Source organism: Notamacropus eugenii, chromosome 6 (assembly GCF_028372415.1).
Source record: "Notamacropus eugenii isolate mMacEug1 chromosome 6, mMacEug1.pri_v2, whole genome shotgun sequence".
In the NCBI taxonomy this organism is placed as follows: domain Eukaryota; kingdom Metazoa; phylum Chordata; class Mammalia; order Diprotodontia; family Macropodidae; genus Notamacropus; species Notamacropus eugenii.
Genome location: NC_092877.1, coordinates 91,588,865 through 91,693,597, shown reverse-complemented (window position 1 = coordinate 91,693,597; position 104,733 = coordinate 91,588,865). Strand labels below are relative to the sequence as shown.

Genomic DNA, 104,733 nt, shown 5'->3' with positions numbered 1-104,733 from the left:
CTTCACTTCTGTATCCTTTGTCAAGAGGAGTGTCCTAGTGCTCCTCTTCCCCACCAGGACTGTGCTCAGGGCTGAGATTTAGATCAGCTGCTCAATTCCCCCAGGGGCTTTAGATGCTGCAGCTGCAGTGGCCAGTGCTGCTGTCACCAGTACCATTGCTGCTATCTGGGACTGGTGCTAGCGTGGGAACCTGCTCCCTTCTTGTCCAATTGGGAAAGCCCCCTCACTGACCTTTGAAGCTTTTTTTGGCACTTATGGGTTGAGGGATCTGAGACCCTCTGCTGCTGCAGGGAATTTTGCCCCAGAGGCCTGTTCCAGTCCTGTTCCTCCTAGTGCCGTGTGGCCAGGGCTGGGCTCTGCTCCACGTCCCACGATAGACCTTTCCTGTTGGCCTTCCAGGTTGCCTTTGGCTGGAAATCTCTTTCACTCTGTCATTCTGTGGCTTCTGCTGCTCTGAAATTTGTTGAGTCATTTTTACAGATATTTTATGGGCTGTGGGGGGAGAGCTAGAGTATGTGTGTCTTTCTAGTCCACCATCTTAGCTCTGCCCCCCACTTTCTCCTTTCTTATTGTCTGTAGGCTTCTGACTAACTTTTTGTGCAGTTCTTGGATGAAACAAGTCACTTGCTGTAGTTTCTAATTGGATTTATTGATCCTCATTTGGTCTACTGTAAACTTCGAGGTGATTTACCTCCATTCAGGCAGCCATCTTGCCTGGGAAGATCTGTTTCCATTTTCAAACATCTTTTAAACATCACCCACAGTGACTCGCTAATTATATCTGCCAGTTCTTTAGTACCCTTAGTTGTAAGTTGTCTGAGTCTAGTGACTTGAACTCATTAAAGGCAACTAGGCTCTCTCTCACTGCCTCCTCACTGATCTTCTGCACTGTCTTTGTCCATGTGATTTTGTACATGGGGACTGTGTGTAGTACATTTCTTAGAGGTAGGGGCTCAGTCTTCTGTAATGACTTCAGATACAATTCTGTCTGCATTTCTGAAGTTCCAGTCACATGGAATCACTCCATGGGTGTATTTGAGAGACATCAGCCCTTTGGACACAGCTCTTACTTCCCCTTTTGTATCAGAACTTAAGTCAAGATTGGTTCACAGATTTGAGCAACAGCAGCATTAGTAGTAAGCTGTGTGATTGCAAGGGTAGCATTAAAGCAAAACCATCCATTGTCACTGTACCCACTGCTCCAAGGCAGTAAACTGGGCTAGCTCCAATCCATTCTGGGCCTCCTATTTGGAAGGTGTCATTGTAATAGACCTTTTTAAGGTACAGTGGAAACGAAATGAAGGAAGGTCAGAACAAACTAATGTTCATCACTCAGCCTTTCACTTCTGTAACAGATTTCATCAGGATGGGTTTTGGGATAAGGAAATTAGGAAGTGCTGCTCTTAATTGAGCAGTCCCCCTGAATGCAGAGGAAGAGGTCACTGTTGGGACATTCTAGATACTTTAAAAGCTAGTACTTAGTGGTAACTAGGTACTTACATTAGAAATGTGAAGTAGATACTGTAAGGGAACTGGTTGTTAATGGTGTACATTAATGCATACAGTTATGAACCATTTTGACCTGGAAAGAAGTAGTAGTTGAAATATTTTGGAAAGGATTAAAAGATTTGTTAGTTAAGCACTTGTTTCCTAAAGACCTGGATAGATTAATATCTCTGAGTTTGGCTCAGTAACTGATCAGCTAGCTGAGAAGAGCAGCTGAGAATACTTCAAGATACCCCCTGCTCCAAATGCTGTGGTATTTTCTTTTTTTTTTAATGTGCTCTTTAAAAATTGTATTTATTTATTTATTTTTAGATTTCAACATTCATTTCCACAAAATTCTGAGTTTCAATTTTTCTCCCCACCTCTCCCCTCCCACCACCCCATAATACCTTGCTTAATAACAATTAATTAAATAATAAATATTATTAATATATAATATATAAATAATAAAATTAAATAATAATTAATAATACCTTGATTACCCCTTTCCTCAATGTATCCTCCCTTCCATCACACCCTACCCTTCCCTTATCCCCATCTTCTCTCTTTTCTTGTGGGGCAAGATAAATTTCTATACCCCATTACCTATGTTTCTTATTTCCCAGTTATATGCAATAATAATTCTCAACCTTTGTTTCTAATACTTGGAATTCCAACTTCTCTCCCTCCTGCCACCTGGGGCCAGTGCTGGGGGAACGCTGTTCTCCTCTCTCCCAGCTGGGAAAGCCCTCCCACACTGACCTTTGGAGCTTTATTTTGTCACTTGTGGGTTGAAGGATCTGGGACCCTCCCTGCTGGGAGTTCCGTCCTGGAGGTCTGTTCAGGTTCTGTTCCTCCCATTGCAGGGCGGCCAGGGCTGGACTCTGCTCCACTTAGCATCCTGTAAGATAGACCTTTCTTCTTGGCCTTCTAGGTTACTTTTGGCTGGAAACCTCTTTCACTCTGTTGTTCTGTGACTTCTGCTGCTCTCGAATTTGTTGAGAGTCTTTTTTACAGGTATTTTGTGGGCTGTGTGGGAAGCGCTAGAGTACATACAGCTTTCTACTCTGCCATCTTGGCTCTGCCCCCTGTTGTGGTATTTTCTAAAGGAAGTTGTTTATCTGTATAGGCATTCTCTTCAGATTTTCTCTGATAGAGAGCCACTGTTCATGGTCATGTTTTGCAGAGAATTTAAAAAAAAACTTAGGGGTCTAGCTTTTTTCCCCCTATATCCTATCATTCTTGGGCCAATGGACCATGAAAACCAGGGCATCACATAATTCTATGCTTAGTCACTTAACTTGATGCCCTTCTGCAATAGGACTACTTTCAGCTCCTTCAAATTAGCAAGGTTTAGCAAAACTGATATGATAAACTATGTCCTTAGAAGTACATTTTTTAGCTAGCCTGTGAATTCTTCCTAAGTATATGCCTAGCAATATGCTAGAGACTTCAACAAATACCAATCTGATTGAATTGAGAACAGCACCTGTAGGAGAGAATCAAGTCATTTTACCAGCATCATATAGGGATGGAACCAGAAAGACAAGAGGATTTATGAAGAATAAAAGGTCTGTGGTTTGAACTTGCTAGATCACACTCATTTCCCATTATGGAGATCCTCTTGGCTTTTAAATAATATACCACTTACTATTTCTCTGTACCTGAACCTTGTGACTTATAAATTAGAATTACCAAAACTCTGGGTGATTCCCCTAGCTTTCCATGTCTCAAATCTCAAACCAAGGTGTTGTTATAAATTTTCATGGCAGAAATGTGAATGACTCATTCCTCAGTGGGTTAGGTATAGAAATGAGTATTAAATGGAAAAGATTTTGTATTGCAGTCAGAAGTTCTGATGGTAATATTGTTTAGTTCCAAGGGATAACACTTGGAATTTAGATTTCACCAGAGATCTGCATTGAGTTACTGATCAACTTTTCCCAGGGGGGAGGGGAGGAAGGAGGCATAGGAGAGAGTGATACTGTTAGCACACTGAGAGAGACACAATGGAGTCAGCAACAGATTAATTGCATTTTATCTGCCATTACTTTTCTAAAGAGGGAACATGTAGCTGGGAAGTTTAGGAAAGACGAGCAATAGCGGCTGCTGATAGTAGATTATTAGCCTGGCCATAACCCTTTGCGTGGGTTGGATTTGGGTGTTTATTAAAATGATCAGAGCTAGTTTCTGGGACTGGGAAAAGGCACAGCTGTATGGTCTAGGTTGGCCAGGGAATTTCTCTGATGTGGTCTCTGTGCACCTCTGCTGGTGCTCACTGCTCTGCTGGAAACCAGCCAGGAGGAGCAGTATGTTGTTTCTTTTATTGACTTTTGTTTTATAGCCTTATAGTTGGGCTTGATGTCTTCCCCTGTAGCAGAGGGGGTCAGATTTCTAGTAAAAATAAATCTGTAATGATCAGACTACTCTGGTACAATTCTAGCTGTACTTCTGGGTTGACAGTTGCTCTGAGACTCTACTCTACTACCCCATAGGCAGGTTTGAAAGCCTCCAAATGGGCAGGACAGTTTATTTTCAAATGGCCCAATTTCTGTTTATGAATCATGCTAACAGATGAACTGCATGTTATATCTAGCTTATATAAATACACTTGTTGTTGTTGTTCAGCTGTGTCTAACTCTTTATGACCCCATTTGGGGTTTTCTGGCAGAGATATTGGAGTGGTTTTGTCATTTCCTTCTCCAGCTCATTTTACAAATGAGGAAAATGAGGCAAACAAGATTAAGTGATTTGCCCAGGGTCACTTAGCTAGTGTCTGAGGTCAGATTTGAACTCAGGAAGATAAGTCTCCCTGAGTGCTCTATCCACTGCATCACTTAGCTGCTCTATAAACACATAGTTTTAGGTATTAATGTGAATACTAATATGTATTGCCCTCTATCCCCTAATACTCCCAAAAGAGATTAAACACTTGTGCTTGAATATTCAGGGTTTCTAGGTCAGGAGCCAAACTTTATCCTATAGACCTATAAGCCATAAGGTTTTCACAACAAGGTAGGCAAGTTTCCATTTGCTTAAAAGTCCAGTAAGCAAAAAGTTGTATTAATGTATTAAAAAAGAACTGCTAAGTGATAAAAGAAAGATGGGTACAGTAATACAATGGATATAGGTATATAAGCATTCAAATAATCAAAAGTTACCACAAAGAAACTACTGTCATTTATACGGACATGTTAATTTAAAAAATAAAATGTTAATTTTTCTCTGGTGGATTCTTGAAACTAGGGCGTTCAGTAATGAAAGTTGAGGGCAGAAAATCTTTCCTATGGATCCTTGCAGATGGGATGACTCTCCAAATTATCCCAGAGAGAAGGACAAATTTTTGTAATACTTAATTAAGAGTGACACCAATGTTGAATGGCCTACCCTTCACTGGATGTCTTGAAATAGAGTTTAAAAGACTGCTTATCAGGGATACTTTGATGAAATTCTTACAGGGTAAGATTGGCCTTCTGCTGTTCCTTTAATAATGGAATACTATGATTCTGAAAAGCCCAGAGGCAATTTCAAGAAAGAAAAAGTGATCGTCAGTCAGAGAACGAGAACTAACCAGTGGCCACTGGATTTGTTGGCTAGATGATGTGTAACTTTGAAGACAGCAAATTCAATAACATTTGAAAGGTGAATGCATATAGTAACTGTATATTGAGGTTTTGTAATTAATATTCAAGGATTTGAAATACTGATATTAATTTTTTCATTATTTTTTCAATTCAAAAATTATATTGGTGTCGATTAGTGAAAAGGACAACTTCAAGCCTTTAGCTCTAAAGAACATGGCATTCTGATTTTATTCATATCATTATTAAAATTCATAAAGCTAACAAGTTTATCAGAGAACAGAACAGACTTCTGAATTAATGAAATGAATTTTGAACTTCCAAGATGCTTCTAAACAACATTTTGTCTTTATATCTCCATCACCTAGTGTTGGGGGACAGCTCTGGACCGGGGTCCCCCGTGAGGACCGTGAGACGCCTTAGGGTCCGAACCTGCTTACGTGGCAGGCTAGCTGTTCTAGCAAGCCACGGAGTACTGGGATGGCCCTGGTAACAGGCTGGCTCCACCCACGGGGAGGCACTTGGGAGGAGCTCGCCCGCCCATGGGAGGTACGGGGGAGGAGACAGGGGATAATAAAAGGGGATGACCACGAGAGCTGGGGGGAGAACAAACGCAATAAAGCTTGCTGGCTGCAACTCCTTTCGGGTGCTCTGCCTGTTTATTCCCCTCCCCCAACCAGGAGAGGGGCCGGAGACGTCCGAAGACCGGGGATAGGTAAGTAGAAGGCGAAGGCCCGGGAGTCGCCCTGGGCAACCTAGCACAGAGCCTGGAATAAAATAAGCATTTAACAAATGCTTGAAGTAAGGGTAGCATTTTGGGCTAAGTCTTCTGTCTTGGGGAACAGTTTGAGAAAATGAAGCAATAATGCGGATGATATGTCTATGGAACAAGTACAGAGTGTCTCAAGAAGTGGTGGGTTCCCCCTCCATACTGGCCTATTTGATTTGCCTATTACATAGTATTCCACTTCCCTCCCCAGTGCTTTGCCCATGCCTGGAATACCCTTTCCCCTCATCTCTGCCTTTTGGAAACCTTAGCTCCCTTCTACTTCAAGTGTCCCAATTTTCAGGATATCTCGCCTCTGAAATAACTTGGTTTTCTCCTGGTATACTGTAAGTTCCTTGTGGGCAGGGACTATCTCACTTTTGTATCTGTATCCCCATAGCTTGGCATATTGTAGGTACTTAATAAGTGCTTCTTGACTGAATGAAAACAAGAAACATTGAAGGTGTGTGTGTGTGTGCGTGTGTGTGTATGTGTGTGTGTGTATATGTGAGAGAGACAAATGCAAAGTGGTGTTGCAGGAAGACTAATCCCAACAGATTGGAGCAGGACAGATATAATGTCAGAGACATCAGTTAGGAGACTGTTGCAGAATGAGAACTTCCAAGAATGCAGAAGAAACATGGCCTGGAGAAACTTAACATCTTGTTGTGAGTAACAGTTGTAGCAACAGACATTTGTACCTAAAGGCCAAATAAGAAATAACTTTTTTTATAGCTCTTCTTTACAACAAACAATTTTTCTATTAGTCCTTTTAAGTATATGCAACCATCCAACCAGTTTCCCTGTTTTCTGGTATTCTTCATTCATGTAGTTACAGAGGAAGGCTTCTTAGTAAACCACATGTATTTCTTCACTCATATCTAACAATTCACAAAAGATACTAAAATACATTCTTAATTTGTGCGAAATTTCCTAGTCCTTGGTGAGAGGTAACTATTTTTAATCATAGCTCTAATGGTAGTTTCCAGAATTAATGCCTGTCTGTCTGATGAGTGGAGGGTAGCACAGGTCTCTCTCAGTAATGGAAGGGTATGGATTAATCAGTTTCACATTTCAAGTTCCTTGCTGCTGAGAACAGTCATCATCCTGATGTGAGAGGAGCAGCCCATGTGTCTGGAAACTGGAAGAATCATGGCAGGGAATGAGGTCAAACAGGAAGGAAATAGAAGGGCAGGTCTGGGTAAGGGCTCAGGGTCCAGCAGTGACAAGACATAACAAGGAGACACAGTATAAACATAGAAATAAAGCAACCCAAGAAGAAAGATAGAGTACCAGACTTAAGAGACTGATAGAAACACAGAAAGCTCTAAAGCAGGGGTGGGGACCCTATTGCCTTGAGGCTACATGAGGCCTTCTAGGTACTTGGGTGAGGCCTTTTGACTGAGTCCCAAGTTTTACAGAACAAATCCTTTAATTAAGAGGATTTGTTCTGTGAATTTTGGATTCAGTAAAAGGACACAATTGAGGACTTAAAAGGCCCCAGGCTCCCCACCCCTACCTAAGTAAGGACAGATGTAAACAATGCTTACATACAGAGGAAGGCACTGCCACATTATTGACAGTTGCTAACTTACAATAGGCTGTGATTCAAAAGTCCATTTGGGAAGTTTTTTTTAAAATTTAGAACACATTTTCCTCTAGGAAAAGTGTCTAAGATAATTAGCAAACTTTTTGGCTAGCCAAATAATTCTGTTTAACCTATAGGATAACAGGGTCTCAGATTTAGAGCTAAAAGGGAACTTAGAGGTGATGTAATCTACCTCCTATTTTTATAGGTGTGGAAACTGAGTCCCGAGGAAAAGATTATTGTTGATCGTGTTCATCCTTCATTTCCAAAGAAGACCATACCATCAGAGAAATGATGACATGACTTGCACTGGACTTTGTTTTGAGTGAGTGAGGGCTGTGCAAGGTCAGCAGCTTCACTTTCTCCTCCTGGGCCATCTGGATCCAGTGACCAGATATTTATCAGGATGCCTGGAGATGACCCAAGATGCAGTGGGGGACCTTGGCCTTTTCAGGTATTCACTTAGAGGGAGGTAACACCCATTGAATAAATAGGCCTCTTTAAGAAGTAGTCAGGGAATAGCTCTTTTAACAAGCAAAAGGAAAAAAAGTAACTAAATGAAGCTGGGAGGGAAAGAGAAACTGTTACTATTGATAATCACTCTAAGCCAGCCATTAAGTGGAGCTTGGGCATTGAAAATAAAAAAGCACTAGAGGCCCCTCCATGGACTCTGCCTGAAACTAAGGCCTAGGGTGTCTAATGAACATTGTATGTGCACCCACAAGTGTCCAAAGACAAAAAGTGACAAGAACTTCAGAGGCCTTAGAGTTCAAACCCTTCATGAGATGTGAAAGGAAACTGAGTCCTAGAAAGCTGGATAGCTCAGTGTATGATCACTAATAAGATCTGAGGATTAAAAATGTCAAGGATTTCAAAAGTTTTTGAGCTATACCCCCTACTATGACCATAGGAGAAACAGAGGCCTAGGATGCTTCAGGGATGTGATCAAAGACAATTTCCCAGACCTAGAGGTAAGAAGGCCTTAAGATCATTTAGACTACAAACCCCCCTCCCAGGTATCTTCCTGAAACTGAGGCCTAGTGAGCCAAATGGTATGATCAGCCAGAAGGGTCCAAGGAATAAACGTGACTAGTTCTTCAGAGGCCTAAGAGTCCAAGCCCTTCATGTACCTCTAAAGGAATCTTGTTCAAGGTTACACAGTAGTAAATGGCCAAGGTGAATTTGAACCCAGTTCTTGTGACTCCAAAGTCAATACTCTTTTGATATCTTAACATTCTTTCAGTAACATAGATAAAATACATATTTACAATGGAAAATAGTGAAAGACAATGCAATGGAAAAGATACAATATTTCAGCTACTTTATGGCTTAAGTGGGTTTCTTTGATGCAACCTGGATACTCATTTTTGTGGGACAATGTATTCCTTGGTGTGTGGTGAGATCTTGGCAGTACCAGAACGCAGTTAACCCACTGCTCTGCTGCTGAGTGAAAGGAAGGGACCAAGAGAACCTGGGACTTCTCTCACTGATTTTTCCATCATGGCCCAGGAAGCTCATTAGTGGGCTAACCTATCATCCTCTAAGATGCCTTCAGCCTTGGTACTCCTCGTTATTCCATCTTCTGGATTGGCAGGTGGGGCCATGAATACCACACCTCCATTTAAGGAGAGAGCCAAGCTCAGACTTCTTGGCTGTATTACTTTGGGATCTCTTCCCTGTCCCTGCCCCTCCCATACCTCCTGTTTTGAAGCTTCCTTTTGTGTGTTACACACCTCCATTAGATGGGGGATTACTTTTTGTTCTCCAGTCCATACCATTTATAGCTGTCTAGCCTTTTGTGTAGAGGGTATAAATCATGAACTTCCACATAATAACACAATAATAGTAATAGCATCTTGCACTTCTGTGTATCTTTTAATTTGGAGTGTCTTTCCTCAAGGAGCAATGACCCTCAACACCTTCATTTCACATCAGAGTCACCTGTTTGCAGTTTGGTTTCCTAGACAGCAACACCAGTGCTACGTTACAGACATCAAAGGGAAATGGTTTTTGGTGGTCCCTGGAGATGAAATATTCAAAGAGCTGTATCAGTGATGCAACCACAAGGTGTGACAGACTGAACTGGATACAAGTCATAAATACCATCTTTTGAAAACACCATTTAGAGAAAACCTGATTGTTTGATTCATTATGGACTAGAACAGTTTTTCTACTCTGAAGGAGTATCCTGATTGTATGTGGGAAACATTTAATTGAATAATGAAAACTGACCCAGACTAGCATTGAAAAAGTATAATGCCAGTAATAAATGTATAATGTAGATATTGCATATAGTATAATGTATAATATATTGTATGGTGTATAGTATAACTGCATGGATGGGGAATCCGTGGCCTTGAGGCCACATGTGGCCCTCTAGATCCTCAAGTGCACCCTTTGACTGAATTCAAACTTCACAGAACAAATCTCCTTAATGAAAGAATTTGTTCTGTAAAACTGTAAAACTGTTCTGCAAAAAAAAAAAAATTGTTCTGTAAAATAGTCCAAGTTGTTCTGTAAAACTGTAAAACAATAAAATTGTAAAACTTCTGTAAAAAAGTACAAGTTTTATAGAACAAATCCTTTTATTAAGGAGATTTGTTCTGTGAAGTTTGGATTCAGTCAAAAGGTGCACTTGAGGACCTAGAGGACCACATGTGGTCTCCAGGTTGCAGATTCCCCACCTAATGCATATAAAGTATAATGCAGTAGTAATAAAATGATTGTAAGTTTATAACTCAGTTTGCTTGGCATTCAAGGCTCTCCATTCACTAGCTCTTCTTTACCTAATCAATCATTCCTTCCTTCTGTTCTCTCAGGTTCAATTAGTCTTAAATATCTAGTTTTCTTACAGATCAGTTTCTTTGCTTTACTCGATAAATGTATCCATCACTGAGTGAGCAACACCTTTGTGTACACAGTCATTGGATGTAGAGGTAATAGGCATAATAGAGAATATTCTGGACTTAAGAGTCAGGAAGACAGGTTCAGATCCCATCTTTGGTATTTACTAGTTACATAACCTTGCCTAAATTATTTTGAGCTCAGGTAACTACTTTAGACTTACAGAGGATTTGTAACCTAAATGGTGAAGGGACTTCCCACACTGGGAATTTTCCCATGCTGATACTTTCATTATAGAACGTTCATGTATTTTTATATCATATATACGCATATCCTATAAAATACAATATATAACATATGCTTATTTATGGAGCATTTATCTTACGCTATACATTATAGTGACAGGGACTGAATCACTACAATACACAGTTAAAATTCCTGATATGTACCTTTGCTCATGTCATTTCCTCCACCTAGACTGAACTCTTTCCTCTCAGCATCTATCCCAGTTCTATACTTCTTTCAAAGTCCTCCTCTTGCAGGACCCCTTCCTTGGTTACTTTAGTTTACAATGATCTTCTTCGTTTCTGAATTCCTATCCACTTAGATTCTGTTCCACATCTATCACTTGATTATTTATGAGGACACAGGACACAGAACAGAGCTGGATAGTCCTTAGACACCAAGTAACCCAACACTTTTATTTTATAAATGAGGAGACCTGGGCACATGACATGGAATGACTTGCCTACAGGTCTTTTTACTCCCAGTTTTATCCTTATTCTACTGCATCATATTTTTGTATTGTTATATAGTCATGTTTTCAACCTGATTAGGTTTAAAATTCCTCCTTAGACAGGGTCAGTATATTCTGCTTTGTGTCACCACCTCACTGTGTCTAGCATAGTGACAGGTATATACTAGGGCTTGATGAGTTGCTTTGACTGTGACAACTTACTCCAGGTTTTGCAAAATGTTGAAGCAAACTTAAAATTCCACTGCCAATGTATTTTTAGAGAATGCATGTTTCCTACTGAGTCCATAATGGTACCATTTAGGCCTTTATTTCTTCTCCAAAACACAAGAAAGGAGAAAGCCGGTAAAGAATCTTTGTGGAGGTATTTTTAACAGTAATTAAAGTAAAGCCCAATTAACTGAGTCTCACTTATTTGAAAGATAGCAATGAAAATTAGCACCTAAGCCATCCAGTAGAAAATAAGAAGGCCTGGCACTGAGGGCAATGATGAACTAAATTCCTATGGAAGCTACCTTGAAACAAGGATAACTCTTTTTGCATAAGTTTGTAAAATGAGTTGCTATAAGCTATTCTGTTCAATTAAAAAAAAAATAGCTTCCATAAAGTAAATGTACCAGAGAAAGAAAAACACAAAAGCTACTTTTTGTACCTAAAGGTTACAGAAGTAAAAAATAAAAGTCACATTATAAATGGGCTCCTTTAGGCATAAAATGACAATAATTGTGAAGATAATTACATTGGAGAAGTGGTGATTCATTAACGTTTCTAGGTTTTAGAAAAACTATCTGCAAAATCCACTTAAATTAAAAAAAAAACTGTTCTTCGTGGTGTTGATATTATTTCCCAGAAGAGAAATAATTTGATGCTGTCCAGGTTTCAGAATCCCAAAGAGACCTATTAACTACGTTAAAGCACACAAATTTAGGTTTTATGATAAAATAGTGCCAAACCTTCCATTTAGTTACAATGTCTTTTTGTCTCCTCGTTTTGTTTATAGCCAAAAACTTAAAATAAATGGGGCTATTCAGATCTTCCAGTAGTATGTCATGGGATAATAGATTGAGAGGAGTGGTGCTTTTTTAAAAAAATGATTTAATACTTTATTTTCCCTCCAATTACATGCAAAAACAATCTTTGACATTCTTTTTAAAAATTTTGAATTTCAAATTCTCTCACTCTTTTTACGTGCCCTCCCCTTCCCCCAATTGAGAGGGCAAGTATTTGAAATTGATTATAAGTGTGCAGTCTTGCAAACATATTTCCCCAATAGTCATATTATGAAAGAAAACACAAACAAAAAAACCCCAAAACACCAAATCCTCCCTTCAAAAAATCCAAGAAAGATAAAGAAAGCAAACAAAGAGTATGCTTTGATCTGCATTCAGATTCCATCAATTCTTTTTCTGATGATGGATAGTATTTTTCATCATAAGTCCTTCAGAATTGTCTTAGATCATTGATTTGCTGAGAAAAGCTAAGTCATCCCCAGCTGACCATTGTACAACATTGCTGTTGTTGCATACAATGTTCTCTTGGTTCTGCTCATTTTGCTTTGCATCAGTTATGTAAGTCTTTACAGAAACTTTTTTTCTGAGAGCAATGTTTAGAGCAGGGGTTCTTAACTTGGGGTCTGTGAACTTAGTTCTGATAAATGTATTTCAGTCTAATTAGTTTCTGTTAGTAATTCTTTGGATTTTACTTTATGTACTCAAAAACATTCTGAGAAGGGGTCCATGACACAACAATGGTTAAGAACTCCAGAGTCAGAAGGGACCTCAGGGGTCATCTGGTCCAATTTACTCATTTGACAGAAGGAATGAAAGTAAAATGTCTTGCCCATGGTCATAGAGGTTTATAAGTCCTATTGGAGGTGGAATTCAAACCCAGGTCTTATTGCTCAAGAGTAAATGTACTTTCCACTCTAACTCAATACCTCCTGGACAAGAAAATCATCCTTATATAGCATGAATTCTTTCTTCAAGAAAAAGGCATGGAGATCTTGGCCATGGCAAGCACCAAGTAGTATCACACAAAAAATTGATTAATACCTAGTCTAGAATGAATGCCTACTATAGTCCCTGCCTTCAACAAGTTTACATTTTAATGGGAGAGACAAAATACACATAAATCAGTACATAGAAGAAAAATATAGATGGAAGATGACTTGAGACAGGAAGGCACTGCCAGCTAGGGGATTGGGGTGTGTGAGTGGGAAACTTCCACAAGGAGGTGGTCCTCGAGGTCACTTCTAAAGGAGGTCCTTGGTCTTAAGAAACTTACAACTGAATGAGAGGGGGAATAAAGAAAAAAAAGAAAATAAACTGAAATCTGGGGGAGGATGGAAGAGAGGAGAAGGCAGCTGACTGGGATTATGGTGGCTGAATCAGCCAGAGAAATCCTAAAGTAGTGAAGCCAGAAAAATGAGAGGACCAAGCAGGACTCTTTCCTTAAATGGAGGTTTGGAGTTCATGGTCCCACCCTCCAATCTTAGAGGCAGAATTGATGAGGTCAGTACCAAGGCTGATAGGTTCTTACAGGAGGATGGGGTTATCTCAAATAGAAGTAAGCTCCTGAAAGCAGAACTTGTTTCAGGTTTGTATTTGCATCTTCAGGATGTAGCAGAACCTTAATAAGTTTAAGTGCTTATTAACTAATTGCTTTCTTGATTAGAATGGACCTCATAGGTCCCCAAATTCAACTCATTTTTTTTTTTGGAAGATGGCCCTGTAATTAGGCAACCTGTTGCTCTCCTTGGTTCTCCTTTTTTCCATCATGATATCGGAGCCAAACATGGTGTGTACATTCGAATGGTTTACAGGCTTCCACTACCAGGTCTGGCCTTTACCTGCCCTTGACAAATGAGAATGAGCTCATGAGAATCAGTGAAGGGTTTTGCCCAAGATCACACAGGTAAGAAGGAGCAGAGCCCAACTCTACCCAGGTCCTCTGATTCAAAATCTAGCATTCTTTCCATGACATCATATTGTCTTTTCCAACTGTAAGGTGGCAATATATTTTTAAATTAAAAAAAATGTATTTTCAAAACTTAAATTTCACAGTGGAAATATGAAACCCCTTTTGCATATTATTTAGTAGAACCTACCAGGAAATCTAGTGGCTACCACTCTCCCTCTCAACATATAAATAATATGTACACATATAGACATATTTAAGTATGTTATATGTTATTGATCGACAGATAAGAAGAGGAAAAAGGCTTTGTCAAGGATCATTTGGCAAAATCCACAAGAGAATCCAGGGTTTATTTATTTTTTTTAATAGTTGTATAAAGGAAGGGTGGCTAGGTCACACAGACTCATCTTTCTGAGTTCAAATCTAGCCTCAGATACTTACTAAGCTATGCGACCCTGGGCAAGCAAGCCACTTAACCCTGTTTACCTCAGTTTCCTCATCTGGAAAATGAGCTGGAGAAGGAAATCTTGAACAATTCCAGTGTCTTTGGCAAGAAAACTCCAAAACAGGTTAGACACGATTGAAAAAACAACTAAAAGAACCATTTTACATATACAATACACACAACACATGTATAGATATTCTTAGCTTTTTTCTTTCAGGTTTGTCTATTTCTCTTACGTGCCTAATCTGGCCACTGTTTTTAATTGGAAATTCCCAAAGATCTGGGCCGGATCCACTCAACAGGGCAGAGCACTACAAGCTGTAAATACTGATGAAGATGATGATGATGAACTAGTTCAGATTTGTGACCGTGCCCCAGTTGGGTAATGGTTAGTTAGCACTTGCGCGGCAGTCTGTGCCCCGAAGGTGCACCATTAGATAGCCAAATACCAAGAAGCCTTTCAAGGCATTTCCCAAAGGAGCCGCAGGTCAAGTGGAAACTGACGAGCGCTCCCGAACCAAGTTATTGGCGCGACTTGGAGCGCTCGTCTATTTCAGTTCTTAAAAACGCAGCGCTCAGAGAGGCGGGGCGCTCTTCCCGGAGCCAAAAGCCAGGAAGGGAATACAAAGGGTCCCAGAGCCCGGCTACGCACAGCTCCGAGGGCGCAGGCTTTTCCAGTTCTTGGGGCAACTTCCCAGCCACCACGCGGGGGGGGCAGAAAAGCCTGAGGGACCCAGACGGGTCACCTCCGGTCACTCCAGCTACCGGGTCGGTGCCGCAGTCCCCTTGGGGAGGGCCAAGGCCACCCTGGGGGGATGCTGGGCGCGCTCCTGCCTCGAGGCTCCCGCGTTGGGCTGGGGCCCGGAGAGGAAGCGGGCAGGCTAGAAGGGGCGGGGCGGGGCGGGGCGGGGCGAGGCGGGGCTGGGCCGGACAGGCGGGACTGGAGTGCGGAGGGCGGCCGGGCTGTACCACCTCCAGTCCGAGAGCTGCCGGGACTGGGGACCCGGCGGCCCGGGGCGGGAGCGAGAAGGGGCTGAGCCGATGGCTCCCTTGGGACCCGCCACGACCCCCGGCGCTTTGAGCAGCTCAGATGGCCACCAGTGGGCTCCTATCCTGGAGGCGGGCTCCGCCCTGGGTGAGTGACTCTCGCTCGCCCCCTCCCCCCTTCGGAGGGGGTCTCTCAAGGGGATCCTCCCCCTACACCCCCCGGGAACGCCGGACCAGGGGGCGCACCCGGGGAGCTTCCAGTGCCGGGCAGAGGGGCGGGTCTAGGCGGCCGGGAACGGCCGCAAGGCTCGGGGGAGTGGGGGCGGGGGAGATCCGGGCTGCAGCCAGCGGGGGTCCCTGGGGGTGGGTGGGAGCTGCTACTTTACTCGGGCCGGGACATCTGGCGCTGCTTGGGCCGGGTGCCGGGTGCGGCGATGGCCCCTCTCCCCCGCCCGCCTTCTGCTTCAGTCCGTTTTCCCTCCTCTTTCCGCCCGTCCACCCACTCTGGCCCTCGGATTCGGGGAGCTAAGACCCTCGGTGGGGCTGCCACCCCATCCCTGGGTGACAGGCAGACGCCTCGCGACCTGCCCAGCTCTGAACCTGTTCGGAAGCCCCGCGGACGCGCGGCTTTGCTCGCCTTTGTCCTGCGGGGCCCGGGGAGCGGAAGACATTGGCCCCGGGGACTCCCCTGCCCTGCTGCCGCCTGTCCCCAGCGTGGCCGGCTTTTTTGCATATCTCTACTTACAGAGAGGGGACAACAGGTTTCGTCCTTAACTGGGTCCAGAGCAAAATAGGGATCGCCGAAAAGGGAAGTACTGCTCTGATCACGTTTTAGAAATCTCCTTTGACTTGTTACATGTTGCCACAGAAGGAAACTGTGGCGGAGAGGGCAGGAAGACAGCCTCGGGTGTGTGTGTCTGACACTTGGATCAGATGACGCCCCGAACCTCGAGCCAGCCACCCCTTAACAATTGTCTTTTTCCGAGAAGAAATTAAACTTGGGTGCCCAGTCTTGCCCTCCTGCTTTTATAACAGCAAGCTCCAGGGACTGCTTAATACCTTTTTGCCCTCTTTAATTGTGCCTCTCGCTACTAGTACAGAAAAAAAGCCCAAGGATAAACGTATAACTTCTAGGCCAATTAGGGTTCCCACAGCCGGCATCTTACGTCAGCATCACCAGCATTGCTTCGAAGCCTGCCTTGTGGAGCAAACTTCTCTTCACATCCAAATAAACACCTGGAAATAGTCCAACAGCTGCTAACTCTGACACTGTTCCGAAAAGAGGGTGCTGTCTGTCCGGAGAAGATTCTAATCAGATTCAGTCATCGTTTACTGGTATTCCTAAGGGTTTATCCCTTAGACTTTCAGTTTTCCATAGAAAACACAATAGTTCGGGAAGGGGGCGGGATGTGTAATGTGCCTCTTGAGTCTTTATTAACATACTCACTTTTCCTTTAATCACCCTGGGGAAAATGGCAGCTAGTAACATGTTTCATTGGATAGAGATTTTGCATTATGCCGTCCAAACAAGTTTGCTTGTGTTAGGAATAATTTGGCCGGCGATGGAAGAGGTGCATTTTTGTTAGTAAATTTTATAGAGAGGTGTCTATATGTATTTAACTACTTTTAAAACAAAAGAGAATTTTAAAAGGCATATTAAAGTGTTATGAAAAATTGAAAATTTGGAATAAATTTAGCTTTCTTTTTTTATAACACATTTTTCTTAACTATGGATCTGTGATCGTCATGCTTGCACTAACAAGGACATGACAGTCCTCTGACTGTATAATTTATTCATTTCTTGAAGTGAATGTATAGGAAAATTTTCCAAAAATAAGAGGCATAATTTTAGCATTAGGCAGTTCTAACAGTCTCATGAAGGCTCTTAGATGTTGAGGTAGGAGATTTTCAAGAATTGTTAGAACTATAAAAATGTTTGTCTGAAGTTGTGAAACATAAGAAAAAGAGGTCAATTTCATAATCTTAAAATGGGCGGTGCCTTTCAGAGTTGCAGGTAGATGACACTTAAGCTTCAGTCATTTAAGAAAGTTTGCAGCTACATTGACTTCACTAAGAACTGTTACTTTCTTACATGTATCACCCAGGTGCTCCATTTCTACTTCCTTACCCCATTAGGTAACTATCGTTTTTGCCACCCTTAAGTCAAGGAAAGAGGAGGCCAAAGAAGTTTAGAAATCTAATTAAAAGAAGTAAAATTTTTTGCTAGGCCCTGTCCTATGGGTTTAGGTCCAATCTCCTGATTCTTCATGTGGGTACTGAAGATAAGATTTTTATTAAATTCTATGACCTCCTGTTTTTGTTTTGGCAGGGTTACATAGCAGGAGAGTAAATAATGAAAAGTTGTGGTTTTTCCTAAGGTAGAGACTCCAGACTCAGGAGTACCTGAGTTCAAAGTTGACAGTTACTAGCCATGATGACCCTGGGCAAGTCACTTAACCACTGCTTACCTCTGCAACTGTAAAATGGAGATAATAACAGTTATCTGCCAGAGTCATTGTGAAGTTTAAATGAGGTAATATTTGTTAGGAGCTTAACCACAGTGTCTGGTTCATAGTAAGTGAGAAATAAATTGCTTGATTTCTTTCCTTCCATGAGAAAGGATTGTTTTTGGGAAACTAAACATTCTGTTGTTGAAGGAACATCCTAGCATTTTTGCTAGGGTGTGTGAAGATTTTTTAGAGTGGTGAGCTGCAGAAAAGGACACAGAGTGACTTAAAATATTGTTGTTTGAGGATATTTACTTGGAGTGATTCCTGTAGGTAAGTGGCCACTTGTTTTCAGTATAGTATTTGAATACGTCTATAAACAAGTCAGTGTGGTAGACTAGGATCACAGCTAGAGTTTTGGGGATACACAGTGAGTTTCCTGGTATTTCTTCCCAAAAAAAATTTTCTATATTAAGATTTTCTTTTTTTAAATAACAAAGGATCAAATGATCACATCTTGTTTGTAGGGGTTTTTGAGTTCTCAGTTACTGTTTCTCCAAATGCTAACTGCCTAGTAGATTGCATCTGGATATTGACCTAAGTACAGTATAAAGGATAACTGCTTCTGTTTTTCCTGTAGGAATGTTGAATTGCACAGTGATTACTCAGATATATGGATTTGCTGTCTAGTTGAGTCAGGTTTAAGGGGCAGAATTATAATGTTCTCAAGTTATTATAGTTACTATGTGGGGGAAGGAAAATGACAATTTGAAACAATTCTGGTTGTTAGTGGCACTTGAAGGAAAAAAAATTGGGAGTAAGTGGTGTTTTTAGTAAAAGTAATATCTTTAATACATGAAAATTTCCTGTAGATTTCCTTCAGGTTGCTTTGTGGATGGGCATCTGAATCACCAAAATAAAGTTTCTCCTTATAACATACCACTAAATAGTTGTTCAACAGTCTCTTACTTGGAAATCAGTAGGCACAAAAACTGTCTGAAACTGCTAGTATTAACCCTGGTCTCAAGAAACTTACAGTCTAATGGGTGAGACAACAAGCCAGCAAATATGTACAACAAACTATATACAGGAAAAATAGGAAATAATTAAAAAAAAGAAAGACACTAGAATTAAGAGGAAATGGGAAAGCCATCCTGTAGAAGATGAGCTGGGACTTAAAGCAAGCCAGGGAAAAAGTGGGTGGATATGAGGAGTGAGAGGCATTCCACACATGGAGGAAAGTCAGAGAAAATGCCTGGAGTTGAGGAATTCAAACCCAGGTCTTCCTCATTCGGAGTCTATTCATTATACTATTTGTTATCATATAGCAGATGAATCATTTTACTTCGTTCAATCTAAAGTTTCCTCATTTTGTAGACTGAGGAGGTTGGATTGGTTAATCTTTAAATCTCCTAGTCATGAAATTCCAGGGTTTTTATGAGCTCAGATTAGATCAGAAATCTGACTTCCTGACTCTGTCTGGTGCTCTGTCCATTCTACCACAGTTGTTTCTCGAGTCAGTGCAGACTAGGTAATTTTGGTACTTGGTTAAGTATGATACGACTGGTTGTAATGCTGGTAAGATTGTTTAGGTTTAGCTTTGTGGTGTTGTAGGATCTGGGTTTTAAGCTCTACCCATCTAGGACCATGATGGGCAAATCATATAGAGTTAATATGACCCCAGCTCTTAAGAATGCAGGTACACTTACAATTCTCCCACCTGCCCCCTACAATGTAAATACTTCTTACTTGTAAAGGCTAGTATAGGGCAGCATGGTACACTAGGCTTGTAAATCAGAAGACCAGAGTTCAAATTCTCTCTCTTATTATTTCATCTGAAAATGAGAGGGACCTTTGTTGTTGTTCAGTTATGCCTGACTCTTTGTGACCCTGTGGATCATAACACACCAATATTGTCCATGGAATTTTCTTGGCAAAGATACTGGAGTGCTTTGCCATTTCCTTCTCCAGTGAATTAAGGCAAACAGAAGTTAAGTGACTTGTGCAGGGTCATATAGCTAGTACGTGTCAGAAGCTAGATTTGAACTCAGGTCTTCCTGACTGTAAGGTCCAGCACTCTAGCCACTGAGCCGCCTCGATAGGGATCCTAGAGAACCTCTAATCCAGGGGTTCTTAATGATTTCAGTGTCATAGACCCTCTTCAGCAGCAATCTAGTGAAACATAGAGATTCCTTCTAGAATGTTTTTATATGTCTAAAATAATACGTGGGATTACAAAGAAAACCAATTACATTGAAATTCAGTTATCAAAAGATTAAGAAACAAGTTCAGAGACATGGTGTAAGACTTCCTGATGTAATTCATTCCTCTCATTTTATAGTTGAGGAAACAGTCTCAGGGAGATGAAGTTGCTTGCCCAGAGTCTCAAAGATAAGGAGTGATTGAGGTAGGATTTGAATTCAGGTTTTGTTTCTAAAGCCATTGACCTTTCCATTTCACCATGTATCTAAGACCCAGAGACATAAGGGGTAAAATGAGACGTAAGGGGTAAAATGAGACGTAAGTGGTAAAATGAGACGTAAGTGGTAAAATGAAAATATATGTACAATGCTTTACATACCTTAAAGTATTACACACACACACGCACACACGCACACGCATGCATGCCTCCCCCCCCCCCCAAACCACACAATTGTGAGCTACTATAATGATGATGATGATGTGCCTTTCCCAGTGGCAAAACTGGAAATTAGAAGCCCAGTCTTGAAATTTCTGTAGACTGAAGATGGCTGGCATTCTCCAGTAAGGAAGTAACAGTTAACCTCAGGAGGTGACTTAATAAATATGAAATTAGAGCAAAAGAAAATATGGTTTCCTTTAGCATCTTCTCCAGCTGTGACAGTCTGGTGACCCCTTTTTCTCCACCATAGACTTACACTTGCCAAGAGGACCACTCCTATCGGCTCATTAGGGCATTCTTGGACTGTGCCAGAAACTAACTCTTTCTTCCTCCCTCTACCCTTTACCAGGATCACCTTTTCCAGTATTCCCAAGTGGTCTTACATAATCCTTTTCTTACACAAATTCCCATATATTATGGCAGATTCCTACTTTTTAACCTTCTGCTTCCGATTGGACCTCTAACATACAGGAATCATCTCAATGTTCCTTGAATTCCTTCTATTTTCAAAGAATGTGCTGTTCATTCAGCCTCAGCCCATTTCCCAACATCTACCCTTCACAGTCACTCTTTGCTTGAGTTAAATAGTGACTCCCACTTTTCCATTAGTCCAGGTAAATAGGAGGGAGTTGTAGTTATCAAGACCAAATTTGTAAATAGAAGGCATTATTTCCTCCTTATTGTAGGACTCTTCACCGTTTGTGTCATGGCTCCCTTTGGCGGTCTGGTGAAGCTTCTGGACTCTTGCTCAGAATAATGTTTTTAAATGCATGAAATAAAATACGTAGGATTACAGAAGAAAGCAAAGGTTAGTGAAAATAAAGATGTAATTTTTTTCCCTATTCAGGTCCCTACAGAGGTAGGGAACCTGAGGCCTTAAGGCCACATGTGGCCTTTTAGGTCCTCGAGTCAGCCCTTAATAAATAAATCCTCTTAATAAAAGGATTTGTTCTGTAAAACTTGGACTCAGTCAAAAGACCACATCCAAGGACTTAGGCCAGGTGTGGCCTCAAGGCTTCAGCTTCCTCACCTTTGTGCCTAGACCCTCTGAAATCTCTCCATAGAGGTCCATGGGACCTCTGCTTTATAGTTTTAGCCATGAAGCCCCTTTCCTCTCCTTATCCTTACTCCTTTGCTTTGGTTTTTCAGCTTATGCCTGACTTGAAAAAATTCAGATTAGTGGGAAAAATAAGAATGCTTATAGACACAGTAGTGATATTGAATGTTGGACTTGAATTCAGGAAGTTCTGAGTTCTAATCTCACGTTGGATTCTTATTAACTGTGCAACTTTAGGCAAGTCACTCAGTGCCTCAGTTACCTTATTTGTAAAATGGGAGTGCTATGAAAATAGCACCCACCTCAGTGTGGTGAGATCAAATGAACTAATGCATGGAAAATGCTTGGCAAACCTTAACGTTTTATATTCGCTAACTATTATTTTGTTTGATGAATATTTCAGAGATCAGTAAGCGTTCAAAGGACTAGGGAAATATTTTTTTTTTTTCAGGATAATAGTTTTGAAAATCCAGATCTAGCTTCAGAGACGTTCTGGGGGAGAGACTACATGCCATTCTGCCTCTGCATGTGATGTTTCTCACTTGTTCATTTGATGATACTTTCCATGAGCAGAGCACATCATACTTTTTAAAGTCCTTGTACCCAATTTACTCCCCTTACCTGAAATATCTTCTCTTTCTCATTTGTCTTTCCTGACTCTTTACATGCTGTTGATTTCCCTTTTGTATAAATTCTGACCTCGCTCACCAGCAGCCACACATTTATAAGACATCAGTACATAATTGCATAATGAATTGTTCACTATTGTTTCATAGGAGTTTTATTTTTCCAGGTAAATTGTAAACTCCTTGAAAGCAGGAGACATGTCTTCTACATCTAATGTGTCCCCCAGCAATGTCAGACATCTGGCAAAAATACTTATTAGTTGAGTGGAAACTTTTTGAGGGCAGAGGCTTTCTTGGTTTTTTGAACTTTGAATCCCCAGAAGGCACTGAATATATGTTTTGAATTGTTGGTTGGTCTCATTTAATTCTTGCAGTATTCCTATGAGGCATATATAATGTGGGTCTTTATTCCCACTTTGTAGATGAGGAAAACCAAGGCACAGAAAAATTGTAATTTGTTTAATATCGACACAATTCAGAGAGGAAGTGTTATTTAACTTCTCAGTGGAGATATTACTTCTTCACAGGTGGTACAAACACCCCCTTTTTCCCCCACAAGGTTTCTAGACCTGCTAGTAAAATAAATATTTGTATTAATCATTCATTAAAATTCATCCTTATTGGAGCCTCTGTTTTAAAATAACAAGACCAAAAATGTTCCCCAGTATGATAGGAACTTTTGGCAACAAGAAAATGGGCAAGACTTTTAGAAATTCTTCAGGAATCTGCCCAAATTCTTTTTGAAGTAACTTTGTATGAATAATTTCATTTGCATGCCGTAATCTGGCTTCTACTTTTTTTTTTAATGATGTCTTCAGGAAGACATTGAATAAGAATTTCATTGGTAGACTGGGCACAGACTAGCCTAGGAGGTCCAGACTGCCCTGATGAGTGTAGATGAAGTGACATTTTGCAAAAAAAAAAAAAACCTGTGCAGAAAATTTCACATCATATGTTGCAATGGGAATAGGGTTGGCAAAAGCTCCCTATCCTTTTGGCATGGTCCCAGATGCCATCTTGATCTACTTCAGCCATATATGTACATAACCATAATGTCGTTTTTTCTGAGACTCTTTGAAGGAGTAAACGTTGAGGAAGCCACTAAACTTTTTAGTAGGCTGTCTTCAGTAGTAGGGTGTTTAGATGTGAGTCTTCCAGAGTACTTTGTAGAAGCTGAGTTCCAAACTAGCACAGCCACTAGAATGAATCAACATTCTAAGAAAGTATCCTGGAATGTGCTGGCAGTGGTAGAGGTGCCAAATGGCTAATGAGTAAACATGCCTTCAGTTTTACTTGCACGTTACATTTGTCTTTACTGACTGACTGCTTATGCTGCCTCCTCAGTTCCTTCGATTCCCCTCCCACTCTGCTAAAGCAAAACACCCACTAAGAATAGTGGAGATTTTCTCTGAGGGAAGTCAACTTCTTGTATAAAAAGTATGTAGTGTCTAACCAGCTGCATTGGGAGGGTGAAACTCATTTCTGTGAATAGTTAGAAAACTCTACATCTGTCATGCATTTCCTTTGCCTGATATTTAGTTGAGAACATATTCACAAAGGTTTTATATAAAATATACTGTGAAATGTGTATGTGTGTCTATGCTATATACATTAATGTATGAAGAGTGCATATGAATGTATTCATTTATTTTGGACCTATTTGTATGTGATATATATGTATACATATGTGCCCAGAAGTGGTAACAATCAATAATAAAAAATTGAGGACTGCTGTATCATATCCCATTAATGTCAATTCTCAGAAATCTGTAATGGTAATTTCTTAGGCTAGATTATACAAGTTAAAATGGACTCTTTGAGCTGCTTGAAGACTTAAGTCAAATGAAGTTTTGGTGTATTATTTTAATTCTTTTAAACTATGCCCAGGTGGCATTCATAATCATTACTATTGGAAATATACAAATTTGTAGGAATCAAGTGTTTTCTGGTTGTTCAGGGGACCAGTGTTACAGGTAACTGGAGATATTTAAAGGCCCAAGCTCCTAAGGACTGTATTGTTAAATAAATCATGCAGATTCCCAGCTGAGACAGCGGATTTCTAAAGCATCTCTGGGGGAGAAAAGGGCTGGACAACTACCATTGAGAAGTTAATCCGGCTTGTCTCAATCTTTTCTTTTGTGTTAGATTTTAAATGAGAAGATCTGGTGTTTCTAGATTTGGGGAGAAATAACTCCCTTATTCAAAATGCTTAGAGTAAATGTGTCATACAGATGCTGGGTAAATGAGTTTGTCAGGTTCTTTTAGCTCCTTGATGGAGCAGGTGGGCACTTTAAGAGGAAGAAGGGAATTTGGGGCTCTTAATCTTTGTGTGAGCCATATGGCTGAACAGTTGGTCTTTTGCTCCCTGCTCAGAACTTCCCTTCGCTACTCCTGCAATTTAAATGTCAGTACAGATTCTTCACTTCTGGTGAGATCTTAAGGAAAAGAGTAAAATGTTAGTAACTAGTCATCTCTTTGAAAATTAGCGTGGCTTACAAATTTTACTGTGCGGACATTTTTTCATGAAGCTTTTATTTATTTATTTTATTATGCAGGACACTGTACTTCCGCAGAATTTGATTAGGGAAATATTATTAGGCCCTTGTTTCACTCTTGTAGAAGAAAAAGTTTGTTCTCACTCTGTATTGCTTGTAAAGTCTGTCAGAGGTAGTGTATTAATATGGAGGCATTTCCCCCGCTGGTCTTTGGAATTTTCCAGACATAGGCAATTTCCAGTTACATTTTATAGTGATCATGGAACAAAAGACAATTCCACCCCAAAATATAGTTCAAGTTTAGGGTTTTTGATTTACTTAAATAGAAGAATTAATTCTGGCACACCCTCTTTGCTTTTTACCACTCCCTTGAAGCATTCCTTTTTTGATTGTTTTTTTTTTCAGTGGGGGAGGGATTTGCGTAAAGTGTGAGCTAGCCATTGTGTTGCCATAAAGAAAAAGAAAAGAGGGTCACTGAAACTTTTTAAAAAAAATGCACAGAGAACAGAAAGAAGCACTGATTAAATAGGACAGTTTAGAAAGTGCAGATTTTGAAAATGCAAACATGTATTTGGATATATGCTTTTTAAAAAGTAAATTGTATAGAGATTTCCAGTTTTACTCAATAACCTTTTTCTGCTTTGTCTATATGGAAATACCTTTTGGATGTTTAAGTTCAGATTAAAAACAATATACTTTTTCAGTCTGTTCAAGGGTGAACAAAATGATACCTTTTTAATTGGACTAAACAAGTAGGAATAAAAAAATTCAAAAACAACTTTCCCATTCTTAATTTGGTCACCACATTGTTTTTGTTGTCATTTGTCCTTCATTCTTGAAGAGGACCATGACCTCCGGGAGGAGATGCCATGACATGCAAGTAGATTGGACTTAAGTGAGGCAGGGCTGTACAAAGTCTCACCTGTCTCACTTTTTCCTCTGGAGTCATCTGGGGTCTGGTGGCCATATATGGATCAAAATGACTGGAGATGGCCTTGGATGCAGTGGGAGACTTTGGTCTTTTTAAGCTAAGATCTTTAATAGGTATCAGTTTGACTGAAGTAAGGCCCATTCAGTGATTATGGCTAGGTAAGAAATGAGGCAGAGAATGGTTGGGTATTGAAGTCACCATAAAAAAGACAAACTGAGGATCTTGTTCAGGGAATCTAAATCTTTGAGCTTCGTTAAGCTTTCTATTGAAGGAAAACTAAGGTTTTTGATTCTGAGAATAAGGACTTCAGACTTCGCAAACTGTTATAATAGTAATTCTTAATATTTTACAACACATCTGAGTCCTTGGTGCCATATATTTCTATATTATGTATGCATGTATTATAGTAGCAAAGTAGTTGTGGGAATAAAGCACTGAGGTTTTATTAAAATTAATTAATTTATTTTTAGTTTTCAACATTCATTTCCACAAGATTTCTGGTTCCAAATTTTCTCCCCATCTCTCCCCTTCCCCCAATCTGCCTTCCCTTCTGTCATACCCCTCCCTTCCCTTATCCCTATCTCCTCTATTTTCTTGTAGGGCAAGATAGATTTCTTTACTCCATTACCTGTCTATCTTATTTCCCAGTTGCATGTAAAAACAGTTTTTAACATTTGTTTCTAAAACTTTGAGTTCCAAAGTTTCTTCTTTCCTTTCCTCCCTCCCCACCCAACTCCACTGAGAAGGCAAACAATTCAATATAAGCTGTATATGTGTAGTCATGCAAAAGACTTCCATAACAGTCATGTTGTATAAGACTAACTATATTTTCCTCCATCCTATCCTGCCCCCCATTTATTTTATTCTCTCTTTTTACCCTGTTCCTCCCCAAAAGTGTTTACTTCTAATTACTCCCTCCTCCCATTTTCCCTCCCCTCTATCACCCCCCACAAACCCCACAAGGCCCAAAGTGTCCAGGAGCATTAGAGGTAGCAGTGCATAGTGGATAGGGAAAAGCACTTGCAACCACTTGCAAGAAAAGTTGAATAGATAACATATCAATAGTCCTCAAAATGCAAATGATGACGATGGTAATAATAACCACCACAACTAGCATTTATATGGTGCTTACTGCATACCAGGTGCTTTGTTAAACGCTTAACAGTTTTTCTCTCATTTGACTCTTACCACAGCCCTTCGAGGTAGGTACTATTGTGGTTCAGTCATTTTCAGTCTTACCTGATTCTTTGTGGCCCCATTTGGGGTTTTCTTGGCAAAGATACCAGAGTGGTTTTGTCATTTACTTTTCCAACTCATTTTACAGATGAGGAAACTGAGGCAAACAGGGTTAAGTGGCCTGCCCAGGGTCACACAAGTAGAGAGTGTCTGAAGCTGGATTTGAACTGAGGTCCTCCTGACTCCAGGCCAGGTGCCCCATCCACTGTGATATCTAGTTGCCTTAGAGGCTATTATTTTCCCCCTTTTGCAAATGAGGAAACTAAAACAAATGGAGGCTGAATGATTTGCCCAGGAATACACAGATCCAATCTGAGGCTGGATTTGAACTGTGGTCTTCCTGACTTCAGGCCTCACCAGGCTGTAGCCACTGTGCCTCTTTGCTGCTAAGACAGGCAATAGAACGTGTGAGAAAGTATGCTGAAATTGGAAAGGCTATGTTCTTCCTCTAAATTAGATATGTGATTTTGGCTAAGCTACTTACCATCCCTGAGCCTTAGTTTCCATCTCTGTAAAATGGGGATAAAAATTTTACCTACCTTGTGTTGAAAATAATATAAGTTCAATTAATCAAATGTATCCTTTGCAAAGCATTTTGCTAGATTCTGGAGCTACAAAAGATGGTAAAACAACATAGTCCCTGCTCCTGACAAAGGTATCTAATAAAGGTGATAGACCATGTTTATACCTAAGCAGTAGGTAAAATCTAGTCAAAGTGCTCTAAGAAATTTGATGAGAATACTATTTTCCACTAGAGTTGGAAGAGGTGGCTATTTAGCTGGGCCTTGAAGAGAAGTCCTTCAGCAGGTATGCTGAAATGTAGAAATGAGTTCTGGCATGGGGAACTGTCTGGGAGGGTAATGAGGCAATGGCTAGTCCAGTCTGCCCATTTCCTAGAAAATATATAGGAGAGTAGCACAAAATAAGATTGGAAAATTAGGAGGTCACTGGCATATTGTGAGGGGCCTAAAAGTGCCAGACTTAAGGAGTTTATTTTTTGCTAGAGATTCTAGAGAGCCATCCACGATTTTTAAAATAAAAAGGGAAGGAAGGCTGCCTTCCATGCACCTTTATAAAAAGGTTTCTAAATTGTCAAGTACTTTAAATGAAAATTGTTATACAAATATAAAGTATTAGAATTGCATCTCCTCATTGCCAGGGACAGATTGGGTTTTTAAACTTTTAAAATTTATTTTGGTTTGGAGCTGGTGCTCTTTCCTTTCTCCTCAGGACAGATGTTAACCGATTGACAGACTATTGTGACGAAGCAGAGTAAGCACATCCGACCTGATGTTGTGGGCTACATACACTCAAATATTGGCAAGAAGGAGGAGGGGACAAGATTGGAGACGTTACCCCAAAAGTTCTAAGCATGAATTCATACATATTGAGTTTTAACTAAGGGTGGTGAAGACCCCTGTCCAACACTTAACTTTATATCTAAAAAAGAAGCAAGTTATTTCTTCACAGGCTTAAAGGTGTTTGGAAAGCTCTCTACCCCTAATTAATATGCTTTTCTACCTTTCAGTTTCTCATCTGTTTCCTGCCCCTGGGAGATGAGTCCCACTTAGCTTCTCTAGAATTCCTGCAGGAAGTGAGCTCAGGCAGCCTGGAGTTTTTGCAGCTGGCGTGTGTGTGTGTGTGTGTGTGTGTGTGTGTGTGTGTGTGGTAGGGGGAAGGGAGGTGAGTGCTGTTTTGCCTGGTTCTCTGAACTCCTATAGCACTTTGAGTTCCTACCACACAGTTTAGCACTTACATTCTCTCTCATCCCCTTCCGTGTCATGCATGAAGCTTGGCTTCCCCCAGCACTCCCCATCCTCCAGTTTGATTCTGCTGTTCTCAGCCATGTGGTGGTTGTTTGCCAAGGGGCTCATTTGGAGATACTGTGATCAATAAAAACAGCGGGATGTAGAGAAAAGCCCAGCTGTTTTTTGTCCTTCCTTCTCATGACATCAGGAAAGTGATGACGTGACTTGCATGCAAATTGGATTTAAGTGAGAGTGGGCTGTGCAAAGTTACCAGCCTCACTTTTACCTTCAGAGCCATCTGGGTCCAGTAGCCAGATATCCATGGATGACTGGATGGCTCCTGAAAAGCCAGGCACCCATTCACTGAAGGCATCTTTTGCTGTTTCAGGTTTCTCTGCTGTGACTCATGAGACTATTTGACTTTCCCAGGGAGGCCCCCATGTAGCCTCTCCTGGTCATCTGTGCTGAGCATGATCCATTTAGTCAACTCCCCCACTCCCAGGCATTGCCTTCTTAGCCTTTCTTAGTGAAATCATCTCATTCTACCTCCATCTCTTATTGGTCTTCCAGTGGGAATGTGGGTGAATTGTAAATCACCATCTCTCTGGGGAGATGGCCAGTGGTCATTCACTTAATCTTGTTGGTTTTGATTACGGTGCACTTTATGCACTTATGTCTTTGGCAGCTTTGGACGAGAAATATTGCTGTGAAGACTGAATTAGAGATTTCCTCGTGATCCTCTTCCCTTTGAAAAAAAGTAGTGAAACATTTTCTTTTGAGTCTGATATTTACTATTTATATATTCAAATGTAGTTTGAATTTGATATTCACTACAGAGGACAGAGCTCTCCCTCCGAAGCCACAGAACCGGAGTTCAAATTCTGCCTCTGACACTACCAGTGTGATGTTGGGCAAGCCATTTATCCACTTTTAACCTCAGTTTACTTATCTGTAAAATGGGAGACTAGATGTGTGGCCTGAAGCCTCTACCAGATTTAAATTTATGATCCTATAATCTTTTTAAGGATGAACCTTGTTTTAAATTCATTTTTTTCTTGGTCTTCCCCATTTGAGTTTGTGGCTTTGTCAGTTGTCTGTCAACCTTTAAGGAAGAAAATATCTTTAGTTCCTCCTTTTGAAACCACTGTTCTTTGAAACAGGGAATCTGTAGGCTTTTTTTTTTTGAAAGTATGACTGTATATGAAGTTATAAAAGAGCATTTCTGCAAAATTGCTTCTCTCTTTTATAGAGAAGGCATATCATAAGACTTGAGTGCTGGTTGCATTTTAAAGTAAATCAAAGGAAATGTTTTCATAGATGCCTTAAATAGAGCTTTTCCTGAGTCCTCTGCAGTCATCCTCCAGAGACCCATTTCCATTTCCTAACACATCTACCTCTCTGTAGCATGGAAATGAACCTGGATTCCCAAGGGCTGCATGGGCAGAGCTCAAGCTCACGAAGGGTCCTCTGTCCTGGAAGGGTTTCCCAGTATGGCTCTGGGTTCTGAATCTAGATATCTGTTGTCTGAGGTCCTGTTCAATTGGAAGAGGCTCATGACCTGAAGGTTGGTTAGCAGGAAGTGATAAATTATTTTGGCAATATTAACTCATGAAACCATCTATTGGGAGATAGAGAAGAGAGGAATGATAAAATGATGATATCTCTGATATTGTAAAGTATAAACATCATAGGGCTGAGAGCTGAAAGAGTCATTAGACACCATCCTTGCTTTCTCTCAGTTATTTACTACCTGTATTGCTCTGAGAAAGCTCCTCTGGGTCTTATTTTCCTGCTCTATAAAAATGAAGGGATTGGACTAGATGACCTTTAACAGTTCTTCCACCTCTCAGTCTATGATTTTAACCCAATTTCTCATTTTACACATGAGGAAACTGAAGTCTGAGAGGTGAAATAACTTGTTCAAGGTCACAAAACTAATGAATAGCAGAGCTGGAATTTGAACCCACGTCTTCTTACTGCTCTTAAAACAAACATACAAAGCACACTGCTGTTAAGTAAATCTTGTGCATAGGTCTCCAAGGATCATAATAGTATCAGGAGTTGAGTCAGATCTGACTTAGGCAGCAGTGGTATAGAATCATGAACCCTAGGAATTGGGAGATATATATATATATATATATTAATCCTGGCTGTGTCATGAACTTTGCCTATACATGACTTTCTGATCAAGTCACTGAGACCATTTTGGGTCTGAGTTTCCTCATTTGTCAAGTGAACATAATGCTTATTCTGCCTGCTTCACAGGATTTTATAAAGATCAGAGGGCTTAATGAAATGCGAAAGGGCTCACACTTTTACATTGTGTGAATTAAGATTACCCTAGATGGAGATGCTGCATCTTTGGGTAAAGGGATGGACTGAATGTTGACAGAGCTCAGAGGTATGTGCTTGACTTGGTAATTCTTTACATACTACAAAGAAAAACTTGTTCCTGCAAAATGTGTCATCAAATGTTTTACCTCTGACTATGTAGTTATATGTAATGTGTCAAATGTTCATGTTTGAAGGAGTTTTAAATTAGCAAAATCAGATTAGAGTGTTTTAGATAAATTAGAAGGAAAACCCTTAGGTACATGAGCTTTTTTCCCCCAAAATAATCTGCCCACACAATACTTTTTTGGTCTACTAGCCCGTAAATGCTGGTGTGGAATTCTGTGATCCTTAAGGGAGGACAGTTGTTTGGTCCTCTCAGTTGTCTGACTCTTAGTGACTCCATTTGGGGTTTCCTTGGCAAAGGTACTGGAGTGGTTTGCCATTTCCTTTTTCAGATCATTTTACAGATGGGGAAACTGAGGGAAACAAGGTTTAAGTGACTTGCCCAGGGTCACACAGATAGTAAGTGTCTGAGGCCAGTTTTTAACTCAAGAAAATACTCCAGGTTCATCGCCTTGTCCACTGTACCACCTAGATGCCTAAAGGGAGGACACATTGGAGTAAAAGAGAGGAAATAAAACTTTTGATATAAGAAAATTACTACAGATAATATTTTAAATGGATACATAATTTTATAGTTATCATTTTGAGAGGGGAGAAAATCTTGCTAGAATCAACATTTTCTCATAGATTTCATGTTGTCGTATTGAGAGAAACAACAAAGTTTTTCAAAATATAATTAGGGAAATTCTTGGATAGAACCTGATCTTAGTGCTAAAAAATACTTACCTAGGATATCTTTTTTTTTTTGTAAGTTATAGATGTGTAATTATGTCAAACATTTCCATATTAGTCATTTTTGTACAAGAAGACTTGAATAAAAGAAAAAAATGAAAGTGAAAATAGCCTGCTTCAGTATCTATTCAGTCAGTATCAATTCTTTCTCTGGAGGCAGGCAGTAAGCTTCTTCATTAGTCCTTTGGTATTGTCTTAGATCACTGTATTGCTGAGAAGAGCTTAGTCATTCATAGTTCGTTGCACAATGTTGCTGTTACTGTCTACAGTGTTCTCCTGGTTCTGCTCACTTCACTCTGCATCTGTTCATGTAAGTCTTTCCAGGTTTTCTGAAATCATCCTTTTTGTTATTTCTTATAGCAAAGATAATATCCCATTATAATCATATACCATAACTTTTTCAATCATTCCCCAATTAATGGGCATCCCTTTGATTTCCAATTCTTAGCCACCGCAAAAAAAATCTGCTATAAAAATGTTTATGGAAATAGGTCCTTTCCCCTTTTATGAATGTCTTTGGGATATAGACCTAGTAGTGATATTACTGGATCAAAGGGTATGCACAGCTTTATTGTCCTTTGGGCATAGAGGAACTTATATTCTAAAGTGGGGGAGATGTGCATGAAGTAAAGATGAAAAGAAACATACACAGCGTAGTGTCTGGGGTGCAGCCCGATGAGAAATGAAATGATGCCTGGTCTGGACACTCTCCTTCTAGTGACTCCCTTCTCCCATTTGCCCTCCCTTCTAACATTCCCCTGGCTCCACTTGTCACCTCCTCTCCTACTTTCCTGTGGTGTATATAAATTTTCGTATCAAATTTGGTGAGCATGTTATTCCCCCTTCAGCCACATGTGAGGAGAGTAGCTTTATTTATCCCCCTCTCCCCTTCTCCCTTATCTCCTCCATTGAAAAAGATTTTTCTTATCTCTTTTATGAGTTATAGCCTGCCCCATTCCATTACTCCCTTTCTCTTCCCGGAATTTTCCTCCTTCACCCCTTAATTTTTATTTTATTTTATTTGTGTGTGTGTGTGTGTGTGTGTGTGTATCTTCTCTTCTGATATAACACATCCTGTACTCTCTATCTATGTGTATGTGTGTGTGTGTATGTATAATCTCTCCAACTACCCAAATACTGAGAAAGATTCAAGAGTTAAAAATATTTTCTTTCCATGTAGTAATGTAAACAGTTCAGCTTTAGAGAGTCTTTTATTATTTTTCTTTTCTATTTACCTTTTCATGCTTCTCTTGATTCTTGTCTTGAGAAGTCAAATTTTTAAATACAGATCTGGTCTTTTCCTCAACATGAAATCTTGAAATTCGACTATATCACCATCCCTTGAAGTATTATATTCAGATTTGCTGGGTAGGTGATTCTTGGCTTCAATCCCAGTTCCTTTGACCTCTGAAATATCCCACTCCAAGCCATTCGATTTCTTAATGTTGAAGCTGCCAGATCCTGTGTTATCCTGATTGTATTTCCACACTACTCAAATTGTTTCTTTCTAGCTGCTTGCAGTATTTTCTCCTTGATCTGGGAACTCTGAAATTTGGCCACAATGTTCCTAGGAGTTTCTCTGGGTTTCTTTCAGGGGGTGACCGATGAATTTTTTCAATATCCCTTTTGCCCTTTGATTCTGTAACATCAGGGCAGTTTTCTTGATAATTTCATGGAAGATAATGTCTAGGCTCTCTTTTTGATCATGGCTTTCAGGTAGTCCAATAATTTTTAAATTATTTCTCCTGGATCCGTTTTCCAGGTCAGTTGTTTTTCCAATGAGTTGTTTCACCTTATCTTCTATTTTTTCAAATTTTTGGTTTTGTTTACTAACTTCTTGGTTTAGTTCATAGTCATTTGTTCAGTGAGCTTTTGAACTTTCTCCTTCATTTGGCTAATTCTGCTTTTTAAAACCTCCTTCTCCTCGTTGGCTTTTTGGACCTCTTTTTCCAATTGAGTTAGCCTCTTTTTAAAGCTGTTATTTTCCTCAGCATTTTTTTGCTTCTCCTTTAGTAAGCTGCTAACTTATTTTTTAAAGTCTTCTATTGCCTGAGCCCAGTTTAAGTTCCCTTTGGGGGCAGAGGTCTTGACTTCCTCTGACAGTATGCCTTGTTCTTCCTCATCTGAAAGGGTGGGGGGAGACACCTGTTCCCCAAGAAAGTAACCTGCTATGGTCTTATTTTTTTCCCCTTTTTTGGGCATTTTCCTAGCCAGTTACTTGACTTACGAGTTTCCTCTCTACAACCCCCTCACCTCCAGTTCTGCCCAGCCAGCACTTGGGGGCTGATTCAAATGCGCTGCTCCCAAGCCTTAGGGGTTTTTGGTGGGGGCGGGGCTGCTATTCAGTGTGACATTAAGTTCAGCTGCTCAGGTGGGTGCAGGGCTGCCACACTGGGTTCAGTTCCCTCAGGGGGTTTACGAGGAGACCTTCAACAATGGATACGGGCTGCTGCCTGCTTTGGGAGCCCCTGTCTGCTGCTGCCTCCTGAGGAGGCCCGAGTTATTGGGACACCCCGCTCCTCTCTCGGCTAGCCAAAAAGACCCTCTCACTGATCTTTGGTGCCTGTGGGTTGAGGGATCTGCGCTGCCGCTGGAGATTCCGTCCCTGAAGCCTGCTCAGATCTGCTCCCCTCAGTGCTGTGTGGTCAAGGCAGGGCTGGGCACTGCTCCGGGTCCAGTGTGCACCAGACCTTTCCCGTCGGTTTTTCAGGTCTCTCTGGAACAGAAATCTCCTCCACTCCATTGTTCTGTGGCTTCTGCTGCTCGTGAATTTGTTGAGAGTTCTTCTTTACAGGTATTTTATGGGCTGTGGGGTAAGAGTTAAGCGTATGTATATCTTTCTACTCCACCATCTTGGCTAGGATGTCTTTTTACAGTGATTTTTTTTTAACTCCTGGAAAGCTTCTGTTGGAAATTCCCATCTGCTGTGCCATCAAGTCTAAGTCAAGAAAAATGCTATCTCTGGCAGGAATAACTCTTCAGGTGATTTATAGGTTATTGTTTTTAATTTTAGTTCATAAATATTTCAACCATTGTTATATATCTGGAGAACCAGCATGGTGAAGGAGAAAGGTTAATTTACTGCAAGTCAGAAGGCCAGAAGCCCAATCAATCATTTTATATATGATCTGTATATATACATATACATATCCTTCATCTGAATGTAAGACCGTTGCAAACAGGGACTAGTTCACTTTTTTTTTTTGTTTCACTAGCATTTAAGGCAGTGTCTGATGCATAGTAGGTGTTCACTAAATGATGTTGCTTTATTAATGGGTAACTGCGGGCAAGTAATTTTAATCTCTCTGGATGTAGATTTCCAGATCTTTAAATACATGAGAATCTAAGGCCCTGAAGCGTCTAGGTATATGTAGGCATAAAAAAAAAGAGGACTGAAATGACATTATCTCCAACATTGTGCTGTTACTTTCTACCTTTGACAGCTCTTTTTGGTGTGTTATCTACAGTGTGGGTTTAGGTTATTTCTTCTTCCAAAAAGTCTAGTTTGTCTTCAGTAAACTTAAGGCTCTCAGTTGAAATGAAATTGAGAATGAGGAGGGGAAGAGGGAGCTTAAGAAGATTAGACCAGTCCTTGAGGCAATAGTTGCTGTTGATCTGATGGAGGCTTGCCAGGGCTCTCAGCTAGAATAACTTCTGAGGACCGTGATGATTTTCAGTGACCTTTAAAGGAGGGGCAGGTGACACTTCTGGGATTTCCAGATGCACACCCATTCATGGTACCACCCTCTCTTGTTTTACCTGTCCTGTGCCAAGTTTCACTTCTATGAACATTCGCCCTGTGAATTTCCAGGTATATGATATTTGTCCTATCTGTCAGCAGTCTTGCTGCAGGTGTCATTTGAGAAGGTCAGGTGAATAGAAAGGTATTTACTGACTGCCTACTACAGGCAAGGGGCAGCTGGGTGGTCCAGTGGATAGAGTGCCCAGCCTTGATTCAGGAAGCCCTGAGTTCAAATCAGGTCTCTGACACTTACTAGCTGTGTGACCCTGGGCAGATTGCTTAACCCTATTTGCTTTAGTTTTTCTCTTAAATGGGCTGGAGAAGGAAATGGCAAACCTTTCCATCATCTTTGTCAAGAAAACCCCCAATGGGGTTGAGTTGGATATACTGGAAACAACTAAACAGCAACATCCTAAAATCAAAGCATTGTGTCCAGCGAAGTGGGAAGATAGAAAAGATTTTGTTAAGAAACATCTTTCTGATATTCTAGCCCCATTGAGGAACCTTTGATCTCAAGGCCACATATGGCCCTTTGGTTCCTCAAATGCAGCCCTTTGACTGAATCCAAACTTCATGTGAAATTTTCTTTACTTACTATGACTGTTAATTTTTAGAGGCAGCTAAATAGTATGGTGGCTAGAGTTTGGGACTTGGAAAAAGGAAATCTGAGTTCAAATCCTGACTAGCTATGTGATCCTGGGCTTGTCACTCAAGTTTTCTTATAGCCTCAGTTTCCTTTTCTGTAAAATAGGGATAGCAATAGCACCTATATCCCAGGGTTGTTGTGAGGATCAGATGAGCTAGCATATATAAAGTGCTTTGCAAATCTCAAGGCACTATATCAATACTGGTTATTATTATCATTAGAGGCAGTATAGTATAGTTAACTGGAGTACAACACATAGAAGCAGGAAGATTTGGATTGGGGATACATTTCTTTTAATCTCTCTAAATGTGTTAATTTTTAAAATGAGGATAATATCTGGAGTACCTACTTCACAGAATTGTTGCAGGGTCAAAATCCAGATGATGACCATAAAGCATTTTATAAATTGTAAAGCCTTATATCAAGTCATCTATTATTCTTTTTATGGAATAGCTAGCGTTTATCTAGCACTTTAAGGTTGGCAAATCATCCAACTGCTGTATGCCAAATGGAGGGTAATATAGGAAAAATTCTTTTTCTGATATTCTTTCTGTTTGTTTTATTTTTGAGACTCATTCCACTGTTCTGTTTGGCCAGGTAAACCCAGGAGAGCCCTTGTTACAATCTGAACATTGTCTCTAGCATATTTTTCCCAGCTGTTCCCAGACAGAGTTTAATAAATGTTTCCTGAATCCTCAGTGAATCCTTTTCATACTTAGGGTAAATGTGTGTGTATGTCCTCTTTCACTAAAAGCAGGAAATGAGGGAAGTTATTAGAGAATTTTCAGGACCAGCTTTGTACTCTGAGCCTTTGTCAGAACAGAGCAGTTTGGAACAGTGTACAAGTATTCTATCTAAGGAGCCTAGGATTCCCCTCTGGGCCCAGTGTTGGAGTGTCATATCTGGGCCATTTTCTATCAGCTTTTCTAGCTATTAGGGTTAGTAGGGAATATTGATCTTTCCAATACATGGCTTCCCTTCGTGTACATATTCTTTGGTCCAAATGAACTGTCTTTCTCACCATTCCTCATACCTGTGATGCCAGCTCCCATTTCCATATCTTTGCGTTCCAGCTATGCTTGGAATGTACTCCCTCTTCACCTTTGCCTCTGTCTTAGACTGCCTAGTTTTGTTCAAGGCTCAGTCCAAGTGCCACCTTCTACGTGAAACCTCTTCTGATCCCTCTAGCCACTAGTGTTTGTTTTCCACCAAATTAACTTGTGTCTGTTTTGTATTTACATGTCTCCTCTAGTTAGATTGTAAGGTGCTGGAGGGCAGGGCTTGTCTTTATATCTCCAACATATAATATGTGCTTAATAAATACTTATTGGGTAATTGATTGATCTTGCTAGCCATACACCAATATTTCTTTTTCTGCTTCTGTTTTCACCTGTGGGTCGTTATATAGGCATGCATATACATATTTAGATACTTGGTTACCTATATACTTTCTTAATCTTTTCCCTCCCCCATTCCCGTTTCTGTACCTCTCAGCATTGTTGCCTCCCTTTTCAGCCCCAAATTAAATGCTGCATGGGTTTTTGTCTTTTCTTTGGTAATACTCTGATAAACCCCGGTGAAGATATAGAGAAATTTTTATTAAAAGCTAAGTTTTATTGGTCATTCTGCTTCTAGTTTCTTGTTTATCTAATAAATCCTCTGGACAGCAGACAGTATTCTTCTTAAAGCACAGGTCTGACCATGGTAGTCTCCTGATAAATAATTTTCAGTGGTTCCCTTCTGCCTTTAGGAAAAAAAATATTAGGCTCATCTTAACAGTTAAACCCTTTGCTATCTATTTTTCCTACTTTTTTTCTATACCAGATGGCCTTCTTTAGTAATAATTAGAGGGAAAAAGTGGCATCTTGACAGTCAAGACTCCTTGTTAATTTTCCTTTCATCCCTATGCTTTCCATTTCCCTAAGTGGGGAGAGAGGAGAAGAAAGAGTACTCCGACTACTTTAATCATCCCTTCCCTTCCATTCCTTGCATCCTTACCTTTCCTGCTGGAGTGCTTAGCATCCATTTCCTTGCAGTGGGAGCAGGCAGGATACCAACTAACTGGCCAACCTTATTTAATCCTCTCTTTGATAGTCATCTGGATAAGGAGATGGTAAATGGGGAAGGAGAGAGAAGCAAAGAGAAACACATGATATAGTAGGGATGCTGTGAAGAGAAAAGTGTTTTGTCATCCCCCCTTTCCTCTTCTCTTTCATATCTCAGTCTTATTTCATCATCCAGAACTGCTTCACCATTTCTTCAACCATCAACCTCAGAGGTAAATTGGTGTGGGGGATGGATCATCAGACTAAAAATTGAGACTTGAATTCTTTTTAAAAAGATAATATATTATTTTTCCCCAATTACATATAAAGACAATTTTTAACTTCCCTTTAAACATATTTTTGAGTTCTAGATTGTCTCGCTCACCTCCTTTCCCTGAGATAGTAAGCAATTTGCTATAGGTTGTACATGTTCAGTCATGCAAAACATATTAAAAGACTTGAATTCTAATCTCAGCTCTGACACTAGCTGGGTAACTTTGGGTAAATCATTTAATTTTTGTGAATTTGTTAATGAGGGGGTCAAACTGGATGATCTCAAGAAGCTCATTTAAGTTTATACTTCTGTCTTTCCTCTTCCATCATGCTAGAGCCCCTAACTCAAGCCAGTAAAGCTGTAACCGATGGCTTGGTGTTTGGGGACTTTTATTCCCATTGGGGAGTTTGGGAGTTGGTGATAAGAGTCCTGATTCCTTTGCTTGGGGCAACAATTGGGGGAAGATGTGTTCCAGGGCCCCCCATCAGTTCATGTTTCCATACTTTACACTTCATGGTGGTTGAGTTCTGTGATATTGATAGTATAATACATACCGTATTTATGAAATTAGACTGGACTTGTGACTTAATTGGTGAGAAAACTCCATCTATCAATGCAGTTTGATGTCTTTGCAATTCTGGATCTTGGAGAGTCTCCTAGAGAGTTAAGTGACTTGTTTGGTGTCACATAGTCACTATGTGTCAGAGGACTAGAACCCAAAACCTCCCAGCTTTGAGGCAAGTTATCTATACACAATGTCATATTGCTTCTCATTCAAGATACACTATGAATGAAATGTGGGCTTCCTTCCTTCCTTCCTTCCTTCCTTCCTTCCTTCCTTCCTTCCTTCCTTCCTTCCTTCCTTCCTTCCTTCCTTCCTTCCTTCCTTCCTTCCTTCCTTCCTTCCTTCCTTCCTTCCTTCCTTCCTTCTTCCCTCCCTCTGTCTCTGTCTCTGTCTCTGTCTCTGTCTGTCTCTCTCCCCTGCCGTGCCCTCAGAACTAAAGCAGTATTTAAATTATCTGTCTAGGAAAATGTTTTGGGTTCCAACCACCAATTTTACCAGCATATTTTTGGAGTACAACCTCCTTGTAAATTGAGAACTACCTGAGAAACGGTATGGTTTAGAGGAAAGAGTGTAAGATTTCGGCAGGAGATTAAGTCCTGATTCTGATGTTTAGTACCTGGGACCGTGGCCAAGTCATTTCAGGTTTCTGAACCTCATTTTCTGGATCTGTAAAATGGGGATGATGATACCAATTTTGCTTTGTTGTGAGGATGGCTCTTTGTAAACCTTACCGTGAACTTTAAATGTGAACTACTTTATTACATGAGGTGGGGAAGGGAGGTGGCAGATAACTCATTAGAGTTAACAGGCATGGAAGTAACTAGATAGCTGGCATTTTAGTTGATGGGTTGCATTTTGCTAACATTAAAGCTGTTTGGAGATTAGTTCCCTTTGTTATAGGATGCCATTTGCATTAGTTTGAAGTCAAAATTAGTTCAGCTAAAGCAAACAACTGTGTGAAGACACACGTGAATTTCAGGTTTCCTGTTGTTCCCCTTATGTTTCTTGCTAATATCTATGGTGTTGTTATATGTGTCTGTAAGATGCTATAGAATAGAGGCTCAGGTGTCCCTCTCCCCAGTTGGGCCGGAGGGGTCAGGGGGCCGGGTCTGCTCCGTACTCCAACATGACGGCCGCGGCGGCTATAAACGGAGCCAAGCACAACTTGCGAGCCGAGCTGAAGCAGCGACTACGGGCACTCAGCGCCGAGGAACGGCTCCGTCAGTCCCGTCTGCTGACCGAGAAGGTGATTGCTCACAGTAAATATCAAGAATCTCAGCGAATTTCAATCTTTCTGAGCATGCAGGATGAAATTGAGACAGAAGTAATTATCAAGGATATTTTTCAGCGTGGTAAAACATGTTTTATCCCTCGATACAAATTCAAGAGCAACTCCATGGATATGGTCAAGTTATTTTCTGCAGAAGAAATTTTTTCACTTCCCAAAACTTCCTGGAACATTCATCAGCCGAGAGATGATGATGTGAGGGAGGAGGCTTTGTCCACAGGGGGTCTGGATCTCATCTTCATGCCAGGTCTTGGATTTGACAAACATGGCAACCGCCTGGGAAGGGGGAAGGGATACTATGACACCTACCTGAGGAAGTGCTTGCAGCACCAAGAAAGAAAACCTTATACGATTGCTTTGACTTTCAAAGAGCAGATCTGTGATGCCGTGCCGGTGGGAGAAAATGATATGAAAGTAGATGAAGTACTCTGTGAGGGCCAGTGACCTCTGTGGTTCCCAGTGACAGGGCTATGGAATGGTCTGAGTAAAATGATACACGTTTCTTGTCTCCTTTCCAAAAATCAGTTGCAGCTCTATCCTTGTCTCATTAGGAACTGGATTGACTTTGGTGTAATTAGAAAGGATTTCGTATGAAATATTAGTTAAAAATCTTTAGCAATGTGGATAAAAGAACATTAGTTAAAGGTGAACATTGCATTTAGTGATTTTTCTTCCTAATTTCCTGGTCTTAAAATGACAGGTTTTATATTCCCTTTGAAATGTAAATTATGAATGAGATTCTGTGGTCCACCTTGCATGATGAAGAGAACTTAACCTCCTTTAGAACAAGCCTTTTGCTATATTCTCACATGTCCTGTAATGTCTCTGCTGCAGTCCCTAAGATACATGGGAAGATCTGATAAATATTAATTGCTTTGTTGATGTTTGTTTCTGGTTCAGACTTTAGAGAAGGCAAATAGTACTCATCCCGACTTTATTAATCCTTTTCTTTGTTCACCCAACCTGAAATTTGGGTTTAATACTTCATAGCTTTGGTGGGTTAAAGTGACGTAGGATGCAACAAAAATTGCTCTTTGGTTTTGCAGCTTAATATAATTCACCATGATAAGTCCCTAAATGCCTCATTATAGGAAAGCTGCCTGTTAGTATCTCTAGATTCTAATGCCAAGTTTTGGTGTTATAGCGATTATAAACTCAGCTCCATTTATTTGGGATTTCTGACTTGGAAATAAAATTTGCCTTAGGTGGAAAGTTGGCTGATGACATTTCACCTGGGGAACAGTATCTTCTTTGGTTGTGATAATAACTTAAAAGTGACATTATTTGAATAATTTGTTCATAATGGCTTAGAGAATTGGGTGAGATTTGAGACTTCATGTAGAAAGAGCACAGACACAATGCAAAGAAAGTCAAGTAGGCTACAAAGAATGAAGAAGGTAGAAGTAACAGGGTGGGGGAGTGGGTAGGGAAACTACCTATGAGCTATAAAGACAAATACTATGTTGGTTAAAAAAAGTGATTCAACACTATTTGATATTTTGAGTTATTTAGACTATAAATATTAATGTTAACTACACTGTAATTATAAGTTTCAATACTGATGCTTTTTTATAATTAAAACTTTTTGCTATAGAGTGAAAAAAAAAGATGCTATAGAATATCTATAATACACATACACATAGTATCATACTTTCTCTCTAACTAGGTTATTTATATACATATATGTTTATATATAAACATTATAATAAATTATGCTTATGTGTATGTATGCATATATAAAAATATTCACAATGTTACCAGGTAATATCACATATATATATATTACCAACAATATCTTTCAACAATATTTTGTGAGTAGGTGTCAGTATTTTATTAGTTCCTATATAGGCTATGTTTCTCCTTTCCCTTCCCAGTTTTGGCTTCTGTAAAATTTAAATGCTACCTAAATACTTCCCCAGCCCAGCAACTGCTTTTTTGTGTGTATTACATAATCGTATTTCATTTCAAGAAGAGGTGATCTACATTCAGGAGCTGACTGCATCTGAGTCCAGTAGAGTCTAGGTGTAACATTCCCCTTTCTCTTTCCCCCCAGCCCCCACAAGTTTTACCATATCACAATGCCCTTATTAGCTATTAATTAATGCCCTTGAATCATTTTCAGTTTACAAAAATATTCTCCCACATATATCATGCCATACTCAAAGTTGAGATTAATAAATATTTCTCAGGGCTGCATTAAATACAGCTGCCACTATTATTCTCAATGATAAAACAGGGAAGAACATTACTAATCAGTTCATTGGCTGTCCATTTTTGAACTTTTGAGGAGTTCATGTATTTGTGGTACTTTTCTTTGTCTTTAACATAATTGGAAAACCAGCTTAAAACCATTCTCTAATTCTTCACCACTTATTTTTAGTGAATGACCTGCTCTAAACTACAGTAGACCTTTGTTGATAACTTTCCGAGTTATCCATGTATCATAAGTGGGACCAAGTTTTGATATTTCAGCATTCATTCATTCATTCAGTCCAGTGTCACATGAAAACTTCTGTATACATTGCATTACTTAGCACAGCTTATCTATTTATTATAGTTATAATTTAGAGAACATTCAAGACAAATCTAGCTTCCCATAGAGAATGGTGGTAGCCCTTCAAGTCATGGCGTACAAATCTGGAATCATATATTTGCAGAGTTGGATATCATAGGATCGTAGATTTAGAGCTGGAAATAACTTCAGAGGTCATTTAGTCAACTCCTCCCCCCATTTTACAGCTAAGGAAACGGAAGCCCAGAGAAGTTGTGACTTCTCTAAATTTATAGGTTTAAAAGTTTACATGGAAAGGCAGAGCCAAGATTTGAATTGGGTCCTCTGACTCTAACGCCTCTTTCAGAGATCAGTTAGTGTAACCTCAACTCAAAGCCTGACTGCTGTTTGCATTATATGAAACAAGCAGTCATGTAGCCTTCCCCGAATTATCTCTAGTCAGGAACCCACTGCTTATGAACCCTTTTCCATCTCAGTGCATTCAGTTGTTGGGCAGCTGTAAGTGTTAGGAAGTGTTTTCTTATGGCGAATGTGGATAATTAAGTTAAATTAAAAAGCCTTCCTGTAATTTCTACTCATTGCTTCTAATTCTCTTCTCTGAGACCCAAGCAGAATAAATCTGGTTTTCCTTCATATGACAAGCTTTCAGTTAAGTTAATATAGTTGACATGACTTCCCGTACCACAAGTCTTCTCCAGAGGAAATCTCTCCAGTTTGTAATTTTTTTAAAACTCACCCCAGGTGGCACAGATTTGAAGTGTTCCCATCTTGATCCCCTTTCTGGATGCTTTCTGGCTTGTTAATCTTTGTGGGTTATGATGAAGGAAGCTGAAATTTAGTAGGAGCAGGCTTTCCCTCCTTCTGGACACTTTACTTCTGTGAAGTGAAACTTCAGATCGCATTCCCACCTTTGGCCAACACATGCACACTGCTATCCATTCAAAACCTTCCAGTCATTTTCATATAACCAGCTTTCTAGCTGCTGACCTTGTGAGATTGATTTAAAAAAAAAAACCAACCCTTAAATTCAGGATTCCATGTTTATTCCTATTCAACTTAATCTTTTTTTAGCTTCTTCCAGTGGAGGGACAACACCATCTCCTACAAACAGTGCTGGGAACGGACACCCAGAATATGTTGCTATTGTACTAGTTCCAGTTTTCTTCATCATGGGACTTTTTGGAGTCTTTATCTGCCATCTGCTTAAGAAGAAGGGCTATCGGTGTACGACAGAAGCTAAACAAGATATTGCGGAAAAAGTTGAAAAGATAGGTAAGTGACCCTGATTTTTAAAAAGAGGAACTCCTTTTCCCTCCCCCCAAATCCCTAGCCAGTCAACCACACATTCTGATTCCTTGGTCACTTACTTGTTTTTAGAGGGTTAAATGAAATTTGCCTGTGTAAATCCCACTCCACTGCTCCCAGCTCTGCCCCCTGGGGCTAAGGAGAACACGCCTCATTTCTTTTCCTTGTGACAGCTGTAAATATTTGCAAACAACTGCTGTATCCCTTCTCCAAGCTAAATGGCCCCAGCTCCATTAATCAATACGTGAGTTCCTATCATTTTTGTCCTGTTAGAAAGACAACCTCAGGCCAGGACTTTTTAGAGTGGCAATTCATACTCTTTCTTTTTGTGTCATGGACCCCTTTGGCACTTGGGAGAAGCCTGTGGTCCCTTACTCAGCAGAATGTTTGTAAATGTCTAAGATAATATACATTAGGATAACAAATGAAACCCAGTTAATATTGAAATAGTTTTTAAAAAAGTTCACTGACCTCAGGTTAAGAAACCCTGATTTGGACTTCCTTTAGCAGAAAAAAAAAATCACTGTCACATATATCTCAATTTCTCACTTGCTTCATGTGAAAATTTCATATTATTACAATGCAAAAAAGATTGTACTTTTAAATGAACATGAAAATACTTGGATTAGTAAAAGAATCTAGGGTGATGTCTATAGGCCTCTATCTGCTGTCTATTTTGCTGTGAAATGATCTCAGTTACATATTCTTACAAATAAATAAGCTTGAATGTAAGTTTTTCACTATTTGTATAGAAGATAAGATTGTGAAATACTGAAAACCAGTGGAGGTTCATACATATGAAATCTGGTGAATAAACAACCATTTAAAGGTCTTATTTTTTTCCTCCTTCTTTATTTAGCCAAAAGGCTGAAACTTTAGGGAAGAATGTATCTTCCCCCAGTTCAGAATAGGTATTGAAATCTGACTTGGAAGACGGGATAGATAGGCCCTTTCCATCAGTCTTGTAGCCCTTTGGTACTGTTTTGGCAGAAAGGGGCCCTTTGGCACCAAGGTCATGGGTGAGCCAGGCACTGTGAGGGGAAAGACTTGCTCTTCCGTGGTCAGCTGATGGAGCTGTTATTTTTTCCCACCCCCACTGCCCTTTAAAGGCTTATTGCATAATGAGTCATATGAAAACTTATGAGCAAACTAAGAAGGAAACCTCAGATGGTGTTTGTAAACAGAAAACTGTACTTCTTCCTAGTGGGCATCCCCTCCGCTGGTTAGCTGTCTCAGGATTTCTCTTTTCTGAAATCTCTTGTCCATGAAGCCTAATTTGTGCCTTTCTGTAAGGAAGGCAGCAAGTGCACTCATTCATCCTTGACAGGTCCAAGCTTTGAGGTTTCTAAGGAGCTGTCATTTGTTACATGGTTCACTGTAACAAATGAGTCTGGACAATGTAGAGGAAAGAGAGAGGCTTTTTATTTTTGAAGGTCGAGCAAAGCCAGGCTGCTGGCTGCGACTCTCACCTACAATAGCCTTGTACATTTGAATAGAATTCGTGTTTCCTTATTTAGCTTTTGAAAATGGACAGATACATTTTAAAAGAACCTGGGAAACAATGTTGAGGATGCTGGCCAAATGGAAATTACAGCCATTTGGGCAGTTTTGAAATGCTTTCAAATGACTCCAAGAGTTTTTCTGAGAATACAGTAGCACAGAAATGATTGTTTTCTAATTTCAAAACAAAAGACTAATATTTGAATTGGAATGGTAAGCCAGGAATTGGAGTACAAAGCAAGGAGATTATTTAATTAGCTTCCTTCCTTCCTTTTCCCTGGTCTGATGTGTGGAAATGGGGAGAATGATGCAACTTAAAAAAAAAGCTTAAGGCTTAGAATAAATCCGTGAGGATAGTGTTTTGAGAAGCTGGTAGGAGATTTTGCAGTCAGTCAGTCAATCTATAAACATTTATTAAGTATCTGTGACATGACAGGCACCTTGCTTATGCACTGGGAAAACAGAACAGTCCCTGCTCTCAAGAAACTCAGTCTAATGATGGGACAACAATATGCCAGAACTGTGTATACAAGCTATGTACTAGCGAAGTTGGAAATGATCAACAGACTGAAGACGCTGGAATTAAGGGAGATCAGAAAAGGCTTCTTGTAAAAGGTGGAATTTTAGCTGGGACTTAAAGTAAGTCAGGGAAGGCAAGAGGCAGAGATGAGGAGGGAGAGCATTCCAGGCATGGGAGATGGCTGGTGCAAAAGCCCTGAGTCTGAAAATGGAATGTCTTGTCTGAGGAACAGCAAAGTGGCTGTTGTCACTGGATGATAAACTGTGGTGGTGGAAGGTGTAAGAAGACTGGAAAGGTGGGGAGTTGCAAGTTATGAAGGGCTTTGATAAACACCTAACACAGTAGGAAAACAAACGCTTGTTTTATAGTGCTTGTATGAAGATAATCTTGTTTGAAGGGGGTGACATAGGTGTTCAAGTATCTCCATTTTGATGTTGCTGTAACTGAGATTTAAGTGACTTGCTCAGCGTCACGCAGCTAGTTAAGTATCAGAGGCTGGATTTGAATTCATATCTCTTTGACTTCAGACCCAGCATTAAATCCACTGCATTTGTTTTAAACAAAATATTTGTATTTGATCCTGGATTTGATAGGGAGTTGTTTTTAAAATGTACTTTTCCCACTTATTGACTCTTATTTCAAATACTATTTCAGTCAAACACATATGTCCATGGGCTTTCCTGGGCCTCACCAGGCCAGGCTAGAGCTTTCCTCTGTCTTTTGACAGGGTGGGAATACCTCTCCAGGTTAGAAGGTAGTTCTGAGAATATCACCCTCTCATTTCACAGAGGGCACGTGTGAGGACCCAGGAGGCTAGACAGGAGACATAACACTTGAATAGAGAAGAGGGAAAGGCCAGTAGATCTAGGTGAAGCTAACCTCAATGGAAAAGATTGATCACTTGGGTTGAGCTGGGGCAAGAAGTAGGAAGCCAAGAGAAGGCTGACAGAGCCATGGGAAAGATGAGAACTTGGACAAGGCGACAAAGAAGAGACACACATTGGAGACAGGATTTCAGAGGCATCAGCCTCAGCTCCAGCCTGGTAGCATTGGAGGGATTTCAGGGAAGACCCAAGAAGCAAGAGGACATTTCCAGTCATAGAGTTTCAGTTGTTGAGGGTGGAGACAAGGCCCTTGACCTCTGCCTTTAGGCCCCCCTCATCCAAGGTGGCTCTTATCTCTGCCACAATATGGAGAAAAACTATGTATCTGAAACTGGAGTTTATTGAGATACATGTGTGGCAGGGAAAGGAGGTTTGACATAGTCGGATATGTGGTCTGGGAAGATCACTTTGACAGCCAAGACACAGATAGATTGGAGTGGGGAGAGACCTTTGGTAGGCAGACCCACCAGTAAGCTATTGTAATAGTCAGGGTGATAAGGCCCAACACCAGGGTGATGGTGGTGTCAGAGGAGAGAAGGGGTTCCATGGGAGACAATAATATTACAAAGATAAAATCAGGAGGCCTTGGCAACAGATAAGATATGGGAGGTGAGAGTGAAGAGTTGGAAATGACACTTAGGTTGATCCTAGGTGATTGGGAGTCAGGTGGTGCATTGGATAGGACACTGTGCCTGGAGTCTGGAAAACTTGAGTTCGAATTCAAGCCTCTGGCAATAGCTTAGTGACCCTGGGTGAGTTAGTTAAGCTCTGTTTGCCTCAGTTTTCTCTTCTGTAAAATGAGGATAATGACAGCACCTACATCCCAGAGTCATTGTGAGGATGGATGAGATAATAATTGCACAGTGCCTATAAATGTTATTGTCGTTAGCACTGCTTAGATGGTGGTACCTTTAGTATTAATAGGGAAGGCAAGAAGAGGAGAGGGTTTGCATGGAGAGATAATTAATTCATCCTTGGACATGTTGAGTTTTTAAGGTGTCTTTGGGACATCCAGTTCAAGATGTCCAATAGGAAGTAGTAGATGCAAGACTGGTTTAAGATGGCACAATTTAAAATATAGACAAGCAGTTAAGGAGAAATTCAGAAATAAATATTGACAATAGTTGTATTTTATTTTGTTATAAAATAATACTGATGAAATATCTGAATACTGCATTCCTGACAAATCCAAGACAAATTTAGGAAATTCATACCCTCTCACTGCTTTGGTTGGTTCATTGGGTACCCCCTTGACTCTTTTTGATAGGTGAAATATCCCTCAATTTAAGAGTGAATTTAAGAAATTGAAGAATTGTAGAGGGTGCACGTGATTTGCGAAAATGTCGTCTGCTTTTTTATTTCAGAATTGAATGACAGCATGAATGAAAATAGTGATACTGTTGGACAGATCGTCCATTACATCATGAAGAATGAAGGTATGGTCATTTTAATAATATAATCATAAGTTTGGCAATGTGCTAATAGTATTGAAAACTTCTTGTAGTTTAAAAAATCCGCAGAACAAATTTTCAATAAGAGATAAACTTGTGAACACCTTTGGTCATGTTAATACCAACTGAAGTAGCAATTGAGTGGTCAACCTTTTTTTGTAACTGTAACAACACCTCATTTAATTAACTTTATGTAGAAGTGAACCATTCTACATAAATGAAATTTTCAGATACCCAAAGCTTCTGTTTATAAGCACCAAAAGTTCTGGGGGAAAAAATGTGAGCATTTCTGATTGAAATCTTTTAAAATGGATCTCACCCTTCCCCCACCTTCTTAAGTAATAGCTTATATTAAAACTAGGGCAACATGGTTACTAAACAATAATTTGTATTATAGAATAAAAAAGTATATAGAGCAAAAATGCTTCTTCCAATATGGCCATCATTATAATTTTAATTTGTGAGGCACTGTAGTATGGGAGGACTTTGGTGGCATTTATGTTTTGAGCTTATAATAATATCTTATAGTGTTCATAGTTCTCAATTGCTTTCCATCCGTGATGCTATGTTATTCTCTCATTAATCATTGGGTAGATTGGACACTTGGGACGCTGAGGCTCAGAGAACTTGTCTTGCCCCAAATTATGTCACTTAATAAATATTAAGTACTTAATATGTGCCAGGCTGGGTGCTGGGAATACAAAGGCAAAAGTGAAGCTGACCCTTCTTTATGTATCTGATAAGCTCCTCAAGGAACTTATATACCCATTAAATGGTGACACTGGAACTTAAAACCCAGGTTTTCTCTTTCAAAGTTTAATGTTTTTATCTATTCTACCAGGCTGGGAAAGCCCCAGCTAGGTGGTGCAGTGGACAGAGTGCTAGCCCTGTACTCAGGAGGACCTGAGTTCAAATCTAGCCTCAGATACTTACTAGCTCTGTGACCCTGGGCAAGTCACTTAACCTCTATTTGCCTAGTTTCTCAATCTATAAAATGATCTGGAAAAGAAAATGGCCAATCACTCTGGTATCTTTGCCAAGAAAACTCCAAATGGAGTCATGAAGAGTCGAAAACAACTAAACCAGAAAGCAAGGTCTGCTTTAACCTACAATCCTAACTTAATTAGTGATGCCCTTAGGGGCTCCTGATGACTTGGTACTTAAATAATCTCAGAATCCTGTGCTTTTAGAGTTCTTTAGTTTACCTTTCATATTTTTTCCATCTCCTCTCTTGCTGTTACTTCTTATGGATATAACTTGGTTGTTCTTTGGCTGATGTCCTTCCACACTTTCTAATTGACCTCCAGTGGATTCAGTGTGGGCTAGGGGTAAGTAGATAAGTGGACTTGTGGGAATTTTCTGTAAAATGAGGGTAACTGGACAGTGAGTAAAGTTCAGAAGATATTTCCTATGTGTAAAATGCCTGAAATGTATTGTGTAGATGTTCAGGCAACAGGTAAGGGGACTCTGGGTAAGTGGGATCTTCTTCAGTGCGGCTGTCTAAATACACAGGTGTTTGTACATGGCAGCGATACCTGGTGATCATAAGGCTTGGTAGGGTGGTACGGTAAAGTGGCGTTCCTTGGGTGAGTAGGAACAGGAATAAGTCTTCTCGACCTAATAATAACTTTCATGTGTGTAATACTTTGTGTTTACATCACACGTTGCTGACCACAAACCAGTGAAATAGGAAGGAGAAGTCCCCATTTTAGAGATGAAAAAACTGAGACTTGGAGAGGTGCAATGTTTTTCAGTGGACACATAGGAAGTTAGCATCAGAGCCAGGCCTGGAACCCAAGTTACAGGATTTAGAACTGGAAGGAACCTTAGAGATCTAGTCCCATCCCTTCATTTTGCAGGTAAGGAAACTTAAGCCAAGAGAAATCCTATTAACTTGCCAGAGCTTATCTACGGAGTTGTTTGTAAGTTGTTTGATGTTGTTAAGTTGTTTTTCACTTATGTCAGACTCTTTGTGACTCTGTTTGAGGTTTTCTTGGCAGAGATACTGGAGTGGTTTTTGCCATTTTCTTCTCCAGTTTATTTTACAGATGGAGAAACCGAGGCAAACAGAGTTAAGTGACTTGCTCAGGGTCACACAGCTAATAAGTGTCTAGGGGCAGATTTGAACTCAGGAAGATGAATCTTCCTGACTCCAGGCCTCTATCCATTGCCCAACCTTGCTGCCCCTATGATAGCAATCCAAGCTATAATTAGGCCAGTTGATTAGAACGTGGTTTCAGTGATAACAGGGTTGCGGAAGCTGTTCCATTTGTAACTCTGCCTTTTTGTTTTGTTTCATGACTTCAGGCTACACCAGACATTTCTTTGTCTCCCATTCTTAAACACCTACTTCCCTAGTATCTTTTAATATAGGAGGCCTTTCCCAACCCTTATTCATTCTAGTGCCTAAATTATTTCCTATTTATCTTGTGTATATCTTATTTTGTACAAATATAAACATTGATTTGTGGTCTCCCTATTAGATTGTGAGCTCCTTGAGGGCACAAATTATCTTTTTCCTCTCAACACAGTGCCTGGCACATAGTAGGCACTTAACAAATATCTGACTGACTGACCTACTAAGTACAAGAGATTCTGCTAGACTCTAGCAGTAGAATTATGAAAAAAACCCCAACAAAACAAGCCTGCCCTCTCCTGAAACTTTCTACATTCTTAGACTGAATCAGAACTACCTCTGCTAATTAGGTAAATACTAATAACTTATCAGAATTTTGTAACTTTGCATTTCTGGCTTCTGCTTTGAAGCCAGGATCTTTCATGACTTTATGGGAAAATATCTTTATCCCACAACCAGCTCTACCAATCTGACTGCGAGGCTTGTCTCAGTTGTTGATCTTAGTCTGGGTTCTTTTCCCTGAAATCCTTTTGGTATCACCCTTTGATATCCTTCCTATCACCGTGGAATGAAGACTAAATTCTGATACTATTGTACTTCTGATGATATCCTTATTCATATGTTAATCACATCCTGGATGTTGCAATTCAATGTTGGTTCGTCTGGGCAAGCTGCTAAATGTCTTATGGGATAGACCACAAATCATTAATCTCCTGTAATTCCTTGAACTTTGACTAAATGGAGGGCTACCTCACTCCCCAGTTGTTACTAGAATTGTCACCTCTCTGGTTTTCCTGTTAATTTTTTCTTCTGGTAGGGAGACCAGGAAATGGCTGCTGCTGCTGGAGTTGGTTATGCTAAGGGACTTAGATTGTCTGCCAGGGTAGAAACTAGAGATGCAAATGCTCAGCAGGCAGGCCCTGATTATTTACAAAGGCAAAGGGACTTTCTAGGCAGCTTCTGTGTTAGGGTCCAGAATTGTAAATTTAATCTATGAATTGGTATAGTGGATAGAGAGCTAGCCTTGGGAACAAGAAGGTCTGACTCAATTCTAATTCTATGTCTGACACACAGTGACTTTATGATCCTGGGCAAATTACCTAAGGCCCCCCCTACCCCCCCTCTCAGCCCCCCAGTGCTCCAGACAAACCTTTAGGACTATGAGTTGCAGAGAAGGTGCTCACCTATATTGGTAGAAGAATTTTTCTGTCCTGGACCCTACCTATTGTCAACTGGACCAGACCTGGTCTCTAACCTGTGGGTCTCTGGAGTTGAACAAAGCAGACTAGAGACAGGAGTGTCAGGAATTAAACAGAAGTGTAATTTCAAAGTGAGGAAAATGCTTGCAAACAGAAGTCCACCTTTCTGAGAAGGAGGGCTTATGGCTTATGACTGGGGTAGGGCTTTTGTACATGAAAGCTACAAGAAGGTGGGACTCAATAGTTTTGAGTAAACAGTTCCCACAGTTGGTATTTCTTGGGACAATACAGGTGTTCTTGGGTCCTGTGGGAACGGTGTCTAAGTTATTAGAATTGTTGAGTTTTGTGACTGTCTCAAGTTGTTAGGGTTAAGTGGGGTACAGAACCAGTGTGGCAGGAATAGGAGTGAAGCACCTGACTTGGTTCACTTAGCAATTCAGGAGATTTCATTGATCACTTTGCTGTAGCATGTTGGCTGCAGTACCAACTTCCCTGGGATCCCCTGGGAAATCAAAGCAATACAGAAATTAATATAATTTTGCCAGAGGGTAAGATCATCCAGAGGGTGAGCGCAAAGGATTGTTGTTAAATGCCAAGCTCAGGGCACATCTTGCTTGTTGGACTTCAGCGCAGGAAAACGGGGTGTCTCCTAATATTCTTGACACTATACTAATGAAATCACTGGTCTCGACTCTATCCTCAAATAGAAAGTGTTCCTAAATATTATGTAATTGAGTAGCTCTTTCAGAGAATTAACAAGGTGATTGCTTCTAATAATGTAACTAAGGTTCCCATGACTCATTATGCTTAGATGTACAGAGATTTAGTAACTGGACTTTTGAGGAAAGATGTTCTGATAGAAATTTTGCCTCAGTCTTCTCTCCTCAGATGTAGTGCTGTTCGGGAAAAAAAGGAGAGGGAAGTTGGGGGAGGGAGGGCATTTTCCTGAGAATTCTTTCTTATTGAAGATTTTCTCTGGCCCCTAAATTCGCTTTTTCTACCTATTTCCTGTATGCTTCAGTTAGCAAAGAATTGAATCGTTTAAAGGAAGTCAGCTTACAGATGATTATCAGCTATAGTTAAATTCTTCCGGATGTGAAGGAAATGTAGCAAATGAGAAAGTCTAAGGACATTAAGTATGGTCTAAGGTATTGCTAAGTAAAGCATTTTAGAAGTAGTAATCAGTGTTTATGTTGAACTTCTCTCATCTGAGGCAGCCAATAAAAGCTTCTGAAGGCTCCCCATGCTAGATGTGGCAAAGGTATTGCTAGAAGCCTTGGGTATTTGGATAATGTTGCATAGAGCAGGACTTCTTAAGCCTTTGAGTGTTACGGATCCCTTAGCAGTCTGATCCTTCTCAGAATAGTGGTTTTCAGCATATAAAATAAAATCCGTAAGATTACAAAGAAAATCAGTTATAATGAAATAGCTATCAAAATATATTTTAAAAATGTTTATGGACGCCACTTCAAGAGCTCTGGTATAGAGGCCTGTAGGATTGATGGGCATGGGGGCTTTAAGGGGGACAGTAGAAGAAGCTTTGTTTTCATCCCTGAAAAGAATTCCAAGTGCTTCTTGGTAGCATATAGGGACCTCTTTCCTACCTGGAACTGGTTTCAGTACAAACAAGTGGAATATTTAGTAAGAATTTCTGGCAAATCATGGAAACTCAGACCACTAATAATATATAAAACCTAGTAGGCTCACAAAAGTATAAATTATAAATGTGAGAAGTTTTTAGAGTCAGTATGCTATAGTGGATAGAATTTTGAACTTGGAATCCGATTCTACTTCCTGTATGTATAAGCTGTGTGACCTTGGGCAAGTCATTAACCTCTCATCTGTAAAAGGGAATTATTGTAGGTGAAGTGCTTTGTAAAACTCTAATGTGCTATATAAGTATTAGCTATTATTATTGTTATACAGTTATTAGTATTGCTGTTGTATCTTGGCGAGCTTAAAAACATTTTTTTTTTTTACAATTTACATTTAAAGGGAGAATTATCATGTGTTATTTCTTTTTTTTCTTTTTTTTTTCTTTTTAGTGTTCTACAATCACTACCATAAAACTTAGATTTCTCCCCCCCTACCTACCTACTACCACCCGTCTCCCTCCCCAAGATGGCATACAATTCTATATAGGATTTACATATACTTTCCTATTGAATATGTTTTCACTGTAGTCATGCTATGTAGATGAACTAAAATAAATGGAAGAAATCATATAACAAATCAAAACATAATACACACACACACACACACACACACACACACACACACTCATGATCTACTACATTCTGCGAATGAATTCCATAGTTCTTTCTCTGAGTATGGAAGGCATTTTGCCTTAGAAGACCATTGGGAATTTATTTTTAAGTTCTTGCATTGTTACGAAGTTCCAAGTCTACCAGAAAAAACTCTCACACACTGTGGTCATTGTTGTGCACAAAGTTCTTCTGGCTCTGCTCCTTTCGCTCAGCATCAGATCATACAAGTCCTTCCAGGCTTCTCTGAAGTCTTCTTGTTCATCATTTCTTATGGCGCAATAGTACTCCATTACATTCATATACCATAATTTATTCAACCATTCCCCCATTGATGGGCATCCCCTTGATTTCCAGTGAGTTATATATTTTCTTAGGCAATTCTAGGCAGTTTTAAATCACATAATAACCCTAAAATCACCATTGCCTCTTTTAATGTTCCATTTTTACTGACGTACTCTGTCTTCCATTTTTGATTTTGGGATTTGATAAGTGACATATTTGTAGAGAATGTGAAAGAAACAGGAGGGTGATAGCAGCAGTCATGAAGATAAGTCCAGTTCTCTCAGGCTTAGAATCCATAAGCTAATCTAGTTGCCTTCCTTCCAAGTATTAATGAAAATGGGAAACATCTCAAGATTCTATTTCTCCCCTATGCTGATAATGAGAACAAGTTATCATAATATAATCATTATTCTTACTTTCATTTCTAGAGCACTTTAAAGTTTGTATGATGCTATCCTAATATACCTGTAAGGTAGGTTGCTCCCTGCCATTAGAATAAATACCAATGGATGTGAGGACAGGTACAGTCAATTCTAAGGGTGACTGGTCAATAGATTCCATTGCTAATGTTTAGGCATGAAGTATACATCTTCATATTTTTCAAGCCTTGGCTAGAGTGAGTGGCTGCTTTTGGATATAAGAATTCTGATTCTGAAAAGTTCATTTGAAAAATAAGTTAAGAAGTTAATAAGTTCATTGGCACAGTCCTATGTGACAGAAAATCTGCTATTATTTTGGCTTTTTATTCCCTTCACCACAAAATTCTCATTGAGACAAAAGCTTCCTTTTTGCTTTTGAGGAAGGGAAGGAAATAAGCATTTCTAATGCGCCTACTGTTTGCCAGACCCTGTGCTAAGCACTTTACAGATATTATCCCATTTACTTGTAGAAAAAGCATCTGTCTTCTCTCGTCCAGTATAAAGCTGGTCTTTGCTCCTCAGACACCATGAGCTTGAAGTCATTGTTGAGTAACATTAATCGTTACAAACCAGCAACAAAAATGTCCTTCATGGAGGTCCTTGTTCCTTGGCCTCAACATTGAAGGATGTTATTTGGTGCATAAAATGTTAAAGTTGGTGCACATGGCAGATGGTTGGTCCTTCTCTTTTATGTCTCCAGGGTATTTTTTTATGGTTCTTATAAGTTAGTTATGAAAGTGGTACTTCGACTTTTTTTTTTTTACAAGTATTCACATTTTTATATTTCACTGAGTGAAATTTTCAGAAATATGCTTAACTATTTGATGACCTCCTATAAGCAGCATGGAGTAAATTCCCAGTTCTGGTTCTAACCCCAGCATTTATTTACTAATGGTACAACATTGTGAAATTCTCTCTGAAGCTTGTTTTTCTCATTTGTACCTTACAGGGCAGCTTTTACAAATGTAAACCTTAATGCACTTTATAAATGTGAGTAGAGTGGTGCAGTGGAAAGGGTGATAGATTTTAGAATCAGAGGCCTAGGTTCCAGGAAGGAGCCCCATGTCTTAGTCTCTGTAGGTCAGTTTCCTCATCTATAAAATGATAAGGTTGAACCAGTTGGCTTTTAAGGTCCTTTCCAGATCTAAATAATAATAATAATCGTAATAATAATGTAGGCAGCTAGGTGGGGCAGTGGATAGAAGACCTGAGGTCAAATCTAATCTCAGACACTAGCTGTGTGACCTTGGGCAAGTCACTTAATCTCCGTCTCAGTTTTCTTATCTGTAAAATGGGAATAATAGTAGCCCTACCTTCTAATGTGGCTATGATTATGAGGTTCAGATCACATAATAAATATAAAACACTTAACACAGCACCATGTAAATATTAGCTGTTATTGTTATTGTTTCATGACAATCTGACAGACATAGAAAGAATTGAAGGGAGGAATGGGGGACTCTTATAAACTCCCTTGCTTTCATTAACTGCATAGGATTACAGCTGTATTTGAATGGTTTTATTAATAGTAGCCCAATTCAAACTAGGCTTTGTTACTCTGTACCTGGAATGTTAAGATGATTTAAATATTTTGTATCCATTTATGTAGATTAAATATGCTTCATTTTTCATAGGAAGCTGATCTCGGTGGTACATAATACAAAAATTAATCAACAAACCTTTAAGAAGGACTTGCTATGTGCTAGTCACTGGAGATACAAATACGAAGAGTGAAACAATCCCTACTTGAATGGAGCTACTTAGATTCTCAGGGAAAGAAGTTCAAACCCTGACATCTTCTTTCTGCCTCTGTGGTTTATTATCAAGTCTCTTTATTTCACTTAACCTCAGTTTCCTCATCTATGAATGAGAAGGTTGGACTATATGATCTCTAAAGTCCTTTCTAGTTAAAATTATCCATTTTATTTTTTAAAATTAAATTTATTTTCTTATTACATCTTAAGTTCTGTCTTCTTCTGTCTGTCTCCCTCCGTCCCTCCCTCTCCACCCCACACTAGAGAAAGCTACCATTTGACCCAGATCAACTTAGATAGATACAGACATACATATATGTAAAACCATACGGTACGTATTTTTTTGATCAGCTCTTTCTCTGGAAGTGGATAGCATCTTCCTTCACAGGTCCTTTGCGATTGATTTGAATGTTTCTAATACTCAGAATAGCTTAGTTCACAGTTGTTCTTTGAACAATATTGCTCTTACTGCATTCAGTGTTCTCTTGCTCGTTTCACTCTTCATTATTTCATGCAAGTCTTTCCGTGCTTTTCCAAAGCCATTTCTTACATCATTTCCTATAACACAGTAGTATTCCACCACAATCATATACTACAACTTGTTTAGCCATTCTCCAGTTGAAGGATATCCCCTTAATTTCCAGTTCTAAAATGATGCATTTTCAGTAGAGCATAACTTGAGTTATTTTTTCTGGGTATTGACAATGTGTTTCCATCATCTTTATGGAGTATAACTTGGTTACCTTTGTGATCAAAGAATTGAAATTTCCATATGTCTGACTAGGACATCAGGATGTCTTTTTTGGAATGGGCTTATGGAATAGGGCAAAGGGGCCACTTGAAAATGAACTCTAACCCGCCCCTCATTAACACCATTTTCTTACCAACTCAACCAAACTCTACATGGAGTAGGCTTGATGCTGTATCATTATTTCCCACTAAAGTTTAGAGGTCTGTTTTTCAAGCCAATTAAACACCAATTTATTAAATACCTACTACATGTTATTCCCTGAGAGCTTTCAAGAAATTTCCATTCAACTGGATGGAGGCAACATTAAAGTCAGTTAGCATTTATATGACACCCACTATGTGCTGGGTACCATATTAGGCAGTGGTAAACAAAGAGAGGAATGGAATAGTCCTGTCTTTAGGGGGTTTATGGTATACCAGAAGAAACAAGATATTTTGATAAAATATATTCTCCTGGGTAATTGGGCCTTTCTTGATTTTCTCCAGTTTTTAGTGCTTTCCCCAAAACTCACATTCCTGTTGATGCATATATTTATATATATGTATATACATATATATACACACATTACATATTCCAATTATTATATATTTCCAATTCTGAATTTGACATATACTAACTATATGACCCTGGGATAGTCACTAAATTTTTCAGTGCCCTAAGCAAATCTTTAAAATGATAAATTCCAGAACAGTTGTCTTTCTGTTTTGGTAGAGAGAATTTCTTTAGTGGAAGCTATTTACGGTGATGAAATCCCAGATTCAGGCTGTCTGTACTGTATTAACTTTCCTATGTTCCTGTTGTCTCTCCCTTCCTTCCTCCAGTAGAATATAATCTCTTTGAGGTCAGGAGCTCTTTCCTTTTCATCTTTGTATCCCCACCACAGTGCCTGGCAAATAATAGGCACTTGGTAAATTCTTGTTGGATTGAATTGAGTTAATTTCAGAGGGAGGAGGAGCACTAGCCAGGTGTGTGAGGAGTGGGCTTGGGAAAGGGGTAAGGGTCAGAAAAGACCTCCTGTAGGAGATGGTACTTGTGCCCAGTTTCCAAGTAAGCTAGGGATTCTTTGAGTTAGAAGGAAAGAGGGAGAGCATTCCAGGAGTGGGGGATGAATTAGCCAAGAACGGAGACTGAATATGCAATAACATGGTGTAAAAGAGCACCGTGTAGGTCAGGTTGGCTGGAACACTGAGGGATAAGAGAGTAATGTGTAGTCTGCCTTGAAAAAGATGCTGGAGTCAGATTGCAAAGGGCTTTAAATATTATAAAGAGGAGTTCACATTTTATTCTAGTGCAGCATTTCTCAAAGTGAGATCCAGAGATGCTTTTATGAGGTCAGAACTATTTTAGTGATAATACTAAGTTTACTTTTTTATGGATTGTTTTTTTTTTCTTTAAATAAACAGCTTATTGCAGCTTGAAAAACTCTTAGGTAGGTCCCCCCTCATGTTTATCAGTGCAAGTGATTGTAAAACAATTAGCGTTTATAAATAGCACAAGGGCTTGTAGAACTGTGTTTTATCCTGACATTAATGAAGTTCCCTTAGTGAACTGTCCATTTCAGTTCTCTCATATTAATCAATAACGTTGGCCATCCAGTGTCTTGCCAATGATTAAATTAAAATGATGCATCATTTTAATTAAAGACATGCACAATTTATGCAGAAAAATTCTCATGACATAGCATTCCCATTAACACATTTGCGAAGGAAATAATTTTCCTTACATTTTTGAAAAACTCAATTTTATTTTATTTTCATTTCTGAGTTCTGTCCTTCCCGTTCTCCTTCCACCCTTCCCTACCCATTGAGGAGGCAAGAAAAATAAAATCCATTACAAATATGTATAATCAGGCAAAATGAATTCCCATTTAGTCATGTTCAAGGAATCAAGGAATGGAGGGAGGAAAGGAAGGAAGAAAAATATGCTTCAATCTGCTCTCTTGAGTCCATCAGCTGTCTGTTTGTGGAGAGATAATATTTTATCATGAGTCCTTTGGAACCATGGTTTTGTCATTGTGGTGATCAAAGTTCCTAAGGTGAAGTTTTAATTTCAGTACAATAAATATCAATAGATACAGCTCACACAAGCAAAAGTTCTTTTGGGGGTTCTCGGTATTTTTAAGAGTCTTGAGTTCAACAAGCTTGAGTGCCTTTCTCTGTTCTAGAAGCAAAGAAATTATTCTAGCTTCTTGAGGAGGGGAGTAACATAATCAGACCTGTACTTTAGGAATGTCTGTTTGGGAGTTGTATGGAGTATTTATGAGAGGAGGAGAAATTGGAGGCCAAGAGACCATTAAAGAGGCTGCATTACAGCAGTGTAGATTAGAGATGAGAAAGGCTTGAATTAAGATGGTGACAGTAGGAATGTAGAGAAGGCAGAGGATTTATAAAATCGAGATGTGGAGATAAAATTGATAAGTAATTGGCAACTGATTAAATATTGGGGAGTGAGAAAGAGTAAAGAGGTGAAGATGACACTTTGTAAGTTTGAATAACTGGAAAGAAGGTGGTTCTTCTGACAGAAATGAGAAAGTTAGGAAGAGAATTGAGTTTAGAAGGGGAAGTTCATGAGTTTTGTTTTAGGATGCCCATGAAACAGTCAGATAAAAATGTCCAGTAGGCATTTGGTGGTTTGAGATTCCAACTCAGCAGGTGATTTGAGAATAGGTTTTGGAATTATCTCTACAGAGAAGTTAATTGAATCTATGGGAACTGATGGGATCATTGAGAGAGACTATAAAGAAAAAAAAAAAAAAGAAGAGGTCTCAGGATAGAATCCTGGGCTACACTCATGCCTAGGGAGCACCTGGATGGTGATGCAGCGAAGTGGACCAAAGAAATGGTCAGATAGATGAAAGAATCAGGAGATCATGGTGTCATAAAATTCAAGGAGGAGAATATTTGTAAGGGAATGGAGTAGTCAACACTGTTGAGAACCTCAAGAATGAGGATTGAGGAAAGGCTATTGGATGTAACCATTAAGGTATCATTGGTCACTTTGAATATAACAGTTTCAACTGAATGTTGAAATTAGAAGCCAAATTACAAGGAACTTAGAAGTGAGTAAAATGTGAGGAAGTGGAGGCAATAAATGGAGACAACTTCTTCTAGGAGCTGAATAGTGAAATAGAAGGAAAGATAAAGAAAGATAGCTTTAGGAGATGGTGCGTCAAGAATGGTGACAAATCCAGACATGTTGGAAGGGAATGGGGAAGAATATCAATCTATTGAAATGTATATTAACCCTTGAGCATGAGAGGGGCAAATGTAGATCTATTTTTATTTTTTAAAATCAATGGGAAATTTATTTTTCTTTAGGTTAGGTGTGCCCTTTGCTTGCTATTAAATTCTCACGTATTTTTGAAGGTATTGTTGGCCAAATCTGCCAGTTACTTGCTTTGTAATCTTTTGGAAGTTAGAATTAATCTTTTCATCTGTAAAACTAGGAGGGTGGACCAGAACACCTATAAAATCCTGTCTCGGTCTAAAATTCTGTGATTATGCATTTCATACAGTTAAGTATAATTACTATTCTATTTTTTTTTTTATTAGCAAATGCTGATGTTTTAAAGGCCATGGTGGCAGATAACAGTGTATGTGAACCTGAAAGGTGAGCTTTTTCTTTTCTTTAGAGTAAGCCTTTTCATTTAATTGCTCATATTTAATGACACAGAGCTTGCCACTTTTCTTTTGTGTAATGGTCTTTATCTTAAGTCTTGTTTATAGATGGTAAAAAGATAGTCATTGATGTGTTTATTTAGGAGACATTTATTACATGTGAAATACTGCTACCATAACATTCATTTTAAGCTCTGGTTCTTGAATATTATGTCTGAATAAATTAGCCTAAGGTAAATTGATCATAGAATTTATACAGAAGTTATATAAATTTATGTTAAAAATTCGTGTGTGGTGTTTTCACTATAATCTCTCCCAGAAGATGAGTGTGGTGGTAACATTAAAAATATTTCTTTAAAGAAAATAGCACTTGAAATTCAAGTGCATGATGAGATTTAAAAATATAACTCAGATAAAGGTCATATAGCAACTTTTCTGCAGATGCGTGTGTATATGACAAAGTTTACCAAATACACACACACACACACACACACACACACACATACATACACACGCACGTCTCTATATGCTTTTTTCTCTCTTTCCCAAGCCAACATTACAAAGACATACATATGTCTGTGTATACAGGTTTGGTAACTGTTGTCCTTTAGCCTGTTTGTCACTGTTATGACCCTTCCCTAAAACTTAAGAAAAATACTCTAACAGCTCTCTTTCTGTCGCTCCTGTTAAGATTTGGCTGGTAAGTGGCACCCTCCATTGTTTGTGAAGGTTGGCTCATGGTAATGTAATATGTCTAATACTGAGTAACCCAGAAGAAAATGGCACACCACTTTAGAAAGACTGCCAGCTGCTGCCAGTAGTAGACCTTTTACTTTTGTTAGGGGATATGGGAGGGGATGACAAAGAACTGGTTAGATTTCCATGAGGTCAGGATGAATGATTTCTTCTCCCCTCTTGCTATGCATTTATTGCTGCAGAATTGGATACTTAATTTTAAAACTTTTTTTTTCTCAAAAGAAAAGAAAAGAAATCCATTATCCTCTTGCAACATGTCAAAACAATTAGGATTTGGTTTTATCTAGCCATAAGGGCACCCATTTTTAGTTTATCTATGCTCAAGTTAAGACAAAAACTCAGCAGAGAATGAGAAATACATCCTATGGTTTGATCAGTGAGTGTATTAAAAATTAAGAAAGAAACATTACCCTTTCAAGTCAAACAGAATATCATCAGTTGAGCCAGTTGTTAATGCTAGTTGATTTCATGATAAAATGTTAGATTCTGTGAGGGAGAAAAAAGGCTTGCACTTTTAGGGAAAGTGAAATGTGAACAAATTGCTATGTATGTTGAATCCCTTGTGATCAAAGAACAATTTACAAAGCATGTTTATATCACTGAGGTAGACTTTTAAAAACTTTGTGTGTAAATCTACTCCTGAAATTGTGAGCTTTGTTTTAATTAAATGAGGTTTCCTTAAAGTAATTAACTCCTCCTAATTTGATTCCTACCTACCAGCCCCTTGACTCCAAGCACTCCAGGCAGTCCTCCGGTGAGTCCTGGTCCCATGTCACCAGGAGGTACTCCAGGAAAGCATGTGTGTGGCCACCATCTACATACTGTTGGAGGGGCAGTAGAAAGAGATGTATGCCAGCGCTGCAGACATAAACGGTGGCATTTCATAAAACCAAGCAACAGATCGAGAGAAGGAAGAAGTCGGCGCCAAGGAGAAGTGACAGTTCTTTCTGTTGGCAGGTAAGAACCGTCTTCTTTATTATGTTTTTGATTTTGACCATTTGGAACGGGCTTGTACTTATTGAATCTGCTATATGTCTTTTTCATCCATACTGTATTCTCATCCATGCTTTTGACAAATTTCTTCTTCCTATGTTCCCACTTTTTCCAATAATGAAAATCTCCCTGTAGGCTGACAGTAAATAGGCTGATAGAAGATGGCATCCAAGGACTCCCATCTAGGACAAGCAGGGCTGGGATTTTCTGATGGGAAATTTTATGGTTTCCCTAGAGCAGGTTGCTCAGCATTTTATAACTTCTCTTTGTCAGCCAATGTGAATTCGTTGCTTACCTTTCAATTCTATAAGATTGAAATTCCTTATGTTAAATGATACTTAGGCATGATGCTGGCCTGCCACTAGGACTGTGAACTGAAAAGAGATAGGCATTTGAACAGCATTGGTGGATTTCTTTTTCACTGCTTTGCAATTCAGCAAAGAGAAGGTAATGAAGGATACCCTGAAATGGTGAGCACTTCAAGTCCATAATACGATGTGCTATAAAAAAAGCTTTTTCACTCAGAGACTTGATTTTGATAGAAGCAAAGGAGGTTAAGGTTTCTTATTTCATAGCAAAAATTAGAGTCAACTAGATAGCTGTTCATTTTTGATCTGAACATTTCTGGTTCAAGGCAGTTGTAGGATTTAAGTCTTACCCATTTGTTGGCTTTGGTGTGGATAATAAAAGTCAACTCATGACCTATAGACCCCTGAACATCTGTCAGAAAGATGAAGAACTCTCTACCATTTCAACTGAACTAAAATCTCAACTATAAAGGAGAAAGCACAAAAGACCCTGGAATGGGAAGACAGATCAAGGTCGCTTTTGTACTGGAACACCCTGGGTAGCCCTCAGAAGCACAAGAACGCTTGAAAAGTGTTTAAAAATACTTAAAGGTTGGAGATATTCAAGCCTGGCTAGGAAGCAAATTCTGAGTGTTAAATACAAAATCCTTTCAGCTTTGATTTTAAAAGCGTTTTATTGTAGAATTTGATGCCCTAACCAGGATAAGAGACCAGCACAGGTAGTCATAATATACTGTATTACATGATAATTTGTTAGGTCTGAAAGGAAACGTCGTTATCAATGGGGAAATTACAGAGGAGAAGGCGTTTGAGTTAATCTTCGATTGATGGGGAGAAATTCAGTAGACTGAAGTGGGGCAGGATGTCTGTAAACAAAAGCACAGAGGTGAGAGTGTAGCAGTTATCTTCCTATACTGCCTAACAAATTATGCAGATTACTACATATAGTCGGGAACTTCATAAAGAAGCATTGAGGATGATGAGGGAAAGGGGTTTCCTACTAGGATACAGCTTGCATTCTGATACTCCCATTACCCTGTGTGTGGTAAGGGGCATGAAATGTAATGGGAGATAGTTTGAGTTGTGTTTCAAGAGTTGGGAACAGGAAAATCAGTCAGTCCCGAACTGATAGCAGAGAGCAAGACCCATGAAATACGAAGGGCTTTGAATATGGAAAATGGTATGATCGAAGCTTCAGCTGACTTCTATGGACCCTGTTAGCTTTTCTGGTGGATTTCTTTTACAGAATTTCTAAGTTCTGTTTTTTAATTTCTCATACTTTGTTTCTGTCTATCTCTCTCTGTACCATATTTAAAACTTTAGAGTTTCCACTAGTCCACTGTCTGCTGCAGAGGTGCAGTAGCACAGGAGACATCACTGTTTTGCTAAGTCCTCATAGTCATGAAAAATTCAGAACTGGTAGAAACCTGTAGTTTTTGCAGAGAGAATGCCTTTTATTTACTTTACCAAAAAAAATAATCTTAGGATCTGATGAAAGGTTAAGCTTCATTGTACTGGAGAATCTGCATTCCTTCAAGTGCCCCAGCCCAGAGCTAGTCTTGTCTCTTCCTGGGGAAACTCTGATGTTGGGCACTGAGCTTTGAGATCTTGTTACTTTGTGGTGCTCCGGTTGTTGTTGTCAGCCACAAACAAAAAGAAAATACTTTGACCCACAGAGAAAATTGTTGTTTGCAACATCTTTTTCTCATTCTTCCTCAAAGTCCTCTCCCATATAAGTGATAATCTCGTTTTGGATGGAGAGTGTTCAGGCCAAAGGATATTTTAGAAAGGTAAAAGTAAAATTCGTTTGGGAATAGGAAAAGGCTATTATGAAAGACCATATGTGGCTTTGTATTATATTACAAAGTATATTATTTCATATGTTATGAGATATATAATCATACTGCATTATTATAAATTATATTACATTATAATTATACATTAAATTATGTATAATTTTTTCACTAAATTTAGTATTTCATAATACTAAATAGTACTTTCATGCTAAAATTGTGTATAATGTTATAATTAAACTAATATAATGCAACATGTATTTATAATTATGTATTAAAATGATACTATAATTATATTAATATAATATAATATAATATATGGGCAGCCAGGTGGTGCAGTGGATAGACTGCTGGATGTGGAGTGAGGACTCATCTTCCTGAGTTCAAATCTGGCCTCATACCCTTACTAGCTGTGTGACCCTGGGCAAGTCATTTAACTCTGTTTGCCTCAGTTCCCTCATCTGTAAAATGAGCTGAAGGAGAGAAATTAAAATGTAAATATAAAATGAGAGAAGGAAATGGCAAACCACTTCAGATCTTTGCCAAGAAAACCCCAAGTGGGGTCATGAAAAGTCAGATGCGGCTATGAAACGACTGAACAGCACAAGCATAGCATATATAATAGTAATATTAATAATATAAAACTTAAATAATGTTAGATACTTAAACACCCTCCTTAATTTTCTGCTTTTTCCCCTTAAAGAAAATTGATCTACTTCAATGTCCACCCCTCCATAATTTAACACAGCCACAGCAGGTTGCCTCTGACTGAGGCTGAGGTTTGAAAACCTTTGGGGTGGGAATGCCTTATGTGCAGTACTGCTTTAGCAAACACTTTTTATTATATCAGTTTGGTTTGTGAATTCAGTACTTAAAAAAAATTATAGCCAGTTACAGACTTGTTGCTTTTTAATACTTGAGTGCCTACGATGGATTGGGCATATTCTCGAATATTCACAAAGTATAATATGGTTATTGCAGTATTCAGGCAGGGATGTTTCAGGGAACAGACAGGGCTGGGGGGTGAAAAAGCTTATCCTTTTCTGTTTTCTCTTTTCGGATGATTTTTAATGACTACCTTCACTTTCAACTTCTTCTGAATGCAATCTCTCATGTTTCTTAGTTATTGACACCTTCGTGTTTTAGGAAAACCAAACCAAACAGGGCTCTTCTTCTTTCCTCAGGTTTAGAGTTACAAAAGTGGAACATAAGGCCAATGCCAAGGAACGGAGAAGTCTGATGTCAGTGAGTGGTGCGGAAGGTGTCAATGGCGAGGTACCTGTTACCCCTGTGAAAAGGGAACGGAGCGACACGGAGTAGGAGGTGGGTTTGATCACCGTCAGCCTCTGATGCATCGGGGAACGTATGTGGGGATGCTGCCGTGTGTATGTTTTTGCATAGCAACACAAGTGCTTCACATGCTTGTATTTATTTTGTATAAGCTTCTTTATGTGCATGTCATCTCTCCTGCTAGAGTGTAAGCTCCCTGTTGGCAGAAACTGTTTCATTTTTCTTTGTATCCCTGGTGCCTAGCACACAATAGATGTTTAATAAATGCGTGTTGACCGCTGGCGTCCTAATCTTTGTGGCACTTGGTTGTCATGATCAATAGGGAAGGACAAGAATGAATTATTAGTGTAGTGTTTAGTTGATGACAGATTACATGAGGTGCTGCTACAAAGCCTATTGAGAAATCTTGTTAAAATGTTTTGGCTTGGAAGGAGTGACGCTGGATGTGTTTAGTCAAGATGTCATTTGTCCGTGGCTTTCCCTCTTGCCATCCATTATAGTTTTGTAAAGGAATAGTGGAAGATGTCGTTTAATGGAATTTAAAACAAATAAAATCTCATTAACTTACTCCATATAGAAAGAAAATCTACCATTCCTGGGTCTAGCAGTAGATTGATACTTCAATGCATCTTTGTCCTTATAGGGGTAGAGAAGATTGGACATTGATAATTAGATTCTGTTTCATTATTAATTAAATGTCCATTATATGAAAGGCTCTTGGTGATACAAAGATGAAAATAAAACAGTCCCTCTCTTCAGGGATCTTCCATTCCACTGGAGGTGAGAGGTGGACTTACAACATGTACACACCAATAAATGTAGGGGAAGGAGAGAAAGCCCTGAAAATTGGAGTGGCAGCTACAGGGAAGGCTTGACAAAGGAAGCCAGTACTGAGAGGATCTAGGGATATATTATTTCACTTGTGACCTAGAGTGGAGAGGAAGGGATTCAGAGGAACAAAGGGCTAATTCAGATAGAACATGGCCAATGTAGTGATCATTACTTCCATAGCTCAGAAAAGCTTAGGATGAATCTTGAACATGTTTGAAGGAAATTCTGTTCCTGTATCTTCAAGTCCATAGGGATTTTGAACGTGCCCTGTGTCTAGCCTTTATTGTTCTAAGCCATGGAGAAACTCAGTTTCCTTTCTGCCATATTTTCCAACTCAGCAGATTCCATTCTAACACAGTCTACATGCTTCTCTAAGTTTGTAGGTGACACCCAAATTAAGCTGAAGAGAAATTGACACTCTGGAAGATGGTTTTGTATTTCACAGTGACCTTGTTGGATAAGGGAGGCATTCCGAACACATTTCAGTAAGCCCAAGTAATCTGGGAACAAAAATAAACTGTCCAAATAGAAGTTGGAAAAGGCCTGTCCAATTCAGGAGAAAAGAATTTAGGGATCCCAGTGATCCCCAGCTGACTGTAAATCAGATATGTGGCAATGAAGTGGAAAAAAGCAAGTGAACTACCAGGGTATGTATAAAGGTGTAGGGCCTACGTGCTCAGGTAGGGACTCTGAAGAAATCCTTCCACTGTACTCATCCTTAGTCAGCCTCTGCACATGTACCAGGTCCACTTTCAGGGACCACAACTGAAAAAGAAATGCTAAGATGTTAGAGAGGATTCTGGTGCGTAACTGAGATGAGAAAGAATTAGATGTTCAGGATTAGGAAAAGCTAAGAGAATCAGGTTTGTCTGACTAATCCTGTTGGTGTACATTGTGTATTCTCTATTTGAATTTATTAAGGTTGCTAGAATTTTGAATCTGAGTTGCAAAATGCTCATGTGTAACCCCACCATTCATCAGCTTAGTATTACAACCATGCTGTCCTGAGATCTGTAAGGGGGAGCAACCTTCCCGAGACCTGAACCTAATATTACTATGTGGTTACTTCAGTACTACTTGAAAAAGGACTATATTTTAAATCTAGTACATGTAGATGTTCAGATTGTGTCTTTAGATAATCTTATTCCTCCCATTATGCATATTTTTTCCCTTAATATTATTTTATTTTTTTCCAATTACATGTGAAAATAGTTTTCAGCATACACCTTTGTAAAATTTTAAGTTCCAGATTTTTTCTCCCTCCCTCCTTCCCTTCCCCCCATCCTCAAGACAGCAAACAATTTGATACAGGTTATGCATGTGCAATCATGTTAAACATATTTCTGCATTAGTCATGTTGTGAAAGAAGAATCAGAATAAAAGGGAACAACCATGAGAAAGAAAAAAGAAAGAGAAGATAATATGTTTAGAACTGCATTCAGACCCCATAGTTCTTTCTCTGAATGTGGTTAGCATTTTCCATCAGGAGTCTTAGAATTGTCTTAGATCATTGTATTGCTGAGAAGAGCTAAGTCTTTCCTGGTTAATCTTTGCACAATGTTGCTATTACTATATACAGTGTTTTCCTGGTTCTGTTCACTTCACTCAGCATCAGTTCATGTAAGTCTTTCCAGGTTTTTCTGAAATCTACTTGCTGATCATTTCTTATGGGACAATAGTATTCCATTACATTCATATACCACAACTTGTTCAGCCATTCCCCAATGGATGGACATCCCCTCAATTTCCAATTCTTGGCCACCACAAAAAAGCTGCTATAAATATTTTTGTACATATGGGTCTTTTCCCCTTTTTCATATCTCTTTGAGATACAGACTGAGTCCCCATTGTACATATTAAGAATACTCTCACTCTGGAGTCAAATCCACGGCATGTAGGATATGTGCAGATTGTTAACATGTCGGAGGCAGTGAGTTGCACTAGAGAATTTGTTGAATTTGGAGTCACAGGATACCTGGGGCAAGTCATTTCATCTCTCACCTTCAGTGTCTTCATCCATAAAAAGAGGTGATTAAACTAGATGATCTCTTAGGACTCTTCAGGGTTTATATCTTGTGAGCAATGAGAAATGCTTAAAAATATTCTGCATTATGTTTGAATTAATTACAAAAAGTGATTGAATAGAATAGACATGTTCAGTTAAACTTTTATTGTTATCTTTTAACAATAAAATTGTAAACATTATTAAAAAATGCCATCTTTCTCCAATTAAATTTGGGATTGTTAATGAGGGGAGAGTCACTCCTTGATTTCAAAGAAATGCATTTACATACAACTCTTAGGTTTTTTTTTTTTTTAATGTTGGAGGTAGAAAGACTGTTAATGTATTTAGGAGAATTAACATGATCAGATTTTTCATAAAGAAAGTTTCCAAAATCAATCAGAAATTTGAAAGTTAGAAGCGACCTCAGCAGGCCACCTATGAGTTCCATCTATAACCAAGAGGACTCCTCTGTCTAACCTACTTGACAAATGGTCATCCAACCTCTGCTTGACCTACTCTTTCTAGAGGCAGCTGACTACTTTTGGGTATTTAAGAGGAAAGCCTTCTATAGAAGGGAGGATTAGGGACTTGATGGAGGCCAGGGAAGCCAGTAGGTGGCGATGAGGAAAGAGAGCATTCCAGGCATAGGGGCACACAGAGAAATTTCCTGGAGTTGAAAGATGGAGAACCTTGTTTGTGGAACAGCGCGGGAGGCCAGTGTTTAATGGATTGAAAAGTATGTGGTGGAGAGTAAGGTGTAAGAAGACTGGAATGGTAGAATGGGTTAGGAGGTTATCAGATGTTTTGAAAGTCAAACTGAGGATTTTGTATTTGATCCTGGAGGTGACAGAGAGCCATTGGAGTTTATTGAGACAGGGATGTCATGGTTGAATCTGCACGTTAGGAAAATCACTTGAGATAGTTGAATTGAGGAAGCATTAGAGTGGGGAGAGACTTGTGTCAGGCAGACCCACATGCAGGCTCTTCAGGATTACTCTAAGATGTCTATGAAGACATAGACTGTGTCTTATTTACATTTTCTCTTTTGCCCACGGTCTTGAACAGGACTTTGCACATAGTTTGTACTAGATTTGGAAGGGCCATCAGAGATCATCTAATCTAGCTCTTTCATTTAATAGATGAAGAAACTGAGGATCAGGGAAATTAAATTATTTATTTTCTTAGTAAGTATCTAAGAGAGTATTTGGTCCTTTGAATACAGATCCAAAACTTTTTCCATTTTATCCTACGATAGACACTTAAATATTTGTTGACTAAGTGGGAAACTGATACTTACTCTTTAGTTGCTTTTTGAATTTGTATCTTTTTTTTTTTTTAGTAAGCTTCCAAGATCTAGTTTAATATTCTAGGGTTGATGGAATCAGGATTCTGTAAAGGATTTATTTTTGTGTCACCCCCTTTGACTGTGGTTCCTTTTTGTAGCCACATCTAAGTTGCTATTTACCTCATTTATTTTGGCAGTGAAATTGAGAAGGTTTCTTTATTCCACTGAAAATGTTTTTTGATTCCTTCATGAAGACTAAGCTTTTGTTCTTTTGGTTGAATTGAATTCCTTTGATCCACTAAATAGCTTAGTCAGCCGTCTTCCAATTAAAAAAATATTTAGAAAATATATATCATTGTTTAGAAACATGCATCACAAATTCCTTCAGTATTTCTTTCCCATTTCATAATAGTTCTTTTATGAATAAAATAAAGACCTTTAAAATGCGTGTTAAATTAATTTTGCTGGATTATTTTTTTGATGACTTTCAACAGTATTTTAATAGATCCATAGACCTTCTGTATTGTTACTTCAATCTGTTTAATGACGATTCCAGTGTGTCCCTGCCTTTTCTTCCTGACTAGTTCCTATTTGTGTTCTTCTAGAAATCCTCCATAGTGGATCTACCCACTACATTGTAGGCCTTCTTTCTGATCTTTTGGTAATTCATGAATAACAGTGAAAAATTGTGGATTGTCCATCTGCCATCCCTCATCTCCAGGAATGATTGGCCTACCTTCTTTTGTGAACATGGATGTGCCTAATGAGTCCTTTTACACTAGGGCTTGTGAACATCTGCTTACGTCCACTGTGCATCTCTTCACTGTCTGTTAGGAAAACTATAATTTTAAATCTTTGAAAGAAGAATCCTTAGTAATTACCTTTTGCTCCCTATATCCAGGATCTTAACCATGTTGAGGTAGCTTATGGTCAAGATTCTGAATATAGGGAGTAAAAAGTAATCACTAAGGATTCCTGGCTAAGGCAAGTAAGAAATTTGGGTTTAATGAATTAGGATATGAAAGAATGTTGATACCATTTACCTTATGCTGTCCATGTACCTGGAATAGAGTGGATGAAAATGAAATTGTGTGGGTAAGATTCTCATATTTATTTAGAAAACTATGTTCCATTTATGCTTTGGGGTGAAGACTTGTCTTTTGCCAAGCGAGTTATAACTTATAAAACTGTACTTTCCTGTTCTCGAATCATATGCCTCTTTTTTGGATCTGTATTTTGTGCCTTAATTCCCTAGTTCTAGAAAAAGGAAAGCCATTGTATTTTCTTTTGAATTTGCAGCAGGTTTTCATTTGCTCTTTGCTGTGATTAGGTTCTCTGCCTGACTGACTTAACTGAGGCTGGAGTCCCTTCTCCTCCTTCCCCTCACCATTCCTTACTGTTGTTAGCATGTTTGTGTTTCTTCATATTCAGATCCCTCTGAATGGTCCCTCAAGTATCACTGTATTTTGAGTGATCCTTGTTTTTATGTTTTAATCTTTATACTTTCAGATTTATAGTCCAGTATACTTTATTTAGTGACTTAAAATACTTCAGGGAAGGGAGAAAAGCAGAACTTAAGGTTAAACCATTAGTTGTACTTTATTTTTTAAAGTAAAATATTTCATGTTTGTTATATATGTTTATGTGTGTGTATATTGTCTATATTTGTGTGTATGTGTATATATGCATATATGGGCAACTAGGTGGCACAGTGGATAAAGTACTGGACCTAGAGTTGGGAAAGACCTAAGTTCAAATCCAGCCTCAAGATACTTACTAGCGGTGTGACCCTGGTCAAGTCATTTAAGCCTGTTTGGCTCAGTCTGTAAAATGAGCTGGAAAAAGAAATGGCAAACCACTTCAGTATCCTTGCCAAAAACCCCCCAAAACAAACCAAAAAACAAAGCAACCCAACCCAAATGGGGTCACGACTGAAATGAGTGAAGAGTACCCACTACATATACATAGACACACATGTACATAAAATATGATGGCAGTGTGACTTAGTGGATGAGATCTGGCATCAGTATCTGGAAGACAGGGTGGAAATCCTCTCTGACACATGTTGACAAATCACTTAACCTCTTTTCCATCCCCCAGATAATGCTGTTGTTGTTGTCCAGGCTCTGGTCTGCATTAATAAAGGAAATTACCTCACTTAGAATTCCTTATACTGATGAATCAAAGGTTATAAACTACTGCCCATCAAGTACACATGCACGTGCACTCACTCACTGCACATGCCCACTCTCTCTCTCTCCCTCCCTCTCTCTCTCTCTCTCTCTCTCTGTCTGTCTCTTTCCTCTCTCTGTCTCTGTCTGTCTGTCTGTCTGTCTCTCTCTCTGTCTCTTGCTGTAAAACTAGAAGATTAGGGACATACTGTGCGAAGGAAGCACCTTCATCATTAGAAACAGTAGCCTGTTCCTTGCTGACTTTCGTGGGATGGTAACTACATGTAAATCTAGGTGAAGGGGAGGCCCCTCAAACAAGCCCCTGAAAAGGGCAGGGCCTTCTCTGATTTTGCTCTGCCTCATATACTTCTAGCTGCTGGGATCATCTCCTTCATGTCCCTTCTGTGATCATTGGGCTGCCTGGGTAGTTCGGCTGCATTTTCTGATTGGAAAGTGGTCAGTACTTGTCCAGGAGCTCTCACTCGATGGTGTGGCTAAGTGCAGAAAACAGTAGATTGTCACCTGACAAAATGCAGGAGAAAGCCTGATTTGTGGTTTTTTTAAGCAATGAGATTCATTTTTTAAGAAAACAAAATTTCCACAATCATTTTTAGTAAAATAAAAAAGTAAAAACAAAAGTAATTACATAAAATGATATAAAATGAGTTTATTTAAAATTTTTTTCCAATTTATCTTTTAGTTTTCAACATTCATAAAATGAGTTTTTAAAAAAGTGGTAACTGTCATCCCATTTATCAATTTCAAAAACAATGAAAGTTCATCTTCCTCCCTCCCTACTTTTCAGTTTAGAAGCCCTGACTGGCATTTTTCTCTTTGCTTGAACAGCTCCCAGATGCCATTTACAGGGGGAGGTAAGCTAATCTACTTATCTTTGTGTTGGTTTTTACTTGTTGATTTGAACAGTGCCAATCTCCTTTACGTAAATTCATTTCCATGTGTTCATGCCATACTTTAGCCTAAACCATCTTTTCAAAACAAAACTACCATTTTCTTTTCAAACAAAAACAAAGCATGAGACCTGTGTTTACTGGAGAAGGAGAAGCCCCGGGGTAAAGACTTGGCCTCCTGGGAACTAGTTTTGGGAGTGGGGATAAAGAAGAAAATGAATGGGATGTACCAGAAATGAAGATGACAGCAGTTACTCCTGAAGGAATACTTCATTTTCTCATATATTTCCCCTCATCCCTTCAGAAGTCCTTTCGTGCTTTGGGGAGACAAGCTTGGTTGTACATAAATTTGTAACATGTGGAAGGGTTCCACTCTCTTCCTTCCCCAATCCATTCTTTTTATTTAAATTCAATTTTTTTTCAGTTAATGGCATCACCCTGCCCTGCCCCACACTCCCCAAACACACACACACACACACAGCCCCCCCCCCCCCCCCAAACCCTTGCATCCAATATTTGTAGGCAAGCAGAACAAATTCCCCCATTGGCCATGTCCAAAATTTTAGACTCAAATTGGTGGCTTTACTCTCTGCACAGAGCCCTATGCCCACTTAGTAAAATCCAAGCTTAAGCCGGCATTCAGAGACCACACAGTGGGTGCCCTGTTGTCATTCCCATCTACTTCCATGTCTGTTGGTCTTGCTCGGCATTCTCATGAGCTCCGTGCGCTTTCTTGCTTCCTCTGCCTGTCTCATGCTCTTCATTGAATGACTCTCTGCATTGAATTCTTACCTACTCTTAATGCCCAACTAACTGCCAACTGCTCTGAGCTTCAAGCTTCTCTTCTGTACAGGGCCCTGGATTAGATGATTTCCAAGTTCTTTTCCAGCCTTAATATTTTATGAATATATTTTCCCCTCTGAACCAATTTTCCCAGTTTATATTCTGATATAAACCTTCACAATTCTTTTAAGAAGTGCCAGTTCATGGAAGATGAGTGAACTCTCCCTTGAGTCTATGAGTCATTAAATTATTCTTAGTCATAAGTTCATCCAGGCTATTTAATATGGTTAGAAAAATCTACTAGTTTACTCTTTCTTCTTTCCTTCCTTCCTTCCTTCCTTCCTTCCTTCCTTCCTTCCTTCCTTCCTTCCTTCCTTCCTTCCTTCCTTCCTTCCTTCCTTCTCAATGGAGTGAGAGGTGGGGGGGATAGAGAAGGGGATTGGGAGAGGGTAACCACCCCCAAAAAATAAAAAAAGAAAAGAGAAAAAAAAGAAAAGAGGGTCATTGAAGTATTTTTTAAAATGCATAGAAATGAACAGAAAATAGGCCAGAAACTGTTATAGACAAGTAGGACAGCTTTTGAAAGTTACATGGTTAATTGATTTCATATTTCAAAATAAAGGCAACATGTATAGGATAAATATTCACAGATTTATGTACAATCCTCTTTTCCTCTTCTACTGTGTTTATGAAAATGTCCAATTTATTTAGTATTTAAGTTCAGGAAACAAAAAGTCTCCCAGCTGCTCATAATCGCAGACTTCACTGGAAGGGCCTAATTAAGGATGTTGGATAATTTAACCATATGAATTTTAAACACATCGCTTGAAATCCTCCAAACCTTGAAACTTAAGTTTTATTGAACAGTTAGGATTTTTAATGTATTTTTGTGCTTAACTAACTAAATAGAATTGAAAGTGCTGCTCTTTTTTCCAGGGACCTTTATTCAACAAACTATAGGCATTATCCAGAGCTCATGATGTGTGTGTGTGTGTGTGTGCGTGTGCGTGTGTGTGTGTAACATACACACACACTCGCACACTTATCTACAGATAGTGTGGCACATAGTGCTTAGAATTCTAAGACCAGGAAGAGGTCTGGGATCAAATCCTATTTCTTAGCTGTGTGACCAACAAGTCACTGAGCCTTAGTTTCCCTCTTTGTAAGTTGGGGATAAAAATATTATAGACCACATAGGGTTATTAGCAAGGATCAAGGAAGAGAATCTGCAAACTTTAAAGCACCTGTGATTATTATCTATTTACATATGCAATATATTATTATATATCCCCAAGTGAACGTCAGCTTATGAGCAGGAACTGCTGTTCATTTTCTCTTGGTGTCCATAATGCTGCTTTGCTCATGGCAGGCACTTAAATATTTACTGGATTGGACTCTTAAAAAATACAGGAGGAAACAAGATACTGTCTTATTTATTGCTCTTATTAAGTTCTGGAGATACAGTTTATTTATTGTTACTATTAAGTTATAGAGAGGCGGTAAGGTATAATATAACTAACTGCATGAGGAAGTGAGGAAACCTGGCTTCTAAGTGAGGATCACTTGCACAAAGAGAGAGCTGGACTGTATCTGATGCCTTTCTAGCTCTAAAAAGCCATGGTCTGTGGCTTATATTCCTCTCTAAATAATGTACTGCCTTCCCATAGCCATGGGAAAGGTATTAGATCTTTCTTTAAAAAAATTTCATCCAAGTTAGTATTTCTAGATCTTGGAAGGTCAGAGTTCCTTTTTCCACAGCAGGGTTGTTATTTAAAAAGCAAAACTGCATAAAACAAAACAAAGAAACACACCCAACCTCTTGCCTCCACATATCTTCCAAGCCCAGGGGACCCTCTTAGGGCCACTCCCTCACTGTTGACTGATTTTTGACCTTGTGAGCACTTTTTTTTTTTTTTTGCGTTTATCTCTTTTGTCTCATTAAATGTAAGGAGGATTTCACTCTACTCATTTTCACTTTAAGTATAAAAATTCATCAATATTTAGTGGGTGATATAATTACTGATTTTTTTTAAAAAAAATTGTTTTCAGTCTCCCTCCCTCTACCCTTCTTCCACCCATTGAGAAGTCAAGACTGTTATATCATGTGACACATTTCCATATTAACCATGTTGAAAAAAAAAGCCAGAAAAATAAAGTGAAAAAAATGTGCTTCATTCTGTATTCTGTGTGTATCAGGTCTCTCTGGAGTTGGATAACATTTTCCATCATGGGTCTTTTGGAATTGTGTTGATCAGAATAGCTAAGTCTTTCACAATATAAATATTTTTGTACATATAAGTCCTTATCCCTTTTCTTTGATCTCTTTGGAATATAGAACTAGTAATGGCATTGCTGGGTCAAAAAATATATGCAGTTTTATAGCCTTTTGGGCATAATTCCGAATTTGGCTGGACCAGTTTACAACTCCACCAACAGTGCATTACCATATCTATTTTTTGCATTTGTCTATTTCTTTTGTCTTGTTAGCCAGTAGCTGTGAGGTAATATCTCAGAGTTGTTTTAATTTGTATTTTTCTTGAATTACTAGTGATTTAGAGCATTATTTGTATGACTATGGATAGTTTAGATTTTTTCTTCTGAAAACTTCCTGTTCAAGAGGATTGTTTTTTTTCCTATCATCCCTTGGAGTAGGGTTACAAAGTGAGGAGGTGTCTAAAACATTGAATTCATTTTTACCTTCAAGCTGAAAGAAGGTGGAAAAACTTGTAACTGTTCAAGACTCTATTTTTCCTTTGCTCTTGAGACTTAACCTTGGTGTTTATTAGATATTGATCCCAGAAGAATGATACCAATACCGTAACACACAGATTCAGTCATTAAATCATCAAACCTAACTGGTGTTGTACTTAGCAGCCAGACTTCACTTTGCATGCTACTACAAGCCATCCAAGCTATCAGATTATATTTGTGAGGAAGATGTTGAGTTCTGAGTGCAAGTCCTGCTTATGACTGAGTAGATATGAACATGTTGGGACAAGTAGATTTATGAAGAGCTCTGGGGAACTGTAGCAGCCCATTTAAGAAAAATATAATCTTTGTTGTTCTAGCTATAAAATTATTTTTAAAGTTTCTCCTATTTCAGAACTACAGAGTTGAAAGAAACCTTTAAGGTCATCATTATCAACCATGTCAAATGGACGAATGCCCTCATTTCAGACATCTCTCAAAAACAAGGGGGATTAACATTCTTTATATCATGGATCCATTGGGCTCTCTGGTGGAACTTATGAATTCTTTTGAGAGTAATGTTTTCAAATACATAAAATTACAAAGGCATTTTGTTTCCCTCTTGATCCCACCTCTACCTTTTACCCTGTTGAAAAAAAGAAGAAAAATTAAACTAGGAGATTTTTCTGAACACATTGAATAGCCTGAGTGAACTTATGACTGAGTATGACTTCATGACTCATTAGACCCAAGGGAGAGTTCACTTATCTTCCATGAATTGGCACTTATAAAAGAATTGTGAAGATTTATATCAGAATGTAAACTAGGAAAAATAGTTCAGAGGAAAAAGAGAATTTTCATAAAATGTTAAGGCTGGAAGAGAACTTCAAGATCACCTAATCCAAACTGCTCATTTGACAAATGAGGAAATTGAAGCCCAATCATTAAGTATGAACCTTCTTTGTATCATGGACCCATTTGGCTGTTTGATGGATCTGATAAACCCCTCCTAAGAATGTTTGTAAATGCCTAAAATAAGGTAAATAAAATTACAAAGGAAACCAAAGGTTAATGAAGATAAAAATTCATTTTTTTCCTCATCCAACTTCATGGGTCTCCTAAAATATATGGATTAGGTTCCTCTAGTCCATGAATTCCAAGTGAAAGCCTTTTCTTATTCTGTTTTTATAGGGGGAGGTGAGGCAGTTAGGGTTAAGTGACTTACCCAAGATCACACAGCTAATAAGTATCCTAGGTCTGAGGCCAGATTTGAACTCAGGTCCTCCTGACTCCGGGGTGGGTGCTGTATTCAGTGCACCACCTAGCTGCCCCAGAAAGCCTTTTCTTTAACATAAATGGATGCTCAGTTTTTCCTAGAATGCCTCTGGTGATACAGAGCTATCTGGCTCATGAGTCAGACCATTTTAATTTCAAAAATCTCCAGTGGGGAAGAACTTTCTCCCTTCTAGTGAACTGAATCTTGTAGAATAACTTCTGTCCACTGGTTTTAGTTGTCTCATCTAATGCTACCTAAGAGAATGTCAGTCCTTTAAATATTTGCAAAGTCTTTTTCATGTCTTTTATTCTCAAGGCTAAACAACACCAATTCCTTCATCCAGTTCTCATCTGAAATGGTTTTGAGTCCCTAGCGTTATCATGGCCTGCCTTCTCTGAATATGCTCCAGAATAAGGCAACATAAAAGAACCTTTTCACTCCAAGGACCAGGGAATCCTAAGGGTTCACTTACTTGCCATCTAAGAGATCTGATGTGGCCAGATTGCTGACCACGCACTAATAATGTTGGGATAAGAACAATTTTAAGCTTTTATTGATTTGGACAGTTGTAGGGTCAACATACTATCAGTGACATTACTATGAATTGCCAGGAAATCTCCTGAAGTGGAAGGAAGGGGTCAATTATCACTTGACTGTGGAGCCAGAAAGGAACTTAGAGGTTATCTATTTCCTCTAGAAGAGGAAACTGAGGGCCCGAGATTTTAAATTACTTTGCACAAGGACTGACAATGTTAAATCCCAAGCCTCCTAACTCCTAGGTTATTACTGTTTCTGTTATCCCAGAGTGATGAAATTTCTATCTGTGATAGTAGACAAGTGGCAATGTCTGTGAGTACTTTTGGGGAATCTTTGCTTTGCAGCTTAGAGTTCATTCCACTACCCAAAAAATCAGTGTCACAGAGAGAGGCAGCTGGATAGCACAGTGGATAGAGTGCTGGATTTGGAGTCAGGAAGACCTGAGTTCAAGTCCATCCTCAGAAACTTACTAGCTATAGAACCTTGGGCAAGTCACTTTACCTCTGCCTCAGTTTCCTCCTCTATAAAAGGGGGATAATAATAGCACCTACCTCCAGGGTTGTTGTGAGGGTAAAATAGTATAACATTAGTAAAGCATGTTGTAAACCTTAAAGCACTATCAATGCCAGCTGTAGTTATTAGCGCTATTATTATGGATCATTAGATGGGTAGGTATGTGCGGACAGTGATTCATATAGAAAACACCTGGAGATTTCAGTGGAAAGTAAGCTCAGAAGGAGGTAGGTGATGTTATTATTCTCTTAAAACTGCACTGATGTTTGGTTCACACGTTCATAAAAATACTTTGTCTTCAGTGTTATCACACAACTAAAGAGGGCCTCGTTAGCTATTCTATCCAGTCCATTCATGAATAAGAATTCCCCCCTTTGACAATAATGATAACAAAAAGGGCCACTGACATTTATACTGTGCAGTTATACCTGGTAAGGTTTGCTAAGTGTTTGTGTGCATCATCTCATTTAATAAATTATTTCATTTCACAGCACCCCAAAGAAAGGGTCACCCAGGCTTCCCTTGGAGACCCCTAGGGAAGGGAGAACCCGCTCTTTCCCAAAGTAGTCTGTTAGCCTTAGTCTATGATTCTTTTGAACAGTTCTAATTGTTGGGGGTCCCTTTCTCCTCCCTTACTTTAAACCTAAATCTTCTTCATTCCACTTTCTACTTACTGCTTCTACTCTCTGCTCTCGGGGCCAAGCAGAACAAATTGAAACCTCTACTCCATACTGGTTCTTCAGATGTTTGAAGGCAGCTCTCCTATCTGGAGAGTCCTCTGCTATTCTTCTATGGTCTCAGCTAAATAGCCTTTAATTGATCCTAATAGGACCTAGTCTTGAGGCCTTTCACTGTCCCAGTCATCTCATTCAAGACACTCTTTCTTTTTTAATGCAATTGATGCAGTGGATAGAGCGCTGAACCTGGAGTCAGGAGGACATGAGTTCACATCCAACCTCAGACACTAGCTGTGTGACCTTGGGCAGGTCACTGCCTTATCTGTAAAATGAGTGGAGAAGGAAATGGCAAACCACTGCAATATCTTTGCCAAGAAAACCCCAAATGGGGTCACAAACAGTTGGACACACCTGAGTAACAACAAAATCACGTCATCTATTTTAGATTGTTGTGAGAATAAAATGAGACTATTTGTGAAGCATGTTGCAAACCTTAAAGTGCTATATAAATTGACATCATTATTATTATTTTAGCTAAGTAATCCATAATTCATATAAAAAAGATAGGTTACCTTCCTTGGATACACTGGTTGAAGTTACAAAGTTAGCCTGTCAAATGCTATTTTTATTGGAGGATGCCTTTGATTTGGGTGATTGCCACCAAAGTGCCCGCTTTGTTGCCAGAATGGTTAGACTTCTCATAGGAGTAGGGAATAGACCAGAGAGGATCCAGTCAACTCAGTCTTTTCTACAAAAATGGATTGCTCTATTAAAATCATCACTATTAACTAATTACTATTAACAATGTCAGCAGAACAGGTGTTTAATAATACTTGTTGTCATGTTTCAGTTGTGTCTGATTCTTTGTGACCGTTTTTGGGTTTTCTTGACAAAGCTACTGGAGTGGTTTGCCACTTGCTTCTCCAGATCATTTTACAGATGAGAAAACTGAGGCAAACAGGGTGAAGGGACTTGCCCAGGGTCACACAGCTAGTAAGTGTCTGAGGCTGGATTTGAAATCAGGAAGACCAATCTTCTGATCTCCAGACCCAGCACTCTCTATCAGATGTGCCACCAGCTGTGACTCGTTACTTGTTGATATGCAGTTTATAGCAACATTTACCAAAATACAAATATGAAGTCTAATATGAAATCTTTCTCCATAAGCTATAATCTGTAACAGCATATTTTAGTAAGAACAGCTCTGGAATTACAGTCCAGAGAACCTTGTTTTCAGTCTTGTCTCTGATGCTTAATAGATGTGTGACCCTGAGTAAGTCACTTAACCTATCTCAGCCTCAGTGCCTTATCTATAAATTCTTATAATAATGCACTTACCTCCTAGGGTGGTTGTGAGGATCTGATGAGATAATATGTGTAAAGTGTTTTATAAACTTCAAAGCTCTATATAAACGTATATAGTAAATAGTATTGTTATCACTACTACTGTGTATGACCATTCAACTGTAGAGCTGGACTTGGAAGCATCTTGCTGGGGGTGTGGATGAAGAGGGGTGAGCGGGGAGGGATAGTTTAGATTTAATCTTTAAGGTACTTTTTAGCCCTAAATCTTATAATCCTTTGACTGTTAACCTAAAGAGCCAGTTGACTTCAGTGTGCCCAGTAGACTTATGTTACGGTATTCTGATATCACAATTAGACATCTATGTACTTCCTTTTCTAATACCCCATGCTATTAAGTAACCTCAAATTTGTGTCCTCAAGATTTTCTTCTTAAGTTTCTTTTCTTCGCTCTCTAGCAATCTTTGAGATTCTCATTCACTCCCATAGCATCAATCATGTGCTGCCTGCATATATGTGTTTTCTGTGCAAATGTGCAGAGAACAAGCACTGTCTCATTTTTGTCTTTGTAATCCTGCGTGCTTAGCATGGTGCTTTGCACATAGTAAGTGCTTAGGGAATGCTTTCTCATTCAGTCATTCAATTTTACCTTTATAAGTGCGGCTTATCAAAAGGAGTCCAATTGCTATGTTAATATACTGTATTATACAAGCTTCTATGGACACATACAAGTTAAGTGGTTCTGGCTAATTGTTGTAGGATCATACCATCTCAAAACATATGTCGTTTCTAGACGTATATAAGCTCGTTGAAAGCAGGGGTAGTTTTATTGTTTCATTTTTTTTTTTTTTAACTCCAGCACTTAGCTCAATGCCTTACACATAGTAGGTATTCAATAGATGCTTCCTGAATCGAGTTGATTAACTAAGCAGTTATACTGTGGTTAATCCAGATTGGACTAGGATCACAGAATTTAGAAGTCATCTTTTTGTGATTAAAACTGAAACATTGTCAAGAAATATTGAAAAAGTTCACCTCCCTGAGGTTGTTAATGATAACCATTATAAGCTCCCTCTTCTTACTTCATAGACATGCCTGTTGGAGTACCCATAGATTTGTTTTTCACCAGCCTTGTTGTATTAAATTAGTAATAAAATGTAAACGTCACTTAGTGACCTTAGTGTTTTCTGTGTAAGGAAGCATCGGGTTAATTTTTCCAACTTGAGTGTTAGTTGGGAGTGGGCCAATGAACAGTAAATTATCCTCAAGAGACAGCAGGTTTGTATACTGGTGTGGCAACAAACCCAGTCACACATAGTGTGGAAAGATAACATGAAACCAGGGGATTGGTTTCTTCTAGTTCTATTTCTGAAGACAATAGTCAGCAAGTATCCATTAAGTACTTACTATGTGTCAGGAAGCGTGTTATACACAGGGATACAAAGAGAGGCAACCACCTTGTGTTCAAGTCACTTAATCTCTTTTAGCCTCAGAGCCTTCCCTCATCCATAAAATGAAGCATTTGGATCATCAGAGTAGGGCCACCGTATTTTCATTTGCCTTTAGTTATTTGTGTTCCTGTCCTATCTGTAGGGCAGGGGATACGTCTTATTCCTCTTTATATCCCTCTCTCACCCCTGAACCTAGCACAGTGAACAGAATGTATGGAACAAGTGAACTTGGATGGGGGGAAAATCACTTATTTCATAGACTCTATTTCCTTTGCGATCCTATGCATTTTATTTTAGGCATTTAAAAACAATATTCTGAGAAGGGGTTCCTAGGACTTCACTAGACTGCCAAAGCAATCTATGATATGTAAAAGGGTAAGAACCTCTGTTTCAGATGAAACTGCCTTAATGAGGTCCACATAGGACATAAGTTGTAAACTTAGGATGGAAGTAACTAAACATTCCTCTCTGTAGGAAATGGGTGATCTGTCAGAGGGGATGTGTGTGAGTGTGTGGGTGGGTGGTGGTAGTCACAGTGGTGTATTTAAATGTGGAAACATGGTCGACCTGTCATGCTACTTTTGTCACTGGGCCGACAACAACATAGTCTTTGAAGTAAATTTTTTTTATCTTTCTCTTTCAGGAGGAATTTATTTGAAGAAGTTTGAAAGAGACTGAAAACTTAGGAGATGTATGAAGCCACTTGCCCAAGGAAATATTTTCTTAAATCCTTTGTACCATTTCTGCCCTGGGTGTGTGTTTAAGACTCCAAAATGGAACACCGTTGTGATACTAGGTGCCAGGTTCTGTGTGTCAGCTTGATAACTGATTTTTGCCCCTTATGCCTTACGGAAAGTTCACTAAATTTTCGAGAAAGGCACGATTTGGTAGTATTTTAACTTAATAGCCTCTACCTTTGCCCTTGTGTACATAACTCAAATTTTCTCATTTCAGTAATGTGTATGTACAGTGGGAATATTAATGTACAGTTTGAGATTATACTTCTTTTTGTCTGTATGTGTTTCTGTTAACTCCACCCCATTCTTTTTCCTCTTTTATTTTTTGTCTGGGGGAAAGGGGCAGTGCGCAGCACCAGTTTCACTGTCACTGAAGTGATAGGCAGTGATATCAGCATGCTCCTCTCCCACCTTTATCATAATCACGTTTCATCCCTAGATTACCAGTGACTACCTTTTAGGAGTGACTTAAATTTGACAACAATCCCATCTTAATGATTAAAAATTGACTTCAAGTCCATCGAACAACATGTTGTTGTTTTGGCAGCCCAAGGCCCAAATAAACCTTCAGTGTAAGACAAGGGATTGTAACTTCTTCCAAGCTTTTTTCATGGTGTAGACAAGCATTTGTATGGTGCTGCTTATAAAGCCTTGCAAATGTGTTCATGGCAGGCAAGGGCAGATAGTCTGGGAGAGACCAGACAAAACCTGTCATTACTTTGGGTTTTGTAATTTGGCCTGAGTGTTTCCTGATGTCTATCATTCTCCTTAAAATAATTTAAAAAAATGAAACAAACCTACTCTCAGTTTCCCAAAAGAACACCTCTGGGTCAACGGGCTTTTAAGTATTAATGTAAATCTAGCTTTTTTTCTAAACCTAGTCACAAAGTTAAGAGTTTACCGATCTTTCAGATGACTGATAGATTTAATTTTGCCTCAGTTTTTTACCTTCTTATTTCAAGGCAGTATGGTGCAATGGATAGAGAGCTGGCCTTGGACTTAGGAAGAGCTGATTCAAGTTTTACATTTTACACATGCTGGCTCTGTGATCAGAACTTTATCTCTCAGTTCTCCCAGTAACTCTCTTAAGGCTATAAATTGCATAAAAGGGGTAGATCTACATTGATAGAGGGAGTTTCCTCATTGGGAGTTCCCTATTTCAATGAAATCTCAGGTCCAGTGCAAAATTTGTCAGTTTTCTAACACATCTGAAAGGTGTCTGTATGTGGGTATATGTCGGATACATAAGATAAGAGAATTTAACTGTGGAAATAAACCTCCCTGAGTTCCAGAAAAATTATGATACAGAATTTTTTTTGAGAGTGTAACTATTTTTTATTAGGCTGAGATTTTAAAGTCTCCGTTTTGTTAAGTTAAAAATCATCATTAATTATTAATGATTTAAAATATTACATTCCAGTATGGAGAAGAATCAAAATAGAAGGCATTTCAAAAGATTTAATAATTTTATTCAGATCAGAGAACTTTTTAGCAATACAATGGAAAAGAAAATACACTGAGATCTAAAACTGTATTTAAATGAAAAGCACATTTTTAAGGTATTTTCTAACCAGTTTTGGTTTGATTATTTTACAGTTATGCCAAAAGTTATCCACCCCATACATCAATCATGTAAACATTTTTGTTGGTTTCTTATATCCAATGATAATTTTTAAGTGTTTCCAAAGCAACAGATGTTTACAAGAGTTTGTATTTCCCTTCTTCCTTTCGAGGGGGAGGAATTCCCAGTGCAACCTTATAGAATGACACTAACTATTGTTATCTTGTGTAAAATTTGTAAAGGTAATTTTTCATCATTTTGTGTGTCAAATATATTTTTAACTGTATGGTTTGTACCTTAAGACTTTTGTACTACCAAAGCAGAGTTAAAAATAAAAGGAGAATTAAACAGTGTTTTTAGTTTGCCTTTCTCAATATTTCTTTTTAAGATTCTCAGATACCTCGTGATGGCATGGAGATTCTCAAAGACTGCCAGGGCAACACAGGCTCTGGCTGGTCCTGCTGTCCTGGCAGGGGCCTGGTGATGGGTTGAGTATGTCATCTCTGGGACAGCCTGGCTAATTTGGAGAGGCGTATCACCAGAAAGCTGATCCTGCAGGAACCTCTGCCTCTGTCCTAGACAGACCTGCAGCTGCTTTCAGGTTTTTGTTATTAAGGATAATTCCTTCGCATTCTTCCACATTTCCTTGTCCCATCTTAGTGGATCACAAATTCAGGAGGGTTGTGAGGCTCAAATGGTGGGTTTAAATCACTTTGCAAACCTTAAAACAGTATCTAAATACCGTTTGTTGTTAGCGTACAGCCACCAAGACTTAAGTCTGGTGATGACTTATTTCCTGAACTTTCTACTGTGGTTCTGTTGAGCTCAAGCAAAGGGGTGTGTTGGTAAATGTTTAATGACCAGGCTTACCAGAAAAAAAAAATGGTACACATACACGCTTTTAAGCTTAACCTGCTTTAAAGTTTAGACAATCGACAAAATAATCCCTGTTTTGTGACAACTGTGGATTTCTGAAATGTCTGCATGCATAATGAAAATTTAACATGGGTTCTGCTTGTTAGAGCTGCTTCCAGCACACTTCTGCACTGATCCTATAACCTTGTGCATCATAGATCAGAGGCCCCTCATTTTACAGATGAGGTAACTGAGGCCCAGGGCCTCATAGGTAGCAAGAATCAGACATATTATTTGAATCCGGATCCACAGATAGCGTTCCCTCCCCTGTATCTTGCCATTTCTGTTACCTTCCTTCTGTATATTAAATAGGAAATGAAGTAGTACTATGCTTACCGCCTGTGGACACCAATGGAATGAGGGGTAGGCAGGTTTGGGGAGCTGTGGACTGGAGGTTTTCTAACGACCTTGCTTTTGCCTCAGGGTTTGCTGCAGATCAAGGGATTAGTTCCTTCTCCAGTGAAGGGGAGCCAGAGGAGAAATGAGGCAGAAATACGCCACCCAACCTGACCTTTTATTTCCTGTGTCTAAGATGCCCTCTTTTTATTTCATCTACAGGAAATCTTTGAGGAAATCACTCATTCACTTTCCTCCTCCCTCTTGCCTCCCCCATAGTACCTCCTTAAATGATTTTCTGATTTAGTTTTCCATATAAAGGTAGGGGGAGAGAAAGGAGAGAGTGCTAATGGAAATGTGGGAGAGCAGGCGCTCAGCAGAGTCATGAAACCAATTGAAAAGCCTTAGACAAATGGGCCTTATACCCCATTATTTTCATTATCATCACCTAAGACTGACCAGGTGAGACAAGTCCTCCTTGGGACTCGGTCAGAATCATCTAAATCTCAATCGTGGAATGGTTCCCTCCCTTCAGCATGGCTGGCAGCGCAGTGAGTCCAAACTTACACCTCTGATTAGTCTAGGGAGCCTAGTTTGCCTTGCATATAAAACAGATATTCCACAGTCATTGAATGAAATGCTCTGCGTGTTCCTAAACCTTATGGTTGACTAAGGGAACTATAGAGTTTTTACATTAGCAGCAGTTTTCTTGGAGAATGACTTCTTAGCAAGGAGGTTCAAAGATCCATTTTCTCTATTTAGGATTCATTTTTGGAAAGAATAGTTTGGTAGAATGGAAAAAATGATTTCAAGTTACTTTATTTCATAGCTTTGCTACCCAATATTGATAATGATTTTTATGTATTCTGCAGGGAATAGGCTGCTGGACTGGGGATCAGGATGAGCTGAGTTCAGATCTTGCTTCTGACAATTTATGTGTGACTACGGTTAAGTTGGACAGCTACGAAGTGCAATGGATAGAGTGCTGGACCTGGAGTCAGGAAGACCTCAGTTCACATCCCACCTGATGCTTAATGGCTGTATGACCCTGGGCAAGTCACTTAACCCTGTTTACCTGAGTTTTCTCATCTGTAAAATGAGCTGAAGAAGGAAATGGCAAATCACTCCAGTATGTTTGCCAAGAAAACTCCCCAAAAGAGGTCACAAAGAGTTGGACACAACTGAAAACAACTAAACAATAATATGGTTAAGTCACTTAAGTTGTCAACCTCAATTCCTCATCTGTACAATGGGGGGGGGGGTATTAATATCTGTAGTGTCTACACTACATGAGATTCAAATGAGATTATTGTGGATAAAGAGTTTTGAAAAACATCTATTAAATCCTGTATGCTAAACACTTTATACACAGATTATCTCATTTGATTCTCACAACAACCTTCTGGGGCAGGTGCTATTATTTTCCCATTATACAGTCAAGAAAACTGGGGTAGGCATAGGTTAAGAGACTTACTCACATAGCTAGTAAGTGTCTGAGGCTGGATTTGAACTTAGGTTCCTGACACCAGTTTCAGTACCCTCTAAAAGCCTATACATCAAGATTGTTCTTCTTTGTGTATGTATGGCAGACTAGCCAGTATAAAGCATCTGTGAGAACCCAGATCACCGCCATTTTAGAGACTGGAATTGGAATTAGGAAGGGCATACACCTGAGATTATAGTTCTTCCCCTTCCTACAACTGACTGACACTGGGTTATTTGAAACGCAAACTGGTGTTCAGTCTGTCTATGAGAGTAGGGATTCCTCACCTTTTAATGTCTTAGGCCCCTTTACCGCCTGGAAAAATCTATGGACCCGTTCCCAGAAGAATATTTTTAAGAACATAAAATAAATACATAGGATTACAAAAGAAACCAATCCTAATGAAATACAGTCATCAAAACATTTTTTAAAAAGTTCACAGTTTCCATGTTAAGAATGCCTGCAGGTCATGGCAAACATAGTTGGCACAGATATTTTTTGTCTGACTCCAGTCTGCCAAATTCTGAACTGCTATACAGGACCTGGGTTGGATTTGATTGGCCAACTGATGAGCTCTGTTGGCTTTTTTTATTCATCCCAGGAATAATGTATAGAAGGGCATACTCTTAGCTGAAATGCAGAGTTTCTGAAATTCTACACCTGGAGCTCATGACAAGTAAATCTTTAAATAACAGTTTTCATTTATATATCACTTGATAGTTTACAAAATACTTTCCTTACAACTCATTGAACTAGATAGGATTGCTGACTTCCTTTCAGGGCTTATCTCAAATGCCTCCTTCTCTAAGAGGCCCTTTCTGGGCTACAGCTTCCAGTGCCTTCACGTTTAAGGTGGTCTTGTATCTATTCTGTATGGATTATTTTTATACCTATGTACGTGTTATCTCCACCATTAGATTAGAAGCTCCTTGAGGGGAGGGGATCTTTTTGCTTTTTCCTCCTATTCCCTAGTGCTTAGCTGACACATTTCCATTGTACCCCACTCTTTGTTGCCTCTTTTGAGGTTTTCTTGATAAAGATACCAGAATGGTTTGCCATTTCTTTCTCTAGCTCATTTTACAGATGAGGAACTTAGCAAGCAGTGCTAAGTGACTTGCCTAGGGTCATACAGCTAGTAAGTGGTTGAGGCCAGGTTTGAACTCATGAAGATAAGTCTTCCGGATTCCAAGCCCAATGCTCTACCCACTGTGCTACCAAGCTGTCCCACCTGGCACATAATAGCTGCTTAATAAATGGTTAGTAATTGATTGATTTGGCTAGTTTCCTCATCTCATTTGTAAAATGAAATAATTGTATTAGATGGCTTTTCAGATCTCTTCTGAAGACCCTAAATCTAAGAACCTGTGGATTTAAATGATTCTTCCAAGGTTAAATAGCTAGTGACCAGGCCAGGACTCTAATCCAGGCTCCTCACTCCAAATCCAAAACTTCCACCTTTGACATGAAGCGAAAATTTCAGGGATACTGGGTTGATGTAAACGGGTTATCTGTTTTCATGTGAGCTGATCCCAGAAAAGCCTAGAATGTAGGATAAAGGAGTGTTTTCTTTCTCCTCTCATTGTTTTGTTTGCACTAAAATGTTACCCTTAACCAAGGTGTGACAGAAAATACAAGGATTGTAGTATTCTTAATAAAAATTTAAGCAAAAGTTCCCTCATTACATCCTTGCACACTAATTAAAGAAAACATGATTTTGCTTGAATAGACCTATTTCATTTGGGGCTACAGAGGAGGAGAGAGCAAAAAATCCCCAACAAAACCCTATCCTTTCCCCCTCTCTTTTAGGTTTTTTCATTCAATAATAATTAATTGGAAGAGGCGATGGAAAAAGTGTTCTAATTTGTCAACCCGAGTTTTCTACAAATAAGTATGTGAGTTTTGGTACTTCAAACCATCTCTTTTGTCACTTTTTGTTATGATGTAGTGGTAAGAGTAGCTTTGGCACCAGAAGACTTGAATTCAAATGCTATCTATCCTGCTGACTTCTCCCATGACCTTCGCAAAGACAGCAAAATCACTCCCCATATCTAAGCCTCAGTTTTTTCATGTCTAATATGAGAAGGTTAAACTGGATACCCTCTAAGGTCCCTTCCAACTCAAAAATTCTACCATCCTAATTTAATTTTTAAATCCTAGTGCTAAGAGCTTATTTAGGAGACTGTCTTGATCTCTTGTCCCATCTATAATATAAGACAGGTAGAAACCTTCAGAGATTTACCTACCTACAGTGCCCTTTAGTGCCCTCTGTGGCTTGAAAAGGGAAAATCCCTCAAAGCCGAGAAAAATTAAAACATAAATAACTTTGCTAGGATTAAAGGGAACTACTTTTCACCAGTGGAAGAGGCGTAGGTGATGCATGGTACATGTCCCTAAAGAGATCACACTCTGTCCTGCAGTCTAGAGTTGTGAATCTGCCACCAGCATGTGAATTTCCCCCATTCACAAGCTTCCATATTAGGTTTCTCAAGTCAGCATCTGCTATGGAGACAGTGTGCATTGGTGGAAGTGTGTGAACCAGGTTCATAGCTGGACTGTTAGGTTTTGATGATCTCTGCTTTTGCCTTCTCTTAATTAAATATTATATATTTTGATTGTCCTTACTTTTCCCTTCTCATTTAGTAAATATTTAATGTTTAAGAGTTAATGTCATTAAATAAATGAGATGTATATTAGTGAGGACTCAGGAGCGATAGTGAATGTATATTTCCTTCATAACAGGGTTAGCCAAGACTTCAAGGAAAAGCTGTAACCATGTGGCCAGTGCTCTGGGGAGCCAACGTGATCTGCTAGCACGAATGCAGTTTGGGCATAAGTGAACCAACCACATGCAGTCCAGGAAAAAAAGATGCTAGAAGAAGAGTTGAAAGGTGGTTGTCACCCTCTTTATGGGACTTCTTGGTCTTGGCCAGAGGAAATGTAAGAAGACAGAGAAAAAGAAGATGAAGAGAATTCTTTTCTGGAGAGAATTATTTTAATCGTCTTACAAAGAAGATGAAGAGGTTTCTTGAGAAGTGATTCTAACTGGCATCCTGGGTGAATTGAATGGTTGGACTGTTGTTCCAGACGTGAGGATAAATAATCCCCAACTGTATGGTTGTAACATCCAGCTGAAAGCACTGACTGATCTTTCTCACAGCTAAAACACTGCAATTATTTGTTGTGCTACTGTTAATACCCAGAAACTGATGCTTATTTAAGCCTAGGAAATTAGGGGTATTGATATATATAGAAAGATATGAGCAACTGCTTATCTAAAAATAAGTTGTTCTAGTTTAGTAAATAAATAATTTTTAACAAATTGAAGTGGGCTCAGAGAAAACTAACGAATTAATGAGAGAAATTGTAATTTTAAAAATAAGGAAATATTGGAACATACCTCTAGGTCAGAAGGATGAGAATGAATGTGGTAAAAAGTCCAACAGAAGTTTAAGGAGTGACCACCTCTTGTGAGAATGGATTCTCTAAACCAGTTCTTAACTTGAGGTTTGTAAATTCACTTTCAAAAAAAGAGTTTGACACCATTTATTTCAACATAATTGTTTTTGCTTATAATCTTTTATGTTTTACTTTATGCATTTAAATATATTATTTGGAGAAGAGGTCCATGATACAATTAAAAAAGATGAATAACTCATGTTACAACGAAGACAGTATCGTTGCCCTAAAATGTAAATGTTCTTATGGATAATGACAAAGACTTTTTAATCCTCCGTTTAAATTTTGCTTGATATTCAGATGTTCTCCATATAAGAGAAAAATTGGTCTTTTTAGTTCCGCAAATGATGTGTTAAGCGGTTTGTTTCTTCCAGCACATGCTGACAGCCCAAAGATCTTCTTCCATTAGTTTATTGATTATCTGAAGACATTTTTCTTATACCAAACATATTTGCTATACCTTGTATCAAACATGGATTTCTTTATAAAGAGAATTCTAAGAATTTGTTTGTACCAAATAAGTAGTAAATGAAGCCTAGTTCATAAAAGATCTGCAATAACTATATCAGTAATAATGATAGTAACAGGAGACATAGAAACATATAACAGTTAATATGATAATCCTGAAGTCGAATCACTCCATCCCAAACATGTGGATGAAACTTTGACTCCTTTTCTAGGTACCAACATACTTCATAGCAAATGGAGAAGATCCTTGTTGGTCAGTCATTTCAAATGTAAGTGGCGATAACACAGCAGATACAATCCAGTACCAGGGTTACCTTGGTTAATACTTGACTATCACAAGTTTGTCATTTCTTAGTCTCATCATTCCTGATCTCTCTGCAACATTTAGCATTGTTGATCATTCTGAACTTACATAAATTCTTTCCTCCCTTGGTTTCTGTCACATTGCATTCACTTGATTTTCCTTCTGATTGTATGAATGTCTGTCTTTCCTTCTTTCTACACCTAAGGGTTTGCACTAGCCATCTCCTGCCCTCTTTTCTCTCTCTGTTTTCTCCCTTGGTGATCTTATCCCTTCCTGTGGCTCATTTCCTCACCTTTCAGACCCTGCACAGCCAAACTCATGAACCTGACATTTTCCCAGCATGTTCTGCTCTTTCCTGACTTTTCTGCTTATGCCTTTTCCTTCACCAAAAATGCTCCTCTCAAGCTTTTACCTATTCAATTGCTACTCTAGTAGCAAAGTTGAACCTAAATGTTGTCTTGTCTATGAAGTCTTACCTGTTCTCTCATCGAGAAAGGCTGTGTCTCTCCTTGAACTCCCATAGTACTTTGCACCTGTTAAAGCACTTTTAAATCCTACTGTGCATTAAAGTTATTTGTATACATTTTATTTCTCTCCCCATAGCATCCCAGCACAGGGCCTTGCCTAGGTTTAGAGTTGGAAGGCACCACACAGTTATATAGTCATCAGGTTATAGATTGAGAATTGGAAGGGATCTATCTAGTTCCTTCATTTTACAGATGAAGAAATCAAGGCCCAGAGAAATAAAGTGATTTTGCCCAAGGTCACCCATGTACTAAGTTGTAAACCTGGGATATGAACAGAAGTCCTTTTAGGCAGATCCAGGGCTCTATAATCCCTGCTGCTTCTCAATCAATATTTATTGAATAAACTTATTGAATGTATGAGTGAACTTCCAAAATTCCAAATCCCATACCTACTTTTTACTAATCAATTCTTTCTTACTTCAAGGATCTATAATTTTGTCAATGTGGATACTCCTTTCACTAAAATTGATCACAGTCCCCTTATAATTTAGTAGATGGTCTTTGAGAGCTATCATGGCTAAAAAAATTCATTCTCCTGTAGCCAATCAGGACATGAGCCTCACTGAATTTGTCAGGATTGATCTTCAACAGACATGCAGACCATCACCAGGACTATTCACGAAACCTTTTAAAAATAGTGTCATGATTGTAATTTAGCATTCAAACTCAACACGATTACCCAAGTTATAATGAAAATACCTCTCCTATTCTTCCCCATGTCCTTTACGTACCTGCTGAGCTATGGGAAAACTAAGTGGGAAGTAGTGGGTTTCCCTTCACTAATAAGTTTTCAGGCATAGGGTGGCAGGGCCTACTTGGTAGAAGCTGTCGGAGACTGGACCCTGCTGACATAGCTTTTTTTGAGTCCACAGTAACTTTCTTTTCACAATGAGGCATCAGGACTTTAGTGAAGGATTTCCCTCCGCCCCACACTCTTTTTTTTGGTTCAGATCTGTGATCTTGGCAATAAAAAGGAACAACCAGTACGAAAAGCTCCCTTTCAATAATGAAAATTGCTTTATAGTATCCTGGCAACTTCTATCATCTTATGGTGCTTTCAAGACTCTTTCAGGTTAAGTGACTTGCCCATGGTCACACAGCCAGTATAAATCAGAGACAAGGTTTGAAACCAGGCCTCCCTGACTTTTAAGGCTGCTTTTTCTGTCCCCCATGTCACATTGCTTTCCTGAGCTAAAAGCTAAATTGGTTTTATGGACATTTTTAAAAAGCACGGAATCTATAGAAAGATGAACCTTGTTGTTGAACTTTAAAGGTTACAAGATACAAATTGGGCAAAACATTTTTATCTTTATAGATCTGTTTTTCTAATGCAAGCTTTGGATGAATAATTTAATAACTTGGACCAAAACTCAGTTGCTGTATGCTGGTTGCTAGATCAAATTTTAACTTCAGTTATTCCAAAATGTATGCTCCTGAGAAAATGCCACGTGCACCCTAAAAGCTCACTTGAATTCCCAGCACAAGTGTGTCAACAACTGTAGATTAAGTAATGCTAGGATGGGTATTTTGATGTTTTGTTCTTTTTAAGTCATCGATGTTAGTGGAATTAAAACTGATTCCTAGTAACAGAGATTAAAGTAGATTTAAGACAGAAATTAAAGACCATTGGCTTTGGGAAAAGATCCCAATGAAAACTTAGTTTCTATTTTTATCAGCATGGCCATCATTGATCTCTGGATAGCTTAGAAACCCAAAATCAGGCTACTTATGTATTTCTTATTCAGGATATTTTATGCCATGCTATTCTAAGCAAGACGTCCTCTAACTCCCACTGCCTGGCTTCAAGCTTGGGAAAGTTCTGTTGGTTACCACGGTGCTGCAAAATTTCAACAAAGATGCTGAGTTTGCATGAATGTAGTTTTACAGTGCCCAGAATCTTCCAGACTGTATGAACCATCAGTGATACATCAAGAAATATTGCCCGTGTATTTTGTTTTTACCTCTGGGAGCTGGGAAAATAAAAGAATATGAAGTATTTTGTAATAATTTTTAAAATGGGGTTCTGAAGCTTGAGTTCAGGGTGATTAAGAAAAACATAAGTCAAGTTCAGTTCAAGTCAACAAACATTTATTAAGTGCCAACTATCTGTAAGGCACTAGAAATATAAAGATGAAAAAGGGACTAGACATACAAAGATGAAAAATGAGGTATCCCTGAAGTCAAGGAGCTTACGTGGCAGAGCTTCATAAATGGGCATTTAAACACTAGTTTCCCTAACAACTTCGTGGACCAATCTGGTTTTTTGTCCTCTAATCCAGTTTGTCGTCAATTTATAGACAATCTCATTTTACAGACACATTTGCCATAGGTTCCTCAATCTCTCCCAACTTTCCTCCTGTCTGCATGGGTAGAGTAAAATCTTTCCATTCAGACCAAGTGGGAAAGGCCAGTTTGTTTGTCAAAATTTTGAATTATGTTTTTAAAGCAAAGCTACACAATTATTTTCCAGTACATACAGAAGCTTGAGCTATGTAAACAGTGTTGCTTACTAGAAACCTTCAGAAGATCTATTTTAATGAATAGATAAGAATAAATTGTGCATAGTTTTCCAATATGAAACATTTAAAAAGTTTGTTCTGAAATAGAATTGTAGCGTGTCAGGGCTGGAAGATAACAGCTTTTCTGAGATCAGCATCACAAGCTGCTAATGCATCCATCTAACTGAAAAAGTATGTTGTTTGCAGTTTTTGTTTGCATAAGTAAATCACATTATTTACAAAGTAAGAATATGACAAGCAAAGGTCAATTCTGTTCCAGTCATCACATATGTCAAATGATTGGAATCCAAATTAATGAGGTTTCATGGTAGCTGAAAAAGGAGAAAAAGGAGTTTGCACATTTTTGTCAAGTCAACTCCTTACTGTACAAATAAGAATCATTGTTTATTAAGAATAAAGTTGGGGCAAAGGTTAGAAGAAGTGTCCAGTTTGTGCAAGAGACAGGTGAACTCATGTCACAGGAGCACAGAGACAGAGCAGGAGACCTTGAAGTCATTCAGCCCCTTTATTTTACAGATGAGAAACTGAGGTGCGGAGCGGGGTAAGTGACTCGCCTCAGGTCCATAACTAGTAAGTGTGTGAGGCAGGATCTAAAGACAAGTCATCCTAACTCTCGATCCTACCTGCTATATCACGTTCCTGAAATGTGGAAATCAGGACTATGGTGGGAAGGGAGAGAGTCCATGTTCCACCCTTTCAGTTATTACCTGATGATGGGATAACTAGTAAGGAAAAGAAAGAAATCCTTCCTCATGGAATCACTTTGGAGAATACATTGTTTTTGGATGCCCGATGGCACTGCTAATGACTAAAGAATGTAATAAAATGACTTGCTTCCTGATTTTTTTAAGGGGTGGGGAGTGGCAGTGGGGAAGGGAGAAGAAAAAAATAACGTCTCAGACATTTGTTGGCCATCGGCAATGTTATGTGTTCCATTAAAAAACAACAACAACAGCGACTCAGATTTTTGCTACCTCAGAGCACCTATTTAATCCATCATGACTTGCTCTGGAGCTTTTCCTAGGTACTTCTGCTAGGAATAAACACCTTTTCTAGGTGATCCATAAACACAATTATTCTTTCCACATCACTGTGGTTAGGGGCACGGTGCTCCCATGATGTGGAAAATCCACGTAAAATTTTTTGGCACTCCCTTTGTACCAGAGAAATCCTGAATTTTTTCTTTTTTCTTTTATGGGCTGTTTACAGTATCTTATTGTAAAATTTCGTTTAGGTATTTGGTCATAGGCTCTGTGTTGTCTGCAGTTTCTGCCAAACTGCTCCCCACATTCCTACTTAATTTCTTCAGCCAGCCTGCAACATCCAAAACCATGATGGGGAAAGTTGTGCTGTGGAAGGGATAGTTGTATGTGTTTTTATATTCCACCTAATAAATGAATTACTTTATAAAAAGAAAAATGCAAATACTTAGTCCATTTGGCTTATGTACAATGCATAGATACTCATACCAAAAATTAAGTGTGAAGAGAATTCTATCTGGAGGTGTACATTCAAATGATGCAACTGGCTAAGTCACCATCTCTAGAAATGCTACTTCACCTAACATTGTCCCACCAAATCTTTCCTCAGAGGGTTGTGATGACTCTGAAAGACCTGGAAATGTTTGAAAAGGTCTGTACATTCAGGTACCAACTGATCTGGTATGCATGTGCACCCAGCTGCTGCAAAGCTGTGGATGAGAGTGTGAAATCCAGAGTCTTCATTTTAAAGGCACTAAACTCTTTGCCATCCTTTACTCTATGAAAGAAATACTATAGGTAGAGTATCCTGAAATCCCTGCTTTGAATTCTTAGCCATCTTAGTTTTTCTTTAGTAGTAAGTGATATGCAAATCTAGAAAATATTACCAAGCAACTCTTACGGTGAATTCAGAATTCAGTTCTTTTGCCCTGAAGCATTCCAGAGATATGAAAAGGACAGTCACACCATTATCGTGTTTTCCTTTGTATTCTTTTCCCTCTTCACATACTGAGGAGATATATTAAAAAGAGTTTTTTTTGGTTGCTTCAAATCCTCCCTGCCCATCCCTCCCCCACTTGGCTTAGAAATAACCATCCTACTATCAGCACAGAGGAGGCTTCTCAAAGGCACCACAGACAAAGGATTACATTAATGGAGCCTGGCCACTGGCCACCATCTGAACTGGGGAGAGTTAGTCAGCATGATTTCTCATCTCTCTCCCTTCTTTGGGTCTTTCTTTTACCTCCTTTGGCTGGGAGTGGGTAGGACTGTTGGTCCCTCAAGAGACTGCCAGTCCTGAGGGAATGTTTTAACAGAACTGGGTCTGCAGTAGCTCTCTGGACGTCTGTTCCATGAAGCCCAAACTAGAAACTGGAAAGGAAATTCTGAACGTAAACGTAAATTCAAATATTTGTATGGCATCTCATACTTCCCTCTCCAAAATACAAACAACCAAGTAGTGAGGAATTTTTCAAGGAATAACTTTGCAGATAATATAATTTCATTTAATGGACACTCAGATGTCAAGCAATTAGTGTTTTAGATGCTTCTTGAACATACTAAAGGATGTAATCCGTAACGTTGATCCTTCTAGAAGACTGTAAACTTCTCAAAAGCAAGGGCTGGGTCATTTCTCATCTTCTGTAGCCAGCACCCAGCACCATGCTTTGCACCTAGTAGGTACTTAATAAATGTTTGCTGAATCCATGAGTTTCTAAACAAGGGCTCAATGTACTTTTTACCCACAGAACTATTCTGAAGATTATGCTACTAGACAATTGAATAATAAAATATATGCATTAAACATTTCAAGGGGAGCACTGCTTGGGAGCTTAAGATTATAGCTTGCCCTGAAATACTCAGTTGTCTACATGAGACTGACTGAAATGCACATGATGTGAACATGACCTTTTCAATACTAGGACTTGGGGTGGTACACATGGTTTATTTTTAAGGTTTTAAATTTTTATTGAACACTGGCATTTTCCAAAATATGTTTACTATTACAAATGTGTTACCACAAACTTGTGAGGTATATCAAGGTTCTTGGATGTTTATAAAGTAGGATGCTCACACAAATAATTTTTTTAAGCACTGAAGAGCAGGAGGGAGGGGGCCATGCAATGTGTCAGTGGCAAAGAAAGGAAGTGAACTTAAGGAATTGGTCTCCTTCCTGGACTGGGATGAACAAATTCACTCGGTCTGCTTCCCTTTGGTGGCTTTCCTAGGGCAACTTCTCTACAGTTTAGTTACCTAGATATACATACTATTTCTTAATATTTTCAAATAATATCAAGGAGCTTTGATACTTAGATAGCTAAGGGAAAATTAGCCCTGTCCACCTTTCCCTTAAGTAGAGTCCAGTATATACACACGCGCACACACACACACACACACACACACACACACACACACACACACACACACACACACACACACTCTCACACTTAGAAGGACTGTCTAGCCTAACCTGCATTTTAACAACAACCCCTCTACTAACAAGTGGTTGGTCACCTAACCTTTACTTGAAGACCTCCAGTGATGGCAACTTGTTCCCTTCTAAAGCAGTCCCTTCCAATTTTAAATATCATGCTCTTCAGACTTTTCCTTCCATCATGTCTTTTGTTTCTTTGCAACTTCACCCATCACTGCTAGCTCTTCAATCTGAGGCCAACGAAGAAGTTTAAACAAAATCTGAGGAGTAATAGCTACCATTTGGAATCCCATCTCCAATCTTTAAAAGAGATAGGTATAGTAACGTGAAGAAAGTTAAGGTCAAGGTGTCTGCAATACCCAACTGAGGGCTAATCATTTACTCATGGATTAATTCTGCTTTACCTCCAAGACTGTCTGATTTAATTAGTTCAACAAATAGTAACTGATTAATTATGGGCCTGATTCCTACCTGAAAGTAAGCCACGCTCTAGATATACATTAGAGACTTCCAAGGAATGCATTAGCTCTTTTAGACCATGAGGATATGATTTAGAAGAGGCTGGCCCAGCCTAGGCCCAATAAAGACCAGGTTGGTGTTTGGTAATTGATGAGATTTTATTATGCTTTTTGTTGGAGGGAGAGAACGTGCTTAGATTTTATAGTTGTTTTTTTTAAAACATGTTTACCACAGATCATTTTCATTTTACTGGAAAGGTGCCTAAGCTGGGATTTGGGAATTAGTTAGTCAGTCAATTAGTATTTATTAAGCTCCTACTATGTGCCAGGCACTGGGCTAAGTGCTGAGATAAGTTTGTTGATTCTCCTTCTATACTTGATATCACCATAAAAGTTTCAAGCTGTCCCAGTTTGATATAATGCATTATTATTTTAATGACCTGAATGACAGATTCTTTATCCAAAGAAACTAATGCACCTCCAAATACTCAGTGTACCTCCAGGCAGTAGCCTAGTTACCTATAGGATCTGGCCCAACAGGTAATGAGGAGGAATGAGTCTACTAGCTGATGTATGTATGAGGTAACCCTTTCCTTCTAGTACCCCTCTTCACCATCCTCTCCCGCAGTGGCAGCTTCCAAGGCTGCAAGGGCTTCTGCCACAGCAGCATCCTCCTGTTCAGGACTCCAGTCATGTTCAGATACGTCCTCATTAAAGTTAATGGTTAAGGCCTCAGTCTTAATGGCTTCATTTAATGAATTCCAGCTTCTCCTTTTAGAAAAAGACAGGTCTGAGATATGATCTCCATTTGCATAATCCACTCCATCCATTGGCTCAGCCTGGATGTGGTTACTCAGAAAAGAATAATTTTCATCAGCAATCTGGTTTATCACTTGTACTTCAACTTGAGGGTAGTCAGGGACTGGGAGCGGTAGGATGTGGTTTTGGACTTCCAACATGTGGTTACTTCCTGAGGAGGATGCACTTTCTCCTGAAGCTTGGGAATCTCCATTTAGGATGACTTGAGTCTCTTCTGTAGCTTGATGCATAGGATCTTTTCCCCCTGGGTCACTTTCTTTAACAAAGTGTTCAGCAGGGTCACCATCACTTGCAGCCCTAGCCAAAGACCCACTGCCACTCTCATGAGGAGTGATTTCTTTTTCTTGGCTAAGACTGGGATTTACATCAGGGGATACGGCAGTATTGGAACCAATTCCATTGAGAGTAGGGTCAGTCTCTGTCACAGAGTTACCTGCATGATCCTCATGGATCGGAGGTCCTCGATGATGCCAAAAAGGCTCCTGTGCGCTATTCAGTCTGTTTTTGGTTTCAGTCCTCTGTAGCTCCTCATTCTGAAGGTCATTTTTATGTACTAATGTTTCACTGTTCTCTTTGCCGTTGATTTTCATACCATCTTCTTCTTCTGACTTGTCAATGTTTACTTCATTGACATACCCAGTAGGTGGCGCATGAACTGGATCAAAGAAATAGCTAGGAAAAAAGATTGAGAAAACCCAGGGGTTTAGATTCTTAATACCACTACCATTTGTAAAAAGCTTTATTGATGTGCTTTGTTCTTACACTACAAACGTTTATATATCACTCCTACTTTGTGAGAAGTTTCTTGTAACAAATTAAAACAAGTCAAATAATACAATGATCTCATCTGAAAGTATGTGCAACATTAATAACTTTCTCAATCTTTCATTTTTCATTAATGCTAATCTAATCTTCTATGATTAGAAAGTCTTTCAAGCTGGTATAAATTTCTCTTTGAATCAAATACATGTGTCTGGATAAATTCATTTTTAGTTTGAATCAATCCATTTTGAACTAATGAAATTTAAGGTGCAGATACCAGCTATGGAAAGTCCAGATTTTTTTTTTTTAATTGCATAGAAGCTACTTGGGAAATGCCAAGTTCAAATCATATTCTGCCTCAAAAGAATGATATTCTTACCCCATTCTGGCTAGGTAATTGAGAGGATGGTTACTTCCTCCAGTTCTCCTCCCCCCAATTAAATTATAATTGTGGATAAAATTATAATGCTGATCAACATAATACTTTGAAAATATAGGCTGAAACTTTTTTTTATTACTGATATCATATGTATAGCAACTCTTAGCTTATCTTCAATAAACAATTCCTTCAGAACTTGAAAAGTAAGTGTTTCTGAATGGTACACTAAATTAAGAAACATGGCTTTCTTATGACCTCAAATTGTTTTTTTCAGATAGAAATCTTTGTTCTACTTTACCTTTGTATCATTTTACAGCACCTGCACCCCATCTGGATAATCTTTTGTTACCATCTGAAAAAGGAAATATAAAGAAGAGGGGGGAAAATGAAGATCTGAGGTGGTGATTATGTTATATCTTTCTCCCAAAGACCCAAAGTTGAAGAGTCAAACATTTAAGTCTAAAATATGAGACACTCATTACCATAAAGATTTCTTTCACTGATTTATAAGTCTATAGAAAAGGGTGTCCTGGTAAGTATTTAACAACTGGCTCTCTGAAATGTATGCTGGACGCACTTTTAAGTTTAATCTCCATTATTAACATTTTCTCCATCACTTTCTTATGTGTAAACAATCAAGCTTTAATTTGTAGTAGCATATATGATTTCTGCTATGTAAACACTCACCCTAAAAATTGAACAGTTGGCTCGTAAGAGGTAGTACAAGCTAGCTTCAACACTACTGCCTATTAGGACATAGATTTAGAGCTTGGAAAGACCTTAGAGATCATCTCATCCAACCCTAATTGTGTGAATGGTGTAGAGTAAGTGGCAAAGCTGGGTTCAAGCACACATCCTCTAATTAGAAATTTGGTGTTTCTCTACTATTCCACACTTCCCAGTGAAGACACAGGAAGAACCAAGGCAATGGCCAACATTTGGTTAAAGGTAGGTTTATCAATGAGGTTTAGCTGCAGGACCAAAAAATACCTTGTTATAAGGAGGCTCATTATAGGGAGATCTCATGACATGGACCTCAAGACTATGGATCTCCAGGGGTTTACTGCCAATTTCTATAAGGAATTCCAGTAGTAAATGGCTGTAAGTTTTTAGTTACATCATTCCCATTTCTTCTGTGGAGGTGACCCTGGATTTTCAAAGACTATAGTAGTTAAATATAAGACCTACCAAGTCCTATTAAATAGGAAAGGATGAAGACGGGCTCAGCAAAAGATGACTGTTTGCCAAGAGATGAAAACTTTTAGCTATAGTAACTGGAAGATCTACTTTGCTACTGATGGATGATTCTTTTTGCTTTTAAAAAGATTGTGAAGATGAATTTGGATCCATCTCACCCTTTCCCCCCAAGTTACTTCCCCCGCTATTTCCTCTATACCCATTTTTTCCTCTGGATCAAATGCCATTCCTAACATATACCTGAATTTTATGCTTTTGTATCAGTAAAAGAAATTGTCAGCAACTAGGAAAATCTTAAAATTAGCATAGTACATTTTTTTGAATTAATTTCAAAATAATGTTCAAAAATTTTCCTTGATCACTGTGAAACTTTAACTATTTAACTGTTAACTACAGTGTGAGTAATTCATGAACTATAAATTATATACCATTAACAATGCAATTCAGCAAACATTATGCATATATAATGCTGTCCTTTGTTCTGGTAGTTTCTGGCTACATACTTTTCTAATTGTTTTCAGTTTCTCGTCCTAGTTTAGCCTTCTAATCATCACCCTGAAGTCAATGACATCTCATTCAGCACTCTACTGGACTGGAAAAGAGAGGCTTTCTCTGTCTAGAGAGGTTGACTCCACAGTCAACCCTTCATTCTAGGTCAAAACTTCTGGCCTCAAAGCATCTCTAACTTAGTAGCTTTCATGGATCTACTCACAGAATTACCTTTGATTTGGCTTTCTATTTTCTGGGCACACATTCTCCTGCTCAGTTTTCTTTGAGCTGGCTCTATTTAAACAATTTTCCTTCTTTTGGTCTTTATTACTCGAAAACCCATGTGGCATAGAGAAAATAGGATTCAATTTAGATTCAGAGGACCTGGGTTTGAACTGTAACTTTGAAACCTTCTACCCATGTGTCCTTGAACAAAGCATTTGACTTCCCTGGGCTTTGCTTTCCCCATCTATAAAATGAGGAAGTTGGATTTTAAGGTCCCTTCTAAATAGAAATTTATGATCCTATGGTCCTAAGGGCTAACTACACTATTCTCAGACTCTTCTCTCCCCTCTCCCAATGTCAAAGACATATTTCCCAGAATACTCTACCACTCTATCCATAAAGAAAGGGACTGGATACTTTAAAAACAAACAAATCATATTGTCTATGGTTATAAGGGAAAGGAATCTCATGAATAAATAAAGTCCAAGGATAATCCTCAAACCACACATTAGTCATTAGTTTAAACCCTTTCAAGTAGAGAAAAGTACTGGGATTTTTGTGTCCTCTCTTGGCCCCTAACTCATTTTCTGGCAGAGCTATCATTCAAATCTAGGAAATGGAAAAAAAGAGAATCCAGTGACTTGGCTAATTCATAATTCAATGATTATGCCTTAAGATTATAATTCCATATAAAAAGACCTCAGTTTTGCTAATCAATTACTTCATCAACATTTTTTTTTATAAAGTGTCAATTTGCATAAGGCTCTGAGCTAGCTATGATGATGGTGGAGGTAAGTGTGTGGGATAGGGAAGGTGGCAAAGCATAGAATGAAGTCCATGCCTTTGAGTGTGTCCCCCAAGAGTTGGGGGGACATGAGCACACACAAAGATAACTAATAATCCAATTTATGGAACAGACAATAAGTCCAGTAAGAGCTCAGGGCAGGGGAACATTACTAGGTTGGAATGGACTTTATGTTTGCTTACAGCACTTTTCACATACATTACCTCATTTCCAAATCAATTTCCTCCTAGTCCCTGCTTCCCGCCTTTTGGCCATCTGCTTCTGCTTATTCACAGATCAGTTGCTGGATAATCATGACTGAGATGAAATACTGTGGAAAATCCCTTCTTGGTGCTAGCCCTGCTCCTTTCCATCCCTGCTTTGTTCTTTTACCCTAGCTGTATCTCTGGGGTGAGTGGAATCCTTCCTTTCAAAACACTCATGGTGACTACAAGAAGTGGGGTAGCTTCACTTGTTTGATGAGAGATAGTTTTCTTTGTAAAAGAAAAAGCCTAGCATCCTTCTTTGAAGGACAGTTTCCAAAGGTCTCAAAGAAAAAGAGGTCAAGAGTGGCCCTGGGAGCAAACTCCTTGTTGGCTCTGGGAGGCTCTGCTCACAAGTCATGACCAGGGGTCAGAATCAGCCTGGGAATGAAATAGCGATTGGCCCCCAGCCTTGGAACTTAGCCATCCAACCTAGGAGCTCCTAGAAATCCTTCCTGTGCTTGAATTTACATGTCTCAGAGGAAGGGGATAAGAAATATGGTTTTCCTCCAAAGCTGTACTTCTGAAAAGCTGCTTTGGTTGGTTTACAGCCCTCTGCATTATGTTTTGGCATGATTAATTTTTTGATCACTTTCCTTTCCATTTCTATTCTACCTGAGTTGATCTCCATAAAGATTTAGCTCCCTACCTGATGGGGATGCTGTGGTGGATGTCCGGACTCCTGGGAGTTGAAGTTCCCTTCTGGTTTTCAGCTTGCCTGTTTTTTTTTCTCCCCCAAACCTCCTTTTTTTCCTTCCCGTCTACATTCCATCTTTCAATAAAACTGGCTTTAATGTCCAAGGTTGTGTGACCTGCTCTTGAACAGGTAATGACTCATATATTTATATTTAGCCTCATGCAGGGCTAGTATCTACATTAATTTCTGCTTAGTAACCTTTCCTGAGATACTTTAATCTTTAGGTCATACAAATTCATATCTACTTCTGCTCTAAATCC

General features: G+C 39.0%; 2 protein-coding genes and 1 pseudogene across 7 annotated transcripts in view; 2 read left to right on the top strand and 1 right to left on the bottom strand.

Moving 5' to 3' along the window:
• Nucleotides 1-15,293: 15,293 nt before the first annotated feature.
• RELL1 (RELT like 1) lies at nucleotides 15,294-85,331 on the top strand. 2 transcript variants are annotated; one of them, XM_072620453.1, is made up of 8 exons: nucleotides 15,294-15,514; nucleotides 43,880-44,080; nucleotides 48,382-48,453; nucleotides 61,048-61,105; nucleotides 62,590-62,826; nucleotides 66,148-66,286; nucleotides 73,392-73,417; nucleotides 83,324-85,331. In XM_072620453.1, the coding sequence occupies exons 1-6, from the start codon at nucleotides 15,421-15,423 to the stop codon at nucleotides 66,281-66,283; spliced, it is 798 nt and encodes a 265-aa protein (XP_072476554.1). In that variant the 5' UTR covers nucleotides 15,294-15,420; the 3' UTR covers nucleotides 66,284-66,286; nucleotides 73,392-73,417; nucleotides 83,324-85,331. The 2 variants fall into 2 exon arrangements, with proteins under 2 accessions (XP_072476554.1, XP_072476553.1); XM_072620452.1 differs by lacking the exon at nucleotides 73,392-73,417.
• On the top strand, nucleotides 39,392-41,903 carry LOC140511407 (5-formyltetrahydrofolate cyclo-ligase pseudogene; annotated as a pseudogene).
• A 9,207-nt stretch (nucleotides 85,332-94,538) lies between the features above and the next one.
• The window catches only part of PGCKA1 (PDCD10 and GCKIII kinases associated 1), a 94,768-nt gene continuing 84,573 nt past the window's right edge, over nucleotides 94,539-104,733 (bottom strand). For all 5 annotated transcript variants that reach the window (XM_072620451.1, XM_072620449.1, XM_072620447.1 and 2 more), the window contains 2 exons: nucleotides 101,117-101,170; nucleotides 94,539-100,349 (listed from right to left, as the gene is read on the bottom strand). In XM_072620451.1, coding sequence (XP_072476552.1) covers nucleotides 99,455-100,349; nucleotides 101,117-101,148 — 927 coding nt within the window. In that variant the 5' untranslated portion in view covers nucleotides 101,149-101,170 and the 3' untranslated portion in view covers nucleotides 94,539-99,454. The remainder of the gene's footprint in view (nucleotides 100,350-101,116; nucleotides 101,171-104,733) is intronic.

Bases quoted from the DNA above. Each gene is read 5' to 3' on its own strand.
- RELL1 (XM_072620452.1), top strand. From the start codon at position 15,421: ATGGCTCCCTTGGGACCCGCCACGACCCCCGGCGCTTTGAGCAGCTCA. The intron at 48,454-61,047 runs GTATGGTCATTT...TTTTTTTATTAG, and splicing joins TTACATCATGAAGAATGAAG to CAAATGCTGATGTTTTAAAG. The intron at 62,827-66,147 runs GTAAGAACCGTC...TTCTTTCCTCAG, and splicing joins ACAGTTCTTTCTGTTGGCAG to GTTTAGAGTTACAAAAGTGG.